This window comes from Gopherus evgoodei, chromosome 5, assembly GCF_007399415.2.
Source record: "Gopherus evgoodei ecotype Sinaloan lineage chromosome 5, rGopEvg1_v1.p, whole genome shotgun sequence".
Taxonomy (NCBI): domain Eukaryota; kingdom Metazoa; phylum Chordata; order Testudines; family Testudinidae; genus Gopherus; species Gopherus evgoodei.
In genome coordinates, this window is record NC_044326.1 from 104,528,633 (window position 1) to 104,650,528 (window position 121,896).

The 121,896-nt window shown below is 40.6% G+C and overlaps 1 protein-coding gene across 1 annotated transcript; it reads right to left on the reverse strand.

The window, feature by feature from the left end:
* Positions 1–20,172: 20,172 nt before the first annotated feature.
* On the reverse strand, positions 20,173–121,696 carry SYNPO2 (synaptopodin 2). Its single transcript, XM_030564296.1, is given in 8 exon segments — positions 20,173–20,723; positions 20,725–20,813; positions 20,815–22,203; positions 22,205–22,228; positions 22,230–22,372; positions 25,576–26,384; positions 32,714–32,865; positions 121,455–121,696. Coding segments are annotated over 8 exon segments (3,171 nt in total). The 5' UTR covers positions 121,560–121,696; the 3' UTR covers positions 20,173–20,263.
* Between the last annotated feature and the right edge of the window lie 200 nt (positions 121,697–121,896).

The following is a 121,896-nucleotide window of genomic DNA, read 5'->3' on the forward strand; positions in this document are numbered from 1 at the left end:
CACATTGATTATCCCACCTAAACAATCTGACCTTTTTAAAAACAAAACAAAACTGTTGCCTGGGAATAAAATTGAGTTTAGTCTAGAACTGAAAGCTCTGAAATATCATGAAAACTGCACCATTCTACAAAACTTCCTCATTCTTTCAGTTTAGAAACTGTCAGCCAGCAAGAAGCTATTCAGACAGGTCACTTTACTCCTCCAACTGGGATATAGGCTGGTGAAGCTGTCAGGAGGAAATATGCCAGGTTCTTCTGTCTTTCATGTTTGACGCCTCCATCCCCTTGGATATGGATTGTAGTTGAATTGCCATTGACAGGCAGTAGTCGGATCTGGAATCCATGGACATCTGTCAGGATCTGTTCGGGATCGCTGACCATAATAGGCATACTGAAGCCGAGAGCCACAATGAAAAGTGGAGCTGGGGGCTGACATGCTGCTCTTGGTGGGGATGTGATACCAGACTGCATCCTTCAAATGACGTAAGGTTAGCATGAACACCTGGGGATGGAGATCCACAGGAAACCTTTGTTTCCAATCATCCGGTGGCTCAGGGAGTGTTTTCCTGCGAGCAGCTGATACTACATTAGCAACAATGGATTCTTGAATGTTTGGGGGCAAAAGCATCATCCACTAGGCCAAGAGGGGACTTGGCTGCTGCTTCCCAGGGAACTCAATCTCTTGACAGGCTTGGCGGCGGCTGCTGCTGGTTTGCTGAAGTAACCGGGGCCCGGTTGGGACATCGCAGGTGAAGCAGGGGACTTGGCTCGATAGGTGAGTGAAGAAGGCCTCACAGGAACTGATAATGAAGCAGCCACTGCCTCTTTCCTAGGAACAAGAAGACCTCAAATATAACCACAATAATTGAATATCAATGACAGAAGCCCTTTCCCTTCATTTCCAAACTGAAGCGAATTATTGTTTAGTGTGTTACTATATGAGCAGGGGCGGCTCCAGGCATCAGCACACCAAGCGCGTGCCTGGGGCGGCAAGCCACGGGGAGTGCTTTGCTGGTCACCGCGAGAGCGGCAGGCAGGCTGCCTTCAGCGGCATGCCTGCAGAGGGTCCGCTGGTCCCGTGGCTTTGGTGGACCTCCCACAGGCGTGCCGCCAAATCCGCAGGACCGGGGACCTCCCGCAGGCATGCTGCCAAAGGCAGCCTGCCTGCCATGCTTGGGACAGCAAAATACCTAGAGCCGCCCCTGTATATGAGAGAGTACAAGAACTTGCCGGCAGTATGAGGAACAACAGATCTCTAAGAACATATCACCCTTCATGTAGTTACTGTGTGTGTGTGTGTGTGTGTGTGTGTTGTGTGTGTGTGTGGTGTGTGTGTATGTGGTGTGTGTGTGTGGTGTTTGTGTGGTGTGTGTGTGTAAAACAGAAAGAGAATTAAAGTGTTTGGGAGAGACACAAAATTGACAGACTGAAGGAGTTTTCTATTACTGAACAGGTACAGTATGGATAGCAACACTGAAAGCTTCCCTCCACCTTCTCTGACCTGCTAATAGGTGAAAAGAGAGATGGGAGGGAAACTCTCTTACCAGTCTCACTACATCTACAGAATGCAGGCATAAATTTACTTATTTGGTAATTGGCTCTGTCCAATAGATCTAGCCAGAGTGTATTTATCCATCCCTTATTAAGGAGTTCTTTTCCACTGAAATTTATCATGGGTGGAAAGGGAACAAAAATGAATGAATAACTAAAAATGCTGATGCAATAATTTGCCTAATACCATTATAGGACATTACTTAACCTTGCTCCTTTTAAATGACAGTGCCCTAAAAATTTCAGAACACTCTGACCCATTTTAGGAGAAATCCATTCATATTCCACAATCCTATCTTCTTAGTTATGCAGCACTTTCAAACAAAATACTCTGTTCATGAGAAGTTTTTCCTCAGCAGTCTTCATTCAGCAATATACAGTACAAGTACCTCATTTTTGCACACATGCCAAATGTGCACTCTGCATCGACAAATCACATGGTTCCTAAATTAGGAAGAACAATATGGACAGAGACTACTAACTGACTATGTCCTCTGAGTCATAGCCTGAAGTCTGGAAACAGCCTTTAATTCCCATACTTTATTTGAAATCAGGCATTAAGGTCCAGATCCTCAAAGGTATTAGAAGCATAACTCCCATTGATTTCAATGGAATTAGGATCCTAAATGCCCTTTGAGGATCTGGCTCTAAGTGGCCAAGGCTTGCTAAGTCTCTATCCTGAAAACAGTGGCCTGAATTACCTTTCTATATACATTCAAAGACCATGAGATTAATCAAAACTAAGCCTACTGAAGTCAACAGGAGCTTGAATTGTGTAAAGTGAAGATTAGCCATTAATGATTTGTTTAATATTCATATTGTTCATGTCATACAGTACTTCATTTTTTTTCTAGGCCCTTCCACCAGAGGATCTCTATGCACTTAGCAAAATTTAATGACGTATATCTCATACACCACTTTGAGGTACATATTATTAGCCCCATTTCAGAGATGTGGAAACTGAGACAGGGAGAAATGAATGGCTCAATTTTCAAAGTTCCTGAGCATCTGCAGCTTTTATTGATTACAATAGGTTTGGTCAGTCAGTACCTATTAAAAACAGGCCATCAGTGACATACCCAATGTTTCATAGTGATTTTGTGGCAGACTCCACTTGTTTTACAAGACAATCCTTCTCCTTGCTCATTTGAGCTAGCTATTCCCAACATCAGAAAGAAATATCCCCCCATATTAACTGCTGCCAACAAATGGCAAATTTCCATCCCGAGAAAAGAACTGTACTTGTACACTTGAGTTCAATTAATGTTTAACCTATAAAGGTGCACACTGATGTATGAGTCACCAAACAAACTGACTTTACCTGGATAGGTTCAGCTCAGCACGCGAAATGTACACTTTACATAGAAAAGGAAAAATATATTCTCTTACCCTACAAAGGCACAGGGAATATATTATTTTGCCTATGGATGAAATGATCATACTATTAACAGTGGGTTGGAGTTCTTCCAGATCTTCATATCGTGAAAGGGTAGTGCCTGTAAACGGTTTTCTGTTCAGTAGCGATCCGGCAGAAGGGTGTTCTCTATGGTCAAAGATTGGCCCATGTGTGTCCTCCAATCAGAATTAAGGACTTTTCCCCCCTCTTCTAGCTACTACAAATGCTCTCTTCAGTTGGCAGCACAGTCAATCTCTTTCTTGGCAGTAAAGTTCATATGCTTCATTTAACCATTGGCAAGAAAGAAAGGTTAAAAGGTTGTGAACTTATAAAGAAATTCATGTGCAATCTCAGGACACAATTTCTATTAAATAAATTACTCTGATAACCTGAACAGTGACACTGTTACAAGATAAGATTGTAAAGGTGGCGGGGGAAGTTCCCATCTGAATTAGCAGGTCATCAGAGAGTTCCAGACAGTTGTCTCTGGCTGAACGGAAAACCTTTCATAGGTAAGGAAAATTTCCCTTTCTGTTCAAATGGAGCTTCCAGTTTAGACAGAAGAGGTTCTAAGTCCATTAGATCATGTAGGATCCCAGAGATAAGTGGGGGATGGGAAGTGTACTCTTAGAGAACAACTGTCATAAGGATCTGACATCCAAAAGCAGCATCAGCTGAAGATGCTATGCTTGTCTGTCATGTTTGGAGAAGGTCTCTAGAGACTTCCAAGTTGCTGCTGTAGTGGTTTTGACTGCAGAGGTATCTTCTCGTTCTGGTCCAGCCCTAATAGAGTGGGACTTAATCTTAAGTATAAATAAAAATAAAAATCCTATCCAATAGAAATTGTTAGATGGATTATGAAATGTATTTCCATGGCCTATCAAGTGTCCCCATTCCATGACATGAAGATGAGGCCTTCAAAAATGCAGAGTAGATAAAATTTAATGGCCTAGAGCATGTTTGGATTAGGGGATTTTTTTCTTTTCTTTTCTTTATTTCAGAGGGGGAGTATTAGACTAGGAAGTAAAAATTGTTGTTGGAAAATCAAACATTACCTCAGTTAGGAGACTGGAAACCCTTCTGAGGACAACTTTATCATGGTATAGGGTGAGGAAGGGAAGTGATAGAAGACAGCTGAAAGTAACCTTGTAGAAGAGAATTCTACGGATATTGTAGATAGGAGCTCAAAAGGAGAATAGCACATGGCTTTGACAACCAGATTCAGGTCCCAGAAAAATAATGCTTTACCATCTCAAGGACTTAATTTGTTCATAACTAAGAAGAACTTGGTGATCCAGGAGTAGTAACCAAAATTCATTACAACCACAGGCCCTCTAATGGCTCCCAAAGCATATATTATCTTTTTAAGAGTTTTGGCAGAAAAAGGGAACTCTATGCTACTAAGAACTGGATGGAATGACATCCTGTTGCTTGCACCATCTGAAAAAATATTCCAAGTAATTAATATGCCTTGGACATGGAGGATTTTGCTCATAAATGAGCGTATTAATCTATTGTCTGCAATCCTGCAGTTCTCCCTTCAGAAGACAAGCCTTTTGGAAGAGTGTCTGTCCTGTGATGGATTTGGGAGCAATATTAGACATGGGGGAAGAGGTCCAGATCAGTAAATGGGACAAAAGGATGGGTTATCCATTGTTCCTCAAGAATAATACGTCTGATCATTCTTTGCAAAGTTAGTGATACTAAGATTGTTTTCTTTTTCCCCTCTATACCTTTTGTGGAGACTTTGGTGATAAAATGAGAGGTAGGAGGAATGCAGGTAATGTCATCCTTAACCTGAAAGGGAGAACATATCAACTATATAAGCTTTCTGTCGTTGTATCTACTGGAGTAAGGAATCACCCAGTGAATTCTCCTTTGAGATGAAAAGGTTCATGATTGGTTCTCAACTGGGGAATCCATCATCTGGAATATTCGTCCCAATGCAATACCAGAAATCTGTTGAGAGTTTTAGCCTGGATCCCAGGTACATGATCTGCCCAAGATCTGCATTACTGATACTATTCAATGATTAATTCTCTCATGATGGTGAGAGACAAATCACTTCACCTCATAGAGAAGGAAATTCCCAGTCCAGGATCAAACCCAGAATAACTGTCACATGACTAAACACAACACGAGTTTGCCAACTCTAGCTGATTCACACACAAATAATGTAGTTCTAGTAGCATATTCAGGCCAGTTTGGGTTTCTTGGCTGCTTGAATTCTTCATACCTTCCCTGAGCCAACATTATGAATTTCTTACATTTAGACAACTTCCTGATGAAGTCATTGGCTCCTCAAGATTCAAATGTATGTGAGAATGGCATTCCTCTTCATCTACTCAGGAGAAGGATGAAGTACCTCTCATTCCTTGGAGGAGGAGCCAAGGTTTTTTTCCCCCTAGGGTCACTTCCATGTAAGTTTATATCATTTTAAAGGAAGAATGCCTTTCTGGATCCTAAGGGAAGGATTTTTTTCCAGGACGATATTCTTTTGGAGAAGAAGCTGAAGTAAGCAAGAACAAATTTGCCCTTCTTGGTGATAGGCTTAAGGAATTCAACAATTTTGGGACATAGCTTAGGAGGTTAGAAATGATCTGCCACTTTCTAGGCTGGTACTTGTGTCAGAACGCGCTTCACCACACTCCTGAACCTGGATTTGTCTGTCTGGTTCTCCAGGGAGAGGAAGGCATTACCAGCATTAACCTTGTGTCTTGGACTAACTGCAATCCTCAAGTAATGGCCTATAGTTTGTTGTGGAGAGAGGCTCTGACAGAAGTTGCTGACTGAGTTCTCTCTGGTGTTCAGAGAGAAATTGGTGGTGATTATGCTGAAGTTAGGTAGAGCAGAACTTTGAGAGCCAATCTGATTCCAGAAGAGGAAAATATCTTTGACTACAGGATACCTCAGTTGTTTGGACCAGAGATTTTTCTGAACAGAAAGAGCAGCCACCTTCTAGTAAAAACAGAAAATAATTCTGTTTCATTCCCTCTGTTCTTGCTACTAATTTTTTTAATTTCTTGGGCTTTTTAAAATTTAATGGGCCTGATTGTGTGCTCTCTTATAGTGATGCAAATCAGGAATAGCTCTATTGAAGTCAGTTTGTATAAAATAGGTGTAACTGTGAGAGAAATCAGGCCAAAAATAAATTAGTAAGGCTGGACTCCTAAATTAGCAAAATAAATACTAGAGGCCAAAGCATGAAGTTAGTACATGGTTTTTACTCTCCTTATCTAAACAAAGCCTAGTTTCAGTGAGATTTGAACTAAACTGAATAAGGATTGAGTAAAACCTGAGACAGGATCTCAGGATTTGATGCTAAGAGGCAAATTGTCAACTCCAATGTAATTTATCATAATTCAAAATGTACAGACATTTAAATAGGAAGTTAATTTGTGTCCTGGCAACAATTTACAATACGTGGCAAAACCTGTTTTACTACTTTGGTGTACATTGTTATCTGAACTAAATGTATCATGCAGTGATTGGTTTAGCTATTCATAAAGTTGTAATGAATAATTACACAGAAATTCCATTTGAGGCTGTTACTCCTAGTACCTCCAATGATTTCAGTGGAGATACTGTACGTTTTCACTGATGTAGCAGAACGCAGCTTGGCTCTAGGGTCCATGAAAAGACTTATAAACATGCTTAATTTCATGCACAGTGAGTAGCCCCATTGAATTCAATTAAGTATTGAATTCAATGGGACTACTCGCATTCTGTAAAGTTAAACATGTGCCTAGGTCTTTACAGGGTTAGGGTCTAAAGTTGTATTAGCTATACTGTACTAAGTCGATATTATGCCATACAGTATTTTATCTTTATGCTTCATGTCTCTGATAAGAAATTTAACTTCATGGACAGGACGTGCAATAGTATTCATGCAAGTTTTTTCAGTTTTATGGAAAGAACCATAAAACAAAATGAAATAGTTATTTTCTTCTTGGGGCCAAGTCAGAAACACATTGAAGTCAATGAGGATTTTTCCATTTGTCTTGGTTGGGGGTGGGGGGGGGTGTTTGATGCTACTGTCACTACTGTACTAGGGAAGGAAAAAAGTTTCTTTCTAAAAGTTTTCAACTTTGTTTTACTATGGAGTTTTAAATGAATATATTGTTTGCTGAGCTGACAAGGTGCTGAGGGCCTGATTCTTCTCTGTCATGTGAACTTTATACGCATATAACCCCATTGATTCAATTTTCACGGGTGTAACAGTAGAATCAGGCCTTGAATTCCTCTCTTTAGCCATAGAAATAATACAGTACAGGCAGTAACAGTACAAGATTATCCACTGCGCCCTGCCAATATGCCTCAATCCTTACCTCAGGTTCACATACCCACTTAGTCCTGGGCCTCCCAGCTGCGACTTCCAACAAGTCTTCCAATTGGTGCCAATTATGGTGGTGGCTGTTGTAATGAAGACCATTATCCACTAGCAACTTGCACGTGTGTGTGTGTGTGTGTGTGTGTGTGTGTGTGTGTGTGTGTGTGTGTGTGTGTGTAAACTCAGGTAATAATTTTGCACTCTCAGTTTTTTTAGTAAGAATAGATCTATTTTGTCTGCTTCCACACTGTTCTGGAATTGAATACTCCCTAGGCTTCATTGCAGAAGGGTGTTCCATCTGCTTACACACTTCAGAAAACAGACCATTAAGGATTTTCAGGAACATGTAATTTATGCTAAAAACACAAGCCTATCTCCTATTTTTTCACAAGTAAAGACTGGGAGATGACACATTAATTTTATATTGTTGTCATTAAAATTACTACTTTGTCACTAGCAGAGACGGGCCTGAACCAAAATACTGTACCTAAACATTTTAAATGCATGACTGACTCCTATCAGTAATAGGCTATTCAGAAGTCTGGCCTTAACCACAGGAACTCATGGCTCAGGCCAATCTATAGTCACTAGAATTCACTCACAATTCATTTACCAGACAGTGTTAACTGAGCACAGTGATACTCAACCTCTTGTTCTCAATCCATATTCTATTCTTCAAGGTCCATCAAGCAGTTTTTATTGTATCATGGCTTGGAATGTAGCTGGCCTTAAGTAGAATATACAAAACACAGATCACACATGAAGCAGGTGGGAAAGTGACAGGCAAACAAAGAGGAATTAGCAATCTCTTCCTCTCCTTGAAGCATTAAATACATAAATTTAGAAGAAGGGAGAGAGAGAAAAACTCCCTTTTTCCCTTCCCTCCCACCAGCCAGAAAGGAAGCATGGAAAGAGAAGAGACATGGCATCAAATGAAGCAGCAGAAAGCTACAAAATAATCACAATACCTTGGGGACATCCTGTTGCAATGTTTTCATTATGATATTCTTTCATCACATGAAGATGTTCATGGATTCTAGGACTGGAAGGGACCTCAAGAGGTCATCAAGTCCAGTCCCCTGCCCCTGGCAGGACCAAATACTGTCTAGACCAGGGGTCAGCAACCTTTCAGAAGTGATGTGCCGAGTCTTCATTTATTCACTCTAATTTAAGGTTTTGAGTGCCAGTAATACGTTAACATTTTTTAGAAGGTCTTTTGCTATAAGTCTATAATACATAACTAATCTAGTGTTGTATGTAAACTAAATAAGGTTTTAAAAATGTTTAAGAAGCTTCATTGAAAATTAAATTAAAATGTAGAGCCCCCCGGACCGGTGGCTAGCACCCAGGCAGTGTGAATGCCACTGAAAATCAGCTCGCATGCCACCTTCGGCACACGTGCCATGGGTTGCCTACCCCTGGTCTAGACCATCCCTGATAGACATTTATCTAACCTACTCTTAAATATCTCCAGAGACAGAGATTCCACAACCTCTCTAAGCAATCTATTCCAGTGTCCAACCACCCTGACAGTTAGGAACTTTTTCCTAATGTCCAACCTAAACCCCCTTGCTGCAGTTTAAGCCCATTGCTTCTTGTTCTATCCTTAGAGGCTAAGATGAACAAATTTTCTCCCTCTTCCTTATGACACCCTTTTAGATACCTGAAAACTTCTATCATGTCCCCTTTCGTCTTCTCTTTTCCAAACTAAACAAACCCAATATGTTGTGTGTGATGTTGCAACATCATGACAAGTCAAAATGCTACTCTGTGATTAGTCTGTGCTTTCCCATTACTCTGTTTGAAGCTCTTCAGGAAAGAATACCACTGCCCTAGAATAGTTACTGAATGGAGGCAAGAGTTTTTAGATAAAAAGAGGATGAAAGACAAACAAGTTGTCTGCCAGAATCTTAGGGAATTTTTATAGCTGCAGTTGGCTTCTCCAACAAACATGAGAACAGCTGAAAGGCTTGTTACATTAACGTTTTTAAAAATGCAAAGTATTTATGAAGTGTTCAATAAAGCAAACATTTATTTTACCATATATGTATCTTTAATATATTTGAAGTGTATATTCATATACACTAAAGCAAATGTAGCATTATTCCCAAAAGTAATTTACTGAATTAGGTAGATAGATGTGAATCAATGCACACACAATTGTGCATGTGTGTACATAGAAAATGTGTCTGTCTATATGATTCTGTGAAATAGATACATAAGTAATTAGGAAACACTATAATATGGAGCTAAGCATTATTTATTAGGTATGAATTAGGCATCTGAGTTCCCATTTTAGTGTAAGGGGAGAACAAGTTGCCTAAGTAAGGGATTCTCAGAAGCCAGCAAGCCAGGTAGGGAGGAGTCTATCTCCACTTGGGATTCTCACCCATAAACCCTCTCCTGGAGTCAGGCACCTAAGACAGATCAGCCCTTTCTCCTGAAGAATCAGAGAGAGCAAAGGAGATCCCCACCCATTATAGCTAATAGCTCAGTGCTTAGCACTGTCCTGGGATGTGGGAGACTTGAATCCAGGTTCTCCCACATGTCAGGAAAGTGCTCTTACCCACCCCCACCCTCCCAGTTATGTCTCCTGCTGAAGTTATTCCAAGTTATATAAATAATTAAATATTCATTGGGCCAGAGACAGAGGAAAAAGCAAGAGATTGACCCAATAGCCCAGTGGTTAGGGCATTCAGCTGAGATGGGGGAGAGTCAGGGTCAAATCCCTGCTTTGATGGAGAGTTAATTATTTATAAAAAGTGGAACCACTTCAACAGAAGAGACTGAGAGAGCCCTATCCCAGAATACCCCATAGCCTGGATGTTTAGGAAGCTCTCCTGGGAGACCTGGGTTCAAGGCCATCCTCCAAATAAGGCAGAATGTCCTTAACAAGTGGGCTGTTGGCTATAATGTGGGGTGCACGTGCTTGCCCCGACTGTCCTTTGTTTTGTTTGTTAGGTGTACTCAGAGCATGCCTACTGGATTGGGCCCTGCAGGCAAGATAGGCATGCAATTGTCTGGTTTGAGAATCCCACTGTCGGTGAGGCATGACTTAGGATGCCAAGCAGCTCAGTGGCCAGGGGCGGCGCCAGGCACCAGCACACCAAGCGGGGGGTGTTCTGCTGCTTGCCACAAGGGCGGCAGGCAGGTTGCTTTCGGCGGCAGCCTCCGGAGGGTCGACTGGTCCTGCGTCTTTGATGGACCTCCCGCAGGCTGCTGCTGAAGGCAGCCTGCCTGCCGTGTTTGGGGCGGCAAAATACCTAGAGCCACCCCTGTCAGTGGCATCAGGATTTAGGAAGCTTGGTCAAGCTCACCAGTGGAAACTGACTGCTCATAGGGTTAGGTGGCAGTTTTGTGGTTTTGTCAATGTTAACTACACCCTATTGCTAGATTTAGGCACCTAAAAAGGCAGTTAGGTATCTAAGTCCTTTTGTGAATCTAGTCCTATGACTGCCCCTGAACCAAGGTTTCCAGGGTCCATGTTTCTAGAGAAACTCACCAGACAGACTGCAATGGAGCCAGGGCATTCCCATTTATAAAGAATTTCAAAATTTTTGGTTTTCATTCCAAATCCAAAGGAAACCAATTTTCAAAATATCAAAATCCTCTGCAAAATGGAATTCCTTTTCTTTGCACAGCTCTACTGCTAACCCTAGGTAAGTTAGATACTGAGTTAGCTCAGTATACTTCTGTTTAATTTAAGCAAGGGAAAATGGTTGCTTTAGTTTGTCCCATAATTTTCACATCAAATCTGATTGTAAAAACACAATAAAGTTTTATCTGTAATATGCAAGGGACTGGAGATTCTTTTGGCTCCTAGAAATCCCTATTTTCAATTAAACAGAGGAGTGGACATAGCACATTTCCCAGAGGAAAGAGCATTTGCTGCCACCTTCTGGAGTTTAACAGTAGCTGTGTTCATGTGTAAGTTATGGTTAACTAGGATAAGAAACCAAAGAGCATTTGAAAGTAGGTGCAGTTTATGAGTCTGGCTGGTTTATGTTCTGGCTAGAAAATTATTAATGATTTTAGCTGTGTAAGCTCCACTTAAAGGCCAAATCCTGTACTGACCAAAAATAGAGAGCTGTGTCTGGCAGAAGGCTAACCACCAGCTGTCCCAGGTACTTAGCTCTGGTTACTCTTGTTCAGTCACAAGAGTCATTATTTTTGCACCAAATGGCTGTTGTGGCTGGATTCTGGGGGTAAAGTGGTCTCCCTGGTGCCATCCTTGCATCCAATTCATACCGCATCCACATATTGTCCTTACGCTCCAGGGTACAAAGTGGGGGTGCACAAGGGAAAAGTCAGGAGTTTGCATACACCATAGAAATTTGTCTAGGCTACAGATGCATACAGCTGTGCTCCTTCTCTGATCACCTGCTATGAACCACTACCTCCCGCCCACATACACACACATTCTCTATCCTGCCATGGAAAGTAAAGTAGGATTGCTCCTGTGTCCCCCATAGTGCCTATGTATTTTTAAAGCAAACCTGGATCTAAAATAGTAGTTGCTGTCTCCTCAATACTGTATGGACAATGAAGAAATCTTAAATGAATACAGAAATAAAGGTGCTGAGTAAATGACTCTGTCACAAATTGCAAAACATCAGTATAAAACACACAGTATATTCTAGGCAGTGCTGGTAGTTCCAGCTATTATAATGTTGCCCAGCACTTTCCACTATGAAGACCTTGTTTTCAGTTACTTATAACTGCCAATATTTAACCATTTTGCTGAAAATTTCCATGTGTGGTGTCTTCTTCAGGCTGATTTCTTTTGAAAGTTTTTAGTCAAAATAGTTCAGCTGTTTTAGAGAATGGGATAAGAGGGAAGATTCCTGGATAGGAAACAAAAATTAGGAATAAATGGTTTCAGAAAGGAGAGAGGTAAATAGTGATGTGCCTGAGGGGTCTCTACTGGGACCAGTACTGCTCAACAAATTCATAAATGATCTGGAGAAAGGGATAAAGAGTGAGGGGCAAAATTTGCAGATGATACAGAACTGCTCAAGATAGTTAAGTCCAAAGCAGACTGTGAAACATTACAAAGGGATCTCATAAAACTGGGTGAATGGGCAACAACATGGCAGATGAAATGTAATTTGGATAAATGCAAAATAATGCACACTGGAAAACCTAATTCCAACTATACATATAAATCATGGGGTCTAAATTAGCTGTTGCCACTCAAGAAAGAGATCTTGGAGTCATTGTGGATAGTTCTCTGAAAACATCCACTCAATGTGTAGCAGCAGTCACAGAATGTTGGGAATCATTAGGAAAGGGACAGATAAGACAGGAAATATCATATTGCCTCAATATTAATCCAGGGTATGCCCACATCTTGAATACTGCATGCATATTTGGTTGCCCCATCTCAAAAAAGATACTGTGGAATTGGATAAGGTACAGAAAAAGACAACAAAAATGATTAGGAGTATGGAACAGCTTCTGTGTTAGGAGTGATTAATAAGACTGTGACTTTTCAGCTTGGAAAAGAAACAACTAACGGGGGATCTGATAGAGGTCTACAAAATCATGACTGGCATGGAGAAAGTAAATAAGGAAGTGATATTTACTCCTTCTCATAACACAAGAATTAGGGGTCACCATATAACCAGAATCGAGAACTCGAACTTTAATATAGTTACTGCTACTATATTAATTTGATTACCTTAAACAATCAGCTTTGTGCCAGAAAATAAATCCCCAAACACAGGTTAAGAGAGGTATTTTCTCCCCTGAGTAGAGCCTCCTCAGCCTAAGGCAATGCATAGTTCTTACTAATGCATTATAAGGCTGTGAATATCAGTATGATTATCTCTAGGTTCTGCCCACACTGAAGTTCAAAGTGAATTATGAACATTGGTGTGGGCAGAGAAGGGATTTTTTTCCCCAGGAACAGTGAAGACAAACACAAGGCTTAACTGATATGGGGTTTGTCCTCCGCTGCTCAGGGAATCTGCCTAGAATCATGATAGCACCACCATTTGGTGAGTACTAGCTTTGCTCCAGTGAAGTAGATAGGGGCCTGAGGGTTTGCCGCTAGAAAAGTTCTCTCCAACATAACATTTCACTAAGCTTCGGGGCCTTGTGTGAGTTTTAATTCTTTTCCTGGAAAAAAAATGCTTCCTGCAATAAGTGCCCAGCTGGATAGCATTTGTCAAACATACCTCTTGAGTGGCTCGAACTCTTTCCTTTGACATTGTTAAGGGTGTAGGTGATGCTTGTGGGCTATGAAGTTAGAACAGTCATATATCTTCCCAAGAAAACCGCTTGCAATGAATATACTCATAGCTTTTGAATCCATTGTTTTTGATGATCTTATTGTCAGTTTGCTTCTTTGTATAAACATTCCGATTTTGAGCTGAATAGAGTCATTATAAGATAACATGCTGTCAGGCTGTAATAGTGAAGTCTTACACTTGTCAGGTCTAACTATAAAAGTGATCAGTAGAGTCTCGGGTGTGTGACTGTAAGCAAAGACAGTTGCATCATGTCCAGTTATAGAGCAACGTTGGAGCAATCTGTTTTTTCCATAATGAATCAATTTTAAAAAATTTAATACCACGCAAAGTCATGTAATATCAATAAAAGTCATGAAACAATATAGGGAAAAATCTTCCAAAGTTCTTATGGGAATCAATGCCATTGCTTCATTGGTATTTTCCCCACCTCAGAATGTGCAATGAGATCTCCTAAGAGACGCTGGAGCAGCTGAGCATCCCTGTAAGGCTGATGGCTTGTTAAGACGAGGTCCTGGATACTCTGTACACTATGTGCCTACATGATCAGGTTCTTTATTATAAGGTTCCCCTTATACTTGGCTTCTCAGTGCTCCTGAGCCCCCTTGTACACTCCTTTGTAATGGCTCACCTTTCTACCTTTAAGAAGAATTTTGTCCAGGGGCTGTACCTGACAACAGATTTTTTTTATATATATATCTATATGCATTTCCAGGCAAAGTATCACCCTACTGTGGGAGTCTGTTTTTTTGTTTTGTTTTTGTTTTTTAAAAACACCTCACATCTTTCTCCACTGATTCATGCTAGGAAAGAGCGTTGTGATTCCCATACATTTGAAGGCTATATGTACAGTACATGAGAAAAATTATGGCTCGTGATGGACGTAACTAAGAATAAAAAAATTGCCAGGCATATGAAATCTAAAGGCTGGAGGTCGATCAACTATCTGTGTCCTTTTGAACCACTACACCACTAAGAGAGACCCCTTTATTCTCATATGCCCCCACACCAACTAGAGAAGACAACCAGAAGTTAAAAGTATATCTGCCAGCCTCAAAAATAAAGGGACTCACAAGACTGAGATTTTTCTTGATAAATTTGAGTCCTGGATTGAAGTAGCTGATTTCATAGAAGGCTCTCCAGAATTTAAGCTCCTGTAGCACTTTGAAGTATTCACCATAATTTTATGTGATAATAATTAAATACACTGAAAACAATATGAAGATTTTAAGGAATTTTTTAACGAGGTCATGAGCATATTGGAAGTATGTCTTCTATGGTCTGACTTTGACTTTCATAGTCAAATGTGCTCATTCATTGTGCCCAAGTCAGTGTATTCTCATCAAGATATATTAAAAATAATTCAGTAAATTAAACGGCTCCTTTACATATAAACTCTGTGTTTTCTTCAGTTCTGCGTGATATCATTTATGGCCTCTAATTTAAACCTGAATGACAATACTCAGCTGTCCTCTAAGGTCTGGTTCTCAGGAGATGACATTACAGGTGAAATAGTTAATTTAAATAGCCCAGTCTTATGCTGAAATGCTATTAAGAGCTCTTGACTTACCTTACTATTAGAGATGGGCTTGAAGCAAACCTGAGATCCAAGTACTCACAAAATACATGTGCCGTGTGTGTGTGTGTATATGGAAGTATGTGGTTGGGGACGGCAGTGTTTCAGAATCTGAAACTCGATTCAGACCTAGATGGAATTTTCAAAAAACCATAAGTACGTTAGGTGCCATTAGTCCCACTAAAAATCATTAGGGTTTGTACTTCTGACTGACTTCCCTGCTTTTGAAAACCCAATTCTTAAGGTCTAGCTCCTCCTATATCACTGCCATGGGTCAAACCAAAAGTCTGGAATTGAACACCGTTGGAAATTCAAAATCCAGACACAAATCCAGATTTGCAACTTGAACTCCTCTCTCTCTTTTGGATGAAGTACAGAGATGCTTAGCTAAAAGTTATAAGACTGCAGCTACAGAAGCTCACTTTTCACTCATTCTGTATATACGTACAGGATTTTAACTGATTGTATAAATGCATTTTCAGCTTGTCTGTATCACTGCATGCAATGCATCTTTCTGTCCAAATTTTAAAAGTGAATTTAGTGCTAGTGGAAGGTGCTGGCTTCATGGCCCAGGAAACTGAAGACCTCTCTTTATACCCACAACATTCTCACATTGCCCTGCCAATGTGGCTCATTACTCACTGGGAGGTGAGCACCTCTGGGGATGAGAGTGTAACCCAATCTTCAAATCCACGTCACATTCATATCTTTGTCCTCTATGCAGATACTTCCAACAAGAGTGCCAGTTCCAGTTTTGAATGGATGGGTGGGGTGGTTTTGTGATGCAGACCTCTAGATGCTAGAAGCTGGACTGAGATCATCCATTCATTTCACACAGGCCACTCAGCAGCTGGTCATGACTTTCAGTAACTGGTAACCTAGGCCACAGTTGAACTGGTGATCAAGAGGTGAAAGGCACTGTATCTAATTACGAGAGTCCAGGCACTGTCCATACCTGATTGAGTTAAAAATTAGGGCTGTCAGGTGATTAAAAAAATTAATCGCAATTAATTGTATGATTAAAAAAATTAATTGTGATTAATCACACTGTTAAACAATAATAGAATACCATTTATTTAAATATTTTCGGATGCTTTCTACATTTTCAAATATATTGATTTAAATTACAACACAAAATAAGTGTACAGGGCTCACTTTATATTTATTTTTGATTACAAGAATTTGCACTGTAAAAAACCATTAAGAAATAGTATTTTTCAATTCACCTCATACAAGTACTGTAGTGCAATCTCTTTATCATGAAAGTGCAACTGACAAATGTGGAATTATGTACTAAAAAAGCTGCATTGAAAAATAAAACAATGCAAAACTTTAGAACCTACAAGTCCACTCAGTCCTACTTCAGCCAATCACACAGACAAACAAGTTTGGTTACAATTTGCAAGAAATAATGCTGCCCATGTCTTATTTACAATGTCACCTGAAAATGAAAACAGGCATTCACATGGCATTGTTGTAGCCAGCATTACAAGATACTTACATGCCAGATGCACCAAAGATTCATATGTCCCTTCATGCTTCAAATACCATTCCAGAAGACATGCGTCCATGCTGATGATGGGTTCTGCTCGATAATGATCCAAAGCAGAGCAGACTGACGCCTGTCCATTTTCATCATCTGAGTCAGATGCCACCAGCAGAAGGCTAATTTTCTTTTCTGGTGGTCCGGATTCTGTAGTTTCCACACATTGGAGTGTTGCTCTTTTATGATTTCTGAAGCATGTTCCACACCTCATCCCTCTCCGATTTTGGAAGGCACTTCAGATTCTTAAACTTTGAGTCAAGTGCTGTATCTATCCTTAGAAAATCTCACATTGGTACCATTCTTTGCTTTTTGTCAAATCTGCTGTGAAAGTGTTTTAAAACGAACATGTGCTGCGTCATCATCTGAGACTGCGATAATATAAAATATATGGCAGAATGTGGGTAAAACAGAACAGGAGACATACAATTCTCCCCCAAGGAGTTGAGTCACAAATTTAAGTAACACTTCTTTTTTTTAACAAGCATCATCAGCATAGAAGCATGTCCTCTGGAATGGTAGTCGAAGCATGAAGGGGCATATGAATGTTTAGCATATCTGGCATGTAAATACCTTGCAATACTGGCTACAAAAGTGCCATGGGAACGTTTGTTCTCACTTTCAGGTGACATTGTAAATAAGAACCAGTCAGCAGTATCTCTTGTAAATGTAAACAAACTTGTTTGCCTTAGCAATTGGCCGAACAAGAAGTAGGACTGAGTGGACTTGTATGCTCTAAAGTTTTACATTGTTTTGTTTTTGTTTATCATTTGCTTTTGTTTATCATTTTTACAGTGCAAATTTTTGTAATAAAAATAATACTATAAAGTGAGCGCTGTACATTTTGTGTTCTGTGTTGTAATAGAAATCGATATATTTTAAAATACAGAAAAACGTCCAAAAATAATTAATAAATTTCACTTGGTATTTTATTGTTTAAAAGTGCAATTCATTGTGATTTTTTTTAATCACAATTAATTTTTTTGAGTTAATCACATGAGTTAACTGCGATTAATCAACAGCCCTATTAAAAATATAAAATAGTTAAGTCTTTCATCAGAGGAAGTTCATTTTTTAGCGTGATTACAATATACATACTGTTCAGAGAATGGCTTTTATTGGGGAATACTATAATGTCCTAGTCTTAAAGTGACTAGATTTATTTGGCAATTTTTATCTGTCTAGATAGCTATCTATCTGCTCTTGAAAAAAGTGTGATACCCCACTACCTTTATCCCTGGTAACAGTAGATATTATCTTTTTTGATTTGTAGCTTACTAAGGAATTTATGTAACTTAGCTAATTAAGATATTTAATATTATGAAATTATATGAGAAAGAAAGAAAAGATAATCAGTCTAGATAGTAATTGAAATGCATAGAAAATAGAAACAGCAGGAAAATACATAGTCAATGTATCCATGTAAATGAAAAAAAAATGAAAATCAAAAGTAAAGAAGAAAGGACAAGTTTAATGGTGGAGGAAAAATACAGCAGACTGACAGTGGAAAATGAATGGAAATAAGGAGATCACAAGAGGATTAAAAGATTGGTACCATATACTCGGGCAAATTGTATTTGCAATATAGTCTTTCTTTACTTTTTCATGCAGAACTGATTGGTTTTCCTGCAGTTTCCAGCAGTTATCCTTGATTCCTAATGTGAGTTGATTCACCCAGGCTGTGGTCCCTGATTGTTCCCCATCGGGGTCATAATCCAAAACCCACTGACGCCAGTGGAAATCTTTCCAATGACTTCAATGGTCTTTGAATCCAACCCTTGGTGAACTACATTGTCAGGGAACACTTGATTTTCACATGTACAATAAAGTTTATTGTTTTTCAAACTTATTAGCAGTTAATTTAATATTATGGGGATAAATTGTGGAGGTTTCACTCACTGATGAGCACTCGCTCATTTAAGTACTCCCACACTGCAAGCAATTGGATTACTTGAGTTAGTAAATACTTAGCACTCTATCATCGCTCCATAATCTGGCCCATAGCCAGTTGGAAGGTGGCTCAAACAAATATATCTACACTAGACTCTGCCACCTTTACCCATACTGAGTCGTACAAGTATTCTTTTGGGCCAGATTCTGACATACATGATGAATAGCACTTTGCTTCAAAAGTGGTCCCACTGATTTCAGTGGAACCACTTAAGGAGTAAAGTGCTACTCAGCATGAGTAAGGGTGTCCGAATCTGTCCCTTTGAGTTCAACTAGCCTATCTGACCTGGAGTTCAGTATAACTCAGCCTGATTATAAATGGTAGAATCTGGCCTTCTCTGAGTAGAGTTTTGCATGGTAGCAGTGCCTTGATCCTCCTGGTCCACAATACATGAAGTAAAGGGTGAAAGTGCAAGAACAGAGTAAAAAGAATAACAGCAGAAAAAGCCCAAAATGCAAACAGGAAAATGTCTGTGAGATACCAGTAGTAAGGTGAGGTAATAATCATGACCTATCATTATACATTGATTTATATGGCATGTTCTAGTCTGGTTGCAAAAATCAGTACTCATTATGTATCCCTTCAATTCTTAGTCACTGTGCTTTCATGAGAAAGTATTGCATCACATCACAACTGCAAAACTCAGCTCACCCATCTTAACTGTTCAACAATCCTAATTTGCTGGCTTCTATAATAAGTCATTTGTTGGAGTCAAGGCAAATGGTTATTAAAAATATGCCTGCACTGGGAGTGTAAACTTCAGTTTAGAATTTCCTAAAAATGGAAAAACCTTAACATCTTTTCCAGCCACTTTCCTATTTCCTCTAAGTCAGTCTTTTTCAAAACATTTCAATATTCCTTATGGCACATCCTCTGTGAAATCAGAGAAGCAATTCATGATTTTGGATCAGAGCTGATCCACATAACTTACACACTAAGGCCCTGATTCTGCAATCAGAAACTCGTGGGAGAATCCTTGTGCCTATGCACCATCTTCCACTAAAGCCATCGGGGCTCTGTGTGGGCACAAGGGTCCATCAGTAAAGATCCAACTGGAGATCAGAGCCTAAAACTGTATCTATTTTGTATGTTACATTTGTGATAGATATTATGATAGGCACTTTTAAAATAAATCTAAAATCAATGCATGTTGTTAAATTTTACTCAACCCATGGCCACCAGAGCACAGTTCAGGAAAAATAGTATGAAGGCTATTTCTAATTGTTGAAATACAGGGGACACTGCTCGCTGTCATATTTGTTTTCATCTTAAAGCATAAAACTAGCAATCCGGCTTACTTAATACAATAGATGTGTCCATTTCAGGATGTTATATGTATAAAGTGTGTGATATATTCATAAGTGTTTGTCATCTTAATTTTATAACCATTTTGATTCACTTTAAAATTTTAAATAGTTTTGGACTCAGATTGAGGGGATACATCTGAAGTTATTAAGTAAGCTAAGGACTGCTATAGGCAACTCTTGGGTGCTAGATCACCACCTGCAAACAATTCATTGCAGCAAAGTGGACACTGAGTTGCAACTACAAGAATTTACTCTTCAATGATGATGGCTTCCACACCTGGGCTTGTGACTCCAACTTTCTTTGCTGAAAACTTTGGGCCTTGGAGCAGTAAAGGAAGAGGATGTGATTGATTCTTTGCTTAGAAAATAGGGGTGACCACTAGACTCGTAGACTCATTTATTGGAGTGGATGCATTCGACTGGAACCACGGTTGTGAACTGTAGGCTGGTACGGAGTACACTGAAGATGCTTGGACATTAGCAGAAGAACCAGCACTGAGTGGTCTTGAAGGCAGAGCATGTTTTGAGGCAGACACTGAGTCGGACTTTGTAGACTGCTTAGTAGCTAGGCTTTCCTTAGTAGTAGAAGGAGGTTGAAAAGTAAATAAAGATGCATTAAGTTGATATGGCTGATGCTTCATAACATCCAAAGCACTGAGAGCTTTCTTAGGTTTTCTTTTGGTAGTTTTGGTAACTGCAGGTGATTTAGATTGGGGTTTAGTAGCAGCAAGAGGATAAGAGGGGGACTGGATGGGATTGTAAGCAACGGGTGGAGGTGCTCGAACATTAGATGAATACTTCCAAGAAGCTGTAAGATTGAGTTGGAGATGAGGCCCGTGCCATATGTGCCTGCACAGTTTCTGAGTCTACCACATACTTCTCCATTCGAGATTGCCTTTTGGCAAATAAACTGTGCTCCTTTTCCACTAAAAGCTGGTGGCATCTCGAAGGCTGGCCCCATTCCTCCAGCAAATGCAACATTCCTATTGGTGTGGTAGGTGTTGTTTTGGTGTATAATTTTGATTGATATTGTTGTTGGAGGCCCTTTAAAAGGACCAGCTATGTTAAGAGTACTTAGAGGTAAGACATGAGGAGCAGGTTGTCTTACTTGATTGGTGCATGGAACTGCAGCTTGGGGTGAGTTTGGAGTTGGGAATGCAGGAGGCTGGTAGAAGCCACAGCTGAGGTGACCAGACTGGTGAAATGGTAGTGGCAGCAGTAGGAGAGACTTGACTGAGGGCTTTGGAGCCACAGGAGGAGGGGTCTTTTGTTTTGATGCTTGGATCTGCATGAAATTACAAGCCTCTGCTCCCAAACTAAGGTAGTCTTCTTCAGGTCCCGATTCAAATCCAGTTCCAGTACCTCGTTTGCCTTCTGTATTCTGTACAAGGGACAATAGGGCAGGGTTAGGACTCACTTTGGGAGGTTCTTTGAAAGTAAACATAGGCTTTGCAGTGCTTCTTTTCTTTGCCTCTTGTAGTATCCCAGTTCTTTTGGCCGGCACTGCAATTCTTTCATCTCTGGATGCTATCTGCTCTGTTGGTGACCAAAGAGCTGGCTGAGCTGTGCTGGCCACTGGACTCAATACTGCTCTATATGAAGTTTGAGGTGGTGGGCTAACTGAGGAATAGAAAGGTGGTGGTGGTAAATCTGAGAGAGGGCTAGTCACATTTCTTGTTGGTGAAAATGGTGCTGCTGCTTGATTCGATATACCAGGAAAAGGTTTAGCTGTTCTGTTTAAAGGTGTTGATTTATGGGGGTCAGAAGACTGAAAGGAGATGTTTGTCTCTGACGCTCCCCCAATGCCATTTTGTTGTACCATTTTGCCATGACTGTGGCTCACCTCTATGTAACTTTTGCTCACACAGCTCTGCATTTTTGACGTTTCTTCCTCTTTTGCCTGATAGGATGAGGAGCTCACTTGTCTGAAGCTCTCTTTTGGGGTGGGCTTCTCTTGTTCCTCTGCATGCTTCTGTGTGACTTCACCTCTTCCTTGCTCAGCTGTGATCTCATCCATTCTCTGCCGTCTCTTGGCAAACATGAGGGCCCCTTTGCCCTTGGTCTCTGGCAACATCTGCATCTCGTCTCCACCTTTTAGTTTCTTTTCAATCTCAAGCAGACCAGTGTCCCAATCAAATGTCACAATCTGGCCTTCGTGGTCAATGTCAGAGAAGAAATCTTCATCTATTTCTGACTCACTTGTTCCAAATAAAGTTACCTCAAAAGTGTTTTCTTTGTCACCTTCTTCACCTTCCCCTTCTTCACCCTCGTCGTCTTCACGTTCTAGTTCCCCGGTGCCCGTAGCTGACTAAAGTGTATTTCCTGTGCTCTTTGGCGACGCTTCTTGAACATCAACACCCCCTTGGAATTGGGATTGGGAGCTGCTGTCAGCAGCAGAGCAATGCTTTTACATTTAGATTTGGCTTCTTTCACCTGCTTCTCTGACAGACTCTCGCTCCGCCGGAGCCCTGGGAAGGATCAAAAGATATAATTAAAGAAATACACTCCACGGAAATATGTGAAGATGTCTGACTATAAGCAATGCAACATCTATCTGGAATACCACTTCCTAAATGTGCTCCTCTCCAGAACATAATCTTTCTTTTCTTTAATACTAGGATCCTACCTGGCAGCAGGACTGAGTTCATATCCATAGTTTACATGTATTTCTATGTGTGTGTGTAATATAATATATATAAATCTATAGGGAAGGCGTTAAAATCTTTTCACACAGTAACTACTGTGGCACAAATTCCATAGCAATAATTCTTCTTTGTGAGACATGCCTCAAAGTTTAAAGACAACACAGTTTTCTATAGAACTTTCCTAGTTCAACTTACAAGAACTTTTATGTGTCACATATCTATTTCTATCATTAAACACATACATTATATTCTATTATGCATATAAAATCTGTCCCCTCTCTCTCTCTCTCTCTATATATATATATACACATACACATTTCTATGTATAATATTACAAACTCACATAAAAATACATATAGACTATGGATATGAATTCAGTCCTGTTGCCATTGAAGTCAGTGGTAGTTTGGCCATTGTATTCATGCAAACAGATTTAAGCCCTTTAAAAGGAAGAAGTGCTTTCCTAAAAAAGTAATTCATAATAACAAATAATAGAAAATGGACTGAAAAAAGAATAGATTGTTTATAGTAAAAATGTATTTAAAATACATTAACAGGGCTAATTGTGTAGGATATAACATTTCCAGAATATTTCTTTAAAACATGTAGCAAGGACAGCAAATTCCTACAATAAATGCTGTTCTAGAACTAGTTCAGGAAGCCATAACTAACTCCTAAAGAGTATTCAATAGTTTACTATAGTTCCATGTATTTGTTAATGCATAAATTAATGGTCTTAATACTTTATATGGACTGCAGTTGGCCTCATTACATTCTCTCCTTATTTTTTTAAACGAGAGTGTGATCCTGCTTCTTTTAAAATTAATGATCATATTCCAATTAACTTCAAAGCAAACAAAATGGATTGCTTGTTATTATTCATGGTAGGGAAGTAGAATAGTAAAACATTTTCACATCTGAACCATTTTTAATGTACACGTAATAACCTCATTAAATAAATGAACGTAAAGCATTTTATAATTAATGATCCTTTCAGTCATGTCAGGAAAAAAAAATGGAACCTGATCCTTCTCTTGCTGAAGACAAATGTAGTTTTGCCATTATATTTGGTGAGAGCATGACTAGACCCATGGTTTTCACTAAAAACCATAAAAGACGATAGAATGTGGGTCCAACCCAGCAAAACTTCCACAGGGCTAAATCCTGAAATCCTCGGCTCAATTCTTAGTCAGGCAAAACTTTTAGTGAAGTTACCAGGGGAATTTGTCAGAGCGGGGGCTGTAGAACCAGAACCATTTATTGAAGATTAGGATAGTTGCTATAGTATCTAAGCAGTATGGACCCAATTCTGCAGATCTAACTCACGAGTAATCCTTACTCTTGCAAGCAGTTCTATTGTCTTCAAATGAGGCTACTCTCATCAGCTCAAACTACACTTGTGGGAAAGGATTTGCACCTATGATTTTATGGCAAGGAATAACTTAAAATATTCTCTTAGCAAATATTTTTACAGCTTGTTTACATCTGGTTCAACCAAAAGAAGGCTTAAATGAAGAAAAATTGCCTGCTCAATTAAATTTAATCAGATTGCTATTTGCAGGGATATATCTCTGCTAAAGAGATCAAAAGTTGCAATGCTTTATCTGTTCTAGTTTAGAATCTTAAACACCATATAATGGCTGTTTGCTTCACAAAACAAACATGTTTTATATGCACCATACATGCTGCTTCAAGCAAATATCTTATGTATCTATATATGTCAACAGTACCTAGAGCCTTAGATAAGCTCTTTAAAATGTTTTTATCATTCAATCAATATCTATCTATGTATAACTAATGTTTATTCTTCAGGTACAGTTGATTTAAAATGTAAAATCCTGCCAATTGATAATAATTCAGATATTAATGGGAAGGGTGAAAAAGGCAAAAAAATTGTCCTAAACAGACAAATTTAATGTAAGTACATTTTGTTGCACATGATAATTCATTCTGTATTAAATAGGATTTGGATATGTGGATTACATACAGATACTTAAAGCGTAAGTAACGGCTTAACCCACATACCAATAAGGATGCATGGTTATCATTCTAAAAATATGCTTACAGAGGAATTAGCAATGGGTTAGGAGACTTGTTCCAACACTGCCTATAAAATAACTCATTGCTACAGCATATCACTGCACACATTCAAGCACCTTTGCCATACTGTGATTAAATCCCTGAACAGGATGCTTGACATTGTTGGAAAAGAACAAACAAGCATTAGAAATGACCTAAATAAATAAATATGTATATATATATATATAAATATTTTTAAAACAGCATTGGATTCAATCACATTTTCAGTTTGTTTTTAGTTAAACTCCTTAGATAGATTTTGAGGCTCACCTCTGGGTATGGAAGGCAGAAGAAGTAGTAAGTTCACTTTACAGTCCAGAGAAGACTTACAAAACTCAAAGGATCATATAACTAGCCAGTAATACACATGCTGGTGTCTGTCAAACTGACTTCTGCAGGCATCATCAAGCTTTCCTACTAGCCTTCTTTATTCATATCTACTTTTAACAGCAGTGGCATAGCTTTGATTTTTAACGATGCAGTTTCTGCTATAAATGGAGAAATCCAGAACACCCAACTACGTTCAAGAGATGACCTTGCTTATTTGGTTAACATTCTACAGATCATCCTTGTAATGTAAGTCAGAAGCCTAGCACAATTTACCTCTCTTTGTGCAACTAAAAGTACTTGAATTTCCAAAGTGAGGTGTCACATTTTAAAATTAGTAGTCTTTAAAATAAAGTAAAGTAGTCAGCTACAGCAATGTTATATGGTACTGTGAAAGCATGGTTAAATACCTGGCCTGTCACCTTTGTAATTTTGTTGTTTTAAAAAGACACATGAATTTTGAGTAGAAATATCAATTTAAAAACAAAGAGAGAGAGAGGTTAAAACACTTGAGAAGAATCTCTTTAAAATATTTACAAATGCAGGCACTGTTCTGAAAAGCTGTTTCAAGTTACAAAATTTACCCTCAAGTCAATGCAAATGATTTAGATGTGACATACTTGCGTGCCTTGCCCTGTGCTTGTGAGGTCTGCTGTGATCTCTTTCTGAGTGCTGGTCGTCTTCTCCCTGCTCTGTGCCTTCTGATGAGATTCCAAAGGAGACTACAGAAGGAGGTGCTTCTGACTGCCCTCCTTCCACTTGAGAATCAACACACCCCTTTTCGGCTAGAGACCTGGACACTTCCTTCTCCCTGTCAGAGCAATCTAGGATCACTTCCACTATGGGGAGAGATGGATTGCCTGCCTCTGCTCCTTGGATCACCTTGACCTCTTTGCCACTAGCAATCTGGAATGTTTTGCTTGACCACTGGACAGTGGCCTCTTTTTCACCCAGGGGGACTGTGGTTGTCGGGCTAGTCTCATCTTCTTGCATACTGGGTCCAGCTTTTGAAGGGGTACACTTTTCAGCTCCCAGGAGATTAACAGTAGGAACACTGGTGCCCTTGTGCCTGTCCTGCGAGAGGGACAACTGCAGCTCAACCACTGTGTCTGGCCTTCTTTCTTTTGTCTTCTCTTTGAAAGCAGCCTCATCTGTCAAGAGTATTCTAGAGGTTTCTATCACTTTAGGTGTAATTTTGTGGCACTGTATTGTCTCCTCTTGTTTTGTCCCAGAAAAGTCTAAGTCACTTTCCTCTGCTCCATGGGGAGCTTCATTGTGTATCTCTGTGATGTAGAATTCCCTCTGGGGCATTTCCGTGGCTGTTCTGATTTGCAGTGTGGTACTCTTCCTATACTCCTCATTTTTTATGTTATCATGGTTTCTGGTTTCGGTTTCTGGACTCAAGCTTTCGTGTAGTCCATTGGATGATCTGCACATATATACAGATACACACACAAAAATAGTAACACAAGAACAGAAGCTGTTGTAAGTACAACTGCAAAAGAGATTTTCATGCTTAAATGGAAGTACGTATTATGTTTTCCTCCTAAAAATTATCTGCTAGTAGATCCATTTACATAACAGAATTTCCCAAACATTTTAAATACAAAGGCTTTGTACCCCTCCTAACCTCCTGCAGTAGCATTAGGACATAAGAGCAGCTATATTACTGCAGTAAGCTTTTATTCTGACTATGATTCTGATAGTTATTCTTAAATCCTTGACCTATGCCATTCCTAAACTGTATACACTGCTTTACAAAAACATGTAATGTTTCCAGACAAACACTTGAGTTATCTCAAGAGTTTTAGGGTTTATACTTCCTATTTTATTTTTGAATTAAAACAATGGCTTTGCACTAAAAGGAGAAATTTTAATCCATTTTACCTCCATGATTATTATTGCTCTTATTTGTATCCTGTCAGTGCCCAAAATGTGCTAGGTGCTGTCCTTTCACGCAGGTCCCTGTCCCAATGAATTTACTTTCCAAGAAGGCAAGTCACATGTAAAGGGCAGGGAGAGAGTGATAAATACATAAAATACTTGTTTTAAAGGGAATTCCTTGTTTAAAAGTATCATCATCCCTCTGTGTCTTTGAACGACTATACTTTAAGGGCCCAATCCCGTGATGTATTCCCTGCGAAGTGCTCAGTGCCTTTAACTTCCACTGAAGTCAATGCAAGCTGAGGGTGCTCAGTACATCACTGGATCAGTCTATATATTTTAAAATGGGAGTTTTCCGATTGGTGAATCTTGCTTTAGCTCCTTTAACCTTACATGTCAGACTATATCTTCATTTTTCTATTTATTCCTCTCTTCACTCTCCCCCCTCTGTTTTATATGTTCTCTTAAAAGTATTATGAACTTTACTGTAACTTCCAGTTCCCCTTTCAGTGCTGTATGCCTCAATGGCATACTATTAGTTTCAGCAGAAAATATTTCAGTGCAGTCTGACACAGTGACATATTATTCATTTTTACATTTGGCTGTAATGTAGCAAAACTTTTCGGTAATTAATAGACGCATTAGGTGCCCTCAATAAACTACAAAGCATCAAGTACTATAAGAGGAGTTTGAAATCAAAAGCAGGCTCCTGGTATTCTAAAACTATTGTATCACACTGCAAATAAAGGCCAGAAATAGTAACAGAAAATGACTAGGTAAATCTGTCAGTGTAAAGAAGATGCCTCAATATAACTAACATTTATAGCCTCTCAGCATACTAATGGCATCAGACTGGATTTGCCTCAAATAGGATACAGTGTATAACATCTATTAAACCACATATGGGGCTACATAAGGGTCAGACAGATTTTCATTTAGGAAGCCTTGGGTCTCTATCTGGATTCCATCATGTTTTGCTATTTGGACAATCAGTTGTGCGGCTGCTGACTGCAGAAAAAATTGTATGAATCCATAAACATTTCCTTGTAAGATATAAGACTGGGTGTGAGCCAACTAACTTTTAGCCTTTATTGGTAGCTGAATGAGTGTGTGTGTGTGTATGAGAGAGAGAGAGAGAGAGAGAGAGAGATTTCCACCTTAAAAGGCCCTCACTACTTATGGATATACTGTTTATAGACATTGATGTGTGTCCAGTGGTACAGTACTGTATCTGGTCCCTTTTGTTTTATTTTTCATTTTATTTTATTTTGTCAGATTCATTTTTTTAGGTCTGCTCAGTTCACTGGAAAAAACCTCTGTGTACCCAGACACTTGTGGTATAATTGCAGGAAGAAGGTTGAGCTGCGTGGAGGGAACGCAACGGGATTTGGTCCAAAATGGTGTTTACAGACTGAATGTCACAGTTCAGTTTGCTATGCACTGATCATGAGCCAATCTTTTTACTTTCATGGAAATATTTCATGCTTTCCCCGCCTAGGAACTCTCTCCCTAGTCCCCAGGTCCTCACATTCTCAACATCAACTGGGAGCTTTCTACTCATCCTTGAGTGCTTCAGGGGAGGCTAGTGGCTCTCTTCCCACTCCCACTGCTTCCTTGATACCTCCCTCTAGAGCAGGGGTACCCATCGTGGTGCCCGTGGGCAACATGGCACCAGCGGGGGCATCTAAATGTGCCTGCGTACTGCCCAGCAGATGAGCATCCGCCGAAATGCTGCTGAAATTCAGTGGCATTTCGTCGGTGATGCCTCTGGATGATGCCGCTTGCCGTCGACAAGCAGCGTCATCCAGAGGTGTCACCACCGAAATGCCACCGAATTTCAGTGGCATTTCGGCGGATGCTCGACCACTGCCATGGTCCTTCATCTGGTGGGTGTCAGACAAAAAAGGTTGGGGACCACTGCACTAGAGGCTTTCTGAAAAGTCAGTAAAACATTCCTTCCATATAGTCTCTTTAGGGTAGTTACCAAGCAGGGCGTTTCCCCCTCACTTGCAACCAATCCCAAGGATTTTGCAGGGAAGCACGGGGAGGTAGCCTGACTCCAGTGCAGAGAGCAGCAAGAAACCTTCCTCTAACCTTCCATCTAACCAGCAAAGAACCAGGAGCATTTGAAGACTTAAGGTGGGATTTTTAAAAACTCCAAGGCCAGGTCTACACTGGGCAAGGGGGTCGACCTAAGATACACAACTTCAGCTACGTGAATAGTGAGTCGACTGCTGACGGTCCCCCATCGACTCCGCGTCTGCCTCTCGCCACGGTGGAGTTCCGGAGTCAACGGCAAAGTGATTGAGGATCGATTTTATTGCATCTACACTAGCCGCGATAAATTGATCCCTGATAGATTGATTACTACCCGCCGATCCGGTGAGTAGTGGAGACGTAACCTAAGTGTTGGACTAACTTTGCTCCCATTTAAGTCAGTGGAAAAACCTCTCACTACTTCAGTCGAAGCTGAATTAGGCTAATACTGAATGCTTTGGAAATCCCACTCTGATTGTAGCAACAAGGAATCTTTCAAAGGCTTCCTAGCAAGCGCACAATAGGAAGTGAGGCTTCTCTACTCATACCTGCAAAATTAAAAGGTTAATGATGCTGGGATGCAAAGATCATCCAAGGAATATATCATGGCCCTTCAAATCTAACCCCACCATACCTATCATCTCTCATTCACTATTCAAATTTCAACTCCTGTCTCCACTTGACCCATGATGCCAGCCTCTATTATTCATTTGTTAAATTTTCAAACAAGAACCATTGTGCTTTCTCCCATGCTGCCCATCCCATTTGGGGGGAGCTCCCTGTAAGCATCCCCAAAGCTGCCTCATTATCCACCTTCAAATCCCACCTCTAAACTCCGCCATGGTGCCTACAAAAACTTGGGTGCAGTTAGGTCACTGTTGCACTGTGACCACTGCTTTTCATGCTGACCAATATTGTCTCATTGTTTCCTTGTACTGCTCCATCTGTCTGTATCCATCTGTTCTTTCTCGTCTTCTACTTGGATTGTAAGGTCTGTAGGGAAGGGACTGTCCTTTTGTTCTGTGATTGTACAGAACTTTGTATAATGGGGTTCTGGTCCATGACTTGGGCTCCTAGCGGCAATGGTAATACAAATAATAAATATTAATAACTAACAAATTAGGCACCATTCTTTATTAAAATTTATACTCTTCTCTTAATGCTTAGTTAAGAGCTGTCTACAGCAGAAGATGAAGGGTTTGCTTTTCCATTGCTCTGTGATGATGATAGGTCACATCTTAGTAGTTTCAGAAGAACCTTGAGGGGCCAGTCAGCCAGCATCTCCAAAGATTCCCAAAAGGGAACCACAGAGGAGGTGGCAGCAGACTGGGAATTACAGAGGTGGTGTCAGGGGAGAGAGTGAACAGTATAAGGAGGGAGACTTTTAAATGGAAGAGACAGTGGCTGAATGGCTGAGGACACAAAGTTCAGAGATTGCACCAGTAATTGAATTTCCTCTGAATAGTCTGTGCAATTCTTAAAGGAAGGTCTGTTGCTGGAGGACTGTCAGCTCCTCATGATCCCTGGAAGCCCTGGGATTTCATCCCACTAAACAGTGTAATACTCCCAAATTATTTTTTGGTTTTGATTTTTAATCTGTTTTATGCATTCAGACAGGACCAACAAAGTGGAATAGAAGTTTTGCTATTGTTTTCAGTGGAGTCAGGATGTGGCCCCCTGGTGTATTTAAAATATCAATTACCAGCAACAGCTATGACTGGAAATATCTGAAGTTATTTGTGCAGCTGCAAAAAGTTCAGAAAGTCAGTGATAGAGGTTATTTCTGAAAGAGTAGTTTTACCAGTGATCTTCATGAAGTAAAAGAATAACAATGGTGATATCACACAGGGAACTCTTAAATGAAGGATTAGATTTTTATCTGTAAGTGTCACTAAACTTCAATTTCAACATATGCACACAAATATTTCCATCAATAATAATCTAAATTTAAGATAGGCAAAGTAAGAAAAAATGCTGCTTGAGACCTTATTAGAGTTTGATTTAAGGATATTTACTTTGTATATTTTGTACACGTGATGTGGACAATTAGTGTTTTAATGGTTATAAAGCTTTAACATTTTGAATCTCATAGTCTACTATCATTAAATAATTATTATCTGATCCTCCCCATACTGCAACTGCAAAATTTCCCACAACTGCAAAATTCAAAAGTTAAAAAATGCTTAAAACCTATTTGTGAAAAAAGCTGATAAATGTGAAAACTGAAATCTATAAAAATAAAAAAGCTTAAAAATAAACATCTATATTATCTATTGACATTTAAAATAATAAAATCAAATTCTGCAGTGCCTAGATATATTTATTTATCTTAGTTAGGAATAAGAGTTACACCACAGTAGGTGAGCTGGAGTCCTCAGCTGTCACTATTCCAGTGACTTCATCAAGCTGAGAACATTAGTCAGCCCACAGAAACAAGCAAACATAAAGCATTCAAACCCAACTCTTATTATATATTAGATTAATACAACTCAGTGACTGTCTCCCTCTCAGGGCAGATCACACTTTTACCCTACTAGACACATTGGAACCATCGTACTGTACAGCTGTGGAAGTCCCTGAGGATCTCTGTCTTTACTCATTCAGATGTCCCCTGCGAGCTACAGGACTGTACATGCTGAAACAGGAACTCTCCCGCCTTTCACAGGATGCTGCTCTGTTAGTATTCAGGGAGCCTGGACATAACCATCCTCACCTTTCCGGTCCCCTTTAGGAGTGCTAAAATTGGAGGGAACACTAGTTGAGAGCACTGGCTGTGGTGGCTGGCCTCTGCATAGGAAGAAGGGTCCTTGGGTTGTTGCCTTTTCTTATCCACATAGAATTTATATTATATATTAGAGGGGTAGCAAAAGTGAATGCAAGACTCAGTGTTTTATAAAGGAGAATAAATATCTCTATCAACAATCTACAGATGGAGAAACTGAGTTATAGAGAGGTTAAGCAACTTGCTAATGGTCACCTAGTCAATCAGAAACAGAAATGGAAGTCATGTCTCCAGACTCTGATCCCTTTTCTAACCACTCTCAGGAAACACCTTGTCATGTCATCTATGCACCGTGCCATTGTCATGTATAATCTTTGCTCTGCTTACGCCTCATTCAACATGCCTCTCTTGTATCACTCCTACCCGCTCATATTCCTTCCTTTCCACTCCCTATGCTTAAAATTCCCTTTCACCCTTATGTACCAGATCATCCTTATGACATCCCTCCTGGAAAAGACATTACTTTTGCTAAGGTTGTCACTGGTAAGCCATAATGCATGTACCAAAGAGCTGCGGTCTTTAAATGGAGAGGAAGGTTGGTCCGGTGGTTAGGGCACCTGCCTGGGACATGGGACAGATGGGTGCAATTCCCTGTTCTGCCACACATCTTAGAGTGACTAAGTGACTTGCCTGTGCCTCAATAACCTGTCTGTAAAATGGGAGTAATAGTACTTCCATATCTCCCAGAGGTCAACACTTCTGTGAAGTCCATTAAAGATTCTAAGACACTCAGATGCTTTGGTGATGGGAGGCATATAAGTAGCATAGATAGATAAAACTGTAGCATAAGGAGATAGTACCCTGAATCGATGCATCTTATGTATCTGGACTGTGCTGTCTGAACTATCAAGTGGGTGCTTTGTGGCCAGGAACTGTGTCTTCCTTTACATATGTACAGTGGCAAGGTGTTGGTGATAAATACATAAATAATAATATTACTATATATTGGAAATTCATAGTACATGTCTATAAAATGGACATGCATGCACCACCATGTTTTTCCAGTTTGTTTAGGGAGCAGAATGTATGTCAAAGCATTCTGAACATTCCTTTACCTCTTGATAAGCAGCTGGAGGGCATCAGTCAGACTTTCCATAAGAGTGATAACTTCAGAATAGGTTAAGTCTGCACAGGACTTGCCATTGATAGACACCACCTCATCCCCCTCGCACAGTCCAGCCTTGGATGCTTTGCTCTTGCTGCGAACCTGAGATGAGTTAAAAGTAAATTAAATTCAAAATTGTATAATTAGAGCTAATTTGAAAACTGCAACTCCTTCCCCACATTCTCAGTAGAAAAAAATGGGTTCATGTATATACTTATTTATAGTACAGTACTTATTTATAGTAATACTGGGGAATCCAAATCAAGGATCAAGCCCTATTAAGCTAGGTATTGGACTGGCAAATAACAAAAGACAATCTGCCCCAGCGAGCTTACAATCTAGGTATCAAGCAGAATGCAAAAGGCAGATGAAACAGACGAAAGGGGTGGCGATGGCCTGGAAGGATGAGGTAACAGTACGAAGAACAGAGTTCAGCAGAAAAGCAAAAGATTTAGCTCAGCACTTAGCTGACTAATGAGAGACTACCAGGAGTTTGTGTAGATAGCCCAGTAAAATTAGGACCTGACATCCTCTTAGAAACCTAGGCCAAGTTTTCAAAAATGAGTCCCTAACGTAAGGCTCCCTAAGGCATATATGCATGCTATTTGACTTCAGTGGGAGCTATGGCTGCTCAGCACCTCAGACAATGGAACAAACACTTTTATTTAGGTGACTAACTATAGGCACTTCGCTCTGGAAAAAAATTGTCCTCAGTTCAGATTTAGTCATCTTAATTAAGTGTCTTGATTTTCAAAAGTGCTGAAGTCAATGGGTGCCACTGGAGGCTCAACATCTTTGATAATCAGGGCATCTATTTAGGTGCCCTTGTATGGACTTAACAGCCTAACTTTGGGTACCCTTGGTTTTGGCCCTAATTTTTGTACCCAAATACACACCTGTCACAACATTTTATTGCTCAAGAACAACAGTTCAGCTATACAGATGGGTTAATATAATGTGCATATTTATATACGATACAGAGAGAAGGAGAAAACAAATGGGCTAAACTGTAAATGGGCAATTAAAAGTGTATACAGCCTGTTGCAGCGAATCACTCTTAGGAAGGAAACAAGTCATCATGATAAATCAGGTAAGTATCATGAGAAGAAATCCTACACAGACTTCATAGATTTGGGGCCAGCTAAGTAATCACCTCCGTAAGGGGAATTTTCAGATTTATTTGTTTTGATTTCTAAAGAATGCACACTCTCTTGATGCCCTTATGAACATCACATGATCAAATAACCATTCACAGAAAGTTAAAAAAAACCCCACCTCTCTGAATCCCACTAGTTAACCCTCAAACTCTTTCTCCATCACCACCTCCCCTCCCCCAAACTTTTTGCTTCTAGTCATGCTAGAAAAAATCAGGAAGAATAAATGGGGTCAACAGATCCAGGTTCTTCCAAACAAAGGCTGAAAACAAACCCTGTCATTGGGGATTTCTCTCCAACAATGCCCCATCTCCAATGCCTTTGTGATTAAATTGGAAAGATGTCATCTCCAGGTGTCATGACCTGGACTATCTCAGCAGTTGCAGTATCACATGGGAGAGCAATGATCTCTAAGTCTTCTAGCTCCCAACCCATGCATTATGGGTCCAAAACAATGTCTTAAATTATTGGAACTAGAAACTACTTGTTGAAGACACTCCTCATTCATTCCTTTTAATAAATAGAGTGTACCTCTTCTTAGTGTTAATTGAAGCTGTAAAACCACATGGATTGTCACCAACCATTTAGGTACCTAAGATTCCTTCATGCAACTGTGTATTCCTCCCAGGGACCTTAAAGCACTCTATATTCACTAGCCAAGCCTCACAACACTGCTGGGGAGTACAGTTGGTAAGGAACATATAGGGATTGCTTTGCTAAATAATAAAGTGCATGTAGCTTTGTGGTGGAAGGCGACAGCTGTTCAAGAGTGCACAGCAACACATCAAAACAGTTTTAGGACAAGAAGTGAAGAGAGATGCTGTATATCCTGCTGCAAATGAAGGGAGAAGTTCAGCAGCCAGAAGAATGTAATTACCCAGTGTGGAATGTGGCTATAACTGCAGGGTTAACAATTCTGCTTTTGCAAAAAGTGCAGTGAGAACTTTAATAACCAAAAGTGGCTAGGATTTACATCACATCCATGGAAGAACACCTCCTACCTTCCAATGCCCCATAACCGATGCTGGAGTATTAAACTAGTTCTGGTGCAGAGGAAAGAATATTACCTGTTGGGATTACCCAATACAGCATCTAGGATTCCCATCCACGTGCTAAGCCAATTTAATATTTGCTAACTTGTGCTCTGGTCTTGCTAGATCTTTTGAGGTGGCACATACACAAAGAAAGCTTCTTTAATTCTTCTTTGTTGTCCCAAAGGGTTTTATTCTCTCTTCTCAGCTCCTTAAGCCTAGGAGTATACTGATGGGAGAGCCACATTATTATTTTAAACTCAAGAGCATAACCAGATCTGTCAATAGCACAGTCTGCCAATATTCTCATTAAAGAATCTACCTGAACTGATTAGTTTTTACTGCTCCAGTCCTCTTTCCATTTCCAGTACAACATTGTGACCCATCATAGTTACTTTATAACAGTGATTCTCAAAGTTTTTGTACTGGTGACCCCTTTCACATAGCAAGCCTCTGAGTGTGACCCCCCTTATAAATTAAAAACACTTTTAATTATATATAACACCATTATAAATGCTGGAGGCAAAGCGGGGTTTGGGGTGGAGGCTGACAGCTCGTGACCCCCCATGTAATAACCTCGCGACTCCCCTGAGGGGTCCCGATCCCCAGTTTGAGAAACCCTGCTTTATAACAAACCATAGACATCTTCAAAACTACTCAAGGAATGCCATCCAGTAAACTGCTATTTATAAAATACATATTTGGCAAATGCTGTTATATTAACCAGGAAGCATGCAAAACTGTATTATAAAACAATACATATACACAAAGGGATTGTCATGGAATCTGAACTCTGAATTTTCTATCTCTTGAGCATGTATGAATACTTCAGCCTTAATATTCTGTTCATAGGTTATGCTAAAAACATAAAAACACAGGTAAACATAATTGATTAATCTTCTTAGCTATTTTATTTAATATTATCACTGGCCTGGGTACAGTAATGTAAATATGTGTAGTCCTCAAAATCATTATTTGCTAACCGTGCATCTTGGTATTTATACCACACTCATTGGTGCAGTGTCGGCCCATTGTTTGCAATGGAGGTGCTCTCAGTTTGCACTAGGACCATTAGTAGCTGATCTTTTGTATAGGATCCCATTTCTGGAGGCAATTCCTGGACTCATAATGCTATTTGAAAATAACAGTGGGACTATAATACTTTTTGCTGCTGCTGGCCATTCATCTTGGCTGTTAACATTTATAAACATCCATGTGTCACAATATGGCCTTCTGGACAATGGAGAAACAATAATCCAGTGCATCCGGCAGCCAGTCGCCACCTTGCAGAGCAGCTAACATTTACAAATATGGACTGGTATGCTGTGTTTATCCTTTTCTAGCAGGACTATAAACATCCTTGCACTTTGGGAAGCAATGATTGCTTAGATAGTCTTTAGTATGTTTCTCTGCATAAATGAGGTTGGATTTATATTGTTTTTTTAAACATGGATGACATTTCCATTAAAATGTTTATAATGCAATATAACCCTTAAAGTAAATATTTAGTAGTCATGTTCAAAACAAATTAAATTTACACCAGTTTTAAAATGCAGAAACATTAACAATAAAATTATATGAACTCTGAAACAGTGTAAATGGAAAATAAATAATTCCTCTGATTTTTCACTATAGAACAAAGGGAATTCCTATGATGATAAGGGAAATCGCCTGTTTCTGTCCTTTCACTTCTACAGTAGGTTGCCAATTTGAATCTGGCTCAGGTCATAGCAGTGGCAATATGTCTACATGACTTGACTGACCGGTAATATGTGGCATCAATTTTTAACTAGTCTTATTGGCAGCTAAATGGGCAGCAATTTTCACTCTCCTATCCTTAGACGTGACCCTTTCAGATTAGGGCTCAAGTACATCTCACTATCCTTCCTATGCTACTACCCAAACTTTTCAGTGAGGCCTCAAACCTGTGAGGTGCTGAGCACTTCCTTGAGCTTCTTGAAGAGTGCTGAAAACCTGCAGCCCTGGGAGCTAAGGGACACTCAGAGCCTCAGAAGTGATGTTCTACACTTTGTGGGACTGGGCATAAATAAAAAATATTTATCTTCAGGGCCAGGCTAAACATACAGCTCTTCTGTCAGCACTTCAATTCTTATGTTGTTAGCGACCAGGAAGTGTTACTCTGAATTTCCTGATTTACCAGTATAAGTCAAACCCTTAATGTGATTTTGCTGTCACACTGATGTACTCTAGTTCCTTTATTTGTTAATGGAGAACTTTAAAACTATTTAACAAAAAATAAGTCTTTTATTTTTAATAATTTAGTAATTCCCCTTCTTCTACAGCTCTCCATTCATACCTCTTCTCTTGTGGCTTCCCTCCTTCTCTCCTTTCCCTCCACTCCAAAATTGACCTCTTCTCTTTACCCACATGGTGTGCAAGCTCCTCTCCTGACTGTTCAGAAGCCCCTTTCCCAGCATAGGTCAGCCAGCCAGCAGCTAGTTACACTCTGCACACCCCCACCCCACCCTGTGTTCAGTGAGAGGTTTCTGCTGAAGTCAAGTGGCAGAGAGCATTGAAGAAGGAACTAACAGCCAGGTAGTGCAGAAAAACCACGTTAGCTTGCTGCTGGCCTAATATCAAGATATTATCAGGCATTGTAGTTTACCCATAACAGAGGGGGGAAACTAGTGGTGGTTCTAAAATGGGGGGTGGTAGTTAACCCCACGGAATATTTCCACAGACTGGGAAAGAAATGGTTTTCATCAACATTGGCAATGGAAAATTTTGACCTTTAAGTGAATTAACCAAAAACTGAAATTTTTTAGGTTTTTAGATTTCTGGTTTTCTGACAAAAGATCAAAAATGTTCAAGGAAAGCAGACTCTTTCTGCATAACAAATTATTTACTCAAAAACCCTATTTTCCATTATGAAGTCTCAACAGAAAACTCTTTACCAGTCCCTAGAGAAAACTGAAGAGCTGTTTTTTCTGCTGACAGCCATGTAATTTGATTACACAGTGGAAACTGAGGAAACTTTCTTCAGTTGTGGGGAATTCAGCGGCAAGACTCTCATCCATGTAAATCACAAGAGACTCCCCAAAGACAGAAGAGAGTCACAGATTAAAATCAATGAAGCCTCATGGCTCAACCTGGGCTTTTTTGGTCACTATCTGCTCCCACCTTCTTTGGACTAGTGTTTCTAAAGGAATCAAAAATTTCCTTACTCTAAAACTACTGAGTAGGTTGTCATTACTAGGGAAACTTCTGTACAATTCCAATAGCTTCTCGGTGTTCATAATTAATTTTGTCACACAATCATCACTGCTGCAGCTTTCCACCACTTGTGCTGAACCTGTCTAGACACCAGCTGCTCTGCTGGAATGTTCTAGTGCTTTACTTCCTTCCCTCTGATGCAGAATGTGTTGCTAGTGATGAAAGCTCCATCTCTGAATGTGGGACTCCTTTTTTCTGATTATTCCAGTTATATACCACCTGCTGTTTAGAACTGCAGATTACTCCATTATTTCTTCACAATACAAAATTAACATTATCAGACAGTGAAATGTCAACATAAATATTTATTCTGAATTCTGAAGGTTTTAAGGGAACTTTTATGTTTTTCACATTGGCAGGACAGCAACACCATGTTGTAACTGACAATACTATGCATGTTTCTTAGGTTCTTCTGCATTTTTGTAACATTGCCAGTTCATTGTCCCAAATAGTTGAAGAGTGGAAAAAAATACAGTTTTTGGAAAATAAAACTATCTTTATTACATTATTCAATATAGGCAAAACCAATAATCTATTGAAGTTTATTCAGCACTATGTAAATATCTCCTGAGAGTAAACTAGGAGATTATGCTGATTCATTTTAATTTGGTACAGCATGTCTAACTATTACTTGCTATAATGTTCAAGTTTTCAGATCATCTCTTTCTTGGCAGTTTGATACAGGACTTGAAGAATGACTCTGTATTACTTTGACAATTTGGCAAATTTCAATAGGACTTGGGTGCCTAACTCACACAGGCTATTTTAAGAATCCCAGCCAAACTATTGTTCATGCTACAGAACTGCTTTAATGATCCAATCCTGTTCCTACTGAAGCCAACTGACTTGACTAGAAGCAGGACTCAGCACTAAGAAAGCATAGGGGACTATAAGAGCTATATTGGTATTTGTTAAGTATTTCAAAATCAACTGAAGCATTTTAAAGATCAGATAATGCTTGCTGATAATCTTTTTATTTAGGTGGCAAACTTGCCAAATTCATATTGATAATGACAGTATTGATAATCATAGGATTACTACTAGTTGCTGCAGTAATCAAATAAAAATGTTAACTAGATATATTCAGATATGCTTCCAAGACTGTTCAGTGTAAAGATAGCTTAATATAATCATACATTTAATTTAATATAGTTAGACATTAAATTTACTGTAAGAAGTGTTTCATTTTTTCTAATAATCATCATTTTCATTAATTTATTTGCCCTTGGTCTCAGAGTTTATGATCTCTTTTCCAAGAGTCTTTCTTTTTTATTTATGCTAAAAAAAAATTATGAAATTTCATTTCCTCTCTGTTTATAAACCCCACAGCAAATACATAGAATTGCAAATCCATTTAAATGTATTAACAAATTATCTGTCAGTTAAATAGAATTAGCAGTGTGCAGTACAGTATGTGAGATTATGGGCAGGAAATAGAAGTATTGAATGGTAGAAACTATTAAAGGATATTACTGCTTTTTATTTATTATTAAATCAGAGAATTAAAAATATTGTGACTGAAAATGAACTTAACGTGAATTTAGCTTATTGTAAACTACAGATCCTAAACCTTAATTTTGCAGCCCCTTACACAGGAGTCCTTTCCCTGATCACACAAATAGTCTAACTGATGCCAAAATCATGAGAGAGATGTTAACTCTGGCTTAGTCCACATCAACATACATTAATTTTCTACAGTTTTCAACACTGCTACTATTCCTGTTCTGAGTCTTCCCAAGCAGCTATTGTGAGATACACTGAATTACATAATGGCTTTGTGCACCTATGGCCATTGAGATCACCAAATTCACTGCCCTTATCATGGAAACACATTGAGCTCAGTCCTCCAATAGCCCTCACTGATTACTCAGCACTTAAACTGTTTGCAAGAGCTCTGCTTTTTTCTGTCAGGTTGCAACTGACTGTGTGTAATAAGAGCTTCCGAATGCCCCATCCTGACTGTCTGGGAAGCACAGCCTTTAAAGCTAGGGTTGCCTTGCCTTGCCTTGCCTCCTGGCCAGTTTTTAATCAGCCTGACCAGTTTTTGTACTGCTTTGCCAGTTAAAAGATTTAATGTGCCATTTTTTCTTAATTTGGGACATGTTAACGTTCTCAACAATTCACACTCCCCTAGTCCGGACTGTGGCACTGTTAGGATAAGGTTTCAAAAAAAGTAATAAAAGAAAATAATCATACACATATTGTGTTAGAGGTATTTTTGTTTTGTTTTGCTTTGTTTTGTAAAATGGTTATCTAAAACATTTTAGTAATAATTTGCTATAGTGGGCACTGGGATAGGCATCCATTGACTGATTTTAATGCGTCTCAGAGGCGGCGACAACCTTATTTAAGGCACATCTTTGAATACCACAGCATTCACATTTCCTGTTGTATCATTTACTTCCCCTGTTCCCAAGTTTATATCTTCAAGCAGAAATACATTTACCATTAAATGATCTAGACTGCCATACATTATACATTTATAACATCACGGTCTGGGTATAAAAGAAGGCCCAGAAACATAAAACAATGCTTGTCTCCTCTGAGCAAAATGGGCTTGATTCTCTATTGCTTTCGCTTTATGTAGTTATTTATATCCGCTCAAAGTGAGTACAAACATGCTACCAAATCAGAATCCTCTACTCATTTGTAGGAACAGTGGCACTTTACACTCATTTTGCACAGGTGAAACTTTCTAAAGAAAATGTAAGGCAGCGGAGAGCTAGGCCTTGTGCTTGCTGCTTTTGGTGATTTTCATTGTCAATTAATATAAAACATCCTATTTTGATCACAGCCCTTTCCCTCACCCATTATATGTTGTTTGTCTTGAACTTGCAAACACATATGCATAAATTTCCTCACATGAGTAGTCCCACAATAGAATACTCATAAGCATAAGGAACTACTCACGTGAGTAAAGTAACACAAAGTGTTTGCTGGACTGAACCCAGAAAATTGTTTGCTCTTCAGGACCACAGATTGTAACCTCTCATGGGTATATGGGCACTTTCTAACACTTGGGTGCTCCCAGAACACAAATTATAGTAAAGTGCTGGATGCTCTATCTCCTACATTGGGCCAGATGCTTGCTCCTTCTGTGGGTTCTAGAGCAGGCAGCTGCACTCTATTTGTAATGTCTTCGTGCTCCCCGAGCCCTAAACTTGCATGTTACATTGTGACATACACTGTAATTGCTCATACATTACAGAATGTACTTTTATAATGTTAGTTACACATAGATATTTGGGGTATTTTGAAAACAAAAATATGCTTATTCCAGACATAACTATATTAAGGTAATGTGGGGGGGGGGGGAGTCCAGCCAGTCACATGGCCAAATCAATGACCTTTCCAATCCTTTGTCCTTCTTTTATCCCTTTTCGTCTCCTCCTCCCTTACATCTGTAATCCTGTCACTATTTAAAATGGTATTCATAGACGTAAATGCCTGTGTCTGGTCTGTCCTCCCTTTGTTGCCAGCAGCAATCAACCAATCTCCTGTTGTGCTACAAATCAACACCTCTGGAACCAGTGACACCCTGTGTCAATCTCTCCCTGTGTCCTGATTCATTGCACAGAGCAGGTCAAATACTGTGATGGCATAAACTCCATGGAAGTCAATGGAATTAGACCAGTAGAGGTTTGGACCCAAGCTGTGGAGGGGAGCTAACAGTGACTTGCTAATCACTTGCACAGGCAGGCCTTATACTTAAAAATGGTGAGATAGACTAAAGACAGAAGGCAGAGAAATCAGAATCAAGTTTGTTCCTGTACTGATTTAGTATCTAGACTTAACAATAGCTGGGTGCATGGTTACATACAGTAATTGGTAAGCAGAAGAATGGAAAACCTAGAGCATATCCATATATGGTCTGTAGAATGCTGATTTACCTGAAAAGTGCTGTTATGGCCAGAACAGAACTCTTCAAATCTGTAGGGAGCCTAAGAAGTTCCAGTTTCCAGGGGACCTCAAATGCTGTCACTGGAGGGCCATGTTCTCAGCTCGTATACATTGGCATGGCTCCATTGAAATCAGTGGAACTGTACCAGTTTACACCAGCTGGAGATCTGGCCCAGAGTGTTTAATCAGCTCCAGAACTTTTATTGTTCAGCTCCCCAGCCCACTCCCTCTGACATACCCCTAGGAATATTTTTGATTTATACAGTGTAATCCCAGCAAGCACCCTTGTCTTTGATCTCTTTCCAGATCCAACATACACCTCTACCCTGATATAATGCTGTTCTTGGGAGCCAAAAAATCTTACCATGTTATAGGTGAAACCACTTTATATCGAACTTCCTTTGATCCTCCGGAGTGCGCAGCCCCCCCCCCTCCCGCCCCCGAGCACTGATTAACCACGTTATATCGGGTCATGTTATATTGTGGAAGAGGTGTATTTACACTGCAAGTCTGGAAATATAGGCTGGAGAGGGAGAACTTCGTGATTCACCCATGAATGTACAGTTGGTTTTTCATATCAGATAACTTTAAATGTAAAGTGTTTCTCTCTACTGTAGGGTAATCTCTTTATTGGGGCATCAATGATAACATGAGAGTACAGCACCAGGGAGATGTAGAGAGAAAAGAAGCTGTGTGTTTACATGCACACACATTTTTCTGTTGCCCACATCTATATTCAGTTTCAGATGTAATACTTTTGCACTTGCTAGATCCAACTAAATCATGGCTTTTCCCTCCAGGTGACAGAAGGCCTCATCCTACACTCATCTAAGTCAATGGGAGTGTTGTCACTGACTATAACAAGAGCAGGATTAGACCCTACATGACCTGACATTGGTGTAAGGGCAGAACAGTGGTGTATCGGCCACACATTGTACTAGATTGTGGGAAATAGATGTCAGCTGAGGGTTTGGGTTTACTTGCAAAAAACACTAATACATTTACAAAACTTAAATTTCAGTGAATCATGTGATTGTACTGCTTCAACAAAGGTTCAGTGCTCATCCCCTGGCTAGAGAATGCAGTATTTTTACTGTGTACATTCTAATCAAATTTACTGGTTTAACTACTTAATGTTACATCGGTTTGTTTAACACTCTGGTTTTCTTCCTGGTGCTCTGTAAATGAGGAATTCCATTTTGTATTGTCTGAACTCAGAGGAGTCTATGTGCAGTACTTGCCCCCTTCTCTCATGAAAAGAACTAGACCTTAACTATCAGACATAATGCAGAAGTTCAAATTTTAATAGCGCAAATCAATCAAGTGATGGTTGTAATAAAAAATTAGTACATGCTGCTACAGTGGAATAAAGAAGAAGGCCCCACTGTGTATAAACTGTAGAGTATTTGTGTTACCCAGAGCCAGAGAGCAGACTTACCTCTGGATGAAAAGCTTGCCTGAGTTTCCAAAAGCTATTCGTACATGTACCACAGTATAATCTTGCTAATGGTTGTCTTTTGCTCTGGCAGAAATACAAGGCTAGTAACTGAAGAAGGGATGAGGTAATGACCTCCAAAATATTGATCTGGTATGCTGACGACACAGCAAATTTCCCAACAGTCAGCCCTGGGCATTACTTTAAGGCTCTGTATTATACTGACAGACATTGTGCTGGATGAGGGATGGTTTTCTCCAGTTATTATTTTTTTGAATACAATATGATGTTTGGTGTTACATTGCACACTTTTGGTTGGCATTTTGAAGTGTCCTGTTTAATCTAGCAAAGGATCATACCACTTCCTCTGCTATGCTCCCTTTGACTTGAATTGTGTATGACTAGGGGCACAGCTACACTAGAGAGTTTACAGCAGTGCAGGGTTATTCTTTGTTCCACAGTGTTCTGAAAAGAATAGTGCCCAGAAAAGTGCAAGAAATCTGATTGTTGGGGTTTTTTGGTTTTGTTTTTTGGAGGGATAGATGGGGTGGATGTTTGCTTGAAATCTTTGTTCTCCACTTAGCTTCATCTCAAGAATACATTTGTGAATCCAGTGGTTTCTCCTGCCATCTGCATTCGATCCCCCTGCCCTGATTTTCCTGACTAGCTCATTCCTAATTAGTGATGTGCACACCATAAATTCACCCAGGCAAAGGAGCCACTCAGCTACCAATATACACTTACATACATATACTCCTATCGCCATATCTTGTATCAATTACTCACTCCTATGTGCCTATCCAATCTCATTTTCACTCTATCAGTCATTTGTCTTAATTCTGTTGACATAGGAGGTTTCTCGTTACAAAGTCAGATAAGAGATAACATGCTTGATCCTTAATCAAAACTAGTCCAACTGGAGCTACAGTTAAATCTCGATTCTATCTTCCTGAAATGGTCTAGTTTATGACAATCCCCTAACATTATATCATGAGTTTGCAAATATACAAGCAAGGCATGTGTCTATCTGCTTGAAAGGAATAGCAGAGGAAGCATAATGAGATATGAGATATTGGTTTCTTTTTCACTGAGTATCACAGCTATCCTTGTCAATGATGTCACTGTGTTATACTGAAATGTGTACCCAATGATGTATTTTTTGTCACTTGTCTCACTACTTGCGCGCTTGCGCAGCAATTCAGTCAACACCAAAAGGGCCGTGAGTTCTCTGGAGTGGTTCTGTCTCACTTCTGCAGAGAAAGCAATGGCATTATGTTATTAAACCCAGGGACTGCCTTTTGATATGTGTTTGTACAATGCCTAGCACAGTTGGGCCTGGATCTCAGCTATGGCCTCTAGGTACTAATGTAATAAAAATAAGTAATAGTCAAATCATGCAATAATACAATGGAATAAAAAAAGTGAGTAGCTGTTAAAGAAATAAAACCATTAAAACAATAATCTTCCTGTACTAACATACACAATAGGGTTCTTTTGAGAATAATACCAGTCCCAGAATAGATGGCCCTTAAAAACAAAATCACAGGCCTGAAAGTCCACTGGATCCAAACCTGCGCAGCTGAGAGCACAAAGTTGAGAGTGGGTTCCAAACCCAGTGATTTGGGCCCATTTCTAAGTGGAATATCCAGTCAATCAAATGATCAGATTATCAAACACATTTAAAGGTCCCAACCTGTTTCTGTTTGAGTGATTCTGCAGCTCCTTCCCTTTGGTTTCACTTTTCAAGGTGAAATTCTGCCAAGCTCTGCCAGTCTTTGATTGGTTTCATTTCAAGCCAGGCAAAACTTGCAGAAGTTCCATACAGTTTCCCCATGTTCGGTTGAAAAGTGCCAAGGTTAGAGACTCTTGCTGAACTCCTCAGTGGACCTGGCCCAAGTTGTCACGAACAAGGAAGCCAGGCAAGTTTTTTTTCAGGTGGCATTACAAAAGTTACACACAAATCCAGTTAGCAAGCTCCTAACTTGCTTGACAATTTCCCCTCCATCCCCACCTATCCTGTTTCAGAATAACTTCCTGATCACTGTTGTCCACATTGAGGAAAAAGTGTCTAAGTGTCTGAGGAATACTGTCTTGTTGTTAAGCAACACGCTCAACAATTTAGTTCTGAGAAGGGAAAACTCCACCAAGCTGACATGTGGAATAGGCTTTGTTTTCTGTGTGGAGATGTGCATGTGAAATGTGCACATACATGCCTCTTGCCCTGCCATCCCTTTGCTCTCCCCGACAGCTGTTTTCTTGTGGGTCAGTAGGGGATTCCGAGGTGCATCAGTTTCAGACTCCTGCTGGTTCAAAATAACCACTGATATTGGGGTGCTGGGGGGATGAAGGATGAGGGATGAAGACCTAAAGTTCATGCGGGCACCCACAGCACTTACATGCCCACAATGGGAGACCAATAAACCCAGTGTCCTGAGTTTGTTTGATTTGGGTTTCCAAGCTTAAGTAATAAGGTTTTAAGGCCGTGTAAGCCTCATGCAACACTGCTGGAACAAGGGGTGCTGGGGGCGCAGCAGTAACAACCAAATACATGGTTTCTGCTTTCAGCACCCCTCCACTCTAAAAGTTGTTTCAGCACCTCTGCTCTCATCTTGAAGGGACCGATAATAGAATAAATGAATTGGTGGAGATTTGGAAACAAAAGAAAAATATAACACTGGCTGCTTTCCTTTCCCATAAGCTGACAAAGGATGGAAGGATTTCCCCCCTTCCAACAGGAACAAGCCCCCAAGCCTGTCCCTTCAAGAACTCACTGGGAAAGCAGTTTGTCCAGTGATTTAAACTGAGACAGAACTTTTGGATTCTAGTCCTACTTCTGCCGCTGACTCCACCACTGCCTTGGTCTATTACCTTGGGCAAGTCCCTTTGGCCAAAAATTTTAATAGTGGCCTCTAACTTTGGTTGCCCAAATTGAGACAGGTAATTGCCTCCAAATTGGTCACCAAAAAATTAAGGCATCCAAACGGAAGGGGGTATTCCTGAATATTGGGCCCTTAGCCTCTTTCAGGTCTTGTCTAAACTCAGAGGTTGCACAGGTTCAATTTAAATTAGGTTTTAACTTGATTTAGTTAGATTGATGGTAACCCTTTGGTAGACACTCTTTTCAGTTTGAGTGGCTTATTCAGATTTAGTTCAAACCTGTTCCTAATTGATTTTAACCTAAACTGAAATAAGCCTGGTTTAAGTTGAAGTTGGAGTGTCCATGCAGCTTTTGGTGCTGGTTTAAAAATCAGACCGTAGGTGAAATTGCAGCAACTTTCTCGTGTTGACAAGCCCCTGTACAATAATACATCCTTCACAGAGCTGTTGTGAGGATTAGTAAGTGTTCAGGAATTGCTTTTTGGTCCTTAAATAAAAGGTGCTACAGAAAGTTTTACTATAGAATTCCAGTCAGAGGCTCAGCTCTGTCTATCCCAGGTATAAAGGGTTCAGATACGAAATCTGCATTGGAATCAATAGAGACTGAAAGGTCCTCTCGTGTAACGATGGGTCCAAATCATGGCCCATCTCTTCATATAAAGGTTTAAGGCACTGGGAACCATTTGCATTTGACTTGTTGTTTAGAAATAACTCTTAAAATAGCATGAAATGCACAAAATTACATGAGCAGCAATGAAAGAGAATAATCTTGCAGCAAGATGTTTTAACAAATGTTACTTGGTTGTGGGAAATGATATTTTCTTTTCCTGACTTTTAGCCCTCAGCTATGAACTGTCTACTTGTGAGCAATCCCCAAAGCACACAGATGCCTGAACAGGGCTGATCCAGAGTGGTACTGACACCATAGCTCCCATGGATTTCAAGGCTTGGTGTGCTGCAGGATTAGGCCTACCCTTAGGTTTCTTTTCAAAGCAGCTGTCATTGACTTCAGGCTCTGTCATTTGTTGTTGACAGTTGTTTTTGTCATTAACAATAAGCTATCACTGACTTCAGTAGGAGCTGTGGGCATTCAGTGTCTCAGAAAATCAGACCATAAAGGTCTCTGTGTTCCCTTTTCCCTTTGCTATGGCACAGTCCCTTTTCCAATACATGTATTTTCCTGTTCCTTAGTAAAGCTGGTCCACGTTTTTCAAATTTCAAAATTAAAAAGAGGAAACAAGTTTGTAAAAGCTTTGGTGGAAACAATTTTCTTTTTCTTCCACCAGCTTTATTTTCCAATAATACCCACCCCTCACGCCCCAGCCCACCACCTACTTAAATAAGCACACTGAGAAGGTCAAACGAAAGATGCCATTTTAGCTAACATAAGGAAATTAGATGATTTCTCCCAAGTGCTCTCTTCCTGCACACACAGTCTCCTTCTCAGCTCCTCACCCCTACCAGAGTGAAAAATACAGCTACTGGCAAGTTCAGGCCCCTTGGTTACTTCCCACACCACTGACTAGTTTCCAGCAACCACGTCATACAACTTTATGTCCTGTTGGCCAGGCAGGTCCTTTACAGAGATCATCCCACCATTGCTTTATCGTTCAGAGCTCTCTCTTTCTGTATTATTATAAGGCACTTAAATGTCTGCGGCCGAGTCAGGGAATACAGTTCCAGTATAACATGACAGTAGTTCTGTTTTGCTTATTATATATTTGCTCATCTCTGTCCTCTCAAACCAAGTAGGGGTTCCTCCAGTTCAGGGATATTTCACAGTGGCAAGGCCATCTAGAGAAGCCTGCACTGAGGCTGGCAATGGTGTACCCTTTCTGTGGAAAAGGGAGAGCTCTAGTCTCCCGGGCTGTAAATCCAGCACCTCTTGCCAAAGCATTCATTCATTTTTATTATTCATTTTATAAAATGTGGTTGCTTGTTGGATGCTAATGAAATCTCCTGTCATCAGAGTACACAACAGTCCAGATCATGCATTTTTCATATTTGTGGGATGCTTACAAAGGAAGCACAGGTCACACCTTACAAAACTCCAGCTTGAAATATAACAGTTTCCATATTGCCTGGCACCTCAGTGTCAAAGAGAATTCTATTTTTAGAGTGGTGCTCCACTGAACCAACTATATAAGGTTGTGCTGGGGAGATCATTGCTTTTGTATAACATATCAGAATGCTCATTATTCACTGGGGGAGAAAAAGGGCCTGATTCTGCTCTCATTTGCACTCATGTGTAAATCAGGGGGAATTCCAGTGAAGTCAGTGGTTAAAAAAAGAAGTATGAGATCAGAACCAAGGCCAGTATTTAGGTTTTGAATAGCAGAAGTACATATTCTCCTTTTCCCCCAAAGCATAACATCTTTAAAGATAATGTTCTAATCTTTAAAAATATGAGTGAGGATTCACAATTAAACCAAATGATGCAGGGGAACATGGATGTTCCAAGGACATGGAAATGAGATCTGTTTGCATAGTAAGCTAACAATAGACTAGGAAACTAATAATAGACTAACAGGGAAAACCCACTGAAGTTTCTACTCCTGCTCCATGAAGAAATCACTGGATAGGATACTTGATACCTACTATAGCAGTATTTAGATTTGATAGTAATTTGTTTTCAGCTATAATTCTATTAGTTGCACTGGATATGCAACAGTGGGGACTAAATGAGCTATCGGAGCTAAATTACCACTGGGTCCATTTCTGCTATCAAATTTAAGCATCAGGATAAGTAAAGGCAGCACTGGATTGATTCTAGTCTTCTTTACATTGGCTTTACACTGTTGTATGTATCTTCTCTGATTTCAGTCCTGATCTAACCTGTTTTTCTTCAAGTAATTAAAAGTATAAAGAGTCAGGCTGTCTCATGCTGGACTAAGTAACTGCAACACACAAATTATAGGAGACTCCGAGGATAACACAGAGCAACTGGAATCAGTGTTCACATTCCAATAGCATAAGGCAAGGCAGCAGTCAGTGGCATGCTGCAGAACAAGACAAGGCCGGCCTGGCCTGGTGGCAGAGCAGAAGTCTGGGCAATAATTGCTGAATAGTCATGATCAAGACATTCTCCCACCCACCAAACATGCTGAGCCAGGAACAGCAACACAAGGGCAGTCTCTGCTTCTTTCTGATATTTGAAACTCACAAGGAAAAACCCTGCACAGTTTGAGTCATTTCATTGCAGACCTACTAAATCAAATGATTTTTAGCAGAAATAAAGTGCCAGTCTTTATGGCAAGCAGTTCATGCATGGCAAGGTGCTCCTGGTCTGGTTTACAAAACTCTAGCTTTCTTCAAACTATATAACTCATCTTTTAAAATAGCTGCATCACTTCTGAATATTATAGAAGAGATTTAAACAGAACATCTGGACAACATTATGGTGATCCAGGACATTTTCCATGGAATTGTAGAGACTGTTCAACATGACCTAAGAAAAGCTAAAAAGGTTAGACACAGTTAAACTATTCAAGGCTTTTAAAATAAAGCAATGCTGCCCTCTACTGGCAAAGTTCTAGGCCATGCCAAAATCCAAACAAAGGAGCATAACCAGCACCTTTGTTGTTAATTAGTTATAATCCAAAACACTATCATAATTGGCAGGTAATTACAGTAATCATCATGTTGAATGTCAGAGAACTAGTCGTGCAGCCATTCTACAGTAAGAAATTTAGTAGGAATTCCAGTGCAATACAGCATTCACTCTAGAGTACTAAGAAGGTTTATGCTCAAATAAATGTGTTAGTCTCTAAGGTGCCACAAGTACTCCTGGGGGGGGGTTGGTGGTTTTTTTTTTTGGGGGGGTGGGTTTTTGTTTTTGTTTTTTTTTTAAAGAAAATATCATCTACTCATCCCTCCCATTCCACCCTTAAAGCTTCTAATTCTTTTCTAAACTGCTCATCCTGCTCTCTCCATCCTTTCTACGAGACGTTTTACACCCTCCCAGGTCTCTTATTCATCTAGTAGACCCAGAAAGCACTGAAAACCCCCTCCTCCTCACTGCAATTCTTTTCTTATTCTTGAATGCCCCCTCTCACCACTGGCTTCTTCATGACACACGCAAAAGACATGAATTCCCCATTTGATCCATTTCCAGATGTCAATCTCAGACAGGATTCCTAATCTGCCTCTCCCAATTCCTGAACCAGTTCCACTATGGCACTGGCCTTCTACACCACTTAATCGCAACTCCCTACTCTCACCCACCAAGGAACTGTAAGGGTTAATTCATATCTTTGTGGACTGTGCATTTGCCTACTTTTATAATGAAAAGGAAAATACACAGAACTATATATACTGTGGTATTGGGGGCTGTGCCTTTAAGGGCTAAGCTTTCTAGACTGAGTTAGAGTGGGGCTCTGTGAAGCTCTTCTTATGCACCTGAGCTAGACTCAGACTCAGGGTAAAGCAGAGTTCTTGTAAGCACCAGGGCCCAGATCAACAAAGAGACTTAAGTGTCAAGTGAGTTTAGGCACCTATAGAGTTAGGTGGCAGCTGTGCAGGGGTTTTGTGGATTTTATGGCACCTAAAACAGGAACTTCAGCATCTAAATCTGGGGTTTAGGCATTTATGTTTTCAAAATAAAATTCTCTAGGCACCTAAATTTCTGCCTCTGCACATAAACACTGCTGCCTTGTTCTAGGCATTCAGCCACCTAAGCCCCAGTGTGATTCACAAGACAAGTGATAACAGATGTTCCTTTGCTTAACAGAACTCATTGTAAGTCCTCATCCAGGAGGAAGCTCAGAGCATGCCTACCAGATTAGGCCCCATGCAAAACCTGGAAAAAGAGGTCATGGTGCCTAAATTGTAACTCATAGCCAAATGGTTAGAGCACTCACTTGAGAAGTGGGAAACCCTGATTCAACTACCTCGCTGCGTGAGGTTTTTAACCTGAATCTCCTGCCTCTCAGCAGAACCACAAATGTGGTGCCACTAAGAGAGCTATTAGCACTGAAAGAAAAGTCATAGACAGTAAAAGGTAAATGGGGGAAATTCAGGACATACAGTGGTGATCTCATCTCCATTAAAAGAGTAGGTGACTTAAATGTATATGTAAATATCAAATTGGAGAAGATATGATTTGTAATAGTACCAGGAAAAAGAGAAGGAAACTTTGGCTTTAGTCTGAGTGAAAAAAGTTTCATGTCTTTATTTATAGAAGTCCTATCTTAAGCTGAAACTGACCACAAACCACTGCCATTGCCAAAAGGGGCCTGACAACTCCCTTTCTTAATAATATAGAGATTATTTTTTCAGTCACAAATGTACGATCTGCAAATTGAATATAAACCTGGGAGGGATTTGGTGGTTGCAGATACCTTATCAAGAGCATTTGACAAAAGTGCAGTGGAGGAAATTGAAGAGCTTGATTGTGTATATATCAATCTGATATAAAAAATCTGTCCTGCCTCAGACAGAATATGGACTGCAATTGCCACAGCTACTCTTCAAGATGAGCCTCTACAGAAAGTAATTAAGGCTATTAGCACAAAATGGCGGGGGCAGCATATTCCCAGGCCCTGTTGCCAATTGAATGGGGAGCTCTCCATGTTAGATGCTATTTTCTTTAAATGCTCAAGGATGGTGATTCCTAAGGTGTTGTAGAAAGAATACATGAAGGTCAATTAGGGATTGAAAAAATCTAAAGGAAGGGCCAGAGACATTTTATATGGGCCTGAAATGAACAGTGACATGAGGAAGCTGTTAAGACTTGTCGCATATACCAAAAATATAGGCCAAGTCAAGCAAAAGAGCCCATTGTAGATGGCACAGGAAAAATTGGCCTGTTGGAGCAACATAGGGATGGTATTTTCCGGCCAACATTAAACAAATCTATGTACTCATCATAAACTATTATGCTCACATCCCTTACGGAAGATGCTGTACTATAAATAAGAGATTAGCTAAAATAGATTTGATATGCACTGATGTGGTATACATGGCACAGTAATGTCTGACAATGGACCACAGTTTGTGGGCTTGAGTTTAAGCAGTTTGCAGTGAAGTTTGAGGGTAGTCATAAAACTGCTAGTTCCTATTACCCCCAATTCAATGGGTTGGTGAAAAATGGTGCCAAAATAATAAAGCACTTACTGAAAAAGGTTGTGAAGTCAGGCTCTGATCTGTATTTAGCACTGTTCAGTGACAGAATGTCGCCACTACTTCATGAAAATTATGCTGTTAGTATCTGCAATGGGAAACAATGGTCACCAACAGCAGTGCTGTCACAAGAGGTTTCCCTGTGGTCTAATGAGTCCAATACTCCCAGGTAGACACACACTACAGAAGAATAAGCGACATCATTCCCAAATCCCAGAAGTGGAAGTGAATTAACAGGAGCTGAGTCTACTGTTTGGCCAGAGAGGGTCTCCAGAAGCAACAGCCATAGCACATTGAGACAGTGGATCCCCAGGACATACAACCAGAACAAGTGGACTTGTCGGCTCTTGAAAGCAGCACTATTGATTCAGGGCAGGGCACTCAAAGATCAATTGAACACTATTAGTAAATGTACTTATTAGGTTGGTTATAAGTATTAATAATTGTGTGTTATTGTTACTTACGGCTTGGAAGGGAAGATGTGATATTAGGGGGATGTACCTTTAAAGACTGAGTTTCCTAGAAAAGTCTGGCCAGGGTACTGTGAAGCTCTTGTTATGATCAAAGGCTGCCTACTGAATCATACTTCTGAGGCAAGTTCACAGAAAATGGAGTATGACCTCCCTTAGAACTTTTAGCCTAGTGGATAGGTTACTCACCCGGGATGTAGGAGACCCTCTGGGTCAAGTTCCCCTCCTCTTGAGGTGGAGAAGAGATGGGAACTGAGATCAGCTGCTGCTCAGGTGAATGCGCTAACCACTAGGATATGGGACATCCTGATGTGCGCACCCTCAATCTCTCCTACTGAATTTGTTCCACTTAACTAAGTAATTGAAAAATTATATATTAATTGGGCCAGAGAAAGCAGTTGAATGACTCTATAGCCTCATAGTTAGAGCAGTCGCCTAGCAGTGATCTGCCACCTCTTCAAATCTCTTCTCCTCTTACAGGAGAAGAGTCTTTTGTTTCCACTGCACGCTATCGTTGACATCTCTGTTAGACAATTCATTTAATGATATTAAACAATATATATGACTGAAGAATAACCTTTCTTCTCTTTGTTCAAGACATTCTGAAAATTACAATACTGAAATCCTGCTCAGGCATCTATAATAGAAAAATAAGATTAACTAATAGCACAATATTATAAACAAAGAACACCATTTTGTAAGTCATCTGGTTCTACAATGATTTCATCAGACCTTTTCTAATTGAATAGACAGAGGTTAAATCAGCAAAGCAAAAAGCACACAAAGTTACCGAAAACAGCTGCATCTTCTTATACAAAAACCTGCATTTAATTAAAGACTAAGATTAGAAATATGTTTATAAATGCTTTGGTCGTTACTTTATTGTTTTTGTTTTCAATTTAAATTGAGTCATTTGATGTAACTGCTACAGAATATATGCTATGGCAAGTATATTCATAATATCCCAGCTCAACAACTGAAATAAACTGGGTTAAAGGGAATCTTATAATAAATCAAAGCAAACTGGTAAAACCTTTTTTAAAGTTAATTTAATACTCGTGGAAAATGGAATTTGAATCAGCACAGGCAGTGGCAATATACAAGTGTGATGAACTGTTGTCACATATATGCAGATAGCATGGGCTATGGAGAGAACTGAACCTACAATCATTAAAAATGTGAGCCCTTACCACTCAAGCTGAAGGGATAACTCCATTAGCTTTAAATAAAGAGCAGGCTGTTGTTGTGACCAGCCACTATATGGAGGCTTGGTCACACATTAAAGGGTCTTCATCACCAAAAAAAACAAGTGCGTCCTGAACTTGGGTTTTCTAGCTCTGGTTATAATAGCTATGAGGACACAACAACTTGGCTTTTAACTTGGGTAAATAGCACAAGTTTAACCCCAATTCCCCAGGGTATAACTCAAGCTGCTAAACAGAGTTAAAACCAAGTTGCCATGTCTTCACTGCTATTGTATCGAAAGCTGAGAACACATCTACTTTTCGGTTAGTGAAGTTTTACTTCCTTCTCTGTTCCACCTCACAATATGACACAACCTGACCCAGAGACGGGCTATCTTTTGAGGAGTTCAGTCTGAGTCCTTTGATTCATTCCTGAAAAGGTTTCCAACTTCTCTCCATTTTGATGGTTATAGGAACATAACCAGTTCCACAAGGAACTGGACTGAATACTAACACTAGCCACTAACAGAGGCCCTAAGACAGCCTGCAGCTGGTGGCAACATATTTTATTTTTAAATTAAGCACGTTGCAAAAACCCTGAGAGCTAATTGCAGCCATTTGATATTCTGAATAGAATTCTTTCAGGTTATCTTTACAGAAAGACTAGTCAACCACTTTAACCCCCAGTTTTTTTTCTTTTAGGGTGCACCTTGATCCTACAAGAAGCGGTAATGAGCAAAGGTAATTGAGGGGATACAGTCCTCATGTCAGTACACTGCCTCACCAGTCAGCACACAAGGAATGTTCACAGATGAAAAACATGTTCTAAGAGCCTACTGCCCGCTCTTACCCTGCGCCAGCCAAAACAAACTGAAAGAGAAGAGGAAGCAAGACAAACACAAACAAGGAATGAAAAAACAGGAGGAGCCCGGCTCCACAGAGAGTGTGTTTAAGGAAAGGTAGGATTTTAATAGGGATGAAAACAGTAAGGTAACACAGAAATTATTCTAAAAACCTATGAAATGTAAATGAGCATTTTATGTGTGTTTGTATGTGTGTGCAGATAGACAGATAAACAGAATTTATATCCCTGCTCTGGATTCTATGGGTAAAATCCTGGCTCCAGTAAACTCAATGGGAATTCTGCCATTGACTTCAGTGAGGCCAAGATTTCTCTCTTGTATGTTTAAAAAAAATCATAGAAAGCTGCTGGTTCTCTACTGAATTCTACTGCATTTTCTTAAGGAGTGGTCCAAGGGACAAACAAGAATGGTGGTTGCCTGTGGAGCACCCTTGCCCAGGGTTCCTTCCTGGCACCAGAGTTGTGCATCTGGGAGCAGAAGCAATCCAGTAAATGTTTTGAATAAGGTTTTAAATAAGAGATGAGAGTAGTGGGAGCAGCATGTGGAAAGAAGTGACTATAGTGATGGGGGGGAAAGGGGAGCTGAAGAAATGGGCACACCTGCCTTCCCCCACAAAGCAATTTGTGCATATCTTCTAAATTGTGTAAGACTGGCACTGGTGCGCATGGAAAAGAGAAAAGTTCCAAGAACTCCACTGTCCCTCTGCTAAATTAGCTGGGCCCACAGCCAGATTCAACCCCTACTCCTGGGCCATTGCAGACCTACCAAGTCTACTGTTTTCCTCTATAAACTACAAGTTTGTTGCCCTTTTTCCAGGTCTAGTCTAGAAGGACACTCAAGCAATTCTTCTCTTTTTTTCTGATGCCAGGCTCAGGGCAGGGGTCGGGGGTGGGGCTCATATGATTTATGTGTTTTAATGAGAAATAGTCCTGGCACTAAAATGTTTCATAGTCCTCTGTTTCCCTAATATCTCTTAGAATTTAGGTTGTCCAAATCTAAATTCCCCAGACTCCTTCTCAAGACAGAATTCTAAGCAACATTTCTCTCAAACTTGATAAAATGTCCAAATTTCTTTCAAATTTCTTGTATCTCGCTGTCTAAGTCTGAACTTTTCAATGGGAACTTCTTCCATGTCCTTTGGAATTTTCAGGTTATTTCCTGGGTTCAGAGAGCAGAGGGGGAAAAGTAGGAATTCATTGTTTTTTATCTCTGACTTTCCAGTGTCTGGAAAGTACAGAATGATTCTCTTCTGTATTTAAACATCTTCTAGTACTGTATTCCTTGAACTATAAGCACACACAATATTCAGAGTTGGGGGAAGGTAAGTAACTGATGTGTTTTATGCTCATGTAAACATCAAACACTCTCTATAATGTTAAAAATGGGAACAGCTGCAAAAGTGTATCCAGGAAATATAGAATAGGAATTGTGACCCTATAAAAAAAACTTTAACATCATGATTCATAATGCACTCGTATGTTTATCTGTGTTCTGTTCTCTGTGTGTAACTCTCCTTTACCTTTTGATGTATGACAGTTATATTCCTTTTAAGAAAGAGTTATATATCCAGTGTACCATGGTGTTGAGATATCTGTTTAACAGTCCATATTAGAGCTGACCCATGCTAGTAACAAATGTGTTTGAAAAGGACATCACACTTCTTCTTACCAGTGTGGAGTGGAACTTTTTCTACTGAGAATCATGTTATAAAGCCATGCAACAGAGTACGGATTATGGTGATAAGCCATTGTGTGATTTGACTGGCAAAGTTCTCTGGAAAAAAAATCCCGCTCCATATCAGTTAAGGAACACCATATTAGCAACTGCTGTGTTTAAACATGGTTGATGCTAAAATGGTGTCAGCCACAGTGTGGATAGTGCCTAAATGGTATTATATCGATAACTAAATGTCAATCAGTATGTAAATAATACTGCCAGGACTGGTCAAGCCCTGTGCACAGATGTTAGTTTGGAGACCAGGCATGTATACTCTTAGCTCTCTGAGACAGGGACTGTATCTTCAACTTCGTTCATACAGTACCCAACACAGGGGCGGCTCTAGGGATTTAGCCGCCCCAAGCACGGCAGGCAGGCTACCTCCCAGGAGGTCCGCAGAAGCCACAGGACCAGCGGACCCTCCTCAGGCAAACCACGGAAGGCAGCCTGCCTGCCACCCTCATGGCGCCGGCAGAGCGCCCCCTGTGGCTTGCTGCCCCAAGCACACGCTTGGCGTGCTGGGGCCTGGAGCTGCCCCGACCCAGCACAACAGAACCCTGATCCTGATGGGTGCCTTTGAGTGCTACGAGGGCTGATGAGAGTGTAGGGAAATGGGAGACAATTGTACTTGGGCCCCAAGCTCAAGGAGGGCCCCAAAACATCTGTAACTGGGATGAAATGGGGAGGGGCGGCAATGAACATGATGTTCCTGGGCCTCAAATTTCTCTCAACAGACCAGATGGTACTTTTAATAATAAATAATATAATAAAATAATAATATATATATATAGAGAGAGAGTGTGTGTGTGTGAAGATGATGATGATGTATGGGGAGTGACGTGGCAGGAAGCTAATGAGTGTCTCACTCACCAGTACCACTGATGCACAGTGGTGGTTTGGGAAGATGCTGTGTGTTCTGCCAAGATAATGAAAGTGGTATGTGGGGAGGGAGGAAAGCGCATTAAGCACTTAAAGGTAGCGTTCTTGCACTTTGGATTGAGAGAGGTTTTCAGATCCAGATCCAAATTTTGCAGCTTAAGGCCAAGCTCTACACAAAACAGACATTTCTGAAATATAACATATGATAATAATTTTCAGTGCATGTACAATTCATGTATACAAAAACCTCAGCACAAGGCATTTCCTGGGAATTATTAATTGGCTAGTTATAGTTGTCTCTTGGCCAGCTATTCATCTTGGTCAATCATTCTGAATCGAAATGATCATTGCTCAAATAATTATTTCAGCATTGTTCGAATGCACATTGAGAAGAAGTACCCAGCAGATTTATGAATTAGGATCTAAATATCTATAATATGGCATTCTAATAGTGAAGCTATAGAAGTGGCCACGGGGTCCTGTCATGCTAAACATGAACTAGCATGGCATTATGCCACAGATTCCCACTCTTTTTTACCCTAATGTCCAGCTCTACAGGACTCATGTTTTTGTTTTTCTTTTCTGTCATTGTAGGTAACATTTCCAAAGCTATTTAGACATTGCTCTACTTAGTGTTGCAAAGTCTAAGTGACTTAGGAACCTACATTCAGTTTTCAAAAGTGACTGAGGCACTTATCAACAGAAGTCCCACTAACTTTCAGTGAGACTTAGTGTCCCTTAGTGTCTGTCACTTTTAAAAATAAGAGTTAGAAACCACTCTCATTTGGATATATATGAAAATTTTACCCTAAGTCTTTCTGTGATACACAGGAATTTAGTACAAATATCTCACTTTCATAAAACAATTCCAAAAACCTTAGGTGAAATCCTATGTTGTTTTATAGGAAAGATCTGCTATTAGTAGAAGGTCTTGCTCTTCACAAAAAATAGTTCAGATTTTTAGCTATTTCATTGGTCTAATGTTTCCAAGACAGGTAAAGTTTCATCTGGCATGTCAGCAAAACAAAATGTTCCCTTAAGTTGGTAGTAATGGTTTGGCCTGAAATCAACAGATTCTGTATCATTGTTCTCATCTAGGGCAGTAGAGGGCAGTGAAGCCACTGCTGAGGGGGAGAAAAATTTACAACCAACTGGGGAGAAATATCATATTTCTTCACAACCACATTTCCTGGTCATTCCTCATCAGAAATCTATGCCACAGTTCATATGTATGAAGGACATTTGTAATTCTGTGATGTAATAAATTAAACAAAATTGTTTTAGTTTGGGGGCCCAATCCTGCTCTTATTGAAATAAATACAGCTTCTTCAATAACTTCCTTGGGAATTAAATCAAGCCCAGTGTGTACCAGAATTGTCAGATTATACTATAGGATGCACAAAAATAAATTCTGTTGCATAATTTATTTCCTTGATGTGCTGCAGAAGGAGAGAGTAGGTAATTTAGGAGTGAGTGAGAAGAAAGCAGAGAGGGATTGAGGGGGAGAGAGAGAGAGAGAGAGAGAATCAGATAGACCACAGGCAGAAACAAAAAACACAAAAATGGAGATAGATAATAGTGAAGACAAAGACAAAATGCCATGCGTTTGGATGTAGAGTTCAGAAAATGGGATCCCCCCCAGCTCCCCCCCCCAGAAAATAGTGACTTTTCAGTGAAAACCTGAAAACATTTAAGCTAAAAACTGAATACCAATACATTTTCAGCCCAATATTTCCAGGTTTTGGTTTTCTGACAAAAAAAAACAACCCTGCAAGTTTTCAAGGAAAGCAGACACTGTCTGCAGAAATTTTTGTTTTGTTGAAAATCCAGTTTTCTGAAGAAAAGCAATTTAACAGGAATTTTCAAACATCCCTGTTTGGAGCATCACTGCAATAATTATTAATAACAACAAAAAATAAATCAGAATTCTAAAACACTTGGAGTATTAAAAATTGAAGATCTTGCTACTAAGGCAAACAATGATAGTTATTAAAGCATGATCTTTAAATTTATAGAATCCCTTTAAACTAGGTAAGCATAAAAAATTACGAAGTTGAATAATCCTTATCAACCAGGGCGTAAACTGATCCAGCTGAGATCAGAGAGAAATGCATCCCACTTGTTTAGTATTGGCCAACTAGTTCATTCTGGTATAGCCATTTCTGTGCTTCTACATCTTACTTCTCACATGTTGTTTGATGTGGTATCATAATTAGGATTCTACCAAGTTCAGTCCATTTTGGTCAATTTCATGGTCATAGGATTTTAAAAGTAGTAAATTTCATTATTTCAGCTATTTAAATCTGAAATTCCATGGTGTTGTAATTGTAGGGAGCCTGACTCAAAAAGGAGTTGTGGGTGGGAGGGTCACAACGTTATTCTAGGGAGGTTGGGTTACTGCTACCCTTATTTCTGCACTGCTGCAGGTAGCGATGTTGCCTTCAGAGCTTGGCATCCAACCAACAGCCACTGCTCTTGGCCGCCCAGCTCTGAAGGCAGTGCAGAAGTAAAAGTGGCAATACCACGATCCCCCCTAAAATAACCTTGTGACCCCCCTGCAATTCTTTTCTGGGTCAGAACCTCCAATTTGAGAAACTCTGGTCTCCCCGTGAAATCAGTATAGTATAGGGTAAAAGCACTCAAAAGACTAGATTTCACAGGGAGAAGACCAGATTTCATGGTCCATGACATGTTTTTCATGGCTTTGAATTTGGTAGGGCCTTAATCAGGTGATGTGCTCCAAACCTCACTGTGAAGAAGAAACAAAAGAAAAAGATCTACTACATGCTGAAAAAGTGACTGAGTTATAATTAATTGAATCTTCCGCAAGTGCTTGTTTTCTCTTGGAGGAAGGACACCACTGTTCAGTAAGAGTGGAGGAACTGAAAGGGTGGAGGAACTGAAAGATTCTGGCTTTAATCAAGACTGTTAAAAATGATGAGCTTGTAGAAAACAGCTAATGATTATTACCTATCTGTACAAGCATTTATGAGTCACCCATTCCTGCCATATCTGGATACACTTTAGATGTACTAGCAAACGGTATATTTAAAAAAAAAAAGAGCATATACTATTTGTAGTTTGTGCAAGATATTAGCATGGCCTGCTATTAAAAATAAAACAAAAAAACCCCTCTTGGTTTGTACTCTAAATATGGCCAGGTTTGGTCTCAGACATTTTTTTGAGGGAATTAGTGTGTATAAAGTATCAGAGGGGTAGCCGTGTTAGTCTGGATCTGTAAAAGCAGCAAAGAATCCTGTGGCACCTTATGCAGCAAAAAGACTTCAGGACCAGACTTCAAAGAGAAACTGCTGAGCTTCAGTCCATCTGCAAATTTGACACCATCAGCTCAGGATTAAACAAAGACTGTGAATGGCTTGCCAACTACAGAACCAGTTTCTCCTCCCTTGGTTTTCACATCTCAACTGCTAGAACAGGGCCTCATCTTCCCTGATTGAACTACCTCATTATCTCTAGCTTGCCTGCACATATATACCTGCCTCTGGAAATTTCCACTACGTGCATCCGACGAAGTGGGTATTCACCCATGAACGCTCATGCTGCAAAATGTCAGTGTGTATAAAATGCACCCTTGAGAAAGGCAGTCAAAATACTCCTGCTACACATAAATGATTGGAAATGGAGGGATGATTGTGGCCTAGAGGGACAGAGTATGAGATAACCGAAGTGTGGACTGTTCAGAGCTTTGTAATGACCAGAGACTTGCTTTTCAGCTAGAAGTTCACTGGCAGCCAATGCAGAGGGCACAGCACACATATATCATGCTCTCACCATTCTGCTCTACTCAAAGGCAGGAAGCTATATCTGTACTAGAGGAAGGTCCTTGAAACATTAACACCAGATAGAGTGCACTGTCATCTAAACATGGATGATTATGGCAAGGTCTGCATCTGGCTCAGGTCCAGATTCTCAGCTAGTTCAGATCAAGATTGGTCTGTGAATCTGACTCTTAGTCTCTTGGTCAGCCATTGATTACCAAAATTCTCGCCATTTCTAGAATATAAATGCTTTTCAAAATATGTTCTAAGAGTAGTTAAGTAGTAGGCTGATTTAGTGCACAAGTTCTTCACCTCTTTTTGACCCAAGTTCATATCCAACACAGGGATTGCGATATGAGTTTGAGCTCAATCTAGCGAATGCTTGCTCACCTCACAATTAGGGCACATTTCAACACTCTGAGTCACCTCTGCTGAGAAGAGGCCCAGCATTATAAGAGCAGCTACACAGAAAGCTTCCACCAGCACATATGGTACACACTGAATTTTGGGGGAATTCTCCTACTGTTACTGTAATGACAGGTAGACATGCTGGCAAGAAATAGAAATTTTAGTTCCTGGACCCAGTCTCATGACCTAACATGAGGTGCCAAAAGTTAATATCCCTGTCATATGGTATTGGACCATATCTTCTGATTCCAGGGGCTAATGCTACAGATACCACCATGTTGTGTAAACCTGCTTTGAGCAGCATTAAATTACACAGTGATAACAACATCAATCCCTTGTCTATACTGGTGGGTAATGAAACAGCAGAAGATCCCAGAAAGACTAATATAGGTGCAGGCTTAGCCAGCGCTATTATCTTGACACTTACATGTGGATTTAATACACCTCTTTCTTTGTGATGTATCTATAAACAGAAATATTAACTTCTGAGATCAATTTGAAGAAAAAGTGCTGGTATGTCACCTCCCATTAATACACACATACACACCTGGACTATGAAGAGAGTGAAAAAAATCTTCCCCCACAGTTGGCAGTAACTTGCTCAGATATTTACTTCCTACTCCCTCTCCCTTCTCCACCTCTCACTCAGGCTTTAATTAGACTCCTATTAGGGAAATAAAATATATTGTAGATGAATCAGCCTAGTGCACAATTACAGAGGGAAGGGAAATATTTGTCAAAGGCAAGCTCTTAAAAATACCACCACAGAAGCTTTAACATCCATTGACAGCAGATAGGATATTGATTATTAAGGTGTCATCTGTAAATCCTATGTAGTAAAGTGAACGGAACTCACCTTGTCTATCTTGGAAGGTTAAAGGACTGAGTTAACTCTGCCAGGTAGTTGTTTGAAAGCTGATGTGTAGCCACCTCTCTGCCTTTTGAGGCCACAATTGTCCCCTCCACTGAGCATGGTAACCAGGACCGGCGCCAGTGTTTTTGGCTCCCTAGGTGCATGGCCATTTCGCCGCCCTGCGCGCTGCTCCCGTGGCTCCGGTGGACCTGCCATAGGCATTCCTGCAGAGGGTCCGCTGATCCCTCGGCTCCGGTGGAGTTGCCGCAGGCGTGCCTGCAGGAGCCGCGGGACCAGCGGACCGTCCGCAGGAACCCCTGCAGCAGGTCAACCAGAGCCGCCTGCCGCCACCCCCCCCGGCAAAATGCCACCCCCCAATAATCCTGGCACCCTAGGCAATAGCCAAGGTCACCTAAATGGAAGTGCCAGCCCTGATGGTAACAGCCTAAGCATTTCAGATGTCCTTCACAGGACCCTAATTACCTATTGCAAACGTTGCTGAGTGATGATTTCTCAGCAACCTCTTGTTCTTTGATCATCCTGAAATCTACCTTCTCCTTAAAGTTTAAAGCTACCACTGGTAAAATTTGGAAACATGCTATGTTATAGTTTAGATTATCCTGCCTCTTTGAAACGGCTGCTCCCACCATTCACTGAACTCATTGCTGAAGTAACATCAAATCTGAGGTGAATGACTCATTTACTCAGAAGGACCTAAATGTGGTAGTTAGCCAGCTAAATAATGGGGGGAAGGGGCTAATTCCAACTGGCACTAGTTAGTTTCCTATTAAGTTCAAGTTTCTTGACCTCACTTTCAAGGGCCTTTAGCTCTCTTCCCTCCCTAATTATCATTTATTGTTTCCCACATCCCTTCCAACCCTGCAATGACAGCCTTGACACCACCACACGTGTCTGTTTCTCCTACAAAAGTTTCCATGCTTTCTGCCATACTGTCCCATATATGCAGAATGAAAAGCCACTACTCTCTCCTGCAGATCCCTCTTCAAGACCCACTTGTACCTAGGTGGGCGAGGTGGGGGGAGTGCATGTTAATATACTGTTACCCCAAATTTAGGGTCAGATCACTCACTCTATAAAAGTCCTCAAGTTTTTACCTCTAAGAGTTTCTCCCTCATTGTTCAGTCAGGAGTGTTGGCCTGGGCCCACTGCAGTATGAAACCTAAGTCCAGTCCCCAGACACATCGGATGAGAGCCTGGTCAGGTCACTCTAACATCAATGGGAGTTTTGCCATTGACTTCAGTGGGGTCAGGATTCTACACATGGATCACAGGAAGCAAATGTTATTTATATAGAGCAGGGTTTCTCAAACAGGGGTTGCTGCTTGTGTAGGGAAAGCCCTTGGCGGGCCGAGGCAGGTAAACAAATCGGCCTGGCCCGCCAGGGTCTTTCCCTACACAAGCAGTGACCCCAGTTTGAGAAACCCTGATATAGAGAGTGCCTGTGTCCCAACACTTCAGTTCCTAGCACAGCTGCCCCTGGCACTCCCCTGAGAGGGAATTTTCCTCTGTAGAGGGGGACCATGGGGAAGTTAACAGAAGTCATATTAGCTTTGCTCCCTAATTTCTGCAGGGAAGAATTAGAGGTGAACAATGCACACCTCACAGCTTGCTCCCACCCACCGCTGGCCTGTTCCTCCCTTTGTATAAGTCCTGTCTCTGTAGAGAGCACTCCAAAGGTGTCAGGGAGTGGTAACAGTGCCATGAAGGTAATTGACCAACCCATTCCTTCCATATAGGAGGGTAAAATCTGTAGACTGAGCATGCATGCATATGTACAGAGGGGTCTTTAATTAAAACTTAATTAAATTGTAACATAATGACTCCTGAGACTGTCCAAAGAGCATGCAGAAATGTCAGGCCAGTTTCAGCCATTATGTAATCTTATTCCTATAAGAGCTGGGAATGAGTTCTTCAGGTTACCAAATTGGAAAATCAGAAAGGCATTCCCATTATTTTCTTTCTGCAAAAGTTTGCTCTCTGACCACAGTTCTCACACTGTAGCAAATAGCAAACTCAAATGGGATTTGCAAGAAATATGAGAAACACAGACATTAAAAAATGTTTTCTTAGAATTAATCACTCAGAATAGGAAGCATCTGGATCTGGATAATCTAAATTGAGGGAGAAATCAGGGAACCAGCAGACGACATTTTAGTGCAGAGCTATACCTTAACATAAACAAATCACTCTCTGATTTCTTTTGAAAACCCCTGGTCTGAGCCTGGTCCCAGAATAAGTAGTACAGTAGTTGGATTTTCCAGAAAGAAAGTCCTCAAAGCCATAGTTTACTTGGGGAAGCAGATCTGAACAATCATTGGCCTGGGCTCAGTTCTAGCTGTTGGTTTTGTGATTAATTAGAAAAAAGACTTTTTTCCAATTTTAGTGAAGTTTTAAATGGAACTGTGAGAGCTGAAGAAGAAGAACAAGAAGGGAAAGGGTATTGCAACTTTAGAGGGAAACAGAGGGAAACAGACCAACTTTTTGCTCTGAAAAACTATTTGTTTCCTCAGAGAAAACTTGGATTTGATTAATATTGAATGGAACATGGGAGTGAACCCTACAGTCCTGCATGTAGATATGCAAGCCTCAGAGTGGGTGCAGAGATGGAAAAATGTGTAGACAGTAATTGTGTAATTCTGTATGTTTGTACCACACCCAGAACTGTGGGGTCAAACATTATTAGGGACTTGGGTACTGTCGTTAGATGTTTGGCTGCGTGTGTTTATTCTTTTTGTGTGCTGTACTGGCTCTGGCCAGACAGCCCATACAGCAGGCTCTGATCCAATGCCCAATAAGACCACAAGACTTGGTTTGGTAGCGAAGGTGTCCAGCCAGGGTTATTGTCAATGAAGCACGATGATAGCACCTGGCAGACTCTACAAGGATACTAAAGACATGTATGCTTGTGACAATGGACGCAGCTCAGTTAGTGGCGGGACTTTCCAAGGCTTCCTAGGCTAGCCAAAGACACTCCCTCTGAGATGCATCTTTATACATAGATACAAACAAATGACATATTGCCCCTGACGTATCAGGGTGCCACCCTCTGACCTAGTAGGGTGCCACCTATTGCCTTGTACATGTTGGTTTGATTAAAACATTTTTATTTATTATGCTGTGGTAATACTAATAAATAATAAGTGCAGTTTCCATGCATTGACTTTCCTGTATCTCCCCCACACAGCAGAAATATAGGGTGAAATCCTGGCCCCACAGAAATCATTCGGAAAACTCCCATTTACTTTAGTGAGGGCAGGCTTCCACCCATTCAAAGCTGATCTCAAGTCTCATCTAGTCCTCCTAACATCTTACAGGAAAAGCCATAGTCCACCTACAGGCAAAGCCCTTTTTACTCAGGCTTTGCTTGCAAGACCAGACCCTTGTCCCTTATTGTCCAGTTTAAATATTGTTGGCAATATTTTGCTCAATCAGCAGCATTCCCTTTGCTGAGAACTAATGAACCAACCATCTCTTGCTGTTTTTGCTTTTTCTGTTTAGCTGGAATGTGCAGGCTTGTTCTGCAGACACAGTGTACAGCATTTCCAAGAGCCAAAGGTCACCCTGAAATCTCACAGCACACTGTACAAAAGCCAAGCAAGGAAATTCTCAACAAGCTTTTGGAGAGCGGTATCCCAAAATATCAGTTTATTTTACTTGACAGTCATTCCAACCCCATATGTCTCATGGCTTGAATTTTCCACCTGGTTTGACATTAATAAAGACTAGCTATCTTCAATACAATGTGGTCTCCAGTTATAGGATAGTGAAATGTCATGAGAGAGGCACATCCCTCCACCCCCTCACAAAAACAAACAAACAAAAAGGAATAGTGTCTCATATAAATAGCCTATGCAATTTATTCCGTTTGCAATAAAAGGTTTAGATCAGGGGTCAGCAACCTTTGGCACACAGCTCGCCAGGGTAAGCACCCTGACAAGCCGGGCCACTTTGTTTACCTGCTGTGTCAGCAGGTTCAGTCGACCGCAACTCCCTCTGGCCACGGTTCGCCTTCCCAGAACAATGGGGGTGGCGGGAAGCCGTGGCCAGCATATCCCATGGCCCACAGTGCTTCCCGCGGCCCCCATTGGCCTGGCACGGCAAACCGCAGCCAGTGGGAGCCGTGACTGGCCGAACCTGCCAAAGCGGCAGGTAAACAAACTGGCCCGGCCCGCCAGGGTGCTTACCCTGGCGAGCCGCATGCCAGAGGTTGCCGACCCCTGGGTTAGACTTAGCTCTTTGTTAGTCTGAATCTACACCAGTACAGTTCAAGTCAGAATCTGTTCCCAGATATCTTCTTTTTTCCAGTATAGCATTCTTTTTAAAAAGACTCTATAAAACTTTTCAGCATTCGACTATAATATCTTGCTAGCTGGTGGCATTATGTAATATTAATATTGGTCGCTGTAGTGGGGCCAATACTATTACATTTCTCTCTTTTTAAAAAAAAAATAAAGGTATATAAATGTTTCATCATATACATTCTGAGAACAAGAAAGTGTTCTAAACAAATACTACTACATTTGGACATGATTCACCACTGATTCTTCCCTAACAGGATATAAACAACACCTATTGACTTCAGCAATATGTTCTCATAGTTTGCAGTGGGAGAATATGACTCTGTTTATCAGTTTTTAAACAGGCCACAGAATAAGGTAAAACGTTGCAGTTCAAACCAGTAAAAGGAACATAGCTTTTCGATTGGTACATTGGACTGCACTGCATGTATCTCACAAGTACGTAGGCACTGTTTACTGATATTGGAAATTCAACCAGGGAAAGAGAGAAATCAGGAAGTTGCTGTCTAAATATGTCCCAAATAAATGGGATGCAGCCTATTTGGAAACATTGTCCCTCTGGGTACAATAAAAATAACAACAGGATATAAATAAATAAAATCATGAGTGGAGTAAGTTGGGGAACTTCTGTATCATATGTGTACAAAAGTCCGTCATGTTTTCCATTGACTTTGATCGTTTTCAGTTAAATGAGATATAAATGCACAGTCTGATCCTACTTCATCACAGTCAAGGGCAAATCTTCCACTAACTACATACAGTGAGAGCAGAATCAGGCACAACAATTTCAAAAAGGGCCACACTCAATGGCAAGGAAGTGTGGATAAAATGAGAACTCCCCTCTTCCAAGTCTTTGCCGAAAACTCTGATCACACTGTTTTTGAGGATCAAATAAATAACTAAAATAAGTATGAAAGTTAAGGCAACAACTAAAGAGCCTTTGCCCTTCTTAATTTTTACTGGAGCCAGAAGTGGAAGTGCCAAAGGAATACAAGTTTTCATGAAATGTTCATTCCAGCTTAAAACTAGATAGTTTGGATAAGCATATGGACTTCAAAGCCTTTAACTGAAATACCAGACTTTCAAAGGTTCCATCACTACTATTTATATGTACAAATATGTGATCTGTGAAGCAAAATGTGTACCACATTATAACGTTGTAGGTGTGGTTCTATGGTGTATTCACAAGTATCTAAGAATCTGCAAGACTTCATGCTGCCAGATATATGTACTGATCCTAGCAAAACCTCATTCACTGAAGTCTACAGAAATTTCATCTGTAAAAGGACTGCAAGATCAGGACCATTATTTTTAATCTTCTATTACTATATTTCAATTCCAAATATTTAAAATGATCCAATTTCTGTGACTCCCATTCTGGAACATGGACATCATTGTGACAAGTTTAGAATGACAATTGTAATTATTGTCTTTATTTCCTATCCCGTTATTTACTAAAGTCTAAATTCTGCTGCTGGGGAAATCCTTCACTAATTCCTATTTTCCTCCTTTCCTTCTTTGTCCATTTTCATTTTTGGTGTGGTGTGTGTGTGTAAGGAATTTACCCCCTACTCAACAGTAGGATACTTTAAGTGATCTCAGTCTCCTTAAACAATAATCCATCTCTCCTAGAAACAGAAAGAAAACAATCTTGTGCTTTGTTAACACAATCTAAGAGATAGAGAAGAGGGCAACTCAGGGGACAAGTATCAGGATACAGCTATTCTAGATCGCTGGTTCATTCTAGCCAAGGTAAATGGCGGAAAATAGTTACTGTCTAATGGCTATTCTGTAGTCTTCGTGAAAAGAGTTTTTCCACTGAGTTTTCAGTGCAGAGTTATCTACATCAGAACTGCACCCTAGCTGGCTGGCTCACTATGAAGGTTACCAACCCATCTCACCCCTAAAGGAGAATCTCTCCAAAACAGGCTGAAGTAGGTTGTCTGGGAGGTGTAAGGAAGCTTACAGAGATTATTTTAGTCTTCAGGGCTGACATTACATCACCTTTCATCAGCCGTACTGTAAGTTATCACACACAAAGTGTAAGAAATGACACAACAGACTGTAATAAAAACTACATATTTTATGTGCTGAATAAGATTAAGCACTAGATGCAGTCTTACACATTGAGCAGTACTAAGTCTTAAATCCCCTGTGCAATCAGCTCCTTCACTCATGACTGCATAGGGAAGAAAACGGGCAAGGACTGGGCAAAGAATAGGTGACTGTGGATATCTGGACTTAAGAGCTATCACCATCATTCATTCCCTTAATCCTGCTACTTGAGAGCAGCAAGCTGGCAGTTGTACAATAGCACACATCAAAGCAGGACTCAGTGATTTTTTACTCTGTGCTTACATGTGCAGATTGCCAGTGCTGTGAGGGAACGAGTTCTCCGTGTATATATACAACGGTGTGAACGACAAGCTAGAATAACATATTGTGTGTGACATGAAAAAATAACATCTCTGCCTTGTCAAAAGTGACAGATTCAGACTTAGGATCGGGGCAGAAGGAAAGGCTGAGTAAATTGTTGGCAGAAAACATGAATGATATTGTTATATTAGATGTTAAATTCACTTTGTGGGCTGGAGAAGAAAGTCCACATGACACACCGAGGGTTACTCTAACAATGGCATAAGATCTCCAGAGTTTGCTATTAGGAGAGGAGGTTTTCAGGAAACATGGCTGTTTGAATGAGATCATTGGAAGGTTTATGACAACGCTTAAAGAAGTTGCACGTTGACAGTATTATGAGGGAGAAGCTGTTCACTGAAGTTATTTTAGCTTGTGGAGTGTCTCTGCTTAAAGGGACATAGTCTCATCTAGATGCACGGAGATTTGTACCTATAATTAAACTCTGGTGAGAGTTCATAGGCCCCCCCGCTATCAAGAAAACAAAACATGAAATAGTCAGCATGATCAAATCTGGACTGTTGAATCTTTGCACTACAGTAAAATGTTAGGGGGGGAATGCAATAAGAGAAAATATTGTTTCACTTTGCTATTTGGGGCGTATTATACACTACATTGGTTTTCTCCACATCTATCAATAAACTCAGGGGTGAAATCCTGGCCTCACTAAAGTCAATGGCAAAACTTCCATTGACTTTAACAGGTCTACAATTTTTAGAATTCTAGCTATACAGTTGGTTGGAGTCTTTGGAATTCAGCCTTCCCCCAAAAGGTTGCATATGAGAAGGACTTTTCTCTACTTTCCCATGCTATAGGGTAGAGAAGTAGCTTTCCAAAACCTAAGGAGAGGTTTGCAATGGATAGGTTTGGTTGCTATTTTCTTCTGCCTCATTATTGTTTTCTTATTTTCTTTTGCCCTAAGTTCATTCACTCCAAAAATGATTTTTGTTGCTGCAGACCCATCCACAAAGAGAGCAGAATTTAACATATCTTATCCCCTGAGCTGTGCTATAGACATCATAGATTATGTTGGTGCATGAACAGGAAGCAAACAAAGCTGAGTAATGTTGTCTTATGTTCCATAAGAAACAAAGGAGCAAAGGGAACACTGTCAGATAGATAAGGCCATAACAGATAAGAAAATTATTTTCAAGCTTCTAAGAGAATATTATCTGCAATAATAGAAAAAATACCTGTTTAAGTAAAAGGTATATGAAAGTAATTCTTTAAGGGAAACTCAGACTCCACCTACTATATAGTTAGATGATTTCTGCATCTATCCTTAACCACATGAGTTGTAACACTGGTTTTGATGTAAGGATAAATGGAAACTCTTGGGATTAGCCACCCACAAATCAGACGGAGGATGGAGGGAAAGCCTTGTATTTCGTGCCAATACAAAACAGTAACACAATTCTTCTTTATTCTCTATTGTCCTTTTAATGTCCACAAAAGTCTAACACATGAAACCAATTTAGCAAATTCCTTGGAAAGTGCAACAAACTTCCAAGTTAAATTTGGCTCTTTAAATAAAAGTGGCTGAGCCTTATGTTTTAAAAATACTGAGTTGATGTGCTAGCTGATATAATAAATTCCACCAACTCTGATACCCTCATATGGTTATGTGAAATTGCTCAGTTGGTGGCAACAGATCCCTTGGAAAGAGATCTTGGCTTTTGTTGACTTTTTTCATTGTTGTTTTTTTTTTCAGAAACTTAATTATATAGCTGCTGACAGTTTTATAGGCCTTAATTCAGCCAGGTACTTAAGCATGTGTCTAACTTTACGCATGTATTTCCATTGAAGTCAATGAGAGTAATCACATGCTTAAAATTAAGCATATGCTTACATTTCTTGGTGAATCACAGTATCTCGGACACTAGTTACATCTGAGGAAGTAGATGGTGACTACAGTGTAAGAGTTACAGAATCAGACCCAAAATGTTGATTTAACTGCAACTGTTTTTGAGAAAAATGCTCTGTGCTTTTTTTCTTACATGTACCCACAGCCCCACAGGCAGTCACTGGTCTTTTGAATGCTTAGTGCATACTGTGATTCTCATAGATTCTGCATGCACATTTTTCATTTGTACCTTTCCTCTGGTTTTAGTTGCACATTCCATAAATGGTGATGATTAGCCTGTATAAATGTTTTTTTGTATTATAGATTCAACTCTGTGTTAATGTGGGTTCCGATATTATACCTATTACAAAAACATTAGTGCACCTATTCAGAAAAGGAAAGGCAGGTATTTTAGAAGTATTTATTTTTAAAAAATATATAAACTTTAAACACTCAGTTTTGACATCTTAAAATTGAATAAAACATTGTTACCAGTAGAGCTGTGAAATCTCAATGGTTTTGCTTCAGGAGTGTGTGTATGTGTACACTGTATTCAGTTTCAATGCACAGAAATTCACACACCTTGAGATTCACATTTAGTTTCGAGTTTGCACTGAAAAAAATCTCAGTGCAAAACACAGTTAAAATTGCCACACTTCACCTGTTTTCACATAAAAACTAAAGCAACAACAACAATTGCATGATTTTGATGCAAGCCCACGTTCTTATGAAACTGAGCTCAAGTTTGTTAAGACTTGTCCAAATGAGGAAACTGAATAGCAGAAGTATATGCTGGTGTAACTCCTCATGTAGACACTTTATTCTGGACAAAAAAGTGATTTTATTCCAGTATAATTACTCTGTTCCCCTACTCAGTTTTCCCACATAGACAAGACTTCAAAAGGTGGGCCGAGTCTGAGTTTCAAGTCTGTAATTAATACTTGAAAATCAAGCTACTATTGCTTTGGATTTCCTTGTAAAGATATTGCCCTGCTCCAGTTGATTCTACATCCAGATTATGATGTTCAGAACCACGTTAGAATTAAATTAAAATGCGTTTCTGTTTTTAAATTGTTTCTCCATTGTGAGATGGAGCACAAAAATATGCAGAAAAACAGAGGAAAATAAACAAGATCACATTGTCTTTTGAATCTTATAATGGGTACCTGTACCCTAATTCAATCCAAAGAAGTGTTTTAGCAGCATTAAGATGCTTTTCTGATTTAATTTATACATTATACAATAATAATAATGGTTAAATTATCCTTCAAGGGCCTCATCTTTTAAGGTGCTGATTTTAGGAGTTGAGAGTGCTCAGCACCTCACAGAATTGTGACCTAACAACACACACATATACTTGAACCAGTAAATCAAACAGTTCAAATCCGGTGAGTGCTTCAACAGTATAAAAATAACCTACTGCCTGTAACTTCTTGTCTAATAATTACCCTTCATGGAAGTTGGAAGTTACTCATGTGGCTGTTGTTAGTATGCCAGGACCAAGAGATTTTACTCTACTATTTTAATAAATCTAGATCTTAATAGATACAGGTTATATATGCACCTGAGCCTGATCATCCACTGAAGTCTACATTTAAAGTCAGTAATGCACTTAATGGTGCTATCAGGGGATATGAAGTAAGAAAATAGCATTCAGCATTGTTCACTTACCTAAACTGCCAGAAATAACAACTGCAATAGATTAGACTCCATGAGCCTGTTAGAGGATCACTTGTGCATTATTTCAACCATTTTGTACTAGCTTTGCTTGCTTGTTAAAAATAACACACATTCTATTCTGAAAATTCTGTACTAGAACTGGGTATTTTCTGAACATTAAAACTTTTTAAATGCTTCATTTCTGTATCTGCTAAAAACAAAAGTGCTAACAATGGGATTTTGGGAGAGGGGTAGATAAAAAACTAAATATGGACATTAAAAATGAAACCAACATTATTAATCAACTTGATTAAGTTTCCCCTTTGACTGATTCATCATCAGTGGGAGTGCAGAACATGTAATTAATGCAATGCCTGTATTCAGTCAGAACAGCTGCTCTGGGGAAAAAAGGGAAGGGATTGGAGATTTATACCAGAATCATTAAACTATGATCATTAAAGGTCTTAGTGATTTTTTTTAAAACTGCAAGAGAGAGCCTGAGTGTTGGGGGTGGGAATCAAAGATGCAAACTCGTCCTCTAATATCCAATTTCTGAGACAAAAAAGACAAAAGTAGTGCCTGGGGATGGAAAAAGAGGATACAAGGAGCATTCTGTATGATTAGAACCAATTATGTAGCTTTTTATTGCATAACAACACAAGATCAGTGTCACTGGAATTGTTACTTGCCTTGTGTTATGCAGTTCCATATTTTGTTCTTTGTTCCTGTCTAAAAATGAATAAGAAATCCAGAATGTCCTTTCTTACTGAGCGCATTACTGTTGCTAGTAATGGCAGAGTTGTACACTGAGAGAATACCAGTTCTTCAACTTCCCCCAAAGAGCCTTTTACATTCTTTTAGTCTTGCTGTCTCTAGCCAGCTGCTTTGGGAGGGCCTGGTATAATGTACTGGTTTTGAGTGTGGATGATTTCATCTTCTTATGGCCACAGATAAGATAAAAGACCATCAGTGTCTGATAAGAAAAGGGAGCCAAGAAGGTGATGTCTCAATTCAAGGGCTAGATGCCTTTGTTTTCAGACTTAAACGAAAAAGGCTCTGGTCTTGGTTCAGTAGGAATGTGTGTGATTCTAACAATTGTGCCTGTCATCATAGGCATATAAATTTGCTACACTGGGAGAGAAGAGAGGGAGACTTCTATTTTTACAGATGCAACAACAGTAAAGGGGCCTTTTAGCCCAACCCCCAAGTCCTTACTCAGGCAGAACTCCTAATATTTTCCTTGTCATCTCCTGTGCTCTGTGTTCTGTTTTATGAACTTAAACGAATAAAACCAGAAAAGATATAAAAGCAAAATTGACCTTGTTCACCTATTTCTGACACTCCTCAAACTCGCAGCATGAATTTGAGACTCTGAGAATTCTCTTGTTATAAAGTTAATCACAAACTTAACTATAGAGAGACCAAAAGGTCTCCCTGAGTGTATTCTTCCATAAATATACAAATATGACACTGATATATATTCATATATTTCTAATTTCAGTATATGTTTCACAAATTCATGGTTTGGTGTTTTTATGGTAATAGGCTGTAATTACATAAATGTTACAAATACTGTACAAAGATGAGCCAGTTATTAGTGTTTTTGCCTATTAATAAAGATTTGGGGCAGGGGGAGGAAAGTGGAGACTAATGCTGGGTTTATAATCATGAACTTGTTTCATGTGGTTTTAATCAAACCTGGGATGTCTGGAATTAAGGGTCACCACCCTGCTAGGCACCTTGAGAGGAATTTCTGTTTCAAATAAGACTAGGGCTGCTGCTGACATGAATGTGTCTGTGAAGTTATGTTTTGCTGGAAACCAGGCATAACAGCAAAAAGAAAAAAAATAGCTAGTATGATGCTTTGAAGAAGGGAGGTTGTGGCATTTCATAGCATGTCTTATTACTAGCCCCACAAAAAATTTTTTAAAAAAATTAACCTGACCCAAGCTCATTTTTCAAACACGTATACTGCAAATTATTTTTCCAATTTGGATGTGTAACAGACTGTAGCTGACTGATAGGTTACAGAGAACTTATTTTTGTTCAATTTAAATTATTCTGATCTAGAATTTGTAGGTTAGATTCCAAGGCCAGAAGGGACCACTGAGATCATTTAGTCTGACCTATATAGCACAAGCCATGAGATACAATGATTGAGAATGAGATAAAAGGAATTAAAATATTCATTTGATAAGTAATAAAACCACTTTTATTAAAAGGGAGGTATATGAGACAAAGTTGGGATGTAAATTTCAGCTTTCCAGCACTTTGTGGTAGTGATGGTGGTGCTGCTTGTGTTGAGATTTTGGTTCAGCTCATTATGGAAATAGGAGATAGGGAACAGATTTTGTGTCTAAGAATCATGGTGTTTGGATCCAGAACTTTGTTTTTGGTTTCCTCTTAAAAAAATCATATGAGAAAGCCAAAGCACAAAGCAGTTATGACAGAGCAGAGATAACTGTTACCTATTGGGCTCATCAGCACCAAAACACAACCGTTCAACAACAAAGTTGATTTTATTTTGATTTGATTCCTTATAAATACTTATTTACATCAATTCACCTCTATACAATCATTATATGAGATGGTTTGTAGTTTGAGAGGAAAAGTGACATAAATCATACAGTTATCTTGAAGATGGCAACATGACTTTGTACATTTACCTGGAATTTTGTGCTGTTTTTCCAGCACTGCTCTGCCATCTCATCAGATTGTGTGATTTGTTTTTTCAGGGGGTCGTACCACTAAGGCCTAGTAAAGTGGGAGGTTAAGAGAATTTTAAACACAGAGGCCCCAATTCTATAAACACTGAGGCATGTACTTAACTTTAAGCATGCGAGTAGTCTCATTGAAATCAATGTTTTCAGGATCAAGGCCAGAAAGTGATCCATGTGTCATTGTTCTCAGCATTTCCATGGCATCACTTTGTTATTATATAGATCTTATATAGTTGCTACTGAAAGTAGCACTGAAGTTTCTAAAATGTCATCAGTCTCAGTCCCCTATGCCAATGACAAGTGTTATTATTTAGCTGGTCCTACTGCTGAGTCTCAGTGGTGCACATCAGCATAGAAAAATATGTAAAAGGAAAAAAAAATATTGGACCCAATCCTCCTCCTATTGAAATCAGTGGCAATGGTCCCAAAGACTTAAATGGAAGCAGGATCAGAACTAGAAAAATGCTCAACCCATTCCCTCAGAGGTGAAAGTAACTTAAAAGACTTACCGGTATGCCGGGGGCGTGGCCTCATCTGGAAGAGACAGGGCCTTTCAAAATTTAAAGGCCCTGGGCTCTGGCTGTGGCTGGGAGCCCCAGTGCCTTTAAATCACCCTGGAGCTACCAGCTGCAGAGGCAGCTGGGAGCCCTGTGGCTCAGGGACGAATTAAAGGGCCTGGGGCTCCAGCCACCACAGAGCTCCGGGCCCTTTAAATTCCCGCCAGAGAAGCCAGTCCAGTCCAGCAAGGCTTACCGGCTCTTGCCCGTATGCCGTACCAGACCGTACCAGCTTACTTTCACTTCTGCATCTCCTTTTGTATTCTGACCTTTTCCATCTTCTTGCTATTTAAAGAGAACAATTTTTTTTCTGCTGCCAATATCCCAGTACTTCAGCGATCAAAAAAATGCCTCTTGTGACAATACTGCTGGTACTTGTTTAGGACAATCTTTAATCAGATCTGTCACAGTCACATGGAAATGAACTGCCTGTTGTGTTTTGCAGTATAAACAGAGGCACATTGGTCCTTGTTCTCATTTACACTAAGGCAATTTCATACTAACTGGTAATATAGAGAGGCCTTGGAATGGGTGCAAATGTAATTTAACAGTGTACAATAGCTTTGTGTAAGAGAATCAAGACCAATATGCATAAAGAAAAAAACACAAGAAGGTGCAAAATTTGGATCTACATATCAGTACTAAATTTAGGGGGGTTAGCATCTGGGACTTAGACCCAGTGTAAGGCTAGAGTGGAGGCATTTGCAAAATTCAACCCTAGATCCTTGTTCAGATTTCAGATGTTCCAAAGTCTGGGGGCTGTTATGACTAAGGGCGGGTTGGAGACTAGAGCTGGCTGAGAAATGAAAAACTAGTTTCACAAAAAAAAATTCAAAATTTCAATCTTGTTTTCATTTCAAAGTGTTCAAAATGGACTCATTCTTCATTTTAGCATTTTTTTCATAATTTATTTTATCAAAACATATCAATATTTTTGTTTACCCCAAACCAATTTTTTTGATAAAAGAATTTTTTTTTCACTGACGGAAAACAGTTTTTTATCAATGGAAGAAAATGTCTATCAAGTTCGATGACGTTAGTATTTTATTTTAAAAAATGAAATTTCAATGAAAAATAACAATTTCATCTAACCAAATATATCAACACTATCACGAGAAAAATAAAACAACAATGATCATGATGATCAAGTATTTTCAAAGGAAAAACACTACTCTACATGTATTATAGATCAGAATTGGGGCTTGACCTAACATATAGATTACTGAAGTTTAAATTGGCTTCTGTTGTCACATACATTGTGTTGGGTTACATCACCGTGCTGTTATATTGTACACAATGTAGCTGCCTTCTTATCTGTGGTGATGTATTTGGCCAGTCAGTTGCTGTTCAGTGGAGAGAATAATGGTCTTATAAATAACGAAGGAGCTTGCCATAATGGCAGTGTTGTGCATGTGTCTTCTGTGTAAATCCTCTGTTTGGCTGTTACAATCTCCATTGTGCCACGAAGATGGCTTTTATCATCTGGAAAAGGAGAAATCAGCCTTCCAGAGTGCAGTGTCACAGATAGATAATAGATCATATGCAAGAAAATACATCAAAATCATGTACAAGTTGAAATATAACTAATAAAAGGAAAGGAAGAAAATTCTGAGGGAAGACTTTCAACACATCCTAACACAGGCCCATATTTCATAAGCATTGTAGGACAGAGAGCATAGTCCCGCTGTCTGATAAGCTATAAACTGTCTGGGTACCTTTTAAGGATGATGACCATGCTCAGAGGAGTGCAGTGGTTTCCCTCCAAGCCTCCTCAGCAAGAGAAAAACTAGCTGTGGTCCCCACAGGGAAACGTCCACTTCCCCTCCCAGACAAGCTGCAGCTCTCAAGAGGTTAAAATTTAGGTTTTAAAGTGAAATAGGACCTATGGTGCGACTTCCAATTCAGCTTCCTAAGGTGCAAAAGTTAGGAGTGGAGGAAATAGAGCAATGGAGGGGAGCAGGGAGAGGAAGGAGAAGAGAAGAAGGGAAAGAAGAGGGTCCAGCAGAGGATTCAGACTGCAATGAAAATACAGGCTTTGGCTATATTTGCTGTCAAAATCTGTACTATTTTAAGATGAAAATCCCAACTCCATAATATTTAGTTTGGGGTGGAAAGGAAATAGAGGGAAGATGGAAAAAAATCTTTCCTGTATATCTATTTATTTATGATATTCATTTCATATAGTAGTGGAAAGATTTTAGTGTCTGGTTTGAGTGATAATGTCCCAGTTGTGGATGACTTTGGTTAGTGCACAACAGGACATCCCCGAGGCTGACCAGCCCAGCCAATCAGAACTTAATTTTCACTTCATTCCAATTTGTGAATAGGCAATATCTTTGAAAATCAGGCCATCTGCATCCCTACCCCAACCATATTCTGATCTGGAAGACAATGCTGCTATGTTTTGAAAATAAGTACAGCACACATATAGCAGTGTTAAGGACATCAAGGGGTACATTGCACTTCAACCTTAACAACAAATGGGATCAGTTCAACCTTTTCTCCCTGCATTATAAAATGCAGCACAATGTTTCCAAGCTGTTACTATTGTTTGCACATATAGAACATGCATATTGTGCAGGAACTTGAAATTGTCTCATTTGTAAGAAAAACCCGAGAATTCTTGCACTCTATTCCGTGCTGACTATGCCTCAGATGAAGTATTGTGTCCAGTCCTGGGCACCACATTTCAGGAAAGATGTGGACAAACTGGAGAAAGTCCAGAGAAGAGTATAAAAAATGATTAAAGGTTTAGAATGTGACATAAGCGAAAAGATTGAAAAATTCGGTCTGTTTACTTTGGAGAAGAGAAAACTGAGGGGGGACATACAGGGCCGCCCTGAGTTTCTGGGGCCCTGGGGTCTTCAGTGGTGGGGGGCCCCCGCTTCGGCAGTAATTCGGTGGCAGGTGGTCCTTCCGCTCTGGAACCCGCCGCCGAAGTGCCCCGAAGACCCACAGCGGGGGCCCCCTGCCGCTGAATTACTGCCGAAGCGGGACCCGCCACCGAAGTGCAGCCAGGTCTTCGGGGCACTTCGGTGATGGGTCCCCCGCCGCCAAATTACTGCCTAAGACCCAGCTGCGCTTCGGCGGTGGGTCCCGCTTCGGCAGTAATTTGGGGGCGAGGGGGGTCCTTCCTCCCCAGAATAGAAGGACCCCTGCCAGCAAAGACCGGGAGAGGAAGAAGCTCTGGAGGCCCAGGCCCCGCGAGAGTTTAACGGGATCTCTGGAGCGAGTGAAGGACCCCTCTCCAGGGGCCCCGAAAAACTCTCTTGGGGAACCCTGCAGGGCCCAGGGCAAATTGCCCCACTTGCCCCCCCCCATCTGGGCAGCCCTGGTGACATAACAGTTTCCAAGTACATAAGAGGTTGTTAAAGATGGAGGGAGAAAACTTGTTCTCATTAACCTCTGATGATAAGATAAGAAGCAATGGGCTTAAGTTGCAGCAAGGGAATTTTTAGGTCAGACATTAGGAAAAGCTTCCTGTCAGGGCAGGTAAGCACTGGAATAAATTGCTTACGTAGGTTGTAGAATCTCTGTCATTGGAGGGTTTTACGAGCAAGTTAGACAAACACTGGTCAGGGATGGTCTAGATACTTAGTCCTGCCACTCGAGGGCCCTTCCAGTCCTACACTTTTATGATTCTATGATTTCTTTTAATATTTTGCATCCAGATTAAATAAATCAGAGTCTAATCCAGCAAGCTCTGCATGTGTACAGTTCTTCACCCAGAGGGCTTGCAATGCCTGGCCCACAATAATTTTATAGTGCCTTCTATGGACAAACAGCAAAGTGGAGTTTGACTGCATTCTGATTCTCCAGTTAGAATGAGACACTATCATTTTGGATCAGCTCGTGATTACTTTATGATTTCAAATCCAAACAAAGCAATCTAAGCAAAATTTCCTAACTAGGAGAAGATGGCTACATTGGTGAATGCTGCACCACTCAATGCACTATACAGTGCCAGGATGTGAATAAATATTTTTTCACTTCTCTGTGCCAACCCTAATTAAATATGGCAACATATCATAACTAGATATTTTTATTTGCAAATTTGTATGTATTTTTGCTTGAATATTGGCAAACTTGAATTTTTTTTTTCATATTCTGATCTGGAAGACAGTGCTGCTATGTTTTCAATATAAGCACAGCACACATCTAGGAGTGTTAAGGACATCAAGAGGTACTTTGCACTTCAACCTTAACAACATGTAGGATCAGTTCAAACTTTTCTCCAGCATTATAAAATGCAGCACAATTTTTCCAAGCTGTTACTACTGTTTTCACATGTAGAACATGACTATTTTGCAAAAATGTTTTTAAAAAGGCAGATGTTTGGCTGGTGGGTGAGTGGGAGGATGGGTGAATGCATGACTAATAGACACACTAATGCCATCCCATTATCTAAAGTAGTATACAGCATTATTCAATGATAAAACTATTAACACAATGTACTGGGCCATAAAAATGACTACAAGATAGTTATTTCAGAAGCCCTTCTTTTTTAGAAAAATATGATAAAGACATTTTAGAAAAGCCAAAAGTTTATAAAAACAAAATTCAGCATTTCTTCAAAGCTATCCCAAATATAAAGACATGTCCTTGTCATGGAATCAAAATAGTTCTTCCCACACTTTCACCCCCTGGCTGGAGTAAACTTATTCAGCTGCATAAATGAAAATAATGTCATGCTGAGTCGCATACAGTTCTATGAAACTGGTATACCTACTGTCCTTATTGTTTATATCATCTTGTGCACACAGAATCTATAGGAAAGTGATTGTGACATTTAAGTTAGTGTTCTTACCAGTTTGATAAGCCTCAGACTCTCACATAGAAATTTAGTTCCAGATCATGTAATATGATTATTAGCTTTATTTGGCATTGTTTTTTAATATAAACAGTCTCTCAAACACTTTAAGCAGCTAATGGATGAGGGAGAGAGAAATTAGAAAGGCAAGAGAAAAAAGATGTGTTGCAATACATTTGAAAAGAGATGAAGAGTCTGTGAAATGCAGAAAGGCTCTTCCAGATGGCAGGACGAGTAAAGGGGAAGGCTCTCACATCAAAGTAACAGGAATTTATGGGAGGACATAGAAGAGGCTAGGGCCAGATAAGCCAGGGCACAGTGTCAGAAAAGCAAAGAAAGACCAAGAGTGGGAGGTAGACTGGGGCAAGTAGATGCAGGGCGCTTATAAAAAGACAGGGCTCTTTTGAACTGAGTCCTGATATTATTGTGGAATCCAGTGGAATTGCTTAAGGACAAGGATGATGTGGTTTTGTTCCTTTTTATATGTGAGAAGGTAGGAGCAGCATCTTCCAAGTGTTGGAGTCTGCAGAGATAGTATTTGGAGCGGAGGGAGTTAAACATAAGAAAAGGTGAAGGAATAGATGAGGATCTGAACAGAGGCAAAGTTCAGGAAGTGATGTACTCAGGCACTGTTTCAAAGGTGATGAAAGACAGGTTTGCAGATACAGGAGACAGAGGAACAGGAGGAGAGTCCAGTATCAAAAATATTTACCAAAAGGCTGTGTCTGACTATTAAGTTTAGATTTTAGATTACAATATTGCAGTTATTCTAGTATGAGGCTGCTTCACATGGTGTCTTAACTCCATTAAAACCCCCTTCAGCATCTTCAATCTGCCAGGACAAGCATACGTTTGGGGCCAGGTCCTTCACTGTCGGTATCAATTGGCATAGCTCTGTTGAAGTCAATCAGCCATTCTGATTTACACCAGCAGAAAATCTGCCCATAGGTTCCTAAGAAGAGTCTGACTGAATATAGCAGGCCAGAGCTGCAAAAACTGGATCAGGATTTCAAATCCTCCAAAATTTTTATATCCAGGGATTTGACTGGGGCATTGCAGAGAAAGGAGCCAGATGCAGCATCCTGAACTGCATCAGGACTGAGATTCTGAATCCCTCGTTCTAGCATTTTGGTTTGAGCCCCATCTTTAGTTCTGAGGGAGCACACAACTGACCAGGCAAACTGATTGCTAGACTCTGTTGTCACACGTGCTCTGTATACCATGCTGTTTTGTATCAGAAGTCATTATTGCAGTTATCCAACTTGTCTGAAACTAACCATAGTGTGTCTTTTGAACATTTAGAGTTTGGTTGCCTTTTAAGGAATTTATTAAAAGTGATATTTTGCAGAGTTGGCCATATCATGGGTTTGTTTTATCAGAGATGGACTAAACTGCTGCTTGGTATTTTTGCTGTTGGCAAGAATGACTAATTGCCAGCTGCACTGGTCTGCTCTCCAAAAAAAGCATTAAAAAAAAAAATCTTGTAAGCACTTTCGTTTTTTATTTCTGGTGACCAAACGTAAAGGAAAAACCATTTTACATAGTTAAATAGTAAAAAGAATAATTCTTTTACATAATTAGTTTTCAAGTTATTCATCTGATCACTATTTTTAAGCGCTGAGTTCAGGGGCAGAATCCTTGTTGTTTAGAAATGAACACAGACACTTATGAGGATGGAAGCTGTCCAGGAACATATTGCTTTGAGTTAGCAGATGTATCCTCAAATATTTATGTCTTCTAATCTTGTAAGAAGGAGCACTAAGAGGGGAAGGGAATGGGAGAGACTGAACTGCTCGATTTTAAACTTGACCACTCACAGGCATTTTGTTCTGCTCATGGAAAAAAATTAGAAAGAATATTGCCTCCCTATGAAAAAGTTTGATAACTCTGTTCTACAGACACTTGCCTTTTGGAAATTTTCTGAAAGGAAGAGAAATATATGTATACATTCCAAAACATTTTTTCTGAGGAAATATTTCTATTTAAACTTCCATTAGTATATTTTCTATTGCATGTCCATTGACATATTTTCCCTTGGGAATAATTTTGTACTTCTCCCATATACCTTTTTATGAAAACAATTTGTTTGGTCTTATATTTATAAGTGACAAAGTGGTTTGTTTAGGACCTGAAGGTATTTCCTCAACACTCATTTGAGGAAACCACAGTACCAGCATATCAGGATACTTTTCAAGAAAGAACGGGTGCTAGGATTTTTTCTATGGAACATTATATTGGGTCCTTGATTAGTCAAAATGAGCTGTGAATCATTTCACTATATGCAGCAAAGAGTCCTGTGTCACCTTATAGACTAACAGATGTATTGGAGCATGAGTTTTCATGGGTGAATACCCACTTCATCGGATTCACCCACGAAAGCTCATGCTCCAATACATCTGTTAGTCTATAAGGTGCCACAGGACTTTTTGCTGCTTTTACAGATCCAGACTAACATGGCTACACCTCTGATACTTGACATTCAGTATATGCCACTTTCTCCTGTTTTCATTATCAATATATTTTATGTCTCTCAAACGATACTTTGTGACATAGTGCTGAGGCCTAACAGATGGGTCAGCACTCTGATCACTGTGGCCTCAATTAGTTTCCCTAACAATGGCTGATTGAGAAAATTAGGGGGAATTAGCAAATCAGATGGGGAGGCTGGAAGAGTTAAGGAGATGATTGGCTCATCAGCTCACTAAGTTGACAAGAGGTAGGAAGGAAATGTTAGAAGAGGGAGGATAGGACTAGCAGTGCCTAGACTGAAAGAGATCATAAGGAAGGAAGGAAGGACTGGCCAGCCGGCCAGCCAGGATGAATTGGGGCTGCAAGCAATAGGGTCATAGGTGTTATAATTTTTTGTATTGCAAACTATTGGTGGAGGGGACTTGAATAACATATGAAGTGGGCACTAAAAGAAGGGAGTCTGAGTGGCTTCTGGGTGACTCAGGGTGGGGGATAATATAGTCTGTTACATACCTGCTTAGAAGTTCCACTGTGATACAAAAGAGGTATGGATAGTATGTATGTATGTGTGCTTTATATATACCACCACCACTGACCTGAAATGCAATACTGTACCTCTTGGACTGCACTCAATTGTATAGATATCTATTTATTAAATGGGATAAATTGCAATGGTGGTTATACATTTCAATCAAGTATTTGTTGACTTAGGAATGCATAAACTATTCCTTTGCAGATTAAACTCTGTAAGTGCCAGGACAACAATTAATTCAAGATGCTTCCATTTAAATGGGGACAGATCTCTAATTAAATAAAACAAAAACTTCAAAAATCACCTTCACACACTTGCAACTCAGCCAGCATTGATATTTTGAATGTGAGACAGTTGGGGTAGGTTTGTTGGAATAGCCAAATTAAGCTCTAGTGAAACTAGCTAGCTAAGAGGAGTTTTAGACCATGAATTTTGTTAAACCGGCAGACTATCTTCTAGAACAATAGTTCTTACCATTGGGGTGCATCCCAAAAGCAAGCTGTGAGGTCTCACCCCTCTGGAAGAGAACAGCAAACGTTTTAGCTACTAGGACCCAGCAGGAGTCCACGGTAGAGGAGGGAAGAAATAGCTGGCTCCAACTTCCTCCTCCTCCTCTACTCCTTCCTCCATCTCTCTCAGCAGAGATGGCTGTGTGCTATGTGGCAGTCTTCCACTGGATGAGGAATGGACAGTAATGACAAATGGACACAGAGGATCCTACCCAAACACAGAGTGTAGCCCTATCCTGGTGGTTCCTATCCACCTCTGACAGACCTGAGAATCTGTCTCTTACACTTTGGCAACCCATGTCTAGCTTCTTGTGTTAATGAAGTTTCATTGAATTGAAATGAACTACCTCCTCTCTTCTCCCCACTCCTCAGATGTCAGCTCTGGCACAGGCCTTCCAGAAACTGCAGATCCATCTTTACAACCCTTTGAAATAGCACTTCTACTGCTATGGAGCTGGACACTGAGCAGGCAAGGTAGGAGAAAGGAGACGCTCCCCACACTTCACAACCCTACTGTTCCCAACAGCACTGCTCCATCCCGACCCCCAGACACCAGTCCCTCAACCACATAAGCTTTTCCTTCAGCAGCAGCACCAGTCTCCTCTATCTTAAAACCATTCCCACCATCTACATATTTTTGAACTGCAACCCACAAAATGGACAACAAAAATTATCCCAGGACTCAAATCCCTCAATTCTATGCATTCATAAAAGACTCTGAGATGCCATAGGTCATGGATGGAATTCATGGGGCATTTTGTGGATCCTGGACCCAAAAATGATCAAGAGTTCATGCTCTAGACCTCTGTCAGATATATTGTAGAAATTACCATCTTGACTTTGTTAGATCCCTAGGCTCCCAAAAATTAGAATATTTCTGAGCTTGATACAGACATACATGAGATTTGTTTGTTTGGAACATTCCGAGTATATCACACCTGGTATGTGGAGGAATTTTGTTATTCAAATTTAGCCTTAAAGATAAATACAACTGTATCATATTGCAAATGCCTTCAGAATGATTCCAGTGTGATTAAAATAATGAAAATTCAAAATGTCCAACATTTTCCTGTAATCTTTGTAGAAGTGGGAAACTGGGCACAGGGATGATTTTGACAGAATATTGTTCATTCTTGCTTTCTAAATATGCACAGAGCAGGCTTGATCCAACTCCCATTGAAATCGGTAGGGTCCTTTCTACTGACTTCAGGGTAAATTGGATCAAGCCCAGAGGGAACACTGGAGGGGAAAATTCCTTAATGCTAAATCAAAGAAAAACTATTTTTTGTAAATCATCCCACTGATGCTTTAGGAGACATTAACTGATCCACATGGCCAATATTAGATACATATGCTCACAACAAAATTAAGAAATTGAAGCTGCTGAATATTCAATGATATAAAGAAGTATGTCTTTAGATGTGATAAATATAGTAAACTTCTCCACAATATATACGCACGTGAAAAAGCAATTAAAAACGTAAGGGATATACATATCTTTGTGTGTGGGACTGAGAAGGAACATTTAAAATTATGAACTTTGTTTAAAACAAAGTAATTGCAAAATGTTTACAGAGTAGAGATTTTTTTGGATTGTACAGTTAGAAACTGACCAGTTATGACCCAACAGATTTATGCCATCAGTTTTTACTTTCCTAGGAGGTTCTTTAACTTTAATACAAAATGTTTTTTTCAGTGTATTGTACTTCTTTCCAGATGGCTTCTACAGAGTCTTGGCAGACACACTCCAAGATTAGGATTGTTGCCCTTCTAATCTCTCACTTTAAATAGATATTTTTGTCCAAGAGCTTTTACAAACCATTTAGCAGATCTATGACTGGGCTCATTATCACAATAAATACAATATCCTGGCCTATTGCATGCATGTATTATCTGAACATTCAGATATTTTAAGAGAGAAATATGTAAAAGACCATTGCAGTTCAGATTTAATGCCCTTCAGAAAAGGGCAACTAAAATGATTAGGGGTTTGGAGAGGGTCCCATATGAGGAAAGATTAAAGAGGCTAGGCCTCTTCAGCTTGGAAAAGAGACTAAGGAGGGATATGATAGAGGTATATAAAATCATCAGTGATGTAGAGAAAGTGGATAAGGAAAAGTTATTTACTTATTCCCATAATACAAGAACTAGGGGTCACCAAATGAAATTAATAGGTAGCAGGTTTAAAACAAATAAAAGGACGTTCTTCTTCATACAGCGCACAGTCAACTTGTGGAACTCCTTACCTGAGGAGGTTGTGAAGGCTGGGACTATAACAATGTTTAAAAGGGAACTGGATAAATTCATGGTGGCTAAGTCCATAAATGGCTATTAGCCAGGAAGGGTAAAGAATAGTGTCCCTAGCCTCTGTTCATCAGAGGATGGAGATGGATAGCAGGAGAGAGATCACTTGATCATTGCCTGTTACCTTCACTCCCCCTGGGGCACCTGGCATTGGCCACTGTCGGTAGACAGATACTGGGCTAGATGGACCTTTGCTCTGACCCGGTATGGCCGTTCTTATGTTCTTATGTACTGTACACAAATGCTTCTTGGTTGAATGGAAATAAGCAAACAGCTAATGTCAAAGTTAGATAAATTCCACTTCTCACTTGGCGGGCATGATGTACATCAGATACAAGTCAACATGCTCCCTCCCAATTCTAGGTATTGCACCTTGAAAATAGAGAGACAAGGTGGGTGAGCTAATATATTTTATTGGACCAACTTCTGTTGGTGAAAGAAACAAACTTGAAAGCTTGTCTCTTGCTCAACAGAGGTTGGTCCTCCCCCAAAATAATATTACCATACACTTCCCATATGCATTCCTAATAGGGATAATCATGAGTCCTATTAGGGTTCTCCCCTTTCCCACTGAAGAACTGGAGAATTACTGGGCTTGCACTAATGTAAATTAGAATTTGTCTCTGAATTTGTTAAGTGTTATGACCTAAGTTCAGACACAAAATTCCAGTAAAATCTAACATGATGTCTGTAAAAGCCAAGGAACCCTGTTCCCTTTTCATCACTAGTCCTCTTTCTGGTCAGATTCTCATCTTGGATGACACACTGAAGTAAGCTGAAAGATATGTTAATGTCTCTTCAGGGTCACACCATGCTATGCCAGCAGTTTCCGTAGTATAATACTGAGCTGTATTGAAGAGTTAAGAAGTTCTGCCCTGTGCCACTGTCCCAGACAGGCTGCCAATGGCCTGACAACAAAAACGGGGAAGCAATGTGATGTCATTTGGGAGACTTGGTCATATAGGCTTTGTTTACATTAGAGAATTTTAGAAAAAAAATCTCACCAAGGCTTCTACCACTACAGCTGCACTGATGATGCCTGAGGAAGCCTCACTGGACATAAAGTTCTGGTGACTTCTGATAATTTTACCACCATATCAATTAGCCAGCGAGTGTAAGGATCCACAGGTCTAGAACCCTGGGTTGCAGGCTCCTAAGAGACTGATGGCCCCACACAATCCCACAGCACTATCCGACAGTTACTGGAGGGTTATACATTGTAGGAAGTACTGCTTGAAGAGGCCAGAATGACAGACTATTGCAGCTGCCTGATTGCTCCACACCAACTATTTAAACCAGAAAGTGGGGCCCACGAGCCCTCAGAGCAACAATGCAGACTCTGGCTTGTTACTGATATAGACCTTGTCTTTTGATCTGCCTTTGACCCTGGCACAGCTTGATGTTGGTAATGGTTTCCTGACTCAGCTTGGTAACTAATCTCGACTCCTCCATTTGACCCCAGCCCAGCAAACACTACTGGCTTGATTGCCTATGCCCTGGCCATTACAGCAGGTGAGAAATCAGCAGGGAGAAAATGACAAATTTATTTTAATGTAGCACTTGTGATTGCTGTTTGATACAGCATGCTGGTTTGTATGGCGTATGTAATTTAGAATGAAATTACTTTGTTTATGTAGAAAAAGAAAAGATTGGAATTTGACCCATTCTGTTTAGGTTTTGTAGGGGTTCGCAGGAAGCTAAAGTGTATGAAGTACAGAAGAAGTGTTGCAATATCTAGGCAGAGCTGAGTGAGCTATATTATTCCTGAATATATTGTATTTGTATTTTTTTCTTCTCTTTTGGAAGATGCTTTGCACTGCCAGCTATAGAATCCCAACACTAACTCTGACAGAGCAGAAGCAGAGCAATGCAATGAGAATTTGCATGTGAGCACAGGTGCTGGAACTAGGAGTCCTGGGGGTGCAGCAGCAGCACCCCCTGACTTGACGTGGTTTCCATAATATGCAGGGTTTACAGTTTGGTCCAACTGCCCAGCACCCCTGCCTGTGAGAATAGAATTTTTGGCAAGTAAAACTAAGACTCGAGTTAAAGTTGGATCAATTTTGTCTTAGAGAAAAATGATTTAAAAAGTGTGAGGTTTTCCTTACCACCATCATGCTCAGTACAGAATCTAATCTGGCTCTATCTTATTAAAATCCTATCTGAACTCTCTATTCTGTAGCTGTGCTCTGCAAATGAGTCATACCATAACAATTCCCACTTTGTAGCCAGTTCTCCAGAGAAGCAGAAGAAAAAAGAAACAACTTCCTTTTATGGGAATCAGACCTGTTTGTAGTGATAACTCTTTCCATTTCTATTTGAAGACATTCTCCATAACCCAAGACTTGATCGTTATAAAAACACTACCTACTTTATTTGGATTACAAAAACATGCATAACTACAGTTCTTTGTTTAATATGTTGCTTTAAAGTATATGTACATACACAGATACTGTACAAGTTACACATGTGAAATTTCAAGAGAACTCCTTGTTTAGTGCATTTTTTAAGGCCACAGCTTGGAAATGTTGTTTAATTTTATTTTATTCAGTGTTTTAAACAAATGTTTAAAGTAATCTGTATGGTGTAGTGAAAAATGTTTAATAATATGTGGCCACCAGTTAAAGCACCGCAGCAGTGGCTATTAAAGAATTAACTTCTGGCAATAGTTGTCACACGATGGTATCTCAGATACCACAGCATTTGCCTGTCCTTGGCATAGAGGGAAATTACTGTGTTATTTCATACCACTGTGTGGTAACTTTCTGACAGTTATCATTGTGATGGAGACAACTTTGCATCACAATAGATGCAATTTAATTTCTCACCATATAAGTGTAGTATGTATTTAGTTGGGTTAATGTGCCTCTGCATGTTCATCGCTAACAGCAATTATTTCAAACTGTTACAGTAGAACCTCAGAGTTACGGAAACCTTGGGAATGGGGGTTGTTCGTAACTCTGAAATGTTCGTAACTCTGAACAAAATATTATGGTTGTTCTTTCAAAAATTTGCAACTGAACATGGACTTAATACATCTTTGAAACTTTACTATGCAGAAGAAAAATGCTGCTTTCCCCTTTTTTTTAGTAGTTTACATTTAACAAAGTACCGTACTTTATTTTCATTTTGTTTTGTTTTGCTTTGGGAGGGGTTTTCTTGTGTCTCTGCTGCTGCCTGATTGCATACTTCTGGTTCCAAATGAGGAATATGGTTGACTGGTCAGTTCATAACTCTGGGTTTGTAACTCTGAGGTTCTACTGTACTTACAACTTTGCTATTAGTAAATAATATTTTGCTTTTCTAACTTTGTCTAAGCAATACCATATAGGGTGGACTTAATCATTAAAAATACGTGGCTTTCTTATAGGAAATCCATTGCAGGAGCTGAGTGCTCTGCAACCATCTGAGAAGTAGGAAACTATTTTCCCCATTTTCAGATGGGGGAATTGGGGGGCAGAAGATTAAAATGCCATATTGTGCAATAGAACTCCTGATAGCACAGGACTAGGTTTAGCAACAAGATTATCTTTTCCCTCTTGCTATTATTTTTAATGGAATTGTATTCCAGTAATGCCTAGAGGCTCCAGATGAGATCAGGACACCCTGGTACCTCACCCTCTGGGTGCAAATGGGAATTAAAGGATACCCTGGTTGCTCCTCCTCTAAAGAGAAGAGCAGGTGTTGCAAAGCTCATTAGCTCCTCTCCTGCATGGGGTGAGGCTGTATGTGCTGTATCCCTCTACACCACCAGCCCTTAACCCTCATTGATCTTACCCACTTTCGTATTATAAAATGGGGTAGAAAAATGGCTGAGGCATGTGGAAACATAGTGAGAGTCTGGACAAGGAGAGGGAATGGATTTGGAGGACAGTGGATTTTAGGTGAGAGATTAAGGCATTGAGGGGCAAGAAAAGAGACTGCTTTGCACATCTTTCCATCCTTCCCCCACTCCTGCATCCTTCCTTGCCCCAAAACCATGTTTCCTCCCACAAATTTAGAAAAATTAATCATATTCTCAACACCATACACTAGGACTGGTTGAAAATTTTCTGTCAAATGTTTCCAAGGAAAATTGGTTTTTTAACTAAACATTTTTTTTTCACAAAATGCGTCTGCTTTCCATGAAGAGTTTCAACTTCTTCGCCGAAAAAGAAAAAAGAAAACCCTGAAACATTTCTGGTTTTTAGTCAAAAACTTTTCACATTAAAAAGTCAAGTTTTTCAGAGAAAATGAACTTTGGGTTTGTCTAAACACTTAGTTCATAGCAAGTGGGGATTTGCATCTACCCTTCACTCTCATGCGGTGGACCGACTATCCATGTGGACCCTGCTCATGTGCATTAACAGTTCATTAATGTGCTTTGTTCCAGTCTAGTTTCAAAAACAGATCAAAACACATCAGCAAACTGTTAATGTGCATCAACAACATTCATATATCAGAGGGATAGCCATGTTAGTCTGGATCTGTAAAAGCAGCAAAGAATCCTGTGGCACCTTTGTCATAAACAGATAGCTAAGGGTTAATGTCTCTTTCACCTGAAGCACCTGACCAGAGGACCAACCAGGAAACCGGATTTTTTTTTTCAACTCTGGGTGGAGGGAAGGTTGTGTCTGAGTCTTTGTCTGTCTGCCTGCTTTTCTCTCACCTTTGAGAAGTGATTTCTGTTTTCTAATCTTCTGTTTCCAGTTGTAAGTACGAAAAGATCAGATAAAATTTATATGTTTCTTTTGTATTTACATGAATATAGTGGCTGGAGTGCTTTGATTTGTATTCTTTTTAAATAAGGCTGTTTATTCAATATTCTTTTAAGCAATTGACCCTGTATTTGTCACCTTAATACAGAGAGACCATTTTTTATGTATTTTTCTTTCTTTTTTATATAAAGCTTTCTTTTAAGACCTGTTGAAGTTTTTCTTTAGTGGGGAACTTCAGGGAAATTGAGTCTGTACTCACCAGGGAATTGGTGGGAGGAAGAAATCAGGGGGAGATCTGTGTGTGTTGGATTTGCTAGCCTGATTTTGCATTCCCTCTGGGTGAAGAGGAAAGTGCTTTTGTTTCCAGGACTGGAATTACGGAGGGTGGACTCCCTCTGCTTGGATTCACGGAGGTTGCTTCTGTGTATCTCTCCAGGAGCACCTGGAGGGGGGGAGAAGGGAAAAGGTTTATTTCCCTTTGTTGTGAGACTCAAGGGATTTGGGTCTTGGGGTCCCCAGGAAAGGTTTTCGGGGGGACCAGAGTGCCCCAAAACACTCTAATTTTTTGAGTGGTGGCAGCATTACCAGGTCCAAGCTGGTAACTAAGCTTGGAGGGTTTCATGCTAACCCCCATATTTTGGACGCTAAGGTCCAAATCTGGGACTAAGTTATGACAACCTTATAGACTAACAGACATTTTGGAGCATGAGCTTTCCTGGGTGAATACCCAGTTCGTCAGATGCATGTCACCCATGAAAGCTCATGCTCCAAAATATCTGTTAGTCTATAAGGTGCCACAGGATTCTTTGCTGCTTTTAATATTCACATAGTTAGTTAGTCTATGGCTTGTGAAAGATATTCAGACCCCAGTATGCTGTGAATGACCTATTTGTGGAGACAAGCCTCTTGCTTAATTTTATTGTAAGATTTTGCAGGGGGGTGGGGGAAACCATCTTGTGATGAGCTTTACTATTCAGTGACCAAAAAGTGCTGCTCCCCACCCCGCACTGACCAATTAATATCCTGCCTACTAGGCTTATCTGTTAGCACTGCCTCACCACATACAAGCCAATAAATTCTGCCCTCTCATGCTGCATGCCAGCCACTTCATTTTATATCTCCTCCCAATTACTTTTTTGGCCCCATCACGCACAGATCAGTTAATTTGGCTTTGCTCTCACCTGTTAATTCAGTTTCTACCCCTCCCGTGCACACACTTCTCATCAGAGCCCCTCAGTTTATTTTAATTCCCCTGCCCTCCTCTTCTCCCGAAAGCCTCCTCACATGTTTTCCCAGGCCAGGAATTGAAAAGGCTGGTGGCATCAATATCGCCTTATCCCAGCCTTGGAGGGGGCAGCTCCACTGGGGGTCTCTTGACCCTCCCTCTTACCTGCTGGCCTGATATTGTTGTGGGGTTAGCTCCAAAACCTTAGAAGCCAGGACATGGACCCTCTCCACAAAACCTGCCAGAGGATCCCAGGCAGGATCTTCCTCAAGTGCCCAGTGCGTTGTTGATAGGGTGACCAGATAGCAAGTATGAAAAATCAGGACAGGAGTGTGGGGTAATAGGAGCCTATATAAGAAAAAGACCCAAAAATTGGGACTGGCCCTATAAAATCAGGACATCCAGTCACCCTAGTTGTTGACTGTAGGTTTTCCTATGGGGAGGGAACAGTTGGGATGATGGGCTTTTCACAGGACTGGAGTGGGTAGAAGGAGGAGAATCAGCTATGAGTTGTTGGGCTCTTTCTAGTCCCTCTATTCCTGTGGGAAATATTTCTGCTTAGCTCTGCTCCACTCCTTCCTTCCCCGCTCCTCTAAGCAGCTAACTATCATTTCAGGGTAGCAGGAAGAGACAGTAAGATGAGCCAATAGTCTTTTCCCAGGAGCAGAGGTTGTAGAGAAGGGAGCAGAAAGTGCTAGCAGCTCAAGGCTGGATCCACTTTCCCTTCCTGCTTCCCTTCTGTGGAAAAAAATGTGTTGGACCAGATATCCTCTCCTTCCTCCCCATTTCCCTCTCATCTATCTATTTGGCTGTACTGTCCAAGGAGGTGAGAAAATGTGGACAGGCAGTGTGGCACTGGTGTTGGGGCTTGTGCCTTTAAGGACAGTGAATGAAGAGTAAGGGCTAGTCTACACTAGGGGGGGAAATCGATCTAAGATACGCAACTTCAGCTACGTGAATAGCGTAGCTGAAGTCGAAGTATCTTAGACTGAGTTACCAACCGTCCTCACAGCGCGGAATCGATGTCTGCGGCTCCCCCTGTCGACTCCGCTACCGCTGTTCGTGTTGGTGGAGTTCTGGAGTCGATAGGAGCTCATTCGGGGATTGATATATCACGTCTAGATGAGATGCGATACATCGATCCCCGAGAAATCGATTGCTACCCGCCGATACGGCGGGTAGTGGAGACGTAGCCTAAGAATAAGAAGAAGTAAGAATAAGAGCTGTGAAGCTTTTATTATGCACAGCCAGCTGGAGACAGACCCACAATAAGGCAAAACTCTTGCAGCACCTTAAGAAATGAGTGATCTCTGAATGCCACAGATGGTGAATCAGACATGGATTTCCCAGTAGAGCAGGGATTTTCCCCAAAGACCTGTAAAGTCAGAAAACTGTAGTCTATGGAAAACTGATAGTATTGGAAGTTTTGTTCTCGTCTGCCCACAGTGATGGTGAAGAGTGCAATAACAGTAATGCCAACCCTAAGCATTCGAAAGTCCTGGACCAGGCCCCCAAAAGTCATGAAACTGGCTTTAAAAAGATATTTTAAAAATGAATAAATTTGGGGGTTATTTTTCTTTGCCTCCTTGTATAGCATCACTTAGAGTTTTAAGTTTTTCTTGGCTACTGGGAGGACTAGAAATTTACTGTTTTTTTAATGAGAGCTGCAATTTGAAGAAAACCTGATTCCAGTAGTTGTGGCATTAAAGAAAGCAGCAAATATCACAATATTCACAATAATACTGCACGAGTTGGCAATACTACAATGCTATATTTATGCTTTCTTAACACCTGATTCTTGTAGTGAAAAACAAGATTTTATCTTGATATTAATTTTAATCCTATAATGGAGGGATTTATGTATATATATTTCAATATGTTATTGTACATTCTATTTAAAGATGATATGTAATAAGGATTGATGTAAGAAATGCTGTTACAAACTTACTAAAGATTTAATTAAACATGAACTGATGGCTCTTTAAGACCACAGAACTAGAGATGGATTGTTCAAGTAATATTCCCACCAGTTTAGCAACAAACCACTGGCAATATTGTTTAATTGAGAGGTTGAAGGAACACAATTCTTTATAACATAGATTTATATTAATAAAGGAGCTACAGTAGAGTTCTATATCGTTAAAGTAAATTAATCAAAACATCAGGGGGAATGTTGTTGGATTACAAGGGTTACACTAGTCACAAAGTTTAAACATTGAATTTATAAGCAAATCCAGGGAGCTATGTCATTTTGGGAAAGGGCCAAAAAAAAATTAGTTTAGCCATTTTTAACAACTCTTACATTAGTTCCAGAATGTGAGAATCTGAAGTATTTTTTTCTATTAGTAACTTGATAGGGTTTTATTTAATTACCTTCCTCCAATAATAATTTACATACAGTTATATGGTTCCTTTACTCCTGAATGATTCCAAAGTGCTTTACTGACTGGGCCAGACTCAGTCCTGGATTTCACAGTGCTGTGCTGGAGTACCTACAGCCCCTATATGTAGGCACCACTTCACACACTGCTGAAATGCAGCCACTCTAACAGCAGCATTGTAAAACATGGTTTGTAGGAGATAAGCTTAAACTATGGGGAGGATTTAATGTTGTTGCAAAGTTGGAATTTGGCTGGGACGCTAAGATTAATAGCCCAACCATTGCAAAAATAAATAAATAAAAGCAAATGACCAAGAATAGTCAGGACATCAGTTCTATATTTCACCTGAAATACAGCACCTCCAGCAGCACAGTTCTTCCTGGCACCATGTGGGGACACTGGGTCAGTACTAACTCAGCAGAAACAGTTTCACCTACTGAATGAATAACATTAATTTCTGTAGCACGTCAGCTTTCCCATGGCAGAGAGACCTTGCAATGCTTAGGAGATCACAAAGTGATATGGTTTTAGGTAGTTGCACAGTTGCCAGTTTTAGGAGTATAACACAATGCATCTTTATGAAAACACAGTACTAAATGAAATGAAGTTTTACTCCTCATTGTATCCCATGATGGACAATAGCACATCCCTATAGATACTACAACAATGGGATGGATGGGACAAACAATACAGTATAGCAGGCAACCATGGGTCTTCATTTGGGCTGATTATTGCTTAGAATGAACACCTGTGTCTACTTTCATTTTGCTTGTGCTACTCACCAGGGATGCCACAAGAAATCTGTCATTCCTGCTGTGTCTACTGCCACAGCCCCACAGAGTCACAGCAACTCTGAGGTGCAGAGACAGGCACGCTGATGAAGTTCAGAAGCCCTAATTTACATCCACTTGTTTGCAACCTGGAAGGCAGCTTCTAGACTAGACTTAGCAGGCTGCTGTCAGGAATGACCAGAGTGCTGCCACAATACAGAAATTTGTCTTAGTCCAATCTTCAGAGTGTAACTGTGGAGCAGGAATGCAGACGGTCAAACATGGTGTAGGAATGCACAATGAAAAGATTGGAGAGTGTGGACTGCAACCCCTTGTTGCCCAATGATCTAACTGCTGCATCAATCCGGATATCAACTTGTGATGCATACAAAAGATGTCTCCACCATTATACCAGCTGTATTGTCACAGCTAACAAATGCCCAGACTTAGCTACCCCGTAATCTCTCCTTCTCAGCCCTGGTCTACACTACAAGTTTAGGTCAAATTTAGCAGCGTGGGATCGATTTAATCCTGCACCCGTCCACACCATGAAGCCATTATTTTTTACTTAAAGGGCTGTTAAAATCGATTTTGGTACTCCTCCCCTGACAAGGGGATTAGCACTGAAATTGACCTTACCATGTCAAATTTGTGGTAGCGTGGTCACAATTCAATGGTATTGGCCTCCTGGAGCTATCCCAGAGTGGTCCATTGTGACCACTCTGGACAGCACTCTCAACTCCAATGCACTGGCCAAGTAGACGGGAAAAGGCCTGTGAACTTTTGAATCTCATTTCCTGTTTGGCCAGCGTGGCGATCTGCAGGTGAGTGCAGATCTCATCAGCAGAGGTGGTCATGATGGAGTCCCAGAATCTCAAAAGAGCTCAGCATGGACCGAACAGGAGGTACGGGATCCGATCGCTGTATGGGGAGACGAATCCATGCTATCAAAACTCCGTTCCAAAAGACAAAATGCCCGAACATTTGAAAAAATCTCAAAGGGCGTGAAGGACAACGGCTATAACAGGGACCCACAACAGTGCCGTGTGAAATGTAAGGAGCTGAGGCAAGCCTACCAAAAAAAAACAGAGAGGCAAACGGCCGTTCTGGGTCAGAGCCCCAGACATGTCGCTTCTATAACGAGCTGCATGCCATTCTAGGTGGTGCAGCCACCACTACCTCACCCCTGTGCTTTGACTCCATCAATGGAGTAGCACGCAACAGGGATGTGGGTTTTCGGGACGAGGAAGAGGAGGAGGAGGAGGAGGTTGAAGAAAGCTCAGAGCAAGGAAGCGGAGAAACTGTTTTCTCTGACAGCCAGGAACTGTTTCTCACTCTGGACCTGGAGTCAGTAATCCCTGAACCCACCCAAGGCTGCCTCCTGGACCCGCCAGGTGGAGAAGGGACCTCTGGTGAGTGTATCTTTGTAAATATTATACATGGTTTAAAAGCAAGCGTGTTTAATGATTAGTTTGCCCTGGCATTCGTGACCAGTACAGCTACTGGAAAAGTATGTTAACGTGTCTGGGGATGGAGCGGATATCTTCCACGGACATCTCCATAAAGCTCTCCTGGATGTACTCTCAAAGCCTTCTGGGGAGGGCAGCTTTATTCCATCCTCCATGGTAGGACACTTTACCACGCCAGGCCAGTAGCACGTAGTCTGGAATCATTGCATAACAAAGCATGGCAGTGTATGGTCCCGGTGTTTGCTGGCATTCAAACAACATCCATTCTTTATCTCTCTGTGTTATCCTCAGGAGAGTGATATCATTGCTGGTCACCTGGTTGAAATAGGATTATTTTATTAAGGAGACATTCAGAGGTACCTGTTCCAGCTGGGCTGTTTGCCTGTGGCTGAAAAGAAATGTTCCTCACTGTTAACCATGAGGTGGGGGAGGGGTGAAGCGATCATCCCAGAGAATTGGTTGGGGGGGGGGTTAGTTGGGTTTGTGCTGCACGTTAACCTGAAAACTGCATCCCCTCCTCCTTTTAAATGGCCAACTCATTTTAAATGGCCAACCCAACAGCTGCTTGGTATGGGAAATGAGGGCACTGCTGTTTGAAACCATTCCCACATATTATGAAGATTAAAGAAGCCAAAAGACTGTGTCTTACCGTGGCTGCCTGCAAGCCAAATTCTGTTGCCCAGCCCTGCGTGAGAGATCTCTCACACCAAACTGGCATACTCTCAATAAGAGGCAAAATGCGACCTTGTACCGAAAGCATATGTGCTATGTAATGTTAACAGCAAGGTTTACCATGAAAGAGTCTACCCATTGTTCTCTAAAATGTGTCTTTTAACTACCACTCCCCCTTTTTTTCCCCTCCACTAGCTGCAAATGTTTCAACGCTCACACTATCTTCTCCTTCACAGAGGCTACTGAAGATTAGAAGGTGAAAAAAATGCACTCGCGATGAAATGTTCTCTGAGCTCATGCAGTCCTCCCACACTGAAAGAGCCAGCAGAATGCATGGAGGCAGACAATGTCAGAGTCCAGGAAAGCACAATATGAACGCGAGGACAGATGGCGGGCTGAAGATAATAAGTGGCGGGCTGAAGATGATAGGTGGCATCAGCTTGGTGACAGAAGGCAAGAGGCAATGCTGAGGCTACTGGAGGAACAAACTGATATACTCTGGCATATGGCTGAGGTTCAGGAAAGGCAGCTTGAGCACAGACCACTGCTACAGCCCCTCTGTAACCAACTGCCCTCCTCCCCAAGTTCCATAGCCTCTTCACCCAGATGCCCAAGAATGCAGTGCGGGGGCCTCCGGGCACCAACCACTCCACCTCAGAGGTCTGCCCAAGCAACAGAAAGCTGGCATTCAGTAATTTTTAAAGTGCAGTGTGGCCTTGTCTTTCCCTCCTCCCCCACCCCTCCTGGGCTACCTTGGCAGTTATCCCCCTATTTGTGTGATGAATTAATAAAGAATGCATGAATGTGAAGCAACAATTTACTTTATTGCCTTTGCAAGCAGTGATCGAAGGTGGAAGGGGAGGATGGTTAACTTACAGGGAAGTAAAGTGAACCAAGGGGAAGAGCGGTTCATCAAGGAGAAACAAACAGAACTTTCACACTGTGGCTTGGCCAGTCATGAAACTGGTTTTCAAAGCTTCTCTGATGCGCACCACGCCCTCCTGTGCTCTTCTAACTGCCCTGGTGTCTGGCTGCACGTAATCAGTGGCCAGGCGATTTGCCTCAACCTCCCACCCCACCATATACATCTCCCCCTTAGTCTCACAGATATTGTGGAGTGCACAGCAAGCAGTAATAACAATGGGAATATTGGTTTCGCTGAGGTCTATCTGAGTCAGTAAACTGCATTTTAAACATCCAAATGCACATTCTACCACCATTCTGCACTTGCTCAACCTATAGTTGAACAGCTCCTGATTACCGTCCAGGCTGCCTGTGTATGGCTTCATGAGCCATGGCATTAAGGGGTAGGCTGGGTCCCCAAGGATAACTATAGGCATTTCAACATCCCCAATGGTTATTTTCTGATCTGTGAAGAAAGTCCCTTCCTGCAGCTTTTGAAACAGACCAGAGTTCCTGAAGATGCAAGCGTCATGAACCTTTCCCAACCATGCCATGTTGATGTTGGTGAAACGTCCCTTGTGATCCACCAGTGCTTGCATCACCATTGAAAAGTACCCCTTGCGGTTTATGTACTCACTGGCTTGGTGCTCCGGTGCCAAGATAGGGATATGGGTTCTGTCTATCACCCCACCATGGTTAGGGAATCTCATTGCAGCAAAGCCATTTATTATGACCTGCACATTTCCCAGAGTCACTACCCTTGATATCAGCAGCTCTTTTGATTGTGTTGGCTACTTGAATCAAAGCAGCACCGACAGTAGATTTGCCCACTCCAAATTGATTCCCGATTGATTGGTAGCTGTCTGGTGTTGCAAGCTTCCACAGGGCTATCGCCACTTGCTTGTGAACTGTGAGGGCTGCTCTCATCTTGGTATTCTTGCGCTTCAGGGCAGGGGAAAGCAAGTCACAAAGTTCCATGAAAATGCCCTTACGCATGCAAAAGTTTTGCAGCCACTGGGAATCATTCCAGACATGCAACACTATGTGGTCCCACCAGTCTGTGCTTGTTTCCTGGGCCCAGAATTGGCATTCCACGGCATGAACTGCCCCATTAATACCATGATGTCCACATTGCTGGGGCCCGTACTTTGAGAGAAGTCTGTGTCCATGTCCCCATCACTCTCGTCACTTTGCTGCTGTCGCATCCTTGACTGGTTTTGCTTTTGCAGTTTCTGGTTCTGCATATACTGCAGGATAATGCACGTGGTGTTTACAGTGCTCATATTACGGCTCCATGCTTGCCGTGCTATGGCATCTGTGCTGAAAAATGGCATGAAACAATTGTCTACTGTTGCTCTGACAGAGGGAGGTCCAACTGATGACATAGCTTACAGTGTTGGCTTACAGGGTTGTCACACAGAATGGCCCCCTCAAGGATTGAGCCCTCAACCCTAGTTTTAGCAGGCCAATGCTCAAACCACTGAGCTATCCCTCCCCCTACTAGTCATGGAAGAAGGGAGGGAGGAGGAGCAAATAAATACAAAACAAATCTGGTCTCTTTATTGTTTTGATCTACTCCATCTCTCTTATACATCTTAGGCTGGCAGCAGATGGTGCAGTACGACTGCTGGCCATTGTCGTCTCCTGGCTGCTCCGCAGAAGACAGTGCAGTACAACTGCTGGCCATCGTCGTCTCCCATTTATGTCCAGTGCCCCCAACCGACCTCACCGAGGCCAGCCAAGGGCATACATATCTGCCCAGGTGCCCCCCGACCAACCTCACTGAGGTTGGCTAAAAGAGCATCCAGGAGACGACGATGACGGCTACCAGTTATAATGCACCATCTGCTGCCAAAAGGCAATGAGCTGCTGCTGCATAGCAATGCAGTACCACATCTGGCAGGACCCAGGAGACATACGGTGATGGTCAGCTGAGCAGGCTCCATGCTTACTGTAGTATGTTGTCTGCATGGGTAACCCAGGAAAAAAGGCGAGAAACAATTTATTGTCTTTGCTTTCATGGACGGGGAGGGGGGCTGATGACATTTTTCCCAGATTCACCCACAACAATGTTTTTGCCCCATCAGGCATTGGGAGCTCAACCCAGAATTCCAATGGGGCAGTGGAGACTGTGGGATAGCTACCCACAGTGCAATGCTTCGGAAGTCGACGCTAGCCTCGGTACTGTGGACGCACTCCACTAAGTTAATGGTCTTAAGTGGGGACACACACAATCCACTGTATAAAATCGGTTTCTAAAAAATCAACTTCTATAAATTCGACCTAATTTTGTAGTGTAGACATACCCTCAGGGAAGAAGTGGTTTACCAGAGTACTTTGGAAGTAGTGTGAAAGTTACTTTCCCACAGCTGCTATAATGGTACTTGAGCATGAACAAATGACCTCATTTAAAAAACAAAAAGATAATACTACTCCATGTCGTGTGATTATTTTTTTTACAACATAGGAAAACATGGAAGACAAAGAAGCAGTCAGTCACTCTTAAAAGTCAGACTCCACAGGGCCTTCCAAAGTCATGACTAAATCATGCCTTCCTTACAGTATTAGGCTCTTGGTTGGGTAAATTGGATAATGCAGGGACAAAGTTTTGTGAGCCATTTAGGGCCAGATCCTCCAAGGTAGTTAGGTGCCTAATTTCCTCAAACACTCCTCTGAATTGTTGCTGTTATGGAATCATCACTGACTTTTATTATTTATGAATGTCAAATATTTGAAATCTGCTATAAGATAACTACATCTCTGAAGGATAATATGCTAGTCATAGTTGGCTCAGGTTTCATTGTTGTATCATAACCATAACATCCAGTAACCTTACTTTGTTCCTATGATACATATATTTTTCTAACTAGAGAAAATATGCCAAAAAACTCTTCTGGTGAAGTTCCATTGACTTCAGGGGCATTGCACAGGGGAGAGAGATGCCCCATTGCATCTCGTCTTACTATAATAAATAAATACTGGAATTTTAAATGTTCAACTTGTGTTCATAATTTTGGTATGAAAGAAAAGGAAGCAATAGAAATAGAGGAAGGAAGAATATGAAGAAATGCTACAGGGAATACATGTGTATATTGTTCAAGTTATACTCCAGCTGCTGAAGTGATAACTAGTCTTAAAGCATTTTTTAAAATTAACAAAAGCAAAAAATTGAACATGATGATGACCAACATCTGGAATATATAAGATGACATGAAAGAAGTACCATTTTACAGATTTAATTTAATAATTCACATGGTTCAAACAGATTAGCCTATCCTGCTAAAATTCCTACTTGCCATTCAAAATACTTCACCCCTGTAGCAAGCTTTTGGAATATATAGCAGGGGTGGACAAATTTACTGACTCTCTGAGCTGCATATGACAATCTTCAGACATTCGACAGCTGAAGCATACTTGCCGGGGTTCTGGGCTTCAGCTCCATGGGAGGCGCCAGCTGGGGCTTGGGGTTCAGCCTGCTCCTGCTGAAGCCCCAAGCCCCAGCAGGTGTGCCTTAGAGGACTGAAGCCCCGAGACCCCCCACCCTGCTTGGCAGAAACCCCTACCCCACCACCCCACTGTGAGGCAGAGGTCCTGACCTCCCCCCAGTCTGGTAGGTGGAGAATGGGGGATGTCGGGGGGGGGGCTCCACGAGCCATACTTTAACAGTAAAAGAGCCGCATTTGGCTTGTAAGCCGTGGTTTGGCCACCCCTGATATTTAGTTATATTAATATGAGAGACGGACTTTCCTTTTCATTTGGTGTTTCTATTATTGCATTTGTTTATTTTGTAGACTCTTCCACTATTGTTGCAGCCATTGAGTTAAAGAAACTTCACTATGGACAGTTTCCAAAATAGTGCTAGATCCTCACAGTTTATTTTAAGAGTCAGCATAGCTTGCCTACATAAGAAACCAGAACATTTTAGTTTCTACCGAGGTAAAAGGAGCAATTCACAAATACTTGTGCTCATGGGGATTAAGGAAATGGCAGCTATAAAAACAAAAATCCTCAGTGTAATATTTCCCGCTAGATCTGAGTTATGGAGCATGCATCCACTCCCAGAGTAAGGTCAAATACAAGCTCAAAGAGATGAGACACAAATAGAACAGGAAATGGAATTCTCTCCATCTATTCCTTCACTCACATACACTGTGCCTTTTTCAGAAGCTCTTAGTGGAAAGAAAAATAATCCAGAGGAAGCGTCTGACATTGATAGCATATTAGTCATGGAGGATAGTATCAAAATGAGTGTCTGCTGTGATCTGTGACATAATGAGTCCTAGCACTAGGTATCTTTTAAAGGGAGTGAATTAAGATTAAGAACAGGAAATCACCCACAGGAACAAAACCAACAAATACAAAAATACTCATGTGGACCAGTTTTGAATTAGTTCATGAAAATATTGGTCAAATTCTGCCCCAGGATGAATGTGATCCATACCACTTGAAGTCAATGGTTATTGCATGTGCTTTTTTGGCCCTATTTAAGGTTATCTTTTTAAAGACACAGCTATTTGTCCTACTCAGGTCAAAATTCCATTATGGTAAGTTATCGTTTAAAGAATTAGTGTCACTGATCATAATAATAAAGAAGTCATTTTGTGACTGAGAGCTCTGTGAGCAACAGAACAGGAATGTAATCTAATGTGCTGCTTTTCTTCCCCTACAAAAAAGATAATCTGACTCACATTGTCTAAGATAATGGCTATGACTTTGCTGGCCGCACTTTAACTGATCTAATTTTGGGAGGAAGGGCCATTTTGACATTTTGTGTTATAGCAACTGTGAGTACCCTCTCAAGTTTCTCTAGGAATCACTCATGTTAAGAACTGGATAGCCTTTAAACAAGTCACAAATCATTGCCTTTATACACAAAAATAAATTAAAATGAAAAGTCAGAGCTCAGTTTCCCTTTCTCTGTTATTTTGCCCTGAAACTTATCTTTCTACTAAAAACCTGGATACATTCATTAATAAAGTAGCTGTGTGTAACTAAGGAATTCTTCTCGCCTGCTTGTGTCTCCCACTTATATTCAACCCTCTTTGACCTCAGTTCTCTGATCCTTACTGAACAGTCTGCTTATAGATGCTCTGCAGAATTAATGTGACTCATAATATTTCAGTTTGAGTATGACTTAAAGCACAAACCTATACAAAAAACATCCCTTCAAGCACACATGGGAAGTCAGGAGCAGCCCTGGGTGGAAAATGTTTTCGGTTTCCCTCCCTTCCCCACTTTAGCAATCTCTCTCCCACTCCAAAATGGCTGGCCAATCAGCAGAGCAGTATAACAGTCTGGTTCTTCCTGGAAGCTGGAGCTTGGGGGTCTACCCTAGGACCAGCCTTTTGGGAAGTGCATCTGTGTCACTGAATCAACGGGAAATTATGTTGCTTTTCAAATCTATGTTTCTTGTTCTGTTTTTCCATTCAGGAACCCAGGAATCAGCATAGAGAATAATCCCTACTTCTGACCCCTCTGATGGTGTGAAAGATTCTGAATCCAGTGGGACCAGCATGGTTCTTCTAAACAGGCAATTGGCATCAGGAAGTAACTACAGAGAATCTGCACCTCCATTATACTACTGATCTTCCAAGACCTATTGCAAAGGCATTTTAAGGTATGGATCTATGATAGTGCTGCCACGGGGTAAAAGAGGACACAGTAGTGAAGTGGCCTGGATGGGAGAGGGGAGAGTCCATCCTCTCTCTCACACACAGCTTATTTACACAGGCTGTATACTGGGAAGTGGATTTCACCTTGGACACTTCCTAGAGTGGTCTAACCTTTAGCAAGGCATGAATGCAAACGGGTCTCACTTCTGACCAGTGATGCTCCTAAAGGCTTTTACAGCAGGCTGTTTACTATGAACTTGTTCTGAGAGCTGATCTGCACACAGTTTATGTACTGCTGTAACTGTATCAATCTGAAACCACTTTAGTTAAAGCAGAACAGTGCGCTAGTGTGGACACAATTATACCATGTATAGATCCCCTTCTTCCACAGCCACTAAGGGGTTAACAGGTAGGCTTGCTATCTCCTCAGCTGCAGCTAATTGCAGGGCCAGCAACAACTTGGGGATAAGAAGGCTGAAGCTCAAAGGAGAGGATGGTTCCTAGAAAGATTACTGAGAGGAGAAGTTGCATCTGGAAAAAGCCTATAAGAGAGGGGAACTAGGCAGAAGCAAGAGACTGGGAGGAACTGGTCCAGGCTGCTTAATACAGGGTTCCTGGGCTGGAACCCAGAAGCGTGAGTGGATGGGAGGGTCTGAGTTCTCCTACCATCCCCAGCAAAGAGGTCAGGACTCTGCTGGGGGCTGGGATTATTGACCCATTCCTTGGTACATAGGACTTCTGGTGTATTGGGCTGTTTGTTTATTGCCCTGGAAGAGGGGAGACTATCAACAAACCAGCTAGAGTCATAAGGAGAAGCCATCTGGCACAGAGCTAGATGAGTGGTGGGGTAGGAAAACTGAGGCAAAGTCACCATGCTACCTTGCAAAGCCATAGAGGGCAGGTATAAGGGGGGCTGGCTGGCTGGCTGGAAGAGTCACACTGGGCATACTATTGTAAAGATGCTTGTGAAAAAAACATCTATACCAGTATAAAGCACCTTTGTACTGGTATGATTGTGTCCACACTAGGCTTTCAGTTTTACCTACCCTTTTTCAGATATCATCAGCTTCCAGTCGCCTCCTGGTTAAAGACCATACTTAGTTCTTGGATACACATTGTACAACTCTGGTAGGAGTCAATGGAAATTCCTTGGACATATCCAAGGACAGAATTTGACCCTTAGTGACTGATGCTTTTTAGTGGCTCTACATGTATTTACCCTGGTGACACTCTTCATGTACTTTGGCCTCTCCCCCCGCCATCTTTTCTCATCGTCTGCCCTTCCGACTGGATGCAGAGCAACCTGAAGTGAGGCTATAAAGTTACTTCATATCAAATAGCAGAGGGGGCTAATTGTATAGCAAACTGTTCCACTCTCTTACCCAGACAGCAACATTGCACAAAAGCATTTCAGAAGCTAGTAGGACCAGAAATCTCAAAGAAGTCTGTTCATGTGAGATTTCCACCACATTTTTTAGATTTGCTATACTTATCTAAACCCAGACTAATTTTTAGACTCCAGGCTGCATCCAGTGGGGTTGCTGAATGACCATTGAACACAGGGGAGGTTATTGTTAACCTGCAGGATCAGCCTAATTTTCGAGGTTCACTTTTCACTTGTTAGAAACCTATGAACAGAAGCTTTAACATTCTTTAGCAAGTGAATGAGCAGCAGCTATATAGTACATGGGTCAGTGTCACTAGGTGACCCGTTCTGAACAGGTTGCAGGAATGTAGCCATGACTCTAATGTAGGGAGAGGATGTACACCATAGATAGATCCTTCTGTTTTGAAAAATGCACAATATTGTAGTAGTTCCCTTTCCAGCTCTGGTTGATGCACACAAGTGCATGAAATGAAGTGAAGTGGGGAAGCTACATTGATCATTTTCAACCCTCAAATGCTTCAGTTCAGGGTTTGGGAGTACTTTCAGGTTGGTTCCTATCTTATGTAAATTGGTTTGCTCACCTTCGGTCTGGAATCCCTTGAAAGAAAGCATTTGTCATATAGACCTGTAGCTTCTTCCCCACCTTTTTCAATTTCAACTAAGATTTTTCCCAAAATGTGGCTCAACTGCTTTTCCTTCATTTTCATTGCATGGCTCAGACGCTGATGAACTATGCTTGCTCTTAATTGTTCTTCAAAGCTGATTAAGGAGGAATCCAAAGGGCCCAAGTTTAAGTCTGATTTGAACAATTCACTGCGGCTCTAATTTTAATTTCAATGAAGAACACCAAGAGTGAATCTCTTAATTCTGATCTATGCAACTTTTTCCAGGACAGCTATGCTAATCATCAGTTGAAGAAAACAAAAACTGAGTGACACACAAGAGTTGTACACAGTATGCCACCATTATTTCAGTGAATGCGTTTTAATGCTTCATTTAGTCATGTAATGACATTTAAAAAAAAAAAAAAAAGACAGGCCACAAAGATGATCTTCCCAGATCTAATTATTAACTCCTTTGCCTTGTTCTCTCCAATGTAGTATAAAAGGCACCCAGTGTCCTCTCATATTAGTTTAATTTAGATTCACTAGGTTGCTTTTCACAATTGCTGTATAGTTTACTAGAGGAAACCCCTAATTGTGAGGGTCTGAAACTCCCTACCCCCACTAGATAATACAAATTTGTAAATCACATCATTGTTTGAGTCACAAATGATCTCATGAACTCAGAAAGCGTCTGGTAAAGTTAGTCTGATGACCCTGAAAAATAGCAGACTCTGATAACTTTGTCACAATCTAGGGCCTGATCCTATCTTCACTGAAGTCAATGGAAAGATTCAAGATGTTCCAAACAGAATCAGGTCCAAACTGTAAAATTCAGATAATTTAAAAAAAAAATGGGGGGACATTCATTCCAGGATTTTTGTTTCTATTCTGTTCTGGGTCTAGTTTAGAAACTGTAGTGATAGGCACTATCTAAAACCTAAATAGACTGGGTTACTTGCCCATCTTTCAGAGACTATGAATGGCTTGCCAACTACAAAACCAGTTTCTCCTCCCTTGGTTTTCACACCTCAGCTGCTAGAAGAGAGCCTCATCCTCTCTGATTGAATTAACCTCGTTATCTCTAGCCTGCTTCTTACTTGCATATATATACCTGCCCCTGGAAGTTTCCACTGCATGCATCCGACGAAGTGGGTATTCACCCACGAAAGCTCATGCTCCAAAACGTCTGTTAGTCTATAAGGTGCCACAGCACTCTTTGCTGCATCTTTCAGCGGTATTTCTAGGCAGATTTTTGGGTTGGGGCCATCTCTCGTTCAGACTATGGATTTGGTTCAAATAAGCACCAAAGGTCTTTCTTTCAAACCTGGCTGGAGATTTCACAGTGACAGCCTTCCCCAACCGTTGCAGTTTATTACAGCTTTCCCCCACTGTGACACACTCTTGGAACCCTTAATGTACAAAAAGAACAGGAGTACTTGTGGCACCTTAGAGACTAACAAACTTATTTGAGCATAAGCTTTCATGGGCTACGGCCCACTTCATCGGATGCATAGAATGGAACATATAGTAAGAAATATATATACATACAGAGAACATGAAAAGGTAGAAGCAGCCATACCAACTGTAATTAATTAATTAGTCTCTTTCAGTTGGTATGGCTACTTCCACCTTTTCATGTCCTCTGTATGTATATATATTTATTACTATATGTTCCATTCTATTCATCTGATGAAGTGGGCCGTAGCCAACAAAAGCTTATGCTCAAATAAATTAGTTAGTCTCTAAGGTGCCACAAGTACTTCTGTTCTTTTTGCGGATACAGACTAACACGGCTGCTACTCTGAAACCTGTCTTAATGTACAAAGTTTCCCACTGGTGGCAGAATTCCTGGGAAGGTTAATTTAGGCAAGAAATCATAGTTTAAGTGTATCCCACTTCATAATTAATTACTTTAGAGCATCCACAATCTGCTAGGTACTTTACAGATATATAGATGCACATGGTGGCTGCCCTGAAGAGATTACAGTCTAAATTCAAACATGATATAAGGAGTGGAAGTAACAGATAGCAAGGTGTGGAATTGGGGGGGTGGGGGTGGACAGTTGTAATGTTTTTGATTCTATGTACTTCTTGTTCTGATTTACATGTATAGGTATCCTGTAGGAAGTAAGTAGTTCTCTAAGAAATGATTTCATCAGAAAGAAAAAAGCAGTAACAAACTTTGCTGCATGATATGCAACAGCTTCCACTAAGAAAAAGCACCACAACCAACACTGGTATTTCTCAACGATGTAACTGCCTCCACATTCAGTTAAGCAGAATTTGTAAGACTGCATGAAATAGCAACATCTGGCAATTCTCAATAATGTGACTGCATTATGATTGGATGTTTACTCAGCTCAGGCATATCTACATGTTGATGATGGGATTTTGGGATTATTATAATTGTGATCACTTAAACTACCAGAAGCACCCCATATAATCTCTGACAGGTAGTACACATCTGGGAGCTAAAGTCAGCCCAGATCCCGTTATCTAATTAATTTGTCCACTGAAATAATACATAAAGTAAACATTGCTTAAGGTACCATATGTTTAATAATCAATTACATAAAAAAAATGTCGTGCACTTTCTGTAACTCAACCCTATACTTCAAATTGAAGAATAGTTCCTTTGTACTGGTCAATAACATATATAGACTTGAATCACTGAGAATGTGAATGAAACCATGCTGATTATCAAGGCACAGGTCACCCTGCAAGCCTAGCATTTTGCAAATTTTATTTTTCATTTTAGTATTGCAATGAATAAAGTCAAACAAGTACCTCCCTGCACAAAACGTATCTTCCAGCACATTAAGTAGTTTTATGTGTTCCAGCTTCTTTAAAATAGACAACCTTATATAGTAATAGTTCCTTCTAATTGGAAGAATCATGTGTATAGGTCTTCCACAACTATTCTGGAATATTATTTTCATGACTGTTCAGGGAAATGGCTATGCAATGTTTACTTATTTAGCAAAAACTTTTTGCTACACCCTCACAATGTAGGAAATTATTCCTCCGTTAGATAATTTCTATATCCTTTTTTGGAACTATCTCAATTAAATTTGTCAGCAGGTGTTTGATATGAACTCTACAAAATATAACTTGCAGAACAACCTACTGAATGGTATGCAGCAGCTATATTAGCTGCGCCCTGCTAGCTTCTGCACTTCTATGCCAAGCGATAGTTTGTTCTAGGCAGAAAGTTTTCAGAACCTTTAGAGATTCCAAAAGAATTTTGTTTCTTAGAGGTGGCATTCAGTCATATAGCAAGTAGCAATAATAGTTCATAGAGTAAGGGAAGGAAAATGTGGACAAAAAATACAGCTCATCAGGCAGCTTTCAGCGGAAGTGGGATGGAGTGGGGGAAATCCAGTTAAATAAAAGAGTTCTATTCACTACCTCAGGGTAGAAAAAGCAAAACACCAAATTAGCAGAAAAGCTCAGCAAACAAAAATACCCAAACAAGATAAATAGTTACGGTCACTTCTGGCAAGATGCATCAAAATCCCAGCAGATTTCTGCTGATCCCAGACAAGGCAGAAATATCTACCTGTCTTTTCCTCCCTTGCCAAATGGAAAAAGCAGGTCACTTCTGTATAAAGGGCCTCACTCTGCAGAACTCAGTAAAAAGTGACCAGGCTAGCTCCCTACTGGGGTCTGGATTCAGCAGTCCATCCGTATTCAGCAAAGCATTTAAGCATGTGCCTAAGTCCACCTACATTCAGTAAATGTGACTTAATCACATGCTCATAGTTAACAGGGGCGGCTCCAGGCCCCAGCATGCCAAGCGCGTGCTTGGGGCGGCAAGCCGCGGGGGGCGCTCTGCTGGTGCCACGAGGGTGGCAGCTTGCCTGCGGAGTGTCCGCTGGTCTCACAGCTTCAGCGGACCTCCCGCAGGTGTGCCTGCGGAGGGTCTACTGGTCCCGTGGCTTCGGAGGACCTTCCGCAGGCACGCCTGCGGGAGGTCTGCTGAAGCTGCAGGACCAGCTGACCCTCCGCAGGCAAGCCCCCGAAGGCAGCCTCCCTGCCGTGCTTGGGGCAGCAAAATACCTAGAGCGGCCCCTGATAGTTAAGCACATGCTTATATTCTCTGCTGAATTGGGGACACATTTTCAAAGTTATTTGGGCACCTAAGATGCAAATAGGAGCCTACTGGGATTTTCAAACCTAACTTGTCACCCTTGGTGGCAGAAAGAAGCCAAGGATTTGAATGGGCATGGAGGACTAACTAGATGTGGTTCCTTGACATGTTAGCTGAAGAACATTGGTGGGGTATCGTGAGGGAGTTTGTACAGCTCCAGCATGTGCCCCCTTTATTGTATGAGGGTTTGTCTATGAGGGAAAGCTTCACCAAGTATATTTGTCTATGTACTTAACCCACTGTGATTATGCAGGTATAACTCCCCGTGTAGATACTCTTATTCCAGAATGAGTGGCTTTGGGAGGGGGTTTTCTTTTATACAGCTTTCAAAGCAACATATGCTAAACCAGAAAAGAGCACCTTGTATTAGTATAACAATAACCACAAAGATAGTCATACAAGTGTTATTATAGTGGTTTAAATTCTCACTTTACCCAATGCACGTCTAACTTTGCTGTGTAGACAACACATCAGTAAGCAAAGACCTCTAGTTTCTAGTGCTGTCATATAGCATACTTCATGAGCACCAAATTCTCTTTTTTTTTAAAAAAAAGTACAGATTGAAATATCTTCAACTTGAGACTGAATAGCCTATCATCTGTGTAAGCAGAGGAATGGTCCCGCTATTGTGGGGAACTTTCCTGGCTTCTGCACTACCCCAGTGAAGTGGGCTAGCGAAAGGATCCGAGTCCTCACTCCCACTTCCTTTACCCAGAGGCCTCCCTGCCCTTGAGGACTCACTTTTTCCACTCTCCTGTCAGGCAGAGTCCTCGTAACCCCAACAAGGCTGGGCCCAGGATTCCTGGGGGACTCAACCCCCAACCCTGCTGTGGTAACCCAGGACAGGGGCTAGGGTGTCCCCACTCCAGGGTACTCTCTTTGCACTGCACACCTCCCTGACCCACTGATCACATCATACAATTTAAAGCAAATACAAGTTATTTAATTAACAATTAATTTTTAAAAAAGAATAAGGAAGAATGGGAAAGGTTAAAAGAAAACACATCACCCCACTCTGTGGCAGGGACTATCACAAACAGTGTCTCTGGACATCAGGGCACTTCACAGTCTGTTCCTTGTAGGTCCCAGGCCTCCTTCTCAGGCCCTGGCTGTACTGCAGGGACACTGCGGGTCAGACGGTTGCTCTGGTGGTGGCCACACTCTCTCAGGCTCTGGCTGGCAGGACCCTTCTCCCCAGTGTCACCCCTGCTCTGTCAGGGTTATGATCCCCCTCCAAGTCTGGCCTGCAGAGCCTCTTGGCTGAGGCGTCTGTCATGGTATCTTTCCCCAATCTGAACCTTAGAGTCCAAAAGTTGGGGTACAGCATGAATTCCTCTAAGCTTAATTACCTGCTTAGATCTGATAAGCTGCCACGAATCAGGAATTCCAGTGCCTGATACACTCTGGTCCCCCCAAAACCTTCCTTGGGGACCCCCAAGACCCAGACCCCCTGGAACTTAACACAAGGAAAGTAAACCCCTTTCCTCACCATTGCCTTTCCCAGCCTTCCCCTCCCTGGGTTACCCTGGAAGATTACTGTGATTCAAACTCCTTGAATCACAACACAGAGAAATTAGGTCTCCTGGAGAGAGAGACAGATTCACACTCCGTGAATATAAAACAAAGGGATTCCACCCTTCCCCTCCCTTCTCCTTCCTTGTTAAGTACAGACTCAATTCCCTTGAGCCTCAACAAGGGGGAAAAATCAGACAGGTCTTAAAAGCAAAACTTTTAATAAAAAGAAAGAAAAAAGTAAAAGGTGTCTCTGTACTTTAGATGGCAAAAGTTACAGGGTCTATCAGCTTATAGAAACTGGAGAAAAAGCCTCCTCCAACAGAAATACAATTTAAAATACTTCCAGCAAACTACACATTTGCAAATACAGAAACAATCAAAAGACTATAACCGCCTTTCTTACTAAAATACTCACGATAAGAGACTGTAGCAGGGAGATTGGCAAGAAAACTGGTTGCCCATCTAGTCCCTTCCAGGACCCAGAGAGAACACAGACCAAGAACAAAGAACACACACAAAGGCTTCCCTCCACCGAGATTTGAAAGTATCTTGTCTCCTGATTGGTCCTCTGGTCAGGTGTTGCAGGTCACTGTTTGTTAACCCTTTACAGGTGAAAGAGACATTAACCCTTAGCTATCTGGTTATGACAGCATCTCCCTGTTCTGGGCCCACTGCCCAGGGTCCCCCTCGCTCTCTCCAGCTGCTCACCGCATGCAGCTCCGGACTGCTCCAGCCCTAGCTCCACACTGCCTCAGCGCTGCTGCTGCTGCTCTGCCTTCAGCTCCCTGGGCTGCTTCTCTGGCCTCTCTGGCTCCAGTTGCTACAGCTCTGGTCCCAGGGCAGGGCTGCTCTGCAGGCTGCTTCTGTGAATCTCTCTCAGCTCTCACCTGCTTCCTGGGCTACTTGTCTGGCTCCTCTGGCTCTGGTTGCTGCAGCTCTGCTCCCAGGGCAGGTCTGCTCTTTCTCGGCTGTGCTCCGGCTTTTTGGGCTGCAGCTCTGCTCCCAGCAGCTTAGCTTGGGCCCCTACTCTCGCCTTAGCTCGGCCCCAATCTTCTTATCCAGGCAATTTCAGCTCATGGGGAGGACGGGACCCACCCTGGCCTTCTGTCTCTTTGATTAGCCTACCCTGTCAATCAGATTGACCTGGAGCATTGGCCTCTCGCCATTGTTCCTGGGGACTGTCAGTCTCAGGGTCCTGATTTGCCATCGATCCCTCCCCTTTTAGTGCCATCGATCCCTCCCCTCCCCTTCCCTCCCCACTGAATGTTAGTAAGGGGATAACAGTCCCCTTACATCTGCATAGACTTCCAAGAAATGCATGGCAATGAAATATACATTCACAAGTACACACGTTTTTAGCATTATATCATTGTCCTTACAGTGCCTAAAAGGTACACAAGGTGCTCTACAGGACAAAAAAAGGGATGTCATCTCTACTCAGAAGAGCTTACAATTTAATGTTAGACATGATGCAAGCAGTGGAGCTGCAAAATAGTTTACTCCACCTCTGTCCCCCAAATAGTTCATTCTGTCATTTCAAGTTTTACACGAGTCACACACTTTTGCAACAAGCATTTATTCTAACTGTTCAGGGCAGTAACCGATCTCTACAGCATTCAGGAAAAATTTCCCAAATGCTTATGACACTTAACACATACAGAGCTTTGAGTGTGGCCATTATACTCAGATATACTCTCAAAAAGCTGATGGGATCACTCAAGCAAGCCTTGCCCCCACAACTGCAAGGTTCAAGAGGATCAAGCCAATATCCTTATCTGGTTCAAACTCATAATTCCATGGAAGCTGAAGAACTGGCTTCCTGTGTATGATACCCCTGTCCTGATCAGGAAGAATGGGAGAAGGACCCAGCAAAGGCAATAGATAGTGGATCTAGAACTGAAATGTATGTCTATGGAGGCAATCAGAGAAACGGATGGAGGTAGTCTATTAATCAAGAGGAAAGGATCCTCTCATGTGCCGCAGTCAGAACTGCAATAGATGGCATATTACCCAGAGGGCTTACATTTGAAGCTTAGAGTTCCAGTCAACATGAGAGAGCTCAGGGCTAGATATTTTTTTATTTTATTTTATTTGTATATTTTTCAGAAAAGCTCAACTCCATTTTAAGTGTTTAGGCACCCACCAAATGCCAAATTTCAAATGTGCTCAGCATACCTCCATCTCCTGTTGTTCTCAGTGGGAGCTGGGTGCTCAGCTCTTTTAAAGATTTTGGCCCTCGTGCTCAACATTATACTGCACTGGAGTGTGAGCAGCGAAAAAAACTCTATGGTGTAGCCGCTGTAGGCACCACCTATGCCGATGGGAGGGGTTCTCCCATGAATATAGGTCATCCACCTCCCCAGGCTGTCTATACCAGGGGTTAGGTTAGCATAGTCACATCTCTTAGGGATGTGGATTTTTAACACCCCAAGGGATGTAGCTGTGCTGATATAATTTCCCAGTGTAGACTAGCACTGGTGCTTGCTCAAGTCTTGCTGCTTTGTCCATCCTCAACTTGGAGCCTGATCCTGCAGTCCTTCCATTATCATCCAATGTGACTGGTTCACTCACAAGGGCTGCAGGGTCTGATGAGAAAAGCTAACTACCTGAAGAAAGTGGGAAAAACATCATTCCTTATATAACATGTTTTTATTGGTTCCAATTTTTAAGCCCCTCAACCTGCCCTCCAATTTTGTGATGTAATTTTTGCTCCCACCAGCAATAGTGGTAGAAATTAATTCTGGATTCAATCAGGTAGCTCACTGTCTAAATGCTCTCATTGTTGTCCACAATTAATTGCAGGGACAAAATTGTTCCTCCAAAACTAGAAGCAATCTCTTAAAATAAAAGCCATTTTATAGCGTAATAAACTCTGAGCATTAATAACCCTGAATAATGGGCCCCTTCAATAATTTCTGCTTGAGAAGATAAGTGTAAAGCAACCCAAGTTCCACCCAGAATGCGACACAATCCTAAAGGATATTATAAACATCATTTTCTGCCATGCTGTTTTGCTGCAAATTTAGCCAAGAAAACGTACTATTAAGTTAATAAGAACAGAATGGCAGGAAATACAAAACAATAAAAATATAATGTCATGCAGTACACTTTAAATGTTTCCTGCAAAGGATTCAAACAAGGAAGCAAAGCACTACACAAAAGAGCTAATGTAAGTTTAGTGTTTAGATACAGCTTTACTTTCTTAAGTTATGTATATTGAGCCAATATGTACTCTCTTGAAAACTCTCTTGACATAAAGTTTTAAAATTTATCTATTAGAAACAAACACAAATGAATATTTGCCATCTATCCAGACCATATTGTATTTGCATAAATGCTTTTGGAAAGTATGCCAAAAACAGTTTGGTATGGAGGCTGCATATCCAAACAGGGTATACAGTTGTGTCAGTTCTGTTGTGCAGTAGTACACGAGTGCCTTAGTACTAAACACTTCCATTGGCATTGCTGCTGGAGTACAAAGCTTTCCTTCCTTCCCTCTGCAATGAAGTGACTTAAAAACTCACAACCCTATGCTTTGGAAGCCCAGATAACACCCCCTGTGGTAAAGGTAAATTAGAAATAATTTCTTGTTCATTATCTACTCAGTGCCAGAAAGACAAACATAGTATTTCATCATCAGAGTTCAAAACTAGGCATTTTCCACTTGATTTTGGCAAACTACATTTATTGTTTCAATTTTCAGAATGATTTTTAATCAAATCTCTATAACGGGCCTCCTGCTGCCCCACTGAAGTGAATGGAAGTTTGCCATTGACTGAAATAGGAGTTGGATCAAGTCCTATGTGCACAGGCAAAATTTTGTTGGTTATTAAATTGGGTCAGTATTAGATAAAGGACTTAATAAAACCTTCCTCAAAAAAGAAACACAGCCCCTCCAAACAACTCCTCAGGCAAGACTGTGTGTAAATATGCCTTACTTGCCAGTCCACCCTAATGAGACTTTCCATTGCTGGGGGGTTCATTCTATGGACAAGCATCTTTAGCCTTTAATGCTGTCGGTCTCATACTCTTCACAAGCACTAAAATTGATAATGCTTTAAAAAATAAAATTGGGAGGACCCCTTAAACTTTCAAGGTATATATTTGTGATTACTCAGCTAATGCATGTGCATATATTTTTCCTATAAGGCTCAAAGAGCCAACGATGTTTAAAAAAAAAAAAAAAGTAAGGACCAGATCCTCAACTGGTGACAGTCAGAATAGTTTGATTGAATTCAGTGGGCCTAATTGTTTATTTCTGGCTTCCTGAGCCAGCAGGAGCTGGAAAAGCTGCACAGATTTTGCTCTCATTGGTGCTTGGCGCTATATGAGTACTGTGCAGAACTGATGCCTTCTGGAGGGAAACTCAGCCAGGCCTCTACAGCAAGTGAATAGTAGCTCTGATGTGATGCAGCACACAGGATGAGGGGGTGTGGAACAGCAAGGAAAATAAGATAAGCCATGGTGCTAGGGTGACCAGACAGCAAATGTGAAAAATCAGGACAGGGGGTGGGGAGTAATAGGAGCCTATATAAGAAAAAGACCCACAAATCTGGACTGTCTTTATAACATCGGGACATCTGGTCACCCTACATGGCACCCTCTCAAAGACAACAACAACAATAACACAAAAAGCCCCACACAACCCCACTGAAATCAATTAATTTTTCTGTGTTCAGCAGAATGGCTTTATCATTCTAAGAGCTGATGGAGAGGTAGAGCTTTTTCCCTCAGGAAGTTTAAGTAATTTCTCTTGATTATTTTTGCTAGCAATAATCAAACAGAAAACCTCATCTTGTAGGTATGACTCCAAACATAACGTTAATACTTATGGCTAATAGTTCTGTAAATATTTAACAGAGTTTTACTTAATTTAAAAAAAGAGAGTTTGAGCATTCTATGGATGCGGTAAACTAGAGCTATTCTTTTCAGTGACAAAATGTTTATATTCAGAGTATTGCTCAAAGAGAATGAAGTGGCTTTACTGAATGTCAGCTATTAGAATGAATGTTTTGTTTTAAAAAATAAATACTTAGATATTCAGAGTAATAAAGAGTAAAGAAAAACATGACTTTCCCACCTAGTTATGAGAGTTTTTGTAGTAAACACTTAACATCCATTATATATATAATGGGCTAGATTAATTCCTCTTGTAACTCTATTGGAATCAGGTGAGTTAATGGAGTTATACCCTGGATTAATTTGATCCATTACGTATAACAAATATGTAAGCAAATGAGTTCACGTGTAGCTATGTCAAAGTCTTGTTAACTTAAGATACGAGACTTTGCAGAGTAGAACTATTCAAGCAACATAGCTTCCAATACTCAAACCTCATGACACTTCAAAGGACATTTAATCCTTTCTCCCCCTAAAAGAAAAAAGATTTACTACTAAAGGTAAAGAAGAACAGTCTCTAATTCCCTGTGAGGTTGTGGGGAAATTAACACTATTGAGAAGTGAGTCTCACTGCTTATTGATTTCTGATCAGCTCTGAGAATACACTGGCAAAAAAAAGATTATGCCAATAAAAAGATTCCTCTCTGAAGGTATCACACTACCATGTTTTATCTCTGTGGGCACAAACTTTGGGTCTGATCCTTCTCTCACTGATATCGTGGCAGAACAACCTATATCTCAATTGGTAGAAGGACTTGGCCTTTTTTGGAAAAAAAACAATATTAGAGACTTTATATGTTTTTTTAGCACAACTGAATTCGTTGTAGGTTTCAGAATAGTCTTTATAAAATGGAATAAAATCAACTGCAAATTTCCCTTCCTTTGTTTTAAACCATACCAAGCTATAAGTGCATAACTACAATCCGATTAGACTGAAATGTCAAAAGCTGTGTATTTGGGGTTGAGGTTGGGGAGGAAAGAGGAACCATTTTGCCATTCTTTATCCAGTGACTTTGCACTCAAAAAGTTTTGCTTTCACACAAAAGGCATTTTTTTCTTTACTCAAAACATGAAACTGAAAGTGAAATCCTTTATTTTTAATGTTTTTATGTTCTGTTGTAACTATTATTCACAGCCCTACCTGAAGCCATGAGATATTTGGCTTGTTTAGAGTTCAAATTAAACAAAACCAACTAGGTTCCATACAAACATTTTTAGTGCTCATAAACGTTTTGCCATAACACTCAACAAAATGTTTTGCTGTCTCTGGATATTTTTTTCAGACTGTTTTACCTCAGGTTCAGTAATGAACCATATGGCAGTTGGTTACATAATTATGTTAGATTCAGGAACTTCTGCAACGAATAGATGCGGAGGGGTTTTAATATGGATTTAATTTCACCATATTTTGTTCAAAAGGAACCTGAAACCGAAAGTGAAACGCAAAGGGTTTGAAACAACCTGAAACAATACTGAGAAAAGTTCATGCTCGGGTATAATTCATTAGTGTTTTATAAGCCATATAGGGGTTGGGTCCTAGCCATGTTAGAGATTGACTCTCTCCCTGTAGTGTGACCCCCGAAATTAAAAGCAGCTGAAGGGCCTGGTATCTGAAGACTGACAGCAGGATATGTTCAGTAAGGGGCCTTTTAGGGCTTGTCTAGACAGCAAAAATAAGTCATGTTAGAAAATGAGTTCTATACATATATATATATATATAAAAGACCTAAAGAAAAGTTCTGTGTAAGCTCAACACTTGTCTCTCTCTCACCAAAAGAAGTTAGTCCAATAAAAGATCCTACCTCATTCACCTGGTCGCTCTCCATTTTAACTAACAGTTTTAAACACTATTTTGGGCAAGTCATGTTGAGTTAGTTGGTCATGGTCAACCATAGGGGACAGACAAGGGTTATCCTCAAGCAGCTGATGTTTTTTAAACACAACATGCTGCGCCTAGAACAGGTGCACATTAATTAAAGTGTGTTAGCTAATACATTCCCAAACATAACTTGTTTTCCCAGTCCAGACAAACCCGTACTCTGAAATTCACTTCTCTTGCTGGTCTGACAGAGCCTGCATTTGTTAATATGCAGGGCACCAAGTAAACCCTAATCTGCCTGGACACCCAGAACCTGTTAGTGCAGCCCATCCAGTAGACAGGGCTGACTGACCTGGAGATCTGCCAATTCAGAACATCTTGTGGGGAGTCAGACAGCAGGCCCCTATTAAGCCCTGGCTGGATTTTAACAGTACCCTCCATGGTTGGTCATGATAGGAAAAGGCATGTTGTGGGAAAAGTATTGACAAATTGGGGTTCCAAAAAAGTTCTTGGCCTTGTGAAGGAGCAGCCTTGGGTGGTGGGCTAGTCAAAAGTGACAGCTTTCAGTCCCTAGTGATCTGGGCAATATCATAACTAGCAGCTGAGGAATTAAAACTCTGGTACCCATAATCAACTTCATGAGATATTAGTTTACCAACAGTACCTTACAAATATATTTAATTTTGTTTTTATAAAGCTTGTTCTAAAGTTTTTGCATTACTTGGCCATTTGATTGGTTTTAATTACAAGTAAAACACACATACTTTCCTTAATGATCCTTTCTAAAAATTATTGGTTCCTGCTTTTAGCGATGAATCACAACTGTAATCACTTGGCTAATTCTCCTAACTTCAGGGTTCAAGTGGTTTAGTGGTTTTGGTGCATTAGTCTTAGGACACATTCAAACTATCTCTGGGTTTTTGCGTTTTTGTAAAACCCCTGACTTTACTCATCTGTGTCTGTAACAGAGATGGGCCATACCTGAACCTTGTGTCAAAACTACCATGATTTCGCTTTGCTTTGCTAAAACAAAAGCTACCCCAGTTCTACCCATCTCCTTTGACTTTTGCATTCTTTGATGTTTTCACTAGGTGGCAGGATTCCACCATCACCTACTATTGATGAAGCTACTTGCAAAGAAAGACTTCTGTGCAAACAGGTTTTGATTTTTTTAAACAAAAAACACTGTTAGCATATTGTGAAATATTTAAAAATAAACGTTAAGAGACAATGATACATACAAGTGATAAGAGAAAAATATGTTAAATAAACTGCAGCTTGACTATTGAATAAGATTAATTTTATGGCTGGAAGTAATTCAGAGACAACAGAATGAAAGATGTTATTTTCCTAGCAAAAGAACAGACACAAGCCCCTTGTTTTAAACAAGGAAAATCCTTTTCTCCCATATCTAATATTTCTGCTAAATTTGAAAAACTAGCCAACCCAATTAGTTTAATGCAACTGTAATTCGTACGTATGTTATCAGCTAAAAGTACGAGATTAAAGAACTAGCTTTATAATGCCCCAAAATCAAATTCCTAAAAATTTAGCAACCTTCCTAGTACTGAGTACTATGAGAGAATGAATATACCCTTTTTTCTTGTTTTCTTTTTAATTTTATTGGTATAAAATACAAGTTAATCTCAGGACTTCAAATTAATCTGACAGGATTTATTATATTCACTAGTCCAAAATCTGCTCTCGCAGTATTGAATTTATGCTGATACCATAGCTATGGACAGAATGGCCCCTTGTCTTAGATGACATAATGTGGCAACATGGCTATCATTCTACAATTCCTAAATAACCATGAAAAACCATAGTCTGTAATAAAATGAATATTTATTTTAAATCAAACTACTTAAAAAAATTGTTCCAAGATGTCATTGTTTGAGACCATTTCAAGTTGTTTTAGACTTTTTGTTGTGTACTTTCACTTCATATATAAATATAAACTGTGATATGCTCAATAATTTTCAGGTTATAATCCATGAAATACATATCAGGGCATGTTTGGCAACTATTAAAGCTATTTCCAGAGAATGTACTTTTCATTAATATGAAGTCATGACTCTCTGTGTAATGCTTTCCAGGAGTCCCAAAATAGTAGGAACACTTTCTGGTGCCAAATCATTTATTTATTCCATGCCAAGACTAGAGAAAGTGTCACAAATCAATAGTCAAAACTGGGTTTGCTAACCGGGGACCCAATCCTTTGTGGTGCTGAGTGACTTCCACCACACCCAATGAATTCAGTAGGCACTGAAGGCACTCATCATCTCATAAGATTCTGCCCTTCCCATGCAAGAAAACAGCTGTGGTACTTGTAGGTAATCAAAAGGTAAGAATTACCTATTGTTTTTTAAAAAAATCACTATCTGCACCTGTGGAAGCAGCTCCCCAAATACATTTCCAACAAACATAGCCAGCCCCACAATAAAGCTTGCCTCAAGGCTTCTGACTGGAAGCTATATAGATCACGACAAGCTTCTCTCTTTCTCTCCTTGTCATAACACACTAATAACATCTCTCTCATTGTCCTACCTTAGCGATTTGCAAAGGCTGCTTTTGCTCCTTGCCACCTTGCAATCTAAAGCCCCAAGGTGCCCCTCCACTCATGGAAATGCAGATATAATCCCCTGTGCCCATCTTCCTGGTGCAGTTAGGCAGATTTCATCTGCAGAGGAAGATGAAAAGTTCTCTAGCTTTTGTAGATGTTCACTGAACTTGAGGCTCGCCTGCCAGTCAGAGCTGGAGAAGCAGAGCACCACTCCGTTGCTGCTGCTGCTGCGTACTGCTCTCTATAATGTAGTCATTCACAAGAATGCAAGAGCTCTCACAGATCAAGAGCCCAGCCCACTGTTTCGTCAGACTCTCCTATGCTCAGCCCACCTTCAGAGTAAAGTAAAATAATGCTGCAAAACCCCACGAAAAAGAGACTGAGCCATGAGGCTAAAAAGGCTATATTTAACCTCAAGAGCCTCTG